General features: G+C 42.0%; 1 protein-coding gene across 2 annotated transcripts; it reads left to right on the top strand.

Moving 5' to 3' along the window:
- The first annotated feature begins 210 nt into the window (after positions 1 to 210).
- Positions 211 to 104,561, top strand: RASA2 (RAS p21 protein activator 2). 2 transcript variants are annotated; one of them, XM_030576133.1, is made up of 24 exons: positions 211 to 506; positions 18,782 to 18,899; positions 24,162 to 24,265; positions 26,447 to 26,541; positions 41,544 to 41,620; positions 55,600 to 55,683; positions 58,333 to 58,405; positions 60,114 to 60,190; positions 62,089 to 62,187; positions 70,650 to 70,806; positions 71,738 to 71,886; positions 74,137 to 74,251; positions 74,898 to 74,972; positions 75,797 to 75,920; positions 78,369 to 78,475; positions 81,318 to 81,404; positions 81,493 to 81,570; positions 87,528 to 87,601; positions 95,054 to 95,160; positions 97,567 to 97,649; positions 98,408 to 98,616; positions 100,376 to 100,479; positions 101,137 to 101,326; positions 102,126 to 104,561. In XM_030576133.1, exons 1-24 carry the CDS (start codon positions 284 to 286, stop codon positions 102,154 to 102,156), a joined length of 2,640 nt encoding a protein of 879 aa, XP_030431993.1. In that variant the 5' UTR covers positions 211 to 283; the 3' UTR covers positions 102,157 to 104,561. The 2 variants fall into 2 exon arrangements, with proteins under 2 accessions (XP_030431993.1, XP_030431994.1); XM_030576134.1 differs by lacking the exon at positions 211 to 506 and adding an exon at positions 685 to 813.
- Positions 104,562 to 110,394: the final 5,833 nt, after the last annotated feature.

Below are 110,394 nucleotides of genomic sequence, written 5' to 3'. Positions count from 1 at the left end.
CCCAGCCTCAGCCCCGGGCACTGTGCTCTGACAGGCCGCCGGGCGGCCCCGCTAGCCCGCACCCGCTGGCTGTGGGCCTGGCTAACGGCCCCGCCCAGCTCTCCTGAGGGCGGGGCTGACACGGGCCGCGGCTGTCACTGCACGGGGAGGCCCAGCGTGGCGCAGAGACAGGAACTGCCCCACCCCGGCTGGAACCTCGGCGTGAGAAAGGCAGCGGCTGCAGCAGCGCTCAATCGCCCGCGCGACAGGAGGAAATGCGTATCGCCTGCCGCTCCGCTGTCCAATGGGAGAAGCGGAGTGGGCGGGGCGGCGCGGCGAGGTGCCGCCTGCCGGGGCCTCTGCTCACTGCCGCACAAGAGACAGGGCAGGAGAGGGAAGGGGCAGCTGCCTCCTCTCCTTCTTGTTAGCGCGCAGCGCAGGCGGCGGCGGCGGCACTGGCACTATGGCGGCCGAGGACGGTGATGGCGAAGGGGTCCGAGTGCTACAGAACCTGCGGGGGAAGATCTGTGAGTGAGGGAGCGGGGTCTGGGGAGGGGCCCGCCGGGCACTATGGGGGCCTTTCTGCCCTGGGCTGCCGCACTGAGTCACCGCTGTTGCCCTGGACCTCCCTCCCGTGGTCCTCCCCGTGCGGGAGCCGGCCTTTCTTCCCGGCTTCCCTTCCGTCCGCGCCCTCTTCCTGCCTCCTGGGGCCCGGCCTGTGGGGCTGCGGAGGGAGAGAGGAGGCTGCTCGGCATGGGCGGCTTTTGCTCTGCTCCGGAGGGCAAGGGGTGTGAAGGCTACAGCAACTGGTGTCTTAATGGAGGCGCTAACTAGGTACGGTATCGGGTAGCCAGCTGTGTGAGGTGGACACACATGGATACGGGCAGCGGTGTGGGTGTGGGCATGGGGTGGCACGGGTGTGTGGGGGAGGTGTGGAGGCCTCTGGGCTGTGAAGGGTGAGCATGGACAGCTCTGCGGTTGGGGTGATCTGGGTGTATGTGGGAGCTTTGGGTTTGTGGGGGATATGGGTAGGGGTGACACTGGGCTATAGGTAGAGGAGATGGGGTTGTGTCAGGTATGACTGGAGGGCTTGGGAATGTGGAAGTAGGGTGGGTATGAATGGGGTGGTACTGGGGTTCTCTCTGGATATAGGTGGAGGGCTCTGGGTGTGTTGGAGGATAGGGCAAGCATGAGTAAGAGATCAGCATTTCTGTCTGGAGATGGTGGATTAAGTGTTCAGAGGGGCTTCTGTCTGGATGCAGTTACTGAGGCTATGAGCTGGGTGGATATGTGCAGAGGAAGCTGGCAGTAGGAGAGAGTGAGTGAGTTATTGAGGTAGGGGCCTCTATGCAGTTCAGACAGAGGGACTTGAGGAGCATGACTGACACATGCAGAGTCAATTGGCAGTGTGAATGTTGTCCTTAGGAGGAGTGGATTTCTGTTTGAGGGCGGAGAATTAGTTATTGGGAGCAGAAATGACACATGCAGAGGAAATTGACATGTAGTTGAGGGTGCTGTTGAGCAGTTGGAGTTGAGATGCTACAATGAGTGCACGTTTCAGTGAAGCATTTTTTTTTTATGCCAACAAACAAAAGCTCCGCTCCACAAAACCCTAGGCATAAGAGTCTATTTGTCAAGCAAATCTTGCGAAATTATTGATGTAGCAGGAAGTTGGTACAAGGCTACTCTGGAAACAGTAACTTGTGTTAATGTGGGGTGGGGGGGGAAGAGAGACAAAGATAGTCAGATTTTTTTGTTCGTGGATGAGTAAGGGCTGTCATAGCTAAAAATGCGTAAATTCAGTAACCTGGAAAAACCAAATGATGAATATCCTAAGACATTGCGGAGGGAGGGGGGATGAAGAGGGAGACAGATAATGTGTGATGCGACTGACAAGGACTTCAAAGCAGCTAAGAGAAACAGGATGTGTGGTGGCTTCCTGAGAGGTTATCAAAATGCATTCATACAACTCAAACGTAACCCATTTATTTCCTTTCTCACGCATTTAATCAATCTTTTTCATACAGTAATTCATGAGAATGAAATGTAGTATAATTAAATTTGGCAATAGAGTAGAATTAAGGATCTATTATAAATATGTTTGGATTTATCAGTGTTAACGCAAATGGTAAAATACAAACAAAAATTTAGAGAAGAATTCTACAATGTAACATCCAATCCTGCAAATTATTTAATATTTTTTTCCCAGGGAAAATGTTATACTATATTAAAATTAACTTCTCCATACAAAACGTATTTGTATATATTTAAAAGATGCATGTAGAGGGCTAGAACTGTTATTACACAGAGGATTCTTGATTTATTTTATCTGTTTAGGAGTTTTATGTATTCACAAGAAGTAATTCTTCTGCTCTACTTCGCACTGATTAGGCCTCAACTGGCGTATTTGTGCCCAGAACTGGACAAACGTTTCAGGAAAGATGTGGACAAATCGGAGAGTCCGGAGAAGAGCAACAAAAATGATTTAAAGGTCTAGAAAACATGGCCTATGAGGGAAGATTGAAAATATTGGAGTCGTTTAGTCTGGAAAAAAGAAGACTGAGAGGGGACATACCTTTTCAAGTACATAAAAGGTTGTTACAAGGAGGCAGGAGAAAAATTATTATTCTTAACCTCTGAGGATAGGACAAGAAGCAATGGGCTTAAATTGCAACAGGGCAGATTTAGGTTGGACATTAGGAAAAACTTCCTAACTGTCAGAGCGGTTAGGCAATGGAATAAATTGCCTAGGGAGGTTGTGGAATCTCCATCACTGGTGATTTAAAAGCAGGTTAGACAAACACCTGTCAGGGATGGTTTAGATAATATTTAGTCCTGCCATGAGTGCAGGGAACTGGACTAGATGACCTCTTGAGATCTCTTCCAGTCCTATGATTCTATGATATGAAATATGCATCTCCCTGGTTTGTAAGCACCCAATGGGATAGACCCTTCTCTTAGCTTTTGATTTCTGTATTTCATTCTGAAAAGTAGTTGTAATGCAGAAACTGTGATATCTTGGCAGTTTACCTGATTTTTTTTCAGAAAATATTTGAGAGATCATTTATTGTCAAATATTAAAGTCAGGAAAGATGTAATTTTTTTAAAAAGATATATAATGGTTGAATTTTGTATTAAATTAAATTGAATAAAGAACATACTTTAAAAGAACCCAAGTGCGTTCCCAAACTTGATATTAATATCTGAATTTGACTTTTGTCAATGGAAGACCAGGTCATGAGGATAGGACAGTGTCCTATGTGATTGGAGCGGGGGAGAAAAGGGAGGAGATAGTATTACTGAAAGGCTATTGCCTAGTTTTGCATGCTCAAGAGGCAAAATCTTAAGGTTTGGTTTGATTTTAGTATTTTTCTCTCTTGAGATTTCAGGTGTACATAAATTGATTCAGAAGTAAAGCAAAAACAGCTTTTCTTGTGATACTTTGGTACACTAGTTCTGGCAAGGATGCAAAATGGAAAAGCAGTTAATGTTTAATTCTCTTGAGCCTCACAGGATCACTTTTGAGTCTTCGTGGAATGGAAAGCAAAGAGTGGCTTTTATTTTGTTGTAACTAATATATTATTCCTGATGATTACCCCCCAGATTTTACTTGCAACTAATAACACCAGAGTTAGAAGGGCTTTATGCCATGGAAGACTTGTGGATATTTCTTCCTTAACACTCTAAATCCAATTACCTCTCACATGTATTCGATGATTAAAAAGTAATAAGTTAAATTCCTTAAAATCGGTGTTGAAAAGAGTTTGTTTCCTCTCAGATCATATGTTCTTAATTCACCTCACAGTGATGTTGTAACTGAATTTAATGGCTGTCATTTACATGGCAAATAAACTCAGTATTATGACTTCTGCAGGATTCACACAATACAGGGAATACAGTTTGGGCTTATGCGTCAACATGTGTAGCCCTTTGCAAGAAGAGCTGTTGTTTGCAGGTGAACCTGATGGAAAGAGGTGCAAACATTGCAGCGTGGAAGGAGCGTTGTAAGCTAGAAAGAGGTGAAGGCAGGATAACTGGGATGAAGCTGGACTTTGCAACCAGGGAGAGGAAGAGTTGGGATGATTGTTGTTGGAAAAACTTCTTATTGTGATGGTAACTTACAGTTTGTTTTCCTAAGTGAGTACTGGATGTTTATTATATTATTACTCATTTGAATACATTGTTATTGTTCCTTCCACATTTCTGGGTTTTTCCTTTATAAAGTTTGAAATGTAAGGTTATTTATTTTGTTGGCTTGTGTCTGCCTCTCTTCACAGTTGGCAGAGCCTAGCTGAGGCCTGGGTCACTGCAGTTGACATCATGAACAGGATAGGAAGAGTTCAAAGCAGGAGATAGTCTTCTCTAGAAAAATATAGGCAACAAAGGTGCTCCAAAGAAATGTGGCCTGGTTAAGGGTGTCTGTATGAGTTGCCCTCCTGTCAACCTTTCCCATGCATTACCGTGACTTCTGTTGTTCTAAGATGGCTATTTCCGAATTTAAGGCTGCTTCAGCTGAAGTTCAGGTTGCATAAATTGCCAGAAAGACACAAAATAGAGATTCTGCTGGGGCAATTAGAGGATGCAGCTAAAAGGGAAGTGCAGACTTGGCTGGAAAATGTAAAAGGGACTGTAGAACAGGTATTTGGAAGGCTAGGCTATATGTTTGACATTCATACCTTGTCAGAGCTGAAGCAGAGGTTATTCTGCATAATCCAGAGTCCAGCAGAAAGTGTAAGCGAATACATGTTTGAATTACAAGAGGCTTTGCAAGCAATAGAAAAGTTAGAACTACATGAAATCCAAGATACTGATAAAATGCTGAAGAGCAAATTTGTTGAGGGACTATATAATGATACTTGATGGAGGGAACTATAACTAAAACAGAATCAAGAAATTTCTTTCTAGACTTTAAGGATGCTATAAATTTTGTAGAATGTAGAGAACCCACACAGGACAGTTGAAGTGTGTCCATAGCATGGATACAAATGTGTCATTGCCTTGTGGCCTGGAGATGGTGGGTGCTGTGTGATGCAGACTAGCCAGAAATCAGAGTATGGTAATTCTGGAATTGAAGATACTTTTTCAGAGAGAATTTTTAAAAGGGATATAGAGGATTTGAAGAAAGCACTCCTTCACGTAAGGAGAGAAATTCAGCATATGAGACTGGATTTGAAATAGGAGTTCCTAGCACCTAGACCAGGGGTTGGCAACCTACGGCATGCGTGCCAAAGATGGCACGCAAGCCAATTTTGAGTGGCACACTACTGCCTTCCGCAGTCCCAGCCTCTGGCCCCGCTCAGGCCCCGCCCCACCGCTCTCCCCTGCGGGGGCAGGAGGCAGAAGCTTGGTCCTGCAGCAGCCAAGCTTCCTCGCCTCCCCTGCTTCTTCCCCCAGCGTGGTGTGTTCCTGCCTCTCCTCCTCTCCTTCCCTGTGCCGATCAGGAGTGGCAGCATGCTTGCTGCTCCATAGAGGAGGCAGAGAAGAGGTAGGAACGGGGCCTTGGGGAAGAGGGTGGAACAGGGCATATCCCTTCCAGCCCCCTTCCATGAGCTGCTCAGGGCAGAGGGGTTGGGAGCACCCCCACGAGCCAAGCACTGCAGCCCTCTGCCCTGAACCCCCCAGCTCTCTGCCCCGACCCCTGAAAGCCCACCCCCAGCCTTCTGCCCTGCACACCCCCAGCCCTCTGCCCTGAACCTTCTCCCCCCCAACCCCCTCCCCCGGTTTGGGGTCCTGGCTGCCAGCCCCTTGCCAGCCGGTGTCCCAGATGCAGGCCCCACTCAGCCCGCTGCCAGCCTAGGTGAACTGACTTACAGAGCGAGACCTTCTAAAAAATGTTAAAATGTATTATGAGCATGCAGAACCTTAAATTAAAGTGAACAAATGAAGATTCGGCACACCACTTCTGAAAGGTTGCTGACCCTTGACCTAGATAATACAGGTGCAGGACTTGGGGAGTCAGATTTGTATAGAACAACAGATAAGTTTGATCATGATGGCAGCCCTATTTGTGGAAGATGCAGTGAGGTGAGACGTATAGAAAGGAGGTGCATGTCTCAAAATTCTAATGCCATTTCTTGAAACACAGTGTCTCGGTGGTGGAGGGGTCAGTTCTCAGGGAGACAGAGAATAGGCCTGAATGACACACAGAGCAGGCTACTGCTATGGGGAACTGTCCGACTGTGTTGGTTGAGAATAATGGGTTAGAAATATGGGCCTTGCTGGGTCTCAAGTTACCACCTTACATGGCTAATGTTTTAGGAAACATTGGATTCACAAAGGGTTGTTTACTAGCAGGAACCGGATGAAATAGGTAGCAGGAAATGGTTTAGCTATCCCATGTGTTGGCTATATAGAAGCTGAAATTCAAACTGGAACTGGTAAATACCGGATCAAGTTTTTGTGTGTTTGTGTGTTTTTTGGTAGCAATGTCAGCAGTGATTGTTTACTCCCAGTAATCATTGGTATGAATCGACTGCAACATTGTTATGAGGAGTGTTGCAAGTATTAAAGCATCAGGGATAGCAGCGTCCCTCATCAAAACAAAGTCTTGAAGAATATAATTAGACCTACACCAAGTTATCAAAATTTTGCCAGTCAGTATGGGGAAAGTGAGAATAGAATATCTGCATCCCATCAAGCAGCACTCAAATACAGAAACAATTCTAATTTGTAAAACAAAAGCTGGTCTACAGGGTCAGATTGTATTGCTTTACAGAAGCCTTGTTTGGGTAAAGAAGGAGATGCCATAATGGAAAAGTCTCTTCACAGTGAAAAAAATAGTTAGTACCAGTTAAGAGTCTGAATTATGGAGTCAGACCTATGACACTATAGGTTAATCAGGTGGTTAGGCATCTGAAGCACATAGATTAGGAAGACTTCTTGGAGCAATTGGTTGAAATCGTTCCCTAGTTGGAGGATGTATCCCAGTGGGTATGGTATGCTGTATATGGGTGGCACACCAAAAATCCAGATGATGTGAGAGCTTCTTCATGTTTCTTAATCAATTGTACTGATCTTTCTATCTGCTCTGCAGGTGCTGAAGCCATTCCCAAGTCTTTGTCCTTTGTCCATGTGTATAGATGTATCCCACCATCCTGAATCTCTTGTCTGCAGGTGTTCTACCTCCCCAACCTGTTCCTTGGACCCCAAGATATCTTCCCAACCTATGCATAGCATTGGGTGGGCAAACTACGGCCTATGGGCCAGATCTGGCCCCTCAGGGCTTTGAATATGGCCCGTGGGATAGCCCCCCGTGGCGCCATGAGCCCCATGCCACTCTGGCACCATTTCCATGTGGCCCCCGGGCAGGGGGAGCAGAGGGCTCTGTGTGTTGCCCTTGGCTCCAGGCACCACCCCCCGTAGCTCACATTGGCCGCGAATGGGGAACCGCAGCCAGTGGGAGCTTTGGGGGAGGTACCTGGAGGCTCGGCAAGGGCAGAGCACGTGGAGCCCTCCGGCCCCCCACCCCCAGCGCTTCCTGGAGTGGCGCGGTGCCTGGGACAGGGCAGGCATGCAGGGAGCCTGCCCTGGCCCCGGTGCAAGCTGCTGCTACCCCAGAGCCCGAACCCCTCCTGCACCTGCCCTAAGTCCTTTGCCTGCACCCCTCCTGTACCCCAACCCCCTGCTCTGAGCTCCCTGCTGCACCCCTGTGCAGCCCAACCCCCTTCCCTGAGCCCCCTCATACATCCTGCACCCCTCCTCTGCCCCAATCCTTTGCCCATAGCCCCTTCAAGCACACTGCACCCTCTCCCACACCCCATACTTCCTCCCACACCCCAATCCCCTGCCCCAGCCCCATATACAATTTCCCCACCAGATGTGGTCCTCGGCTCAAAAAGTTTGCCCACTCCTGCAGTAGACCACTAAGAGTTTCTTTTGGATTAGGATGAAGGAAGACATCATCCAGTGCTGTCAGAATGGTGAAACTTGCAACCTGAAAAATCAAGTTGGCAGTTTTGATAGAGCTTGCTTTCATCCTATTGATAACAATGGTCTATTGAAATTGGTAGCATTAGATCATTTAAAATTGGAATATGACAGGAATGGAGTTGTGTATGTGCTTATCATGACTGAAATTTGTGGTGGCTGTTCCTGTGAAGGATTTGTCTGCTCGGAGTATAGCCCAGGCCTTCTGAGTCTATTTTTCAAGCCCTTATGGCACACAACAGAAATGTGGACAGTCAGGGAGCTGGGTTTGAGTCCCAGTTGTCAAAGAAACATTGTACACTTTATTAGAAAGGCAAGATGGGTGAGGTAATACCTTCTTTTGGGCCAGCTTCTGTTGGTGAGAGAGGATGTAAGTACACAGCAGCAAGACACGTGTGGCTGGCCTAGGTCAGCCAACTCAGCTTCATGGGGGTTGGGATGCAGGACTGTTTTATTGCTGTGTAGACTTCTGGGCTCAGGCCGCAGCTGCAGCTGGCTCCCCCAGGCCTCCTCCCCCAGGTAGCGGTTGGAGCAACCCCCAGGCTTACCCTGCAGCTGCTGCTGCCCTCCCCCACCCCATCCTACTCATAGCACCTCCCCTCTAAGATTCAGTTGGGTATTTATGGCATAAGTCATGGACCATGATTTTGTTTCTTGCCCATGACCTGTCAATGACTTACTAAAAATACCTGTGATTAAGTTGTAGCCTTAGTAATAACCTATAAATCCAGTGTCCCTGTTCCGTCCATGGTTTTTGGTGTTTAGCAGGGTAATGAATATAAGCTCTTGGGCTCAACTTTTGAAAGTGTTGTGCAGGATTCCTGTGAGGAAAACTGGTAGATCAGATATAGAGTGATTTGCTTTGTGAAAAGTGTTCACCCACAGGTGATAAGATGTTTTTGTCTTTTATCATTTTCCTGTTTGAGCTTGTATAAGAGTGTAGTGATTGTTTGTTTGGTTTCTCTCACATAATTATTTCTGGATTTAGTACACTGGATGAGGTATACCACATGTTGTGATAGGCATGTGTAGATCTCATGGATTTTGGAAGGGGAGGCGGGGACTTGATCATCGTAGCAGTGGAAATATGTTTGCAGGTTTTGTATTTGTTCAGGCAGGGTCTGGTGCCCCTTTGAGTTGGTGTGTGGTGGTCTGTGGGAAGCTTGCTTTTGATGATGAACTTGGAAAGGTTAGGCTCTCTTTTTTTAAAGCTGGAAGAGGGGCTTCAGGAATAGGTCCCCATCAAGTATGGGTTTTAGTTGTTTGATGCCCAGTGTGGGCTCTAGTGTGAGGTGGTAGGTGACATTTAGGGGTGTGTGTTCAAGGTTTTATTTCTGAATTGAAGCAAGTTCTTTTGGGGTATTTGGGTGGCCTGTTCTGTGACATGATCTACTGTTGTAGTGGAATGTCATTGTTTGGTCAATGCAGTTTTAAATGTGTTAAGGTGTATATCTTGGACTTTCTCCAGAGAGCATATTCTGTGGTATCTGCGGCCTTGTCTACACTTTACAGAGCTGCAACTGTCTTGCTCAGGACTGTGAAAAAACACCCTCCCTGAGTGCTGCAAGTTTCATTGCTGTAAAGTGGATGCATAGACAGTGCACCAGCGCTGGGAGCAATTCCCCTCATGGGGATGGATTTTTTTTTATTTTATTTTATTTTATTTTTTTACAGTGCTGGAAGAGCTCTCTCCCAGTGCCGTGCTGCGTCTGCACAGCCATGTTAAAGCTCTGTTACGGCAGCACTTTAATTTTGCTGGTGAAGACATACCCTGAGTATCTGGCTGTAAATTGGGGTGGTTATTGGATCTGTAAAGGTAGGTGCGGTGAGCCATGAGTTTCTTGTATATGGTTGTCTGTGACGTTTGATTGTTGAAGTTGATTTTGGTGTCCAGGAAGTTGATGTGAAGATGGGAGAATTCCAGAGAGAGTTTAATGGATTAGTGGTGCTTGTTGAAGTTGTGGTGGAATCTATGATTGAGTTTAGGCAGTCTGTCCAGAGGAGGATTAAAATACCATCTATCTGTCTCAAGTATATAATTGGTTTTGTAGTGCATTTTGTCCAGAAATTCTTCAAGGTGGCCTATGAAGAGGTTGATGTATTGGGTAGCTGTCCTAGTTCCTATGGCTGTTTCCATGGTTTGGAAAAAATGTGTGTTTGTTGAATGTCAGATTGTTGTGGGTGAGGATGAAATGGATGAGTTTGGCAGTATGTTTGGGGTGGATATCTGAGGGTTGTACAGTGTCTTGTAAATATCTGAGGCAGGAAACTAGGCCATCATTGTGAGGGATGTTGGTGTATAGGGAAGTAACATCCATGGTGGTGAGGACAGTGTTCTGAGGGAGGCTGTTAATATTGCAGAGTTGGTGGAGGAAGTCAGTTGTGTCCTAGAGGAAGCTGGCCCTTTGTGTGGTGGGTGGTAGGATACGTTATGGCAGTCATAAAATGAAAACCACATATCTGCAGACAGATGTGTGAAAAAATTAATCTGATTATAATTGGGGCACAAAGCATATGACTGGTGAAGTTGACCACTGGGATGCTGACAGAGGGAATACAGTTTGAGTGCCCAGGGTTAGAACTATCATTTGCAGGTGGACCTGCTAGAAAGAAATGCCGTCATTGCAGTGTCCAAGCAAAGGAGCATCATAAGCTGAAGAGAGGTGAAGGTGGGACAGCTGGGATGAAGCTGGATTTTGCAGCCCTGGACAGGAGGAGTTGATTCCCTCTTGGGGTGACAGTTTGTTGCTGAAAAACTTTTTATTGTGATGATAATTTACAGTTTATTTTCTTAAGCAAGTATTATTACTACTATGCTGTTTATATTATTAAAGGGGGTGGGGGACCAGAAATTTAGCAGGAACAATAATATACATTATAAGGTTATCTCCATTGTGTTGGCTCATATCTGCCTCTCTTCACAGTAGCCGTAGCCTGGCTGAGGCCTGAGTCACTGCATTACCTCAGATGAGACTACATTTCAGTAGTGGATGTAGTTTGTTCCTGTATGGCTAGTTCAGAGCTTTGGATTCTTTGGAATGAAAGGTGTTATGTTTAAATATTAATTCATTTAAATGTCTTTAATTCAAGCTGCCATGTTTAGAGGAAGCATAGTGCATTGCATGTATGAACGCTACCCGCAATACTTTCTGCTGAGTGAAACTGATGGTAATTTTATAATTCTAGTCTGTTTTACTCATTAGTAGTCATTCCTTATCTTCCTCTGCTTGATCCATTGTAAATGCATGTCACTTTATAAAAGAAGTCCATCATTCTGCTTGGCTAAGATGGCTCATTAGATGCCGAGTACAGACTTGTTGGTTGTTTTGCTGCAATACCTACTTTTAACAGGTTAAGGAACTAGTAGATGAAAGCATGTGCTGTCTCATGGATGTTGCAGTTTGGCTATATAATCCACCATCTGTATCCTGTATCTGATTTATTTTCCCTTTGTATTCTCCTTTTAAGCAGCCTCTGGGTATGTCTGCAGCTGGCCCATGGTTCGGGCTTGAGCTGTAGGCCTGTAAAACTGTGGTATAGATGTTCATGACCTGCAGGTTTATATCCCCCCAGCCCAAGTCAGCTGACATAGGCTAGCTGCAGGTGTTTAACTGCAGTGTAGACATACCCTATGTGTCTGGTGAGGGTAGCTTGCTTGCTTAGTGTTTTCTGTGGTCAAAGCTTAGAGTCATACTGGTAACAGTGCCACTGTATAGCAGTATGTATGGGAACTTCTTTTCACTTTTGCCCAATTCTGTGTGGCTTGGAATCAGATAACACCAGTACTTATTGTAACTTCACACCATTGTGCCTGTGTACTATTGCACCGAACACCGTAGCAGGAAACGAATTCACAAAGATGTTCACAAACCACAGTAATGTTAAATATGGTAACACTGTGCAAAGCAGTGCGTATTAGTGAACAGGAAATAATATAGAGAGCTAGTATTTTGGGGCTCTTGTTTTCATGTGCTATGTTGTAGGGAGCAATGTTGTTGTTTGTGCACAGAGTTGCCATCTGACTGGAGGCACAGCCACTTCTTTGTTAACCCGCATAGCTGTTGTTCCTCTCTTCTCTGAACGGCTGTCACATTTCAATTGCCACAGAACCTTTGGACTGTAACATTCCACTTGATTCCCGTAGGGGCCAGTGATGGCTGAACCTGGTTTTGCTCCAAACAAAAAGAGCACGTAAACATGGTTGTAGCTTTTTCTATCACTTCATGCTGACTCAATAGACATTGCAGGTTTCAGAGTAACACAGAGAGAATCCCATAAGATTTGTGTTGGTGTCTGGGTGGCAAATGAAGGGTGTGCTGTTGTGAGGGGCTATGTGTGTTTGTGGTGCTTTTGAAGAACTATGGCATTTGGGCCATATAATCCACCATCTGTGGAGTGTCCCTCTGGCAACCAGTGAAATTGTTGCATGCAAATTAGCTGGAGAGTAAGGGTGTTGATGGGTTGTGTAACTTCTATGGTCAAGGACTCTTGGCATGGCATAAATGCATACCTTACTGTAGCTGTATACTTTGAGTGTAATCATAAAGTCAAAGTCGCTGAAAAATTGGATGGAATCAGACCATGAAATCTAGTGATGATTCAGCCTGGTGATAGTCTGAACAAAAAAAAAGCTCTCAGCCAACAGCTTTGTAGCTGTTTCCATTGCTTCATACTGACTGCATATACAGTGGTGGTGTAGCTGTGTGGGTCTCAGGCTATTGGAGAGACAAGATGGGCAAAGTAATATATTTTACTAGAGCAACTTCAGAACAACTCTTGGTAAGAGAAACTTTTGAGTTTACACAAAAAAGTTGGTCCGTAAAAGATATTACCTCATCCATCTTGTCTCACTAACTGTACAGACGTTTTAGGCTTCAGAGTGACAGTGCGATAATTCTGGAAATTTATAGATAATGGGGGCTAGTAACGACTGTTATTTCTGATACTTTGTTACAGTGCTAATACTACTAACTCTTGCAATGTGACACTAGTATGGGGACTTTGAATTATATTTAAATGTAAAAATAGTTGTTTGATCAGTGTTCCAAGCTTTCTCTTAATTTTATTTAATCAGTTTTTATATAAAAGTACATTATGAAGTGGGACAGCTTTAGGTACTGTGTAGGAGCAAAACCTAATATTGCTTTTATCAAAAAATGTGAGCCCATTATAGCATACATAATTAGTCTCAATTTCTTTATTATATTCTGTATTTTCCCTGAACTGCAAATTTGAGTGGTTATCAGGGTGAATAAAAATGAGAAATAAAAAATTATTTTTAGGAAAATGTTTATTTCAGTCAAGTTAATTAAAAAAAAATAAACCAATTAAAGTTAAAAGTGGCAAAGAGTTCTGTGGCACCTTATAGACTAACAAATGTATTGGAGCATGAGCTTTTGTGGGCGAATACATTCATGCATCCAACGAAGTGGGTATTCACCCACGAAAGCTCATGCTTCAATATGTTTGTTAATCTATAAGGTGCCACAGAACTCTTTGCCACTTTTACAGATCCAGACTAACACAGCTGCCCCTCTGACAATTAAAGTTAGGCTGTCATAATTTCAAATATATTTTAAGGTCTAAATGTACTAAATCTATTAAAATACTTTAAATAAAAAAATTCAACCTCTGCATGTCTATTTCTGAAGTTTTAAGGAAAAAGCCACTCAACTGCTGCAGATAGCTGGAGTCAGAGTGTTAAAATGTTAAACGAGATTTTGGCAGCAGTAACCTCTGCATGTGCAGAATTTTCTTCATTTCAGTTTGTTCAGCTAGTTCATTCAAAGTCGAGAAACTTATTGGGAATTGGAAAAAGCAGGAAAACTTGTTTTCCTCTTCCAATCTATGAATAAAAGTTAGGTGTGAGAGGATGAGATCTACTAGTTTTAAAATGTTGAAGGACATGGTGACTAGACATTATTAATTCAATAAACCAAAATATTCTCTGTCATTTAGTTTAAATAAATACATTAATCTTAAATATAAAACATGTCTTGATAAACTTTCTTCTGTATCTAGCATATTTTCAGGTAATTGTATTTGATCATTTTAAAATGCTGTTTTTGTGCATTTTAATTGAAGTCCAGTTTCCATCCAAATGTAATCTGACACACCCCTGGAATAAAAAATAAAGATCCACTAGGTAAATGTGATTTTGCCATTTTCCAACATAATAAAAAAATGTAAAAAAACCCCATAGGTATATTTGGGCGTAAGTTTGTAATTATTTAAGTGTATGTATGTGTGATAAGCTTCAAATCAACGCATTTTAGTGGTTTCCAACCAATAATAATTAACCTTTCTTTTAGAAAATAATTAAAAAGTACAAATCCAAAATAAGATAAAAATTGAGGCTTTAAATTGAGGTTACTACTTGCTGTTTTAAATTTCTATTAAAATTAGTGATTTAAATCGACCCACCTTGGTGGCAGTGAAGCAAGTTTCTATTCCTGAGAATTATAAAATTGCACCTTATTTTGAAAAGCAATGAAAGGCAGGTTTGGACACAATTTTATTTTTATATTTGTGTGAAATATATCACTAAAAACTTTAATCTAAATTCACCAGAAAAGCAGTATTACACACATTGTTTGTCCTCAATAGTTAATTTCAGGCACCAGACCAACCTGACTGAAATTGACAAATCAAAACAACCAAAATAAATAAAACGTTACTACACCATGCATTTTATTTTTCACTAGTTGGATCATTGTATTTTTCACAAATTTGAATGATAAATTTAGCAATCTGGCTGTAAATTTGGATGTGACATTTTTACTATTACATTTCAGTATGGAAACACTTCAGCTCAGCATATCTCAAGCTTTTGAAAGCTTTCCTTCAGAAAAACAACTGTATCCCCACCCCGTAGAAACCTTATTATATGGTCTTAAAAGCCTACTATCAATGTTATTTTGCACATCTCACGTCTTCTGATCCCCTCCATCCCCAAAAGCTAATTCTTTGATCCTTAAAAAATGCTGGTGCAGATCTTCATAATACACTTTTTCTCTCCTTACCTATTTTACTGCTCAAAATATGTAACTGTAAATTTTTGAAGTACTATCACAGCCATCCTAAGTTGTATGCATTGAATGAATGAAGATCTCTGCATTGGTTGTGCTTCCTTCACATTTTGAAGTTTGGGGTGGGTGGGTGTGTCTATTTTTAGGGTGTCTTTTTTGCAAATGTAACAACTAGAGGCTCTTTAAAGAAAACTGAGCCTTTTATGATTTTTTTTTTATTCTTTGAGTTTTATGTCATTTTGTTACTCACAAGTGGAGTTGTGCAAGTCATCCCAATGAGTATAAAACCTGTGTACTGCATTGTGTATCCAGATTAGAAATGTTAACTTAAAAAAAACAACAAAACCACACTCCCTACTGCTCCTCCTCCCCCCCGCACCCTGACCTACTGTAAAATCAGGGTGCTTTCGTTACTATGAGTAGCTATACAAAACTGCAGAGAGAGAAGAAAATCATACGTCTTAAAAACCATTAAAATTATTTAAAATAGATTTTCCAACATATCTTGATTGTTATTCCTTCATGAGTATATGCATACATGTACACATACCTCACAGGCATAGATAGACATCACTGCCATAAATGGAGTGGTTGCACTAGCTATGTGATGAATCACATGTATTGTGCCTTTGTTTGCCCTGTGCCTATTTATCTGCCTCTGGCATAGCTACATCTAATGCTCTAAAACTCTACGCAATTTCAAAATGTTCGTGTACTTTAAAAAAAGAAAAAAGTTAAGTGCCAATAATACTATAATATAGATCTATAATTTTTTAAATATGTATATTACATTTTGGGTAAAATGTGGCATATTGAGACTGGTTTTTATATAAAGCTTTTATTGGTGCTTAAGATGATCTGCATAACTTTCTCTAACTGGTCTACTCATACATGTATGTTTATTGGAAACTGCATAAAATGTATATCCCATCTCAATAAAGGCACTGTAGGGATTACTAGTTTCAATTTCATAGGAGAATCTTTCTTCCCCTCAAACAGTTGTAAAAAGTTAGTTTTGATGCTGTATATCAAGTGACATTCTGTCCCTAATGCTGCTTTCTAGGGTTTTCCACATCAGTTGACTGTAACCTTGTGTTCAGTATTACTTTTGGGGGTTTTATTAAATCTTATAACTCTTTAACAATTCTCTTTATGGTGGTTTAGGTTAAGGGGCATGTCTGCTTTTTTTTTTTTTTTTTTTTTTTTTTGAATGTCATTGACATTCCTGACGACAGCTACAGAACACATGCATTGCTGGGAAAGCAAGTACCATCACTGCTGTATCTGAATCCTGACATGGATAAATCACTTTCTGTTCCTAGTTAGTGATCACTGCAGGACAGCCAGTTGCAGTCTTTCAGGGTGCAGACGTTATGTCCGCTTGCAGCTGGGCTAAGACAAGCAATAACCCTTACAAAATCTTTCAACCCTCCATGTATAGGTAAGCGCTTTTACTTGCATGGACTTCATCACAATAATGACTGTATCTCAAGGATTTTTAAAATACGTAGAAATTACAATATCTGTCTTCCTTCAAGTCTGTAGGAAAAATAATCTGATTAGTTTATAGGGTTTGGGGGCATGTGTGGGTGTGCAGAACTTTATTGTGATGGGGGGAGGGACAACTGTTGGAGAGTTGGGGGGTGAAAACATCTCCAGTTTCAGTGCCAAGAGGGAGACAAGGCAACCAGCAACAAATTGACCAGGATGGAACCAAGTCAGTTAGCCATAAGGAGAACTGGCAGAAATCAAAGTCTTTTATGACCTCTCCACTTCACTGAAATTGCTCTCATTGAAATCTTGAATGACCTTTTCCCCAGGCCAAATCCTTGAGCCTCTATTGAATTCTTCAACCTTTTGACCCCATTGACCCCTTACTACTACTGAAAATCCTGTCCTTGATTGTCTTTCGAGGCTACTTGCTCTCTTGCTTATTTTTCTGTTGCCCTTTTTCAGAAGGCTGTTGGGGGAAGAGAAAAACCAATACTAGGAAAATAAACTATTGTTTCTTACTGAGACTACATTGATACTGTTAAGTAAAAACTGTTCACGATTGCATACCAAATGGCGCTTCAGTGATTAAAATCTTCTATAATGAACCAACTTAAACCAGACTGTTTATTTTAAAAAACAAAAATACTGTCAACATTTCAGTCAAATCGTGTATTTGTCTTATGACTTCCAGCCAAATCATAACTAAAATGAGACTTCTGTAGGGAAAGTGCAGATGTTGCAGGAAGTGGTGTTATTGAATCAGTGTGTTAATGAATCAGTGTTATTTTTTTCTGAGTCAGTAGTGAACCATTTCTTTAGTATAGTGTGCTTTTCTGTTGGTTTCCTTCTTCTGGATAAAATACAGCATAGAAGTCCTGTCTACTTGTGATTAATTATCTTTGGCAATTTTTGCAGCAGTAGGGAATGGTTAATTGATTTCTATACATATATCCCATGAGCTTTGATTGTGTATGGTATATTAAGGTTTTTTGTTGTTTTTTTTAAAATAAAACTGCCTTACTGTGTGCTGCTGAACAGTTGCCTTGTGCCATCCACAGGTAACTCTGTTACAGTAGTAGGTGAAGTAATTCATGTGTGTGTATAATATCTTGTGCTCATTTTGGATGAAAAGTGCTATATAAGTTTGTAAATAGCTGGATATTAATTGCATTAAAAATACTTGTCTAATGGTGTGACAGGGTTTCTGGGGTGAAACCTGGACTATGAGACTACAGAGGTCTCTGTCCCACCAACTTGTGATATCCCTCTCACTCTGATGCTGTGTCAGGCCTCAAACCTCTTGCGGGTACTGCACTTACGCAGACATCCATAGACAGGGACACACCCAACTGAGTTACGCTCAGCCACTCTTGAACCAACAACAGAGAAGCTTGCAGCCAACATCCCCCTAGCTCCCCAACTTTGCATCCCAGAACTGTACTGTCTTGCACTGGTCAGAAGCCTGGCCAGTGCAAGTTCATTACCCAGTCTGCCCCTCCCTTGATGTGGAGAGGACATGCCATTAGCTCTTGTAAACTGAGCTGAGATTTTCCGAGCACTTCAACCGAAACACACTGTTTTAAGTTAAATATAAAACAGATTTATTAACTACAGAGAAATAAAGTGATTATAAGGAGCAGGCACAGAAATCAGAGTTGGTTATTTAAGAAACAAGAATAAATTCTCATCCTGACAGATGATACAAAAAGGTCACAGATCCTCAAAACACCAGCTGGTATTGCCTTCCAGCATGGGACCACCATCCCCCAGTTCAGTCTTTTTCCTTCAGATGTGTTTCCAGGTGTTGTGTTGTGGAGGGAGTGAGGCCCAGTGATGATGTCACTTCTCCTCTCTCTTTTTATAGTTTCTTCCAGCTTGCTGGAAAGACCTTTTTGCTGTGACATGGGGGTCAGTCAATTCCTCTTTAATCAAGCAGTCTCCTTTGTCTGAGTGTTTTCTCTCTCTCAGAAGTCTCCATTGTACACAGTTCCTGGAATAGTGGATTCCTTCCTTGATGGGTATTGATGAACTGAGCCATTAACCACTGTCTGGCTATTCCATTGTTGTACCTGAAAGGCTGGTTGTGGGTGTTCCCAACCTCACAACATATTCAGTAACACATACATAGCAAAACTTTATAACTTCACATACAATCCACCAGGATATTAATGTTCAACAGATCAAGATTTAAAAAAAACAATTCATACAAAACATAATTATGATAGTGGTGAATATGGAGGGTCTAGGATGCTGCTCTGGGGTAGAGTGTTACAAATGGTAAGTCTAAGATTTTAGTGGCTGGTAACCTTTATTTTTTTTTCTCTGTTTAAAATTACTTCATTGCTTATTAACAGGTGAAGCCAAAAATTTAGTGCCATACTCTGGACCCAACAAAATGAGAGATTGTTTCTGTACCATAAACTTGGACCAAGAAGAAGTTTTTCGTACACAGGTGGTTGAAAAGTCTTTAAGGTACATCTACATTTTTAGACTTAAGTTTCTGTGAAATAACTTCAGCGTTGTACAAGATGGATAAATTGTCTAGTGGTTTTTTTTTTTAAACTATAGTTCTTATGTGCCCTCTCTTCTCTCCATAATACAAAATATTTGCCTAGCTCTGTTCTTCATTTTTCTTGTTTGCTGAATAGTATCTCATCTACTGTGTGTGTGGTGTATTGTGTTTTTTAATGGGAGCTGAGGACTGTGATCTGGACAAAACTGTCTGACTTGTAAATCTTGAGAGTAACTATAATGAAAACGACTGGTTCAAAAGCACTACACATGTAGTATTTAAAATAAAGAAATACCTACTATATTCTGAAAATCCTTGCACAACCAACTTCTTTTCATCAACTGAACATTTTTCTTCAGGATATTTTTCAAGAGAAAGAGGCTGCACTTCTTCATTAGTCTCTTCTGCAATTTACTATTTCTGCCTTCTATATTCATTATTCAGCCTTCAAAGTAGAATTCTAACAATAGTGTCTGAATCCTGCAGAACCTGTTTCTAGAGTACAAGAGTTCAAATTTTCCCCCCTCAGTCTTCAGTTTTTTTGTGATATCTCCTTATTTGATATCAATATAACTCTTGAAAATCTTGTTTCTTGGATGTGTAACTTATACTAACATAGTATAGCTAGACCAGCCACTTTACCGACCAAAGTTACATTGATATAAAGCTGCTGTGGTTAGTATTTCACTTGTGTGCATGCATACATGACTTTTTACATCAGCACTCTGCATACTCACCAGTAGTGTTTGTTTTGATGCACAGTGTACTGCACTATGAGTTGATATGCTAGTGTACAACTTGCCACCATGCAGCACCTTCTTTTGGCAATGCATGGTGGGGCAGAAACAAATCATGCAGGGGTGACGAGGACTGTGGGGTCAAGTTCCCATCATGCACTTTCTCCACCCCATAATACCATCTCTATCCCATAATTTTCATGTGTATTTTGAAAATCGCACAAACCTGCAAAGGACTTGTCACTGGCTGCCATTTCTCACAGAAGCATGGAGCTTGCACAGCTCTGCATTCTTGTCCTGAGTATTGCAAGCATAGAACACATGATCGTCCGGTATTTGGAGAGCTGCAAGAAGAGCCACGGGGAACATGACAATTTCCTGGAGGTCAGATTGCTGTGGGACAAAGTGAGGACAAATTCATGATTGTTGATGACATTCATGGAGCACCTGTGAACAGTGGAGCACTGCTTCTGGGCCCGAGACACAAAGACTGACTGGTAGGTTTACATCTTAATGCAGGCTTGGGATGACAAGCAGTGTTCTTGACTGCTAGGACTGACTGACCTGCAGTGGAGTCTCAAGTAGGTCCTGGTTCACGGCATGGCTGGGTTTTCCCCTCCCCTAGTCGCATGTCCCACTGCCTCTTCATCTTTGCTGTTCACATCAGGGTCCTGTGACTCAGGCTTCTTGGAGGTATTCACAACCACATGCAGGCTTTCTGCCAATATGGCATGTAGTTCTTTGTAAAAATGGCAGGTCTGCAGCTTGGCACTTGATCAACTGTTGGCTTTACTGGCCTTCTGGAATGCTGCAACAGTTCCTTTTGCTTTCATGTGGTGGTGCCATAATGATCCCTGTCATATTCCTTCTGCTGCATCTCTTGTGCAGTTTGCTCATAGATTTCTGCAGATATCTGTTTGTTCTGTAGTTGTTGCATAGCCTCTTCTGGCCCAGGAGATCCAATATCTTCTGTCTACCCCAACCTGCAGTGCATCTGGAGTGTGTAGCTGCCATGGTCAGCCGGGCAGTTGTGCACAACAATGGAGAATTTACTAGGTGTGCTCGCCAAAATGGATAATTAAGAAAAGGCGCTTCAAAAATTTGCAGAGCTTTAAAGGGAGGAAGCACCTTTGGGTCTCTGTGACCCCTGGGCAGTCAAGGTCACAATTGGGACCAGAGCAGTCAGTGTGAGGCATTGTGGGACAACTGCCGGAGGAATGTTAGGCACTGTGTTACCTCTGTCAATCCTACGTTTGCGCTTCATCGACCTCAATATATCGACCATGGCTCAACACTGCTCAGAGGTGGGGTTATTTTGTCAGCTTAATGGAGAGCTTACATTGATAGGAGACACGTGTCTACACTTAAATGCACAACTAGGTCAACCTAAGGCAGCTTACGTTGACCTAATTTTATAGAGTAGACCAGACCAGACCTAGGTAACGTTCTCCTAGTTGCTATATACACTGGAAATAAGCTTCTGAAATCTTGTCACCAATGTTGAAACATAGTGAATGTGCACATTTCTATTTGTTTAGATATACACATATGATAACGGCTTATAACCATTCTTTTTATAAGTCTCTTATAACTGTAAGAGTTCAGCTCTATTGGTCGTGTCAAAACCTTTACAGATTCAGTGCACTTGAAAACAAAGCTTTTCCGTGTTAACTTTTTATAAGAACTTTTATATGGTGGTATCTGAACCTTGTAAGTATCTCTAAGGAGAGGATTCTCCTTTTTAACCTCTTAATATAACTACATTAATGAGACCCATTAGTTCCATAGTACAGTTGTGCTGGAGCACTCTGCTCACTGCTGGATGACACCTCCTCCTGGTCATTCTGGGGATTAATGTTGCACAGCCTCTCGGTCCGCAGCCCCTCTCTTGGTCCATGAGTTACTACTGCCTCTTCATGTTCACCCTACAGCCAGGTCACTGGGCATTTTCCCCTTCTGGGAAACCAAAGTATGTCTTCTCATCCCAGGCAGTCTTTCCCTTCACTGCCTCATAGTGCCACTTCCTCAGTAGCTGGCAGGGGAACCTGGCCCTGCTCTCTCTTCCAGCTCTTCTAGACCTTACTGCCAACATTTGTTCCCTTCTAGACCTTACTGCCTTTCCCTGAGCCCTTTCCTTACCATCTGGCACCCTTCCCGTCTCTGGGTTTGCCAACCTTACTACTTCCTCCCAGGGAGCAACTGCAGGCTACTTACTTGTCTTGGTAGCCCCAAACACTCCTCCCTTCTCCCAGGGAGTCACTGCAGTCCCACTCTATCACTCAATGGCTTTATAGTAGCCCTGCCTGTTCCTGCACAGGTGAGCTTCTTCTAATTAGAGATTTCCTCTCAGACTTAATTTTCCCAGCTTGCAGCCCAATAGGTAAATTGGCCCATCTGAACACTCTACCACAGTATCCATAAAATTCATTTAAAAGTGTGTGTGTGTGTACTGAAATTCATAATGGTACTGAAACCAAATTACTCTTAACTAGATTAATAGCAATGGGCACTTACAATGTTATACATCAATAAGATTTAATATAATTTTCTTTTTTTTTTTCTTGAGAAAGAACTTAGGATCTTGGGTACCCACTGAGTATTTCTCCAACACACAACTTTTATTCATAAAATGAAAAAACGTCACTAATGAGTTAAGATGGTTACTGTTTCAGTGGCATCTAACATTGGTTTTTGGTGTCTATTTGTAGTCTGTACAAATCTATGAAATGCCATAAAACAAGCTATGTTCTAGCAGCAAATGAGCCAAAGTGGGATGTACATTGTTAGACTATTGGTGCATGCTGCAAAGCTTGAAGCAAAAAGTCTACGTCTTGAAGCTTGCCCCAATAATCTATTAATGCACACCCTATTGCTATGCTAATTTAGAATACCAAATTAAATCAGAAAAAGGGAAACTTGCCATTCTGTGTTTTACTAGTACTAGTATTTATTAATTGACCTAACTCCTCTTCCCAATTCTCAGCATAGATCGGGGTGGGCAAACTTTGTGGTTTTGTTCTGTTGTCTGTCTGTCTGTCTGTCTCTGTCTGTTTGTCTGTCTGTCTGGCCTGAAGGCCGCATCGAGTTTCAGAAATTTGTATGGAGGGCTGCTTGAGGAGGCTATGCCCCGCCTGGGCTATGTCCAGCTCTCTGCCCCCCCACCTTCTCGCCCCTGACGGCCCCTTTGGACCCCTGCCCCATCCGTCCAGCTGCTCCCTGTCCCCGGGCCACCCCTGGATCCCCCACCCCTAACTGCCCCCCTTCTGGGACTGGTGGCTGGCAGTGCAGCTGCACCATGATATGCAGCTGTGCTACCTGGTTGAAACCAGTCACGCACGCTGCAGCACAGAACATCAGCTCAGACTGGGCTCTGCAGCTGCGCTGCCCCAGGAGCTCGCAGCCCAGAGCATTACGCTTGTGGCACAGTGAGTTGAGGTTGTGGGGAAGGGGGAACAGCAGGGGAAGGACCAGGGGCTAGCCTCCCGGGCCAAGAGCTCAGGGCTGGATGTGGCCCACAGGCCATAGTTTGCCCACCTCTGGCATAGATGATAGTAAATATTGTTAATTTTACAAACAGTACTTCAATATCTTTTACTGATTATTTTCAAATGATGATGATTAAACCTAAATGATAGTTTTCAAAGAAAATAGATTACATGATACTACTTTATTTGGTTGATACATCATTAAATAATATGTCTCACAGGTACTTGTCCAAATTGAGGTCCTACTGTAGTAGTAAAAACTAATATAAATTATTTGGTGGAAATGTCCTCTGGTTAAATATCTCTGGAAAGAAGTTGACACTAGATTTAAGGTGATTTTTGCAACCTTCAAAAATCAGTTAAGAACTACATATTAGGATATTTACCTGTGAATTTGGGCTTCTCAGTACATGGGGTTCATGGTTTCTGAGAGTTGGAAAAGTAAATCGGTTCACAGAACAGTGACATTATGATCTAGCAGACAACGAAAGGATCCCTTTCTGCCACAGGGATCAGCTACACAAGTTTTAAGAAATCTGGGTTCTATTTTTTTAGAAATAAGTCTTCTAATGTACAGGCTTTCAACATATGTATTTCGTATCTTTCCAGAAAAGAAAGAACCTAAATAATTCCTCTGAAATTTCAGTGCTTGACTTAATTTATTTTAATCACTTAAAACAAAGCCATTTATAAATTTAACAGTTGAATCTTTGTTCTCATAGACCTGAACATCTGTCTCAGTAGTTACTAGTATAATATATCACTAGAATATTGTGGCCACAGAAACAAATGAGTAAACAAAACGTAAAAACTCTGGAGTGCCTCACAGTTATTTGGTGAACTGGGATAGGGAACTGGAAAGGAGAGAGTTCCCTTCATAACGCGAACATTTTGAAAAACTGGATTCTTGAACTTCTATTCTGTCATCTTCTATACATTCTACAACAAAATATTTTGCTATTTACAGTTACTTTTCCCACTCTTTTTCCCCCCCTCCCAGTCCTTTCTTTGGTGAAGAGTTTTACTTCGAGATTCCAAGAACATTCCAGTGTTTGTCCTTCTATATTTATGATAAGAGCGTTTTACAAAGAGACCTGCGTATAGGTAAGAACTAGTATATTCTGAAAATAACCTTTATTGTTGAAATTGTGTAAAATATGTCTATAGTCTAAAGCAGGGGTGGGCAAACAATGGCCTGCTGGCCAGATCCGGTCCCCCAGCCATTTTAATCTGGTCCTCAAGCACCCACTGGGGAGCAGGATCTGGGGCTTGCCCCTCTCAGGCGGGGGAGCAGGGTCAGAGACTGCTCCACATGGCTCCTGAAAGCAGCAGCATGGCCACTCTCCGGCTCCTACACATACGGGCAGCCAGGAGGCTCTGCTCTACATGGTGTCCCCACCCCAAGCTCCGGGAACCACAGCCAATGGGAGCTTCAGGAGCAGTGCCTGCAGACAAGGCAGTGTAGAGCTGCCTGCTGGAGAAGGGACATGCCACTGCTTCTGAGAGCCACTTGAGGTAAGTGCTGCCCAGAGACTGCACTCCTGAGCCTCCCCCATGTCCTAAGCTCCTCCCCCATCCTGATCGCCCTCCTGCCTTCCAACCCCTCGATCCCAGGCCAGAGCACCCTCCTGCACCCCAGACTCCTCATAGAATCATAGAATATCAGGGTTGGAAGGAACCTCAGGAGGTCATCTAGTCCAACCCCCTGCTCAAAGCAGGACCAGTTCTTGGTGTGTGTGCGGGGGAGATACCTGGGTTTAGTAGGCCAGTGCTCAAACCACTGAGCTGAGTTCATTCCTTAAGGGGGCCATTTAGGGATTTGGGGCAAAAAAACCCTCATCCCTAGCCCCACCCCAGAGCCCACACCCCCAGCCAGAGCCTGTACCCCTTCCCGCACCCCAACCACTTGTTCCCAGCCTGGAGCACCCTCCTACACCCCAAACTCCTCAGCCCCGTCTCAGCCCTGATCCCTGTCTTGCCCTCCGAACTCCTCGGTCCCAGCCTTGAGCCCCCCTCCCACCCCCAGAACTCCTCATTTCTGGCCCTACCCCAGAGCTCACACCTCCAGCCAGAGCCCTCACCCCCTCCTGCACCCCAGCCCCAATTTTGTGAGCATTCATGGCCTGCCATGCAATTTCTATTCCCAGATGTGGCCCTTGGGCCAAATAGTCTGCCCTCCCATGGTCTAAAGGTGCAGTGTATGAGGTGGGGTTTTTTTTTGTTTGTTTTTGTTTTGTGTTGTTTTGTACAGACCATTTTAGCTCAGCACACAGTTTAAAATAAAATACTGTACTCTTCTATATTGGGTACAGGAGTCTGCTTAATTTAGTCCTGTTTTAACTTGGCCCTTTTTGAGGGTGATAGAACAACTTTATATAATTACTCACCAGATTCAGTGCATTTCAGAAAAAATATGTAATTTGCCCTTTGGTTTCTACAGCTCCATGCCAACAAAATATTTGGATCATTGCTTGTATTTGGAGATATGTAGTGGAAGTACTGTTTTGGTTTTTTTAATTTTGCTGAAGACTTCCTAACACCTTTTAGTTTTGTCATGAAATGGCTAAAAGGTACATATGCTGCAAAATGTTTTACATGAGTAGGCTGCTTACCTGATAAAATGAAAGGAAATGAACTGTTTTCACTATATAATTGCCCTTTTGCCACTGCTTTTGTGAAAACTCTTTGGATAAATAGTTCCTTTAAAAACTCTAGTTAAGTGTTCAATGGAAATAGTTATTTCCCATTACTTGAACTGAGGAAGGAAATACTTTGTGCCAGTGTGCCAGATAATTTGATATAATGACTTTTCAAATAGCAATCAGTGCAAAAGCTATTTACCTTTTAATTTTCTATTTTTTTAAACATTCTTCAATGCCTTTATTGTTCTCTTAAACATTAATTTTGTTTAGCATTTAAAGGGACATTAACTTGTTTTCAAGCAGAAGTTTAATTTTACCTAGTGCTGTTACTTGTTGCATCCAAGGTACTGAGTAGAATTAAAGAGAGATTTCTTCCTCCAGTTTGATTACTGTTTGTTTGTATAGTCCTTTTTCACTGCTTTCATTACATGAGTAGTTTCCCTTATTTGTTTGGGTCTTTTGTACAGCATCAAAGGAGAACAAAGAATTTTAAAAATTATAGTACATTCGCCACTTTGTGTTTGCAATGTTAAACAACTTGAATTTTTTAAAGATTAGATTGAAGTTGTCTCGTATTAAAAGCAATATCTAATGCTTCCATGGGAAAGTCAGTTTCTTACATTATCGCACTCTCTTTCTGTAGGAAAGGTAGCAATCAAAAAAGAGGACTTATGCAAATATACCAGCAAAGAGACATGGTTTTTGCTTCAGCCTGTTGATTCTAATTCAGAGGTCCAGGTAACTATTAATGTTAAAATTTAAAGAAAAAATGTTACATATATGGTAAAAGTTCTAGTTGCAGTAAGATAAATGTTTTTAGGAATTACAGAAAACTTAGCCAGATGGATGGGGAGCACCTGGGTAATTTCTGTAACTTGAAGTGCCTGCTTCATTTCTAACAGTAATATCCATGAGTTTCTAAAATGGATATGTTGTACTGTTTCTCATGACAGCTTTTCAAGAAGTAGCATGACTGAGAGAGCAGTCTTGGTAGGAAAATTATAGTAACTGTGTGTAGATGTACTAGAAAGTGTATTTCTTTACAAATATATATTGATTTAAAACATTGTGCAAAAGGCACAGAGAAGAGAGGTGAAGAATTGGGAAACATATAAACTTGTTTTGTTTCTTCCATTTAAGCATCTTGGTAGTATAGCACAGTGTTTGGTACAGGAACTCCTCACTTAACGTAGTTACGTTCCTGAAAAATGCGACTTTAAGCAAAACAATGTTAAGTGAATCCACTTTCCCCTAAGAAATAATGTAAGCCGGGGGTTCCTGGGAAATTTTTTTCACCAGACAAGACTATATTATATACACACGTGCACTATAAGTTTTAAACAAACAATTTAATACTGGTACATGATTATGATGATTGTGAAGCCTGGTTGAGGTGGAGGAGTCGGAGGGTGGTGCCTTCCTGCTAAATGAATTAGCAATTGACTGAGCCCTCAAGGGTTAACTCTTGCAACACTCTACAAGGCAGCAGGAAAGGAGGGAGGCAGACAGACACACCCTGTGTGTGAGAGGAGAAAAAATGCGTATTTCCCCTTTAAGTAGCTGTCCCCGGGCTTAAGTACACTGCCTTGTTAATTAAATCCTCTTACTGAGACCTGCAGCTACTGCCTAGAAGCTCCGTCTGTCAGTGGTGTGTCCCCCACCCGCTCTATGGAAGATAGGGTAAGCAGGGTGCAGGAGCAGGGGGGAGCAGCAGACACCCTGACATTACCCCCCAATTCCCCCCCCCATACAGCAAGCAGGAGTTTCGGGGAGCAGCTCCAAGGCAGAGGGCAGGAGCAGCACATGGCAGTGGGGGAGGGATAACTGCTGCACAGGGAACTTAGAGGAGTGGGGAGCTGAGGAGGGGGCTGCCGGTCGACCCTGGTTCCAACCACCCACCAGCTAGCTGCAACGGGCTGCTCTTCCTCCAAGCAGTGGACAAAACAGGGAGCTGCCAAATGAGGTTAGAAAGGAGCATTTCAAAACTTAAAACTAGCATGTTCCTTAATTGATCAGCAGCTTAACATCGAAACAAGGTTAACCAGGACGACTAAGTGAGGAGTTGCTGTATATGTAATTTCGAATGGTGTTTGAAGGACCTCAGGGTTGGAGTATTTTGAGGTGTCCTTTCTGTGGAGTGTGTGTGTTTTTGTTTTTGTTAAATACCTGACATTGAGCACATTCCAAAAACAATTTTTCTCTTCTTGAGCCTATGAGTTAAGTTCTGCTGGCAACATTGTCTTATCAGCACCTAGAGATGAATTCTACTGTAAGCAGGGAAATTGCATTAGTCCTTCTTTCAATCTGATGGAGAAAATTCAACAGGATTCTCTTGAGAACCGCCTTGAGAAGGTTGCTGCTGTGATACCACAGCAGCAACCTTCTCAAGGAACCACAGCAGCAGCAATGTTCTAAAGGAGGTTCTCAAGAGCCTCCTGTTGAATTTTCTCCATCAGATTGAAACGAGGACTAATGCAATTTCCCTGTTTACAGTAGAATTCAACTTTATGTAAAAATCTTAAACTTAGTAGGGTTTTCTCAAACTTACACAAGGGCAGGACCCACAACCCTTCAGTTAATCTGGTCTGGAGCATTAAACTTTCTGTAAAAGGGAGGATCTATGGGTGAGATTTTAAAATAGGGTAGACATGTTAATGCCCAGAATTATCCACTTGTGCATTGTAATCTTATGCATGTAGAATTACATTACCTGGGCATGCAGGTAGGCACAGAGTTGTGTGCCCAAACTTGTTGGAAAATCTGTCTTTGTGCAAAGAAATGTCTGAATTAATATCGTATACTATTAGAACAAATCAAAACATTGCTTAATTTAGTGTCTCATTCTCCCTCCTTCTCCCCCCCCCCCCGTACCATGTGAGTTCTAATCAACCATAACTTTCTCCCAGAAAGCCATTCAGAATGCATAAATATCATTCCTTCTTTGGTTTAAGTGGGTATCACACTTGGTTCTTATTTGCAAAGAAAGCATTGAACAGTAGCTTGCTTTTAGCTGTATATTCTACATGTATTAGGCAAATATGAAGCTGTTCATAAACAACTTTAGTGTATAGTGTTCTAGATACAGAAAACTAGCAGACTTTGCTCTCTCAAATAACAATGCAGGAAATGTTCATTTCTTCCAAAAGCGACTTGTAAATGCTGCTATTTCTCTACCATCCACTCTTCAGACTATGCACTTAGCCATCTGTTCTCTGCTATTTTCCACCTCGCTCCCATCCCTAATTCTGCGTGCAGCTGAATGACATGGCACTGAAGTAGCATATGTTCCTTTTGGTGTATTCAGGATACACTTTTTTGCTCTTGGACTTTTTTTTTTCTTTTATCTTTATTTAATGAAGTTGTTCTTACCATATGCCTGATGAATGACCTAAATTTCATACAGAGGCAAAATTTTGGCCATCACTAATGTAACGTTAACACCTATTTAGGAAATGTCAGCAATAGAGATTCTAATTCTAATTAACTATGGAGATGTTCTGGCATACAATTTGCGAATGCAGAAAAACTAGATGTAGTCATGAAGTACTTTAATTTTTTTCTTACTAGCAAGCTTATCTTGATTTCTTTTGCACTATACTACCAGCCAGTGCATTTTACCATTTCTGTGGGGAGTGCATTGTTTGCCTCATGGTTTTTAGATAAGTGAAAATAACTATGCAAAACATCACAGTATTTCAGCAAATTTGGACAATTTCTAGAACAGCTCAAAAATACTGAATATAAACTAGAATTGGAAATATCACTGAATCCTGATAAATATTCAGTAGAAAGATAGAGAACCACATTGTAATGTATAGCAAATATCTTTATGAAGTAAAAAGTTCTTAAATTTGCCTTCAGAGGGGTTAGTAAGACTTCTCTAAGGCAAGAAGCTAGGTGCTGCTGTTAAGATGGAGACAGTAGACCTATCTGCAAACCTGTGGTTCCAACAGCTCTATTCTATTTGGGCCACAGTGGCAATTTGGAGCACAGGAAGGTAAAAGCTCATAAAAATAAAGGCAATATCTATCTTGGATTTTTAACTATTAACAAGTCTTTGGTTTTAGCCCACATGTTAAGTGTGGTAGACAGTCCAAGTTAGTCTTGAAACACATTAGCAAGTTTGCTTTAGTTATCATTTACATTTTTTCTTCTTATTTAGGGCTTGTCTATAGACAAAAGCTGTACTATACCGGTATAATTAAAACAGTACAACCTTCTGTAATATGGATCCAGTTATTCTGATATAAAGGTGTTTGTATACTGGTATAACTACGCTGGTGGAAAAAGTACCCGTAACTGACAATTATTTACGGAGTTCTGAACTGATATCAGGCCTCTGATTCCTTTTCAGTTAAGGTTAAGAACATGACTGACTTAGAACTGTTCAGAATTTTTCATCTGAGGAAATTACTTGTTAAAGTACACTTTCATAAGGGAAGATGTCATTTTGATGAGCAATTTAAAAGTATATGCAGCATTTTTTCCAGTTTTTGGTCACTTATCTTTTTAGAATTTTTTTCCTCTTTTTTGCCACTGAATTTAATAGTGAATTGATGTTTCACCTTTTAAAGTAGAAAGAAGAAAAAAATAAAGGAACTTTTAAAAAGTTACAATAGAAAAAGGAAAAATGGAAGCAGAAGGGAATAAAAAGTGTGTTGGGGTGGGGGAACACTGGACTCACTGCACATTTACTGCTGTCAGTGGCAAAAAGGGGGAGGGGAAGACATGACACTAACCTGCATCTCCAAAATTTGGAAAAAACCCAAAAACTTGTTTCCCTGTTAGGAGCACTGTGAAATGGAAATAATTTCAAAGTTTTTTTTTATTTTTTCCTTTTACTATCTCTAGTTAACTAATTTGGATGTATTTTGGATGAAGTGGGGATGGCCCCTGCTACATAATTCATAGTCTCAGCCATCTTACATGTACTGAGAGTCAAGTGTCAAAGACATTGGGAAGGATCCAAGATTATTACCTTGTCAACGTTCTGCAGATGAGAAGTAGTATTATAAAGATTTTCTTAGGTTCTTCCCCTACCGTCACTCAGAAACAAATTTGCTGGAATGCAGCGCAACTGAAACATTGTGCTTCTGAGTGAAGTTCAGTAACCTTCACTTATAGTGCTTAGATCTCTCCTGGAGAAAGGGAAGTTTGAACATATGTCCCAAGTCAGCTTGCAAGCCTGGCTTGGATATATGGAAGAACCTCCATTATGAACACCAATCTGCTACACACCTCATTTAGAACCGGAAGTATGCAATCAGTCAGCTGCAGACACAAAAGGTCAGTACAGTTCTGTGTTTAAACCTAAACTACTAAAAAATAAATAAATGCTGCTTTCCCTTTTTCTTCTGCATAGTAAAGTTTCAAAGCTGTATTAGGTCAATATTCAGTTGTAAACTTTTGAAAAAAAGTGTTTTGTTCAGAGTTAACGTTTCAGAGTTACAAACAACCTCCATTCCTCAGGTGTTCGTAACTCTGAAGATCTACTGTATAGCGCTACAAAAAAAATGATTGGCTGCACATCTATTTTGAGGATCCTCTCTGTTGGAGCAAACCCATGCCTCTAGCCTGCATACTCTGCTGCTAAGAAAAGATGACACTGAACTCTTAAAATGATACTCATGCCTTCTGATAGTGTCAAGTAGTGGGAATCCCAGGCTAACCAGTTCCTGGTGGTTTGGGTTTGTATGCACACAAATATTTCCATGTTACAGTGGATGATATTCTGGCTACTGTGGAAGCGAAGTGTTGGGGACAGTAAGGAAAATTTGAGCTGGAGGAGACTGAAATGTGCTGAGAAGCTAGAATAAGCCAATGATGTGAATTTGCATGGGACTTGAATAGGATTCAAAAAAGAGCTAGATAAATTCATGAAGGATAGGTCCATTAATGGTTATTAGCCAGGATGGGAAGGGATGGTATCCTTAGGTTCTGTTTGCCAGAAGCTGGGAATGGGCGACAAGAGATGAATCACTTGATGGTTCGGTTCTGTTCATTCCCTCTGAAGCACCTGTCGTTGTCCACTGTCAGAAGACAGGATACTGGGCTAGATGGACCTTTGATCTGACAGTGTGAACATTCTTATGTTCTTAAGTATAGTGGAAAATTTGGAGGGAAGCTGCCACTGTGAGATGGAATCTCCCCAACTTGATGGGGAAGTGTGTGTACAGTGACTCTGAAATAAACATAGGACTATATTTTTCATACATGCCATAATGCATATAAGAATATGACATAACTTGTCTCAGAGCCCCAGAACACTTTCTAAGCTGTTGAAAGGTGTGTGTTTTACTTACTGCTTTTTTGGGGCTGATATGTAGCATTGTGTGTTTCGAGGTTTTTGCTTTAACTCTCTGAGTGTTCTCTAGTATTTCTGACAATGTTCAGATTATTTTATACTTGTGTGCTTAGTGTCTCTGATATGCATGGTATGTAAATTAACTTTCACATCCATAAAGACCTAACAGTTTAACTGTCATGAATATTTTTCCTTTAAAGAGTGTATGGGGGTGGGGGAGAAGAGGGAGGGGACATGGGCTGTTAGCAAGATCTCGCATTAGAGGAGTTCTTTGAGTGATTATACATGTACATTCCACTTCAGTTGTGTGTACTCCCAATGCACCAGAGTTGGGCAGTATGCTAAGTGGAAAAATCTCCATCAGGGCAGTGCATGTGCCCTTTTGCTGCCTTGTCTGAAGCCCGAGCTGTTATCAGACGTAGGAGCATGTTGGCTTGCTTCAGCAAGCTTTCTCTCATAACATGGAACTTTATCCTATCTTTTATAAATAGTTGGTACTTGTTAGTTTTTAGATTGGCATGTTATTTTATTGGAGTGCCTGTTCCGTTTTTGTTAGGGGTCGCTGACTCCTGGTACCAGGTTATGCCTTGGTCTCCAAGATTTAAGCTTTTTGACAGCTGCAAAATATCTGTGCTGATGAGGGAATCTTTCCCACTTCCTTAAAATTAGGACTACATTGGGGACTGCTGCCAAACTTGCAGAAACTATAAGCACTGAAAGGCAGAGAAGCGAGGCTGCATCACATCCTGTCCTGTGCTCACCCTTCCTGCTTGAGAAATACATTGAGGGCTTGTCTACATCACAAAGTTGCAGCGCTGATGAGGGGGTTACAGCGCTGCAACTTAGGAGGTGTACACATCTGCAGGGCATCACCAGCGCTGCAACTCCCTGTTTGCAGCGCTGGCCGTACTCCCGTTTTGTCTCGGGTGTAGAGGATCCAGCGCTGGTGATCCAGCGCTGGTAATCAAGTGTAGACACTTACCAGCGCTTTTCTTGACCTCCGTGGAATAAGCAGGTATCGCAGCATACCTGAGGAAGCCTCTCTGGTAATCAAGCAGGTCTCCTTCCCCGGTTTGCTCTCGCGTTCCCCGAACCCCCGTGCAAGCAGGTCTCCTTCCCTGCGGTTTGCAGGGGGGTTCGGGGAACGCGAGAGCAAACCGCGGGGAAGCAGGTCTCCTTCCCCAGTTTGCTCTCGCGTTCCCCGAACCCCCCTTGAAGCCGCCCAACAGCGCTGCAGTGTGGCCACATCTAACACCACTTGCAGCGCTGGTTGCTGTAAGTGTGGCCACTCTGCAGCGCTGGCCCTATACAGCTGTACTAATACAGCTGTAACAACCAGCGCTGCAAAATTGTAGATGTAGACATACGCTGAGTGCTTCAGCATCAATGTGGAGTGCCCTTCCAGATATTGCTTTGGAACATTGGCACCAGTCCCCTTCTTCCCTGATCTCAAAAAACTAGTACAAGAGATTGGATTTATCCAAGGAGCCAAGATTTGGGTCCACAAGACCAGTGCTTCTCAAGCTATCTGATGTGGGGGACCGGCAACTTTTTTTTATCAATGTGCCATATTATCCTATTCGATGCTCTTATAAGGAAACTCGCCGCGGACTGGCACCAGTCCACGGACCACCACTTTGAGAAGCATTGTACTAGACAATCTAGGTCCCTGGTGTCATCCAACAATAAGCGTTCAGAAGGGCCAGGGAAGGGATCCTCTGGCATGGGATGCTCCCTGTTACCAGCCTCTTCATATCAGGGGTCCTTGGCTCCAGCTCCAGAACCTAGGCCATCTGGACTGACCCCTGCTGTGGTGTCAACTACTTCAGTGCAACAAGGTCAGCAATAAGAATCTGTTGGTACTAACCATTTCGGAGGCATTGCTGGGGAAAGTTGGTTTGGGTGGGGTGTGTGGGAAAAGTAACAAGGAGCAGATGGTTGCTTCCCACCACTGGGAAAGAAAAGTGGTGTCCCCTCCTTTAAAGAGGGATAGGATGCTACCTTTCTCTGTAGTTGGAGAGGGAGGAGGAGTAATGTGATGTGTAGTTGACTTGACAATTCGTCAGATGCTCAATATGGTGAGGCAAAATTTTAATAAAATATCATTTGCTGCCACTGTGTATCATGCTGACCAATATTGTCTCCATTTCCTCTCCGTGTGTGCATGGATTGCATCTGCTTATCTGTTATAGGAAGAACTGGTAGTGATGGTTTATAAATAAGGTTGTCCAACGCTTTCCATTAAGACTGTTTTCGGTTTCCTTTAGTTGTTAGGGTTGAAACTTTATAGGTTGAATTATTTTTTTCAAAGTTTCATCTAAAATGGTTCAGGGGAAGGGATAGCTCATTGGTTTGAGCATTGGCCTGCTAAGCCAGGGTTGTGAGTTCAATCTTTGAGTGGGCCATTTAGGGATCTGGGGCAAAATCAGTACTTGGTCCCACTAGTGAAGGCAGGGGACTGGACTCAATGACTTTCAAGGTCCCTTCCAGTTCTGTGAGATAGGTATATCTCGTTATGTTATGTTAGCTGTTTCCAGTCATGAGATGGGGGGGGGAGGGGAATGGTTATTTTGTCCATGGATTTTTTATTTTTTGTTAAATGCAAGAGTTTCCTCACAGCTCTAGCACCTCCATGCTTTATATCAGAGATTTGAAATGGTAGGAGTGCAGCCCTAGCAACAGGGTCTTTTGCCACCCTTGTAAAAAGCAGCCCTCATTTGGCCAAGTTTTGAGCCTTCTGAAAATAACAGTTCACACTTGCCAAGCAGAAACTTGTTAGAGCTAAATTCTCCAAAGATCTCTGGATGTGCTCCTTCCCTGGGCTGCAAGGGGTGAAACAGGACTTCACTTGCAGTTGTTTTTTCTGAACTTAAAGCACAGACACTTTCCCCTCACTTCTGGCTCCCAGACAATGTGGAGGAGGAAGAAGCAGCCTGATACACAGGCAGGGGGGTCAGAAGCAGCACAGGGAGGACTGTGGAGTAAGGATTGGGAAGGAGCAGAGGAAGGGACAAAGGCAGAAAAGTTTATGACCACTAAAGAACATTCCCTTCAATAATTGGGAATTGAACCCAGGTTTCTTGAGTCTCTCACTTTCTCTGCTGTCAACAAATAGCTGTGAAACACACAGGCAAAGTGGCTTATCTACATTAGAGGATAACAGCCTCTTACAATTACCAATTACTCCACTAGTTCAAGTGGTAGAGGTCCATGCTGTAGGTCTGAAAGTTCTTATCCTTTCAGTGACCCACATGGGTAGTCAGTATGATTCCACATTGTGGAATTTGTGTGTTCTAGTTTGCTTTTTTAGAAAACGTAGTAAATTATGTATAAAAATACCCCGAAGGAATGTTATCACAAAATTAAGCACTCGAATTAGAAAATGCCAAAGTTAAGTTTGCCTGTGAAACATTTGATTTGGCCCCTTTACGTATAGTCACTATATAGTCTAATTGCAGAATCACATTATTTTTTCCACAGGACCTCTGCCTCATTCAGAGCAGAGGATGGATGGTTCTTACAGAACTGGTAGCCGTTCACTGTTTATCCTGATGATTCATTATGTGGCTCCAGGCCTTGTTTACTTCACATCATCCAAACCGTACTCTAAAGGCGGACGTACTAATTTCCTCATGAATTTGTTTGTCCCTATAGAATCTGAGTGCTTCACAAACATTAATTTTCACTCACACCTGTGTGAGTTGGAGTATTATCCCCTTTTTTACAACTGGGGAGCTGAGGCAGAGAGATTAAAGTCAAAAGTATGCTCTAATTTTTTGGGTGTCCAATTGGAGATGCCTAGGATCCAATTTTTTTTAGAGTTCTTATCATATTGGATTTTATACATCCAGAACACAACTCCTGTTGACTTCAGCAGCTGTGAATGCTCACCACTTTTGCAAATCAGACTCGAGTCTAAAGTGGTTTACCCAGAAAATGAAGGACATGCAGTTCTTCATCACCTATGGGGAAAAATTTATTTATTTACATGACTTGTCTAGCATCACAAAAGAATTGTGTAGTACAGGCAGGGACACAATTCATCTCTCCAGGGCTAAATTCAGCTACCTTAACCAGGAAATAATCCTTTCTCTTCTTCCAATTCCCTGCCTTATTCATTATACATCTTCCATCCCTATCTTACACCAGGTCTGTGTGTCCTTGTACCATCTCTTGAGAGGTCGGTGTGTTCTTGTGCCATCCTCTCTAGTCAGGAAGGTGCTTACTTGGTTAGCTAGGGTGACCAGATGTCTTGATTTGGTATAGGGACAGTCCTGATATTCGGGGCTTTTTTAAATATGGGCTCCTATTACTTCCAACCCCCCTCCCGATTTTTCACACTTCCCATCCGGTTACCCTATGATTAGCTGCTACCTAAGTGTTGTTGTTCTGACAAGGCCTACTTTGGTTCACACTGTTAGCTATCCCTAGGGATCCAGCAAGCCCTGCAGAAGGCTTTTTTCCATGACCACCACCCCACCCCACCCCAAAAAAAAAAAAAAAAAAAGCACGCAAACCGCCCAAAACCAAACAGGGTAAAGGGTTGTGGAGTTTTTGGTGGTTTGGCTGACTTTTTTTTTTTCTTTTTTCCTTCTTCCTGGCTCTGCAGTAATGCATCCCGTAGTGCAGTGCCCTGTATGTTTTCCGCTGTGCTCCCCTCACCTGATGTGCATGACCTGTGGGCACTCTGTCTCTTGCTGAGGCACCTTAGAATAGGAGCCCAGATTTTCCCAGGCCTTGTCTACACAACAGTGAAAAGTCAGTCTAAGCTACGCAATTCGCATTACATGAATAGTGTAAGTCAAATCGATGTAGCTTAGATCTATTTATTGCAGGCTCCACACTACAGGATGTCAACAAGAGACACTCTTCCGTTGACTCCTATTAATCTTTTCGATCCAGTGGAGTACAGGAGTTGATGGGAGAGTGATCTGCAGTCTAATTAGCAGGTCTTCTCTAGACCCACAAAATTGACTGCTGAAGCATTGATCACTGCGCATCAATTCCCCCACAGACAAGCCCCCTGAATCCAAAGATAGACAGGGCTACATAGACTAGTAAGTACGGCACAAACTCATTTTCCACTTGGTGTTGTGGCTTTTGTTTAAGCTGTTATGCTGACAAAACTGTATAGTCTTTAGCTATGTCATTATGGATCCCACTCTAGGTGCACATGTACCTCATGCATGCAAAACTGGATTTTATTTTATTTTTTTTTTAATAGCAGTGCCCATCAGGGCTGTACATTGCCCTTTGCTGCCTCAGGATCCCATTTTGAGGGAGTGAATGGTAGGCTGGCCACGACCATTCCTCAGTTTCCTTATTGCCTGTGGCAGCAAGACAGATCCTGGCGAGTGTTTCAACCCTCTAGTTTTCAACTTGGGTTGAACTTCAAAATGTTCTGCAGATCTTCAGAGCCATTTCTGATCTCCTGTTTTGGAGGAACTGATTATTGATGGTCTGGACTGAACTTTTTTGGTCAGACATCCTCCCTGCCCCATACAGGGCTTCTCAAGTAGTGGATTTGAAACCTGTGGGCTTCAAGCCCTGTCCATCCTGCCAGGGATTAATTCTCTCCCTCCGCCCCCACCCCCAAGGACAAACAAAATAGGTCTCTCTTCTGCCTGGGGGAATTGCACATTCCAAGTAGATATCCTGATTTTTATAGGGACAGTCCTGGTTTTTGGGTCTTTCTTATATAGGCTCCTATTACTCCCCCCCCCCATGCCCGTCCTGATTTTTCACATTTGCTGTCTGGTCACGCTGATGCCCTGTATGATTACCCTTCTATGTGAGGTTTCCCATACTGAGATGCAAAGCTGAAACTCCACCTTCTGGAGTAGTCCATGAAAGTATCATCAGACCTGGAGGAAACAAGCACCAGAATCCTGTTACTAGACAAGCCACCACCTATTAAGCAGACTGGCAATTTCTAAGATTACTGCAAAGAAGATAGAGCCCAGTGAAAGACCCAGCACTGACCCCAAAGTCAGCTTAAGCCCAGTTTTGATGTTGATCTGTACCTCTGGATTTGAAGTCAGGCAACAAAAGGGACCTCTATGAATGAGGCAGAAATTCAAGGTGCTCAGTGTCCTTCCATAGGTGCAAAGACAGCTTCTGAAGAACAGCCTTATGCACTGGTGGATGGAGAGAAGAAGTACACTGTAAGGCAGGATACTTCACCAAAACTGATTATCCTCATGGCATCGACTTTGGACTCCAGCAGACCAGGTCTGTTGTCTCTGTATTGGTGCATCTCTTGTTACGCCTAAAGTTCTAGGTGTGTATGTTCTAACCATCATCTGGCAAAGAATGTCTCCCACTACAACCAAGGTCTGTGATCACTGTTACTGAGACAGCTGCAGGTTTCTCCTACAGGCCATAGCAACCACTGTCCCATCAAGACTGGCACTGGTCCAGCCAACAGCCTTTGAGTTATCTGTACCCAAACAGCATGCCACCATGGCCCTCTTGAGAACATTGGGGCCCACCTTTTTACTGAGGAGCTAGTTTCCACCACAGAGGAAGAGCAGGAGCGCTCTCTCTCTCTCTCCCCCAAGAGGTATTTCTGGACAGACAACCAATGGGGGAATATCAAGAGGCAGATTCAGGGGCTGAGGAACATTTAGCATCCCTTGTCAACATCAAAGGATCTCTCCTCCTTGACACTGGGTGAAGCAGAATCCTTGGTATCAGATAACTTCAGAGCTGTGTAGGAGTGTCTTGTACGGATTCCCTAGACCAGGGGTTCTCAAACTGGGGCCAGGAGGTTATTACATGGGGGGTCGCGAGCTGTCAGCCTACACCCCAAACCCCACTTTGCCTCTGGCATTTATAATGGTGGTGTTATAAACGAAAATCACTTTTTAATATATGTAAGGGGGGGGTCACACTCAGAGGCTTACTGTGTGAAAGGGGTCACCAGTACAAAAGTTTGAGAACCACTGCACTAGACTCAGCTTGTGAGACTTCTGAAATCTCCATCAGCAGACACCCTGTCAGTTTGTGGTCCAGCCAGGTTCACACTCCCCGTTAATAGGAAACTACTAGTACCACCTGAAGTCCTGGGGCAGATGCCAGCCATCAAACAAAACGTGGAGGTGCTTGGTACCCCAGTCAGGATTTGAGTATTTGTGCAGTCACATAAACCTAGACTTATTAGTTGTGTTGAAAAAGAAAAGTAGAGAGAACAAAAAGATGCCAAAGATGAAGACCCCAAATGGCTCTTCCTGTTTGGGAGGAAGTCATACTCTTTAGTGTCACTATATCGGTACATGGCTGCTGCCAGGCCTTCCTGGCCAAGTATAACTTTCCGATGTGAGACAAGAAGACAGCCTTCCTTGTAAAGATCCCTCATGACAGTAGAAAAAAAGCTTGACCACCAGCTAACCTTCCTTAATTATGCTGTTAAGATAGCATGATCAGGTCTGTAGCTACTGTAGTAACCATGCACAGAGCATCATGGCTCTCAGCTTCACTGGGTCATCCCTAAAGAGAGAGAGGTTGACTGAGGACTTGCTTTTCTTTGGCAATGCACACTGGTCCTTTGATTCATCTGTGAATTTGACAAGATTGAGCCCATGTTGGACCCAGTCTAGAGAACTCTGCCTTCAAAAGCTGCCGTGCCCTATTCCACCAGCTCTGGTCTTCCGTGACGTCTGGTATATCAAAAGGCCAGGCTATCTCATTGCAGAGCATTTTAAAGTGGATCACACAGTGAATTTCCTTCTGCCATCAAGTCAAGTGGGCAAGCCTCTCCCTTCAAATGGCCAGGCACACACTACCAGGATATAGATGGCATTGTCTGCCTGCTTTCAAAACGTACAAATCTCCAAGATCTACCAGGCAGCTGTGGGAAGCAGCCCTCTAACTTTTTGTTAAAATATTTTATGCACTTGAATGGTAACCAGGTTGTATGCCAAATTCGGAAGAGTAATATTTCAATCTGTTTAAATGGCAGCTGAAACTCCTTGCTGTCACTGTCCAGTGAGGGTACTGCTTGTCAATTTCCTACCGTGGGATCCACACTGACATACACATGAAGGACAGAAAATAGTTGCATAACCTACAAAAACTGTGGTTCAAGAAGCTGTTGTAGTCAGTGTGAATTCCACAATCTATTCTCCATCAGCATTATTTGGAGGCTTTAGCAACATGAGGTTTGACCTGCGAGGGGAACTGACGGTAGGTCATGGTTGCCCTGCCCTTTAAGATCTCATGTGAGAGCACAAAGAGGCATAGGGCACGTGTGCAGCCCTGATAGACACCGCTAGTAAAAAGGAAAAAAATCCAAACTTATGTGTATGAGGTGTATATCCCCCTACAGTGGAATCCACACTAACTACAACATTTAGAAGAACTACAGTTACTGTAGAACAAGTAACCATTCTGATTTTGTATCCAGGTCAAATGAGTGTTATCACTGAGATGTAGAGAGGAAGAGCCCAAAGATGGATGTATGTTAATTTTGCAGTGTTGTCCCAAAGTTGGTTGGATGCATCATGATTTACAGAGGGTATGGGAAAAAATGGCTTACTCTTTGTCCTCACACAGTTGTAACTGAAACAATTGCTTTTTTTTTGTTTGTATGAATGAGATTCTACATTAAGTACACTTATTTGGGTGACTACTGCACAAAGGCTGTTAACAGATAATGGAACTCCCATGCATCATTTTCAAAATCTGTTCGAAATCAAATGGTATCTCTCATTGTATCAAACAGCATATAAATATCTTGAGTATTGTTTTATAAACCCTAGCTGTCACTGCAGAGAAGTGTTACGCTAAACTGAATCATGAGACATGTATCATGGAAATAAGTAAAGTTCACTCTCGCTGCTCTTCACTACTTTCTGTCATTTAGATCAAACACTTAGATAACGAGAAGAGGTCACTTCCTCAGTCTGGAAAGCACTTAGCACATTGCTAGAGCTGTGCATGTAATAAACAGTAATAACTTGTTTCTCAGTTTTCACTCATAAATATTTCTGGCAGCTTCTCATCCTCCTTAACCTAGTTAAAACAGGCAACAATGAAGGTTCTAGAGTCCAATATTGCTGGGTATAGTAGTGTTTGGTCATATATTGCATATCAAGACTTGCTTGTCTCATTTTTGCTAGCTCAGTGAGAGCAGGACCAGGCCCTAAATTACTAGTTGGCTCTAGCAAGATTGACAATGGGTTTCATTAAAGTCAGTGGGAGTAGGAGTGAGCTCTTTACCCAGAAATGTTCCCCTCAGCATTAGTATGCCATTGATTTGCCTCCATTTTCTGCTAGCATGTCTGACTTTTTTTTTTTAAATGAGTAAGTTCTAGATCTTGTATAGAGGGATAAATTATCTTTTAAAAGTATGTGTAAGTTACTTTCCTATGTGCTGTTACTACTTTGAAATAAAGGATTTCAAAAATATTTAATGTGGTATTTTTATTTTTTGCAGGGAAAAGTTCACCTTGAATTAAAACTGAATGAACTGATAACAGATAATGGATCTGTGTGCCAGCAACTAGTAGTACAGTAAGAATATTTATGAATCATTAAAAGGAGCTTGATTTTATTGTTTAAAAGAACCAGTACGGTTGTGTTGTAATGTTCTACACAATGCAGCATCAAAACTTTTTTTTTAAATGCCTTTGTGTTGGAATTATCTAATTGTAGAGGCCATACGTAGACTAGGAAGACTTCACAAAAGTTTTTCAGCATTGCAAACACTTTTTTTTTTTTTTTTTAACTTCATGAGTGCCATCCATGTCAGGAGCCCTAATATAAACTGTGTGTTGGTGTCTAAGCACAGTTTCTTCTAATCTTGCTCAAAGCAGGTCTGGTTGACAGGGCTGAAAGTCTCAGTGGCAGCCAGTAACTAGGACTTCAAACATTGCAACCACTGGCAGAGCTGAACTGATGTTGGCATTGGTGGGAACTTCCCAAAATTTACCTACTGTACATAACCCAATACTTGTGGTCTATTTTGGGTACACAGCAAACAAACTAAAAAACAAACCAAAAAAAACCCTTGCAAAAACAAGTCTCAGCCTGGGTCAATTGACTAGGACTTGTGGGGCAAAGAATAGCATCGTAGGTGTTCGGGCTTGGGGTGGTGCCTTGGTTCTGAAACCTAGCAAGGGAGGAGGGTCTCAGTGCCCAAACATCTAACCTGCTGTTTTTAACCTCGTAGGTCACTCCCTAGTCAGTTGCCTCAGGCACTTTGGGAGACTGTGTGGACTTACTTTCAGTTATCTGGGAAGTTCAGCTTTGGTTTAATTTCAAAATGACTTTCTCCTGGCCCAGCATGTTCTTAAGCAGGAGACTACTTAGGTGGGAATAGCAATTTGATTTTCAGAGTTTGCTGCTTAACTGTCACTACTGTTAAAGTTTACAGTAGTGCTTCTTCTTCTGTCTCTTGGCTCTCCGAACAGAATGAAAAGTAAAACTTGGAATATTGAGTACACAATACATATTTTAAAAGTTAAAATGAAAACTTTAATGGACAGTACTGTAGTACATAGCCATGCCAGATGAAATGGGGCAGTAGATGAAAATGGGAGCAAAGTTGGCAGCAAATTTCAGACTTAAATAAGGGATGTGTGTGGTGGGGGAGTGTCTTACCTTGTACATCTATTAGATACTTTTGAAATGGCTGAGGCCTGACCATCAACCAGTTGGATAAGGGTACAGAGACTTCAGTTCAGCTTCAGATTATGTCATAGTGACCTAAAACAGAATACAGCTGGATATCTCTGGTATAAGTGCTTTTCACTTGTAGATCTCAGTGCTTTACAAAGGAGAGTGCAGGTAAGTATAATCTCCAGAAGGAGACACTGTCATAAAATGGAGAAGTGAGTTGGCCAAGAACATGCAGCAACTCAGTGGTGAAGTTAAATAGAATCCAGATCTCCTGGCATGTGGTCCAGTGTCCTAACTGCTAGATGTCTTTCAATATTATATACAAAAGACTATAAATTAAAGAAAGCTAATATTGTAGTGTCAAGTGCTCAAGTTGAAAATGCCAGATTTAGATTTGCCTTAATCTGTCTCCCTTCAGTGTGCATGCATTATGATACACTTGTTCAGCATCATAGTCGGTTTCTTTAAAGCCAAGGATAGATCCAAGCTATCTCAGGTCCCAATCTAGTGCCTTAAACACAAGAGAACCTCCTTTCCCTACTAGCAATCCTTTGCCGCATTCACTGTGCATGTTTTGCAAAATCAGAAGTGTTATGTGATGATGTAACTAAAGAATTTGGTGTTTGGATAAAAGTGGTGGGGCTGCATTAACGTTGAACATATAACCATAATACTGGATTTTCTTATCGTTTGTTTGCTTGACTTTGCAACTTTACATAATATTTTTTTATGTCCCAAGAACACTAATCTCCTAGATTTTTAAAAGAGCAAACTGAAAAAACAAATTCCATCATGTGGAACCACATGTGTCACTAGCAGGTTTGGAACCCAGCACCTTTAAATACACAGCACACACTTGTAAAGAGTTAAAGGAGTAACTGGCAGCAGAGAACTATTAGTCTTTGTTGGAACCAGCCACTGGCCCCACCAGACACTACTTTTTTTCAAGTAGCTTACATAGCTAGTTGCTACGTACCAAGAGAAGGTTGACAGTTGGGAGTGCTGGCTTTGTCCTGCTCTGCAGAGCAATGTGGTCCAGTGTTTAGTTAGGCAGCACAGCAAGGACGTAAATTTGGTACACACATTCTGAAAGGCAGTGTGGCTGGGATGGGCTATGCTCAAGCTTTGTTAGAAGTAACTTTGTACAATATCTATTACCTTACTTGTAGAATAAAGAATAGCTATCTCCTAAAGGCCGGTCTACACTGGGAATTTACGTCGGCATAGCTATATCTCTCAGGGGTGTGAAAAATCCAGTGTTTCGTGTAGACACACCCTAACATAAGGGTTTAAGACCTTGCTTAATTGTAACAGCTGTGAAGTGCACAGAATTAACACTGGTTGCTATAAGAACTGAGACTAGGATTCATGATGGTTTCCTGGCTCCCAACTCAGTGCACCTTTTGACTTTAAGGGAAGAATAGCTGTGACTGATGTTGTTTCATCTCCCCACCTAGAGCTCTAACTCTGTCATGTAGAGTTGTTGTAGTGGGGCTGGAGCATGCAGGGGAATTGGCATGTTCTGAAATATTAGTAATAAGTCTCTAACAAACAATGAGCATGTGCAGATTGCCATTTCCAGAGACATAACCGCCAAATTTGGATGGATTATCATGACCGCAAAAGATACCTGTCACCAGAACTGTCTATATGCTAAACTTACATTCCTGCTCCAAAGCACAGAGGTACTGTCGTTCTTCACCGAAATTGATGGAAATTTTGATATAGTTAAAAGTAGCTGTGCAAAACCGAATTCTTAAAAATATCTGGTTTTCACTGAAATCTTTAGAAAAGAAAGCTTTGCCTGGGGCAGAGAGCAAGCATAAAAAACTTCCACCAAACAGTTTAACGAAGTTATAAGCAATTGAAAAATGGCTTTATAAGGGGAAGTATTAAGCACTCTTATCTTGAGCTGTCACTATTAGCTGATGATGATAATGCTAAATAATTTAGAAAATGTGTTTGTAAAGGAGAATACAAATACACAGTTTAAAGGTGTTTCTCTTACAAAGGATCAAAATTCAATATGCATCTGGTGGTTGTTTCCCAGTTCACTATTTCCTTCCCAACACTGCTTACTGCGTTTCGAAGATGCATTTAATATAGTCAGCTATAACAGCTTTCTGCAGGTAAAGCTGTGCAAAAAATCATATATTTTGGCTCTTACTAAAATCAGGATTGCTTGCAATTGAGGGTTTACCTCAAAACCAAAAGATCCTAGTGAAATGTCTTCATGAAAATAGCAACTTTTGTGTCTTTCATCTTGTTTTCCTTTTGTCATTTGGAGATGGATATAAAAGGCTATCAATTCTTCTGTTTGCTTCTGGGAGCCAGTTTGACTTTTTTGGGAAGGATGATGGAGGTACAGGATCAGTCACCTTTAAACACATTTTTGGGAGTAGATTTGTGTCAAAGTACTCTTGTGACTCTTGTCCCTCTATCCTTGGTAGGTTTCAGGGGAACAGGAAGCCTACTTTTGCATTTCAATCCTTCAGTACTGCAGGAAGAGGAACAGAATGCTTTCCTTCTGTCCATTGCTAGATCTTTCCACTTAATCCTTTTTAAGTGGCTGAGAGTTGGTGGTACTTTGGTTTTGGTATGAACGCTTTACTTGTCTCTGAATTCAGACATCCAGACTTATCAAGTGCTGAATGTGTAATATGTACATTTTTTTAGCTCTGTGTCCTCAGATATGGCACTTCTGAAGGATGGAATCTTGACATTTTGAAATCCTTGTTCTTTCAGATTTCAAATCTTAACACTTTTTAGATTTCCACTTTATTTAACTATTGGATGTGGAAAGTGCAGGATGCTTTCTGTGATTTTGAGGCTCTTTTGGATATTGTCACTTGACTCAATTCATGGTAGATGCTCTTGTTTTGTTTAATCTGCATAAAGGAGCTGTGATATATCCTGTGAATGCACAAATAGTAAATTCATAATGCTAACCAACCACATAAAATTGTGGAAGTAGGCTACTGTGTTTTCAGTGACTTTTTGTATATCTTGCTATCCTGTTACGCATACCATTTAGAAATAGGCACTGTGTTTGGGACATGTAAGTGGCCAGGGATGTGCTCAGGAAGTTTAATTTTGACCCCTTTTTTGGGAGCGGGGCACAGAAGCTCACTGCCTCCCCTGGCCCCGGGAGGAGCTCAGTCTTCCCTCTCTCCACACAGCCCCGGGCAGTAGCTTGATCTTTCCTGCCTCCATGGCCCCAGGTCTGGAGAAGTTCTGTGCCCTTGACCACTATGGGGAGGCGGGGAGCCTGCCCCTGCTCGCACCCTTCACCCCCTACTCACACACTTGAGTAAGCCTTTTAAAACTGGGAGCTGTAGTTGTAAGTCCCATTATTGTTCTTAGTTATATGTACTCTCTGAAATTGCATATAAGGCTGCTTGCTTTCGTGCAGGAGAACAGGTCAAGAGACTGAGAATTGTGGAAGGACCTGGGAGTGGCAATCTCTGTACAGATCAAGTGGAAGGCCTGGGATGGAGAAGTCTGAGAGCAAGATCTGGATGGAGGAAAAGCCTCAGCAGGCTGTGAAGCCCTGGAGACAAGGACTAAGACGAAACACTGAGGGGCAATAAGACTAATTGAATGGCTTTTTTTTTAATTCTTAGTTTCTAATATAATAAAGAACAAAAGAAATGGAACTATGCAATCTGAATTTGGCTGACCAGTTCATTTGGTGCAGGAGCTAGAAAAGGAATCTAGCTGATTCCTTTTCCACTGCACTGTTGATAGGAGCAAAATTAGTAACAACTTATTTTTGTCCCCAAAGTAAGCAAGTCAAACTGGGAATACATGAATGGTTTCTTTTTAGGTTAAAAGGACCTAGGTGTAGGGCACTGCTGCTTGCTTTAACTACACATGCCCATAAGTTAAACACACTGGCTGACAGCCTAATCAGTGATGTCTTGTTGCCCCTTTTTCAATGTCCCTTATTGGAATATGTACACCTGCCATATGAGGGAAAACTAGAACAGCTTCCCTCACATGGATTCAGCAAAAAGCAAAAGCTGCATGTTAAGAAATTCGAAACATTTTGTAGTTTCTCTCTAACCCTAACTTTGCACAGTCAGTTTCTGCACTTAGCGTGCACAGATATACAAATTAACAGTACTTAACTATTTTAAGATGTTTTTACGGTTAAAATTTTGTTTTATTTTGACTTCATGATGGAAAAAAGTTGCTTTAGAACATTACTGTTGCAGAGTGCAATTATCAAAATAGGAAGTGGGTTACTGCACTGTACCTTCTTTTCGGATGTCTTTGAGAGAGAAATGATCTAAAGGAAATTAGGGTTCTCTCGTGGTTGCTGTAGTCATCCAGTGACTGATGTGGTAGAAACGTGTGCGTTAATCCATCCAGTGTTACGTCAGCATTTTTTTGTCTTCATCTGAGATTATGAAATGAGGGAGGTAGAAGTACGTTTAAAACTTGACACATTTGTTAATGCTCTGCCAACCCTGCTGGTAGTCTGAGTAACAAATGCATTTTATGTTCTATGCATAATATATATATATTTTATGTACTAAACATACACCTGTATATCTACACACAAAACAATAACTCATTCTCCGAGACTGTAGAATTTCTGGAAGAGCCTAGAAGATGACCTTTTTATTTGTGTGGAGGCCCTTTAAGTTTGTCTTATTTTAAAGGGATACAATCAACTTGAAAAAAATCATGTAACAAAGGCAGAAAATTCGCATGGACAACTATCTTCTCGTATTACCGTAACTGAAAAATTATAGGGCGATTTTTGACATTTGTTTACTTTGTGCATTTTCACAGCATTCTGTATATAGTCAATAGCACTATTTTTGTTCTTGGTTTATGCCCTTCAATGGGCCTTGTCCAGGCAAAACAATCCTTTACTTTTTAAAAGTTGACAGTTTCCCTAACTTCTGGAACATATGAAGCTTGAGACCATAGTAAGCAGCTTACAAAAAGACAGCAATGGGAAACACCACTCCTATCCATAGACCTAGTTCTAGCTAAAATGTAATAGGAAGCTTTGGCCCTTAAGAAGTTTGTAGTTACTTCAAAAAAAATTATGTGAAGAGGAGTAATGTGGTTTTCCCAGCTCTTCATACCTGTGAATATGAACTATGTCAGTTTATCAGTAGATGCCTGTCAGTCTTTTTTTATTTTTTTATATATATATATATATATTTTTAGGATGTATGTAATAACTTGAGGAAGGAGGAGGTAGCTTGGCCAATTGCTGATCAAGATGTAGTATGAAGATGCCCTGGCATAATTAGCAGAGGGCCAGGTAATTCCCGTCTAACCACTAGCTAGTTAGGGGTATCTTAAAATTAGCAGTGTACGGGCAGAATTTGGATCATGGGCTTACTGGCCTTGGGTGGATGCAGGGATGATAGATGATACCTAAAAATGACTTTCAGCATAAACCCTCTGACAAACTTTCAGTTGTAGTATTCATTTTTCTTTTGAATGAATGTTGCCTTCACAGTAAAATAAGCTTAAAATAGTCTCAAGTGAAAGGTGGCTTATCCTTTGTAAAGGGATCTCAGAAATTAAATGTTTGGGAGACAAATGGGCTTTTAAGTCCCAAAGACTGGTGCTGGATATTGAGTCCCAATTACTATGTCAGGCTTAATGTTTTGAGTGCTTACAAAATTCAGCCTTAAAGAGCAAGCACTTGAAAAATTTGCTTCTGTTGGGAATTCTGTTGTAAAAAGTTACTTCAAAAATGTCGTCTTTGCTGTTCATAACTTTTTCACAAACAACTAATCCTTTTTGACACCAAATTGAAAGAGGGAATGGGTAAGTGAGTACAAGAGCAGTTCTAGATAGGGTGACCAGACAGCAAGTATGAAAAATCAGGACGGGGGTGAGGGGTAATAGGAGCCCATATTAAAAAAAGCCCCAAATATTAGAAATGACCCTATAAAATTGGGACATCTGTTCAGCCTAGTTCTAGAATTGCAGGCTTTCAGAACATGGAAAATTAAATATCAAGACAAAAATAAGTTGTCACATTCTGCAGTGCAGTCCAGACCAGTGAGGAGTTGTCACCACCTCCCCACCAAACTTAGGTGCCTCACAAAGCTTTGCTGTCATCACTTCCAACCTGGGCCGCTCTCAAACAGCTAGAGAGCATCTGTAGCTCACAACCTGATTACCTGTGTATAGCTGCAGCCCTGGTCTAACAGCTCTGATCCCAGCAGCTTGTCAGCAACACTCCAGCTTTGACCAGCCTTGGTTACTATTTTCTCGGTGACCCCAACACACTCCCAGTCACAAAATTTCCCAAAAACATGGGTTCTGTACTGTATAGCCCTCTCAGGTCCATTGCCCCTGTGGGGGGTCAATATCTACACAGCCTGCTACTTTAAATGGAGATATCAAACAGCTCAGCTTCAACACAATGCTGAATTGGTTTTGATTTTAAAAAATAAAACAAGTGTATTTAACTGCAGAGCATTTTAAGTGAGCACAAGTATAAAATTAAAGTCAGAAATGGTTACAAGAAAAATAAAGAGAGTAGCTAAAACTAGACTTCATTCAAAGTAAAATCCTTACCACATGTTCCCAGCAATATTGCTGACCAAATTTTCATGTCAGGATCCCTCCCAAAATCAAAGGGCTGGTTCCTTTGTCATCTTAGGTGAAATGGGAGAGAGAAGGAAAAATTACTTGGTGTGTTTGCCCCTCACTTTTGTAGTCCAGTCACCCTTTGAAATGCATTTTCCTGAAGATTATCCTTAAATAAAGTTCGTTCCTGTTGCAAGGACATAGACTTGGAGTCTCATGTTGAAAGATGTTCTAGGTTGTTGCGTGCTAAAATGCAGATCAATCAATTCCTTCCTCCCCTTTGTTGCCAAAGAATGGCCACATGATGGGTGATTGCCAGTCAGTTTTGACTCCTGTAGCCAGGTGTTAGCTTATCCTTTGTCCTTGCTGTCCCAAGGACTCTGTTTACTACTTATATGTAAATAGAGGTGTAAATGTGTGTTTTGTTTTGTTTTTTGTTTTTTAGGATACTTGTTTAATAACTTCTCCCTAGTCACGGCTATATGGGTTTGAACATGTGCTACTAACATCATCCAGAGGGAATTCATAAATTTACATATAATATTGCTGCATAAATTTCACCATGATATTGACCAGTGAGTGAGAAGTTTTCTAATGATACCTCACAAGCCATATTTTGTATAAAGATTATTACAATAGTAATAGTAGGGTGTGAATGCAGAGGTACAATCGGTCACATAAGTGTTGGTTAAATATGAAGCATTTGTAATAGGGAGACTTTTTAGTCTCTGTTTCTGTGTAGTTTGTTTCTCCTGAAATTCCAACTCCTTATCCAGTCTCCAACACGTTTGCCAAATTTCAGTCAATTTGGTTTGAGGACACACGCTACTTATGACTCAGCTGTATTTACATTGTCCCTAGCTTGCATGTGCTTTATCCTGGATATTGTGATCCACAATGTCCAAGAGGAGCACAGCTGCTACAGTGGTGCATGGATCAAGGCCCAGCTACATTTAATCTAATTGCTTTGGAGTTTGGGCCACAGGCCTCTACCTGTCATCTAAAATTGACTGAGAGCCAGTGGAAGAACTTGAACAGAGGCCTGATGTCTCATGGCAGCCAAGACAATGGTGAAAGCAGGCATCCATATTCGGTACCAGCTACAACCTGTGCATTATTGTCACATTCAACTTAAGACAGTGACTTATCACTTGTCACTTACATGCTGGATTATTATGATTGACTGTGACCATGAAGGGATGAAGTTTCCTACTGAGCTAGAAGTGAAAGAAAGCAATTTTCGACACTGAAGCTATCTGGTTATCCACTGTATAGCACAGTGGAACGTTGATTCTGATTGAGGCCTTTGGACACCAACTTAATAAATGTTTTTAACTGCTACAATCAAAGAAGGGAATAGGAAGGGCAGAAGGATGGGTATAAAGTTAGGCAGAATATTGCTGTGTGGGCATGAAGTAATTAAACTCTGGCAGTTCCACAGCTTACTCCAGGAGGATTTCATGCACTCCCATCTGTAGAAAGGGTTGAGGTCAAGACCAGTGGAGTGTTGGGCATCAACACACCTCCAGACTAGCACCTCTAGGACTTTGCCTGCAGGGGTGGTGGGAAGTTGCCTAATTCACCACAGGTATAGCTCAGTCAGTGGCAGCAACTAAAATTATAAACCATGTAGAAAGGGAACAAACATTTCAACAAAGTGTCATTTAATCCTACTCACATTAATGGAAAAAGTGCCTGTGCCCTGTTGTGTTGAACCAGATATGAACTAGGGCTCCCATCTTTCCACCAGCATGCTCATCAAGATGTGTGAACCTTCCAAAGATCCCTCTTAACACAATGGGTTTAAATATAGAGCTCTGGTGGTTAAGATTAAAAACAAGTAAGCCAGATCTCGAGGTTGTGTGGGGACTGTTTCTTCTGAGAAGTAAAAGCAAAAATCTTCACCGTCAAAATACAATCTTCATTTTCATGCTGAGTTGTCTAAATTGGATCCCAAGAAGGACTCTAACATTGGCTCTCATTCTGGAAGTTTTAATTGTCTTTCTTGCAACTAATTCAGTAGCCCTTCCCTCATTGTGCATTGACTCAAAATACTCGGGGGGTGGGGGGGGAGACAGTAGACAGGGTAGTCACAGAATGACTAAAAACAATAATAGTCCTATAGAGTGTCTGTTACCTTTTAGTGCTCAGAGCTGTTTTACAAAGCTCAGAGTGTCTGTTACCTTTTAGTGCTCAGAGCTGTTTTACATGAGTAGATGAGTGAGTGGAAGTTTTTATCAAAATATTCTACCAGGTGAAAGGTCTGAAACTTTCAGATAAAATTAAAATTCACTGGACCAGAAAAGTAGCAGGTTCATGGCCTGATCGAAAAGATTTATCATATGATGAAATCTACAAGGTGGAGACTAATCTGTTCATCTGTTAGTCAGATGCTACAAATTATATGGCTAGGCATCTCTGGATGCCTAGCAGGAGAAAACTTCACACTGATACCTAGGTGATCATAGCTGAATACTACAGTCTGTAAATCCATTTGTTAAAAGTCAACATTAGGGTTTTCATAGCTATAAAATTCCCACTATAAGGAATGATGAACCTGGATATGAAAGAGTAAAACTTTGATAGCCATTTCTATTTCCTGAGTATCTAGACTTGACGTTCCAGCTATCCCTGTCATAAAGTTCAAAATGTCATTGATCCAGAATTACATGTGTGGGGCTTTTTTTCATTTGTTTTGTTTTTATACACACTCCCTGTCAACTGGTAAATGCAGGGAAAATATACTTGATACCTTTAAGAATTTTGAAGTAAAGGCTGAAGTATTTTCAGCTTTGGAAGCCGTCTTCCTGGGACATTTCCCAGAACAAAGGAAATGGCACAGGCCACACTCTCCGCTCTAAAGGTAACTGTGGCATGAGTTCAGCCAGCCGTCTTTCAAGCTTGGTCCTTTCAGAACACATTCTACAGTTTGGTCCCCAAAAGGATCATGTGACCAAACTGAGAACAAGCCATCCTGAGAAATGATGATGGTAGGGTGGGATTTGATGGTGTTAGATGAATACAGTATCTGAGGCAAGCCTGCAAGCTCAATATTAAGAACTGACCTTTGTAGAACTGGAGGTGCAGACATAAACCCATGCTCATTTTGTTTCCCTAATTGAAAAAGGGATGTTTTTCTGGGTGCAGCAAGGAAATTGTGATTCCTGTGTTAAGCATTTCATTCTTTTTTTTTTTTTTGGTGGAAGGGAAAGTTGAGGGTAATCTTCTGATTAAGACCATACATTCACTTAATATTTGGTATTATCATCGGCCTCCCACTTGAAGTGAAGGCATGGGACTGACACTTGAATGGGGTGCACGGTAGTGGGAGCTAGAAAAGGGTCTCAGATGGGGCAGCCTACCTAAACATGCTGTTGGTTCAAGTGGCTGAAGTCTGTGCAATGGATCTAAAGGTTCCCAGAGTTTCTGGAGTAAGGTTGAAGTCAATGGAGCTGCATCTATCTTGACGTTTGGTTTGTCTGTTTGTTCTCTGTGTAAAGGTTGTGTGGCTGGGCGGTGAGCCCCTGAGTAGGCAGATGAGACCTCCGTTTGTTCATGTTGTGAAAGGCCCATGTGGCTGTGGTCTGACGACCTTTGATTAGCCCTACTGCTTGAACTTAGAGTGGTTAATTTCTCCCTGATAGTGAGAGGGTAGAGCTGAGCAGGGAAGCTTAGAATAAAAGTCATTTGCTTGGTGAACCTGTGAGCAGCAAACAAGAGAATTTTGAAGGGAGTTTGGAGAGGGACTAAAAGAGGTTTTCCTCCTTAGTACAGTTCTACATTCGGTATTGTGATAGCTAGTGATGGATCAGTGGTTGTGACCTGCAATGGATTGGTTGTGTTTTCTTTCCTGTCTGATGCCAGAAGGAACTCCCTGTGTATGAAGTGAAAGTTGACGGCTGTGCTGGAAGAAAAGATTCTTGGATTGGAAGGACAAGTATAGACCCTATGCAGCATCAGAGAGGGGTTCTTGGACAACCAGATTCGGGAAGCTTCATTACCTCAGATTCAAGAAAGAAAGGAATTGCCCACCAAAGAATGGGAGGGGGAGGAAAATCAGAGGCATGACAGTTCATAACCACCATAGGCAAGAGGACAAGCTGGTTTTCTATGCTACTGGAGGCAGACCAGGGTGGGCAGGCTGCAAGCATCAGAGAGGAGAGAATCATGAGGAATCATCAGTGAGGAGTGCATTAAGCTAATAACAAAAGGGGAAGGTAAAAACAGGAACAAATGAGCACTCATTTAGCCGAAAATCATGATGTTGGGAACAAAGTTAATCAAGAAACCAAAGTGTGCAAGGAGAGTGAATTATTTAATTGTCTTTACACCAGTGCTAGGAGTCTGGGTAACAAACGGGGGGAATTGGAATTGCTCATTTGTAATCATAAATTCAGTGTAGTTGGTATTACTGAAATCTGGTGGAATGAGTCACATGAGTGGGATGTTGAAGTCAACAGGTATATTCTACTTAGGAAGGATCGAGTGGTCCAAAGGGGAGGGTGAATAGCACTGTCAAAAATATTATCTGTTTGAGTAACTGACAACTTGGAAGAAAATGGTCTTGCATGCTTATGCATCAGTGTTCTAACATAAGCACAAGATGAGGAACTAGATTATGTCTGCTACAGACACCAAATCACACTAGGAAACAGGATGACCTCCTTAAGCATCTATATGTAATGTGTAGGAGGGACCTGCGTGATCATGGGGCACTTCAGTCTGAGTGACCTAAACTGGAGATCTCATATTCCGGTACTAAAACATCCTCAGAATTTCTAAATATGACAATGGCCATTTTCCGAACTCAGAAAGTGTTGCATCCAACGTGGAGGAATTCTATACTAGATTTTGTCTTAACAGATAAAAAGGAACTATCACAGAACTAAAAATTAGTGGTAGCTTCAGTACAAGTGATCATGACTTGATCACATTTGTAATGTGCAAACAGGATAAAGATTAATGTATTAATACACACACACATCTTTCAAAAATGGCCGGTTTCACAACAAAGCTAAAAACCGTCATGAGCTAAATCCAGTTAGGAATAGAAATCTATGGCCAGCAGAGTTAAGGACAATAAGGATTTTAAGTATATTAGGAACAAAAAAAATCCTAACAATGGTATTGGTCCATTATTGAATGGTAGAACAGTTCAATAAATATTTGTTCTCTATTTGGTTTAAAAAAAAACCAAACAAAACTATGTAGTCATGTGATAGGATGATGAGATGCTTTCCATTTAAGAAGTTACTTGGGAAGATATTAAGCTACACTTACTAAAGTTAGGCATTTTTAAATCAGCAGATCCAAATAACTTGCATCTCAGAATTTTAAGAGTTGGCTGAGGACCTTGATGGACCATTAGCGTTGATTTTCATTGGAACAGTGTACAAGTTCTAAAAGACTAGAAAAAAGCTAATGTTATGCCAATCTTTAAAGAGTGAACAGGGTGACTTGAGTAATTGTAGGCTTATCCATCTGATCTTGATCCCAGGCAAATAATGGAAAGGCTGATAGGGAACTCGAGTAGTAAAGAATTAAAGAAGGGTAATTTTGTATCTTGTTTTGATGAGATTGCAAGGTTGGCTGATACAGGTAACAGTGTTGATTTAATATACTTTTTTTCTTAAAGACCTACAAATGATGATAAAAAATTAACATGACATACATTAAATGGATCAAAAATGGCAGTCAGATCTCAAAATGTAGCAGTAAAGGAGGTATTATTGTCAAGCGGGTGTTTTTCTAGTGAGGTTCTACAGAGATGGATTCTTGGCCCAGTTCTATGTAGCCTTGGTTTCTGAACACTGCTGCTGGCCCAGTGTAGATGAGATCTACTGGCAAGTCGTCTTGTCCTCCTTAAGTCAAATTAACAAGTAGATCTACAGTCTTCTCACTCACAGTAACTTTCTGTGCATCATTTCTAAGTTGTTGGATTTTATTTATCCTGTACATGTGACCAATATTTGACTATTTCATGGTATCTAATCACCTCCAAGGGTCCTTAAGACTAATTGTACACCTGACTGTCAGCTAGCATTGTTATGCCTAGAAAACTGTGGATTGGGTAGTCTGGTGGTGGAGCCCACTTGTTGTATGTAGTGTGGATCTGTGTGGAATTCAGTATTCTTCAGATATATTAATCGTTGCTGTGCTGAAACAATGTACTGGCTCATGTTAACTCTTTATTGGTTTGATTTGAAGTGTCGCCCTTGATTTAAAAGGAAAGAATTTTTCAGCTGGTCAAAAATTGTTAATGATACATTGATTCACTAAGTCTTTGTTTCTCTTCATTTTAGCATAAAGGAATGCCATGGATTGCCTCTTGTAAATGGACAGAATTGTGACCCTTATGCAACGGTGTCTCTTATGGGTCCTTCTAGGTAACTTTTGTTGAATTATATTGCAAATTCAGTATTTCTAAGTGCTGTCCTAAATTAGGAAAGAGACAGGTATGTCCTCTGGACCAAAGTGTTCAAATATATAGTTGTTAAAGTAATTGGATGGATGGATTTTAGTGTTGAAGAGAACAATCTTTATTTTCCCCCACCAGTTTCTTACGATGTAGTGTGCGTGTTCTGCATAAACTTCTGTTAATATAGAAACAGCACTGAACGAACCATATATAGGTACATAGTCTTATGTAACACAACTCTTTCTCTGTTAATTTTACTTACGCTGAAAATTTCTTTGCAGGCTAAGGTTGTCCATGGTATAAGAACATATGCTATGTATGTTATAAGTCAAGTACCTTTGTGTCTGTTAAGACCATATAAAACCTATTTAAAAGCAAAAAATAATAGTTACTTTGCTTCTCACTGAGCACTGTGTTGAGCAGGAATTGCTAGCTGGGATGAGAAGTAAATAGAACGCTTATTTACGTAAAGTATTCTTAGTGATTTTTTTTTTTCTATCTCTCTGCCTTAGTTTAGAATTAACAGGGGCGTTTTGTTTTATTTTATTTATTTCAAGGAAATACTTAGTATCTGAGCAGTTCTTGAAAGTTACATGTTCCATCACTGCGAAGAAAGGAGGCAATATTATGTGGTTATAATAACAATGTACACCACCACTTAAAATAGAACAGGAATGAAGCAGGAGGAGGGGATGGAGATGGAATACTGAGCATTTCTTATGTGGAGGCAGATGCACAAAAATGCTTTTTTCAGGAGTGAAAATTGTTTCTATCCATTGCAAATTTTAATCCAGGGTGGATAAAAACCAGTGATTTAAAAAAAAATAATTAAAAATTGGATCTTTTTTATAAAATGCTTTTTAAGGAAACTATCTAAAGATAGATGCATTGCAGCTCAAAGATATCTCATCATGGAATAGGGATTATTAATTCTATAGTAGGAGACACTATATTCATGTAATGTGTAATTAAAGTTTTGTAAATGAGTTCCAATAGTTCATTAGGTACCCAATCTTATGGGGTTCCATAGGCTTCTGTATAGATTATTTAGGTTAATCTTTCTAGCTACCCAGTGGGGCTCAGTCTAAAGCAGGGGTCCCCAACGCGGTGCCCACGGGCGCCATGGCGCCTGCTGGGGTGTCTAAGTGTGCCAATGTACTGGTTAGCGGAGGAGCATCCACCGAAATACCTCCGACAAGCTGCGTCATCCAGAGGCGTTGCCGCTGAAATGCCACTGATTTTCGGTGGTATTTCAGCAGCGACGCCTCTGGATGACATTGCTTGTTGGCGGCATTTCGACGGCAACATCTATTGACGTTGCTGCTTGTCGGCGATATTTTGGTGGATGGTCATCCACCGCCACGGTCCTCTGTGGCTCGTCGTCTGGCGCCCACCAGATGAAAAAGGTTGGGCACCACTGGTCTAGAGGATACCATCAGAGATGCTTAGTTTTGCAGTTCTCAAACTATGGGTTTGTGTCTCCAGTGGTAACTTGCTTGTTAACAGCAAAAATGTTTTAAAATAAATTATACAGAGAGGTGAGAAGTAACAGACCTCAACTGTATTGTCCCTCTGCAAATTTGTGCACACATAGTCAATCTCTTACCTCTCTCTCTAAAAGTGCGAAGTTTCAAAAAGTTCAGTGAATAGAAGATTGTGGGGAGTGGAATAGATCTGGACAAGGAAAAGAAGTCTGGAGATAAATGTGAGAAGTGAGGGACATATGTTTGTTTTGTCAAAATATTATTTGTTTGCTGTTGAAGAAAAAAATCCAGAGTACTTAATGTTGTTTTAGTTAAATAAAACAATTTAAATGTCTGATGATGATCTCCTCGTAATACAGCATGGCAAGAAAATCCTCCAAATATTAATGATTAATCTGTTGAATTGGAGATACCTCACCTCCCAATGACTTCATAAATATTTGCTTCAGTCACCTTTGGTAAATGAAATAACCAAACAATCATTCATTTTCTGCTATAGCTGTAAAACTAATCTGAAAAGTTTTCAGAAAAAATCACGGTTTAAAAAATATATAGTGTGTACCTTCTAAAAATGAAACCTACATCTATCTCTGAGTTGTGAAGAATATGTATTAAGGTTATAAAAACCAACAGGAATGCACTTTTATGTAGAAAACCATGATTAAATCGAGCCTTTCTAATTAGTGATTTAAATCAAATCCACCCTGTTTTAATCTGCATCAACCTCTATCCATTTCATGTTGCATTTATTTGTGAACTAAAATATAAATGGCAAACTAAATATGACCACCTTCCAGTGCACATATATATGTAAATAGGTACAGCTTTTGAAGATAACCATTTAGCTTTTCAAACCATGCTGTGAATGTGTATTAACTTTTTCTCCAATATTTTTCATTATATCAAGTGACATCTTAAATGACCTTGATACTTACGTAATTACCCAGTATATCTACAAATCTCAAAGGTATTTAGGGACCTAACTTCCGTTGAAATTAATGGGAGTAAGGCACCTAAATGTATTTGATGTTCTAGGCCTGAAAGTTAAATGGGCAGCCCTTTCTTGACAATAGAATGTTTTAATAATTATGTGTTTAAATTCTATATGGTAAAACTGTACCATGTTGAAACAGGAATGACCAAAAGAAGACAAAAGTAAAGAAGAAAACAAGCAATCCACAGTTTAATGAAACATTTTATTTTGAGGTAACTAACATCTCTTAAAATTTAAACTGTCAAATCATGTGTTGTTGCAGGCCTGTTTGTCTCATGCACCTCTTTTTGTTTTTGTTTTTTGAGCTAGCCACAAGAGGGTCTCTTGAAGTAAATGCAAGTTTCTCCATAATAAATTGTCACCTTCATTTGTAACAGGCTGAAAGACCACAGCAACCCCATTCAACTACTGCCTAGTGAGAGGTGGTAGATTCATAGTCACAAATGTAAGAGCTATTTATTGCCCTTGATTGGCTGCCATCAGTTGCAGTTCTGATTATGGACTGAAGTATGAATGAAAATATATTAAAAATAATATGTGGCTCTTTATTTTAACATCTTTCAGAGCACTTAGTAAAAAATATCAGGTTATGGCTGTGTACAGTCAGTACAGTAATTTTAACAGGGTGATCGGTGATTTTTAGGTCATTCTCTAGGTAGAATAAGTGAATGCTTTAACTTTTTGCTCCTTAAGCCTTGGGATCAAATCCTGTCTCCAAAAACAAATGACATTAAGTTTTTGGACCTAGCCTCATCTCCTTTGTTTTCATCAAAAGATCAATATACTTCTTGACGTTCTGTTATAGAATCCTGGGCTTGGAATATCCGTATTGAGGTGCATCACTGGTGTCGTGTATGGGTTATATTATACAGTCCTTGGTGAAATAGACTGAAACTGCATACTGCTTTAATGCATTGCAATGTGCAAAATAAAATTCTGGCTCTAGCGAGTCTTTAGGTAGAATAGTGCTTTTCTGTAAACAAAATGAGTTACTATGGGACAAATCCTGACACTAGCTACGCTCAAGTCTGGAAGCCCTGAAGGCAACAGAGCTGGTAAATACCATGCTTAGGAGCAGGAATCTGTCGTGACTTTCTCTGCTCTCTCTGTTTTGGGGTGAGCTAAAGCATGGAAACTGGTGGATATTCCTCCTCTGACCACTGCAGAACTCTCACGCTAAGCTTGGCTTACTTCAGCTTTGGTGCAGGGGGCCAAAATTTGGCCCTTTAAGATGGTTCCACTATCTTTGTTTTCCATTTTGTGTTCTGCTTTTCATTTTGTATTGTGAAAAGGAAAATAGGCAGTAAAATATATATCCCTTATTTTCAAGTTATCAAGCTATGTGAAAGTATTGAATTTTTAAAAATCAGTACCGTGACAGTAATAGATAATGCAGTGCTTTGCATATAGGTTCTGATCCTGTGAGAACTCTGCTTTTGAAACTCCCATTGATTTCAGTAAGAAATGGATGATTGGAGTGCTTGCAGAGTCAGACCTATAATTTGTTTTGGCTTATGTTCTACCTTATGCAATCCCAGATTAAATTTTTCTGTGAATTAAAATGTTGCAACTAAGTGGTTACAAAGCAATTACATAATTTTATGGTTTAGACTCATGTAAACTACACAGTATCCTATCTGGGAATGCAATAAATTGAGCACAAACTGATCTGGAAGTGAAAGAAGAGATTCTAAAATATGCAGTTAAAATTTTGTGATGTGGGGGAGGGAACAGTGGGCTTTTTGTGGTTGTCTCCTCAGTGTATATCAGTTTATGATGCATAATTAATATCTTAGAACTTTCAGAAATTTGTTTTCAGGACTAATATTAAAAAAGCAAAGATTTTACAGTAGATATGGAAGATTTGTAATTTAAAAACCAGGCTGAAGGAGAAAAATCATAGAGGAATTTTACTTACAGGTAACGAGGTCCAGTAGCTATACCAAGAAGTCCCAGTTTCAGGTAGAAGAAGAGGACATAGAGAAGCTGGAAGTCAGGTATGTTCTTGAAATTATATATTTAATATCAATTTCTATAAAGTACATTAAAATCTTTATGCTATAATATTTCTTTATTTGGATATAATGTGGCTGCATAAAACTAGAATTCAAGTTTATAAAGAAGATTCATCCAATTTCAGAAATAAAATCCTTAGAGTAAACTTTTTTGATTCTAAAAGTGAAATTGTAAACTATTGTGAGTTTCTGAGACAATTATTAATGTAATTAAAATGTTTATTCAAACTTCAGATAGAACTTTCCATAAGATAAGCTATGTTTCCTTAATATTTATTCCCTGGCAAGTGTACAATATTTGTTTAATGTCAATGAAAACAAAATCCTTTTTTTCTGAACCTAGATTCTTTACTTAGTACAGCAGAACCTCCATTTTAGGAATGCCAATCTTATGTACAACCAGTTACACAAACCATTTTTCATGATTGTGGGTGTGTGTGTGAGGGAATTAGATAACGAAAGTGATGTCAATGGAGAACAAGTGGATATCTTCTCACGTTCTGATGCCTTCAATGCATTGGAAATCATGGGGGATTTTTGAAGGACAAAAAGCAATGCAATGTGCCATACTGCAACTGGTACGCTGTACATACTGAAATTTTGAGATGTTCAATTTTATTAATTCTTTTGATCTCTCCTCAGTCCCCGATTACTTCATAGAATAGTGGATTTTCTGTAGTATATAAATTTGGAGCTAAACTCAGGATGTCCTGCACTGGGTTGTAAACGGTACAAAGAGCCCCTCACTCTCAACGTGCTCTTGCAGAAATCAATCCAAATGCTGACCCTAGCACCAAAAATTCAAGAAAAGTGAGGTGTCTAGTCCACCCAGTGGCTCCCAGGGTAAAGTAAGTTGTGTTGGGGGCCTGGACAGGAACTAGCCTTTCCTACCTGTCTGCTAGTATCTGGCAGCATGTTTGGTGGAACACACAATACCTTCCACTAGCAGATATAAGAAGCCCCTTACAGCGTATTTCCCCTTTCTACTCCTGCATACTTTAAAATAGTTTGTCTGCCTTTGTACTGCACAGGCATTGTTTCAGAGCACCCCACTTAGCCTCATAAGCTTTGCACATGCACACGTACGTGCCCGACCTCAGAGAGGGATTGAGGGCACAACATGAGTGTTAGTGATGATTTTATAGCTGGCACCAAAACAGAATTTAGTGTAAATTTTAATCATTAAAGTACTAACTTCTCACTCATTTCTAAGTATGTTCTTGCTTATGTGACCCATCAATTTGTACAGTGTGTAGGATTATAGATGAAAATGTATATAGAAAAGCAATTATGCCCCAACAACTCTAGCATTAATTTTTTTTGTTTTGTTCTTAACATATCTGCTGTCTAAAAGAAATGTCAGAGGTAAGAAGTAATAGAATCCAAGCCAGGTGCATGTCTTTGGAGTGATAGCTCTTTAGGTTTTGAAAATTCAAGCCATTGTCTGAAAAAAAACAAGCGCATGTGTCAGTGTGGTATGGCAGTCTGTCCAAGTTTTACTTGCAGCAGTAAAATAGGGATATAAGTACACTGGTAAAAGTTCACTGCAAACACCTGAAAAGGAAGCGCAGTAATTTCATTTTATATTTTTGTTCAAAATAGAAAATGCATCAACCAGTATCACTATGTTTTACTGATGTAAAGTCTGTGATTTCTAACTTTCACTGTCTAAATTTGTTTCCATGGCTGCCTTTTCTGGGTTTAATAAGCCATTCGAGTTCCTCTTGACTTTACTAGATTGGTATGACAATTCTAATATTTCCTGTCTGCATGCATGCTGAATTAGTGATGCAAGGTGGTTGTTGTTGATCTGAAATCTGCTGGTGGTTTTTATCCTTATAAATTACTAGAAGATTTAAAAGAATGTTTTTAACTTTCAGGATTGACCTATGGAACAATGGAAACCTGGTGCAAGATGTCTTCCTAGGAGAAATTAAGGTTCCGGTGAAAGCGTTAGGAAATGATTCCTTCCAAGCATGGTGAGAAATAAGGGACAAAAAGAAAACTTGATCCTGTATTGGGGTGGGCAGACATTTTGGCCTGAGGGCCACATCTGGGAATAGAAATTGTATGGCAAGCCATGAATGCTCACAAAGTTGGGATTGGTGAGGGAGTGAGAGCTCTGGTTGGGGGTGTGGGCTCCAGGGTGGGGCCAGAAATGAGGAGTTCAGTGTGCGGGAGGGGCTCCAGGCTGGGGCAGGGGAGTGAGGGCTCCGGCTAGGGGTGTGGGTTCTGAAGTAGGGCTGGGGGTGAGGGGTTTGGGGTACAGGAGGGTGCTCTGGGCTGGGATCGAGGGATTTGGAGGGTGGGAGGGGGTTGAGGTGCGAGGAGAGGCTCAGGGTGCAGGCTCTGGGCAGTGCTTACCTCAAGCAGCTCCCAAAAGCAGCAGCAGGTCCCTTCTCCGGCTCCTACGAGGAGGCGCGGCCAGGCAGCTCTGCATGCTGCACGGTCCTCAGGCACTGCCCCTGCAGCTCCCATTGGCTGCGGTTCCTGGCCAGTGGGAGCTGCAGGGGTGGGCGGGGTCAGCGTGCAGAGCAGAGCGCCCTGGTTTCGCCTACACGTAGGAGCCAGAAGGGGGCCATGCTGCTGCTTCTGGGATCCAAGTGAAGCAGCCCCCAACCCTGCTTCCTGGCTGGAGCGCTGGAGCGGGGCAAGCCCCAGACTCCACTTCCCAGCGGGAGCTCGAGGTCCAGATTAAAACAGCTGGCTGGCCGGATTTGGCCTGCGGGCCATAGTTAGCCCACCCCATCCTATATTGATTTCCTTAATGCCGAAAGTATATGTTGTTCAAGTGCTTGCTCGTGTTGTTCCAGTGTAGCTGTGTGCACACCCCAAGCACAGTTGCCAGAATTTTTTCCCGTAGTCATCTCCATCAGGTCGGCTCCACAGTGCCCTCTGGTGCCGCATGCTCATACCACCAGTATAAAGGACCCTGTGGACCCTTCTTATCGCCCTTTACAACCTTTGGAACTATTCTCATTGCCTCGGGCTAATTTTCCAGTAGTTTTTTCTGCTATTTTTCTTCTTTCCAGTGTGTGTAGTTATAGTAGCAATAGGTTTATTATTATTATTTATTTATTAAGTTGTTGGACTACTTTGCACTTAATGAGATTCATCCACTCCCCCGTGCTGAGGCATGCCTCAGTCACTCAGCTTCAAGCCCTATGCTTCCTGCGGGAAGTTGATGCCATTGAGTAACCTGTACTCAAGCTGTTTCAAGTTCTTGGGGATGTCTCATAGAAAGGACCATGCCGGATCTGCAGGGACTTCAAACCTCACACCAAAAAGGACTAGGAGGTGAAACTGAAAATCTTTCTCATGGAGGCAGCTTTGAAACCCACTTCAGAGCCACACTCAAACGCTACACCAAGTACTTCAGTTTTGGTGTGGAGTGCTCCTCCCACTGATCATGAGTCCGCACCCCCGATGCCCAAGAAGAAACATAAGAAGCAGCCAGAGAAGTGTCAATCCCCAGTGCCAAAGTCCAGCAGGAATGGGGACTGGAACAAAGGTGAGATCCATGTCAGGTCACTCTTCCACCCCAGTACCACAACAGCCAATACCAGCAGTTCCAGTACCTACACAGGCTCTGCTGACTCTGCATACGTAGCATTGCCCTCAGGCAGACAGCATGCCAATCAGTTCACAGTATTATCAACTCTGGAAGTATTTGTGGCAGCCAGGAATGTACTTTCATTGCTGGTTCCTGAATCCCCAGCCATACAGGACTCTGTACTGCCAGTACCGTTGAGTGCCAAAGAACCAGCCACCATCCGGTACCAGGACTGCCCTCTAGTGGGAAAACCCCACACAGTAGCCTCATCACAGGATTCACTGTGGCACTGGCACTAAGGGGGTGCACATCACCCTGGTTGCCATGCCAGGACTCTTTGTCGGAGTCGGCAGTAGGATCCTACTCTTCCTTCCCATTGCATCCGCTCACATTACTCCCCGGGACATTCCTACTCCACCATGGGCCCCAAGCACAGTGGTACCCCCAAGGGCTTGGACACTGGGTCCTTGGGGGCCAGCACTCTTGCAGTGGCCCGTTAGGAATATTTGGGGGTTCCCTAAAGGTCAGGGTGCACTCTTGAGGTGCTCCTACTCAGTGGCTTCAGAGAGCAAAGTGCCTTTGGTGCTTTTCCATGTGACACCCCGACGCATCCAACCCCTGATCCAGACTCTGGTACCAAGCCTCAAGAAGAAGCCCTGCAGGTCCTGGTCAATATGGAGGAAGAGGTGAAGGCTGTTCCTGTCGTCGTCTTCCCCATATGAGGTGGGCATGTCCACTCCGCAAGATGATCACAAGGTTTACCAAGACTTGTTAAAGCAAGTGTCCTCAAATCTAGGCATACAGACAGGGGTGATCAAGGAGGCAACTCTGCTTATTGGACATTCTGTGAGCAGTGGGTCCTTTGGTGGTTCTACCACTTAATGAGGCAATCATGAACCCAGGTAAGATGGTGTGGCACACCCCTGCTTCCCTCCCTCCCACAGCAAAGCATATAGAGCAGAAGTACTTCATACCAGCCAGAGGTTACAAGTTTCTGTACTTGCATCCTCTCCCAGGATCCCTGTTGGTAGCAGCTGCCAATGAGAGAGTGTGACAGGGACAGTCGGGCGCAATGTCTAAGGCAAAGGATCCAAAAAAGTTAGACTTGTTTGGCTGCAAGGACTACAGCTGCGCATAGCAAACCAGCAGGCTCTGCTGGGTCACTAGGACTTCAATATGTGGGAGGCTATGCAAAAATTTAAGGACTTGCTCCCTCAGGATACCAGACAGGAGTTCTCCTTGCTGATCAAGGAAGGGAAAACGATGGCAAAGGTCTCCTTACAAGCAGTCCTGAATGTGGCCAATTCTGTAGCCAGATCTATGGTCACAGCAGTGAAGCTCATGGTTGCCGTCATCTGGCTTTCTCCAGGAGGTGCAACAGACCCTTCAAGATCTCCTCTTGGAAGGGTCCTCCCTCTTTTTGGTGCAAACTAATGCTAGGCTCCATGGGCTTAAGGACTCTTAGGCGACCTTGAAATCCCTGAGGCTGTAAACTCAGGTGGCATCTAGGAAGCTTTATAGGCCCCAACAGAATGCCTACTACTTTGTCAAGCCTCCAGACAGGTCTCTTAATAAGACTGGGACTTTTCAGCTTGGAAAAGAGACTGGGGGGGATATGATAGAGGTCTATAATATCATGACTGATGTGGAGAAAGTAAATAAGGAAATGTTATTTACTCCTCACAACACAAGAACTAGGGGGCACAAGATGAAATTGATAGGCAGCTGTTTTAAAAGAAAATATTTTTTTTCACACAACGCAAAGTCAATCTGTGGAACTCCTTGCCAGAGGATGTTGTGAAGGCCGAGACTGTAACAGGGTTCAAAAAAGAACTAGGTAAATTTGTGGAGGATAGATCCATCAATGGCTGTTAGCCAAGATGGGCAGGAATAATGTCCCTAGCTTCTGTTTGCCAGAAGCTGGGAATGGGCATCAGGATGGATCACTTGATTACCTGTTCTGTTCATTCCCTCTGGAGCACCTGGCATTGGCCACTGTCAGAAGACCAGATACTTGGCTAGATGGACCTTTGGTCTGACCCAGTGTGGCCGTTGGTATGGTCTCATAACCTCCACTGGCTTCCACAGTAGGGCCAATGCAGGCTGTCCCCAGACACTCAGGGAGCTCGAAATACTCTTTTTGACAAGATGCCTAAGGTTGACATCTCAGGCCCCACAGTATAGGATACAATTTACCCCTCTGTTTTTGAACTGCCTGTCCCACTTTTTCATTGCTTGGACCCACATTACTTCAGACTGTTGGGACTCAAGGCCTGTTGTTCCCAGTTTGCCAAGCTTTCCTGCCCCACATTACGAACAAAGTCATTTTGGTTCTTACGGACAACACGAATGCCATGTTCTACATCAACAGGCAGGGAGGCGCTCGCTCTTCCCCCTAGGTCCTTCCCCCCAGTGCCAGAAAGCAATCCAGCTGTGGGAGTTCTGCATAATGCATTCCATCCATCTCGAGGCATCGTACCTACAGGGAACATAGAACCAGCTGGTGGATCACCTCAGCAGATCTTTCTTCTCTCACCGTGAATGGTTCCTTTAGCTGGACATGACAAGGGGCATTTTCCAACAGTCGGGGAGTCCTGTTATAGGCCTGTTTGCTACCCATGACAACAGGAAATGCCACCAGTCTGTTCCTGGGCTGTGGCCTTGCAGGGGTCTCTTATGGACACCTTCCTGCTATCATGGATAGATCACTGGTATTATGCCTTTTCCCCTATCCCAATGATACACAAGATTCTGATGAAGATCAAGTGGGACCGGGCACAGGTCATTCTCATAGCCCTGGCATGGTCCAGGCAGCATGGTTCACCACCCTCTTAGGGCTCTTGGTGGAGACCCTGCAGCTGCTTCCGCTACACGCAAACCTGATTTCCTGAGACCACGGTTGGTTGCTCTACTTGAACCCTAGTTCTCTTCATGTGACAGCTTGGAAACTCCATGGCTGAATCCTGAGAAGTAAGCTTGCTCAGAGAGAGCCTGAGTTCTGTTAGGCAGTAGAAAACCCTGCAAAAAGGATCCTATCTATCTGATCCTCCCAATGCAGAGTTCCACCCACGCAGCCCTCATTGCAACTCATATTGGAGTATCTTTTGCACCTGAAGCAACAAGGTCTGGTTATTGCTTCAGTCACCATCCTCCTAGCAGTGATATTGGCCTTCCATCACCAGTCAACTGCCAGTCTGTCTTTTCACACAAAGTGGCTATCTGTTTTCTTAAAGGCCTGGAGAGGTTATACCCACAGGTAAGAGAGCCTTTTCCTCCCTGGAACCTAAACCTTGTCTTATCAAAGCTCTTACAGGTCCCCCGTTTGAGCTCCTGGCAATGTGCTTGCTGGTTCACCTCTCCTGTAAAGTGGCCTTCTTAGTGTCCATCACCTTGGCCAGAAGGGTTTTGGAAATCCATGCCCTCACATCAGAGCCCCCTTATCCGATTGTCTTGAAGAATAAGGTGCAGCTGCATCCGCACTGGCATTCCTCCTGAAAGTGGCTTTGCAATTCTACTGCAGTCAAACAATCTTCCTACCTGTGTTCCTCCCAAAGCTGCATGCGAGTAAGGAGGAGCAACGTCTAAACTCCTTGGATGTTAGACATGCCCAGGCATTTTATATACAAAGAACCGAGATGTTTTGCAGATCAACCCAGCTGTTCATAGCAATAGCAGAAAGGATGAAAGGCCTTCCCTTCTCTGCCCAGAGAATCTTGTCCTAGATTACATCAGGCATTTGTGCATGTTAAGAGCTGTCTGGCATTCCACCTCCAGGTTACCTGACCACTCATTCCACAAGATCACAGGCCTCCTCAGCCACTTTCCTAGCATAAATCCCTATTCAGGGCAGCAGCCCGATCTTCGGTGCACACTCTCTAAACGTATTATGCCCTCACTTAGCAGACCAGAGATAATGCTAACTTGAACTGCATAGTCTTGCAGTCAGCTTGTTCTTGAATTCTGAGCCCATCTCCTATGCTACTGAGTCACCTACATTGTAATGGACTTGTACAAGCACTCGAAGAAAAAAGCAGGTACTAACCTTTCTATAACTGTTTGTTCTTCAAGATGTGTTGCACATGTCCATTCCAAAAACCACTCTCCTTCTCTTCTTATCAGAGTCGCTCAGTAAGGAGAAACTGAGGAGGCTCAGGGTCCTCTATACCTGGTGCTGCACGTGGCACCAGAGGGCACTGGAGCTGACCCGACAGATGCCACTTTGGGAGGGGGAAATTTCCAGCAACTGTGCTCTGGGCTCCAAACACCTATATTGGAATGGACACATGCAACACTTCTCTAAGAACAATACTTCCAGAAAAGTTAGTAGCCATTTTTTTGTAGTATACGTTAGACTTCTTAGTCATGGTTCAAATAGAATCATAGAATATCAGCAAGAAAAAACAATCTTACTGTATTTCCTCTGAGATACTGTAATATAGCATATATGCCAGGGGCTAAATTTAAAATATTTTCTTTCAGGTGCTCCACTGATTAATAGCTTACTAATGAGGGTATATTTTTGTGTGTGTGTGTGTGTGTAAATCTTTTTTTATCTATAAAACTACACATCTGCAGGCAGAAATGAATGATGGGAAATTTAAAAGCCATTGCCTTCTAATAATTGCAATTTATAATCTATGAAATTTCTCTGCGTGCGCCTACACCTACACATTATTTTTAAATAAATAAAATATGGATGCGGGACGGGAGAAAAGAATTGGAGGGAAAACAATTAATAGCCGTGAAATAGATAATCTGAAAATACAGATTTTGTATTATACATTTTTATTTTGAAGATTATATAATTAAGATAAAGCAAATTAGAGTACCTTTCCATCTTGGGGGAATTCATAGTCATTACCCATCTATATAGTTAAATACTATACAGAGCTGAGATCAATGATTGTCTAGTCTCTCCAGTTGTAGCTACGTGTTAACTAACAACTAGTTTTCCTAGTGTAGACATACCCTTGCTTGGTAGCTCCCATGTCACACCGTTAGTTCTGTTAACAGGGTAAATGGAGTCTTGAATTTTAATGTTAAAGACAAAAGGGGAGGGGGAAATTCTCTCTCTCTCTCTCTCTCTCTCTCTCTCAATATCTTTTAGGCCTCCGTTATGCATCAGAGAAACAAAAGCACAAATTCACTAATATGGGCATGAAAACAATGAAACACATACATTGTAGTATGGTTAAATGCAGATGCTTCAATATTATTGTAAACTATTACCCAGTTGGAGGTTACCAGACAGTGTTGTTCCATTGTGGAGCTCATCTGGCACCAGTGGCCCAAGGGGTCTAGAAACCTGAAGGAACCCTATACACCTTCAGGCCTGACAAGGGACTTGGAAGGAGTGGGAGGTGGGAGTCCCTCCTTCACATTGAAGGTAGGAGAGATAAGATAGCGGGAGCCACCAGCTGCATGAGACAGAGGGAAACCCCTCAACACATATGGCTGTGCCTGGGATTGATGCCTAGGCAGCCGGCTGAGTTACATTGGACAATTTATCCACCAACCACACTGGAACCTGCCAGAGTTGCAACATGTGTGATTTAAATCCCCAAAACTAGAAGGGTGCTGGATTAGACCATTAGTAAAGATTTTTGACTAACAGAGTTTAAACCCTATAAAAATAGCTGACAGACCCTTATTTATATAAATGTTGCCTGTGCTTTTGGAGAACAGCAGAAAGCTTTTTGGGGGCTTTCCAGAAAGCTGCCAGCCTAGAGCAGACATAACAGTTAAGGGAGTGCCTCCAAATCTGAGTACTGGGGAAATAAGTATTTTTCAGAATCCTGATTTGCAATGGAGGCTGAATCAGTCACCCTCTGTACATTGGCATGACACCTTCAAGTGTGGTGCATCCATCATTAAAATAATAACATTAAAATACAATTGTGTACTTGTACAAGATGTTTGAAAATCAGTATAGTCTTGGTGTGTGATGTTTGATATTAAAGTTGTACTATTTGACACAATAAAGAAATTACTTCATCAAAATGTCACTTGTACAACTGAACCACCTGTTGGCGTAGAATTAACTTACAGACAAAAGCCAAGAATCATGTAATAATTATACAGTGATAATAGGGAAAAGCGATATTAGAATCATAGTAATCCCAGGATCCTAGTTTTTTATTATTTAATAAAATGCAATTCTGGGATTTTGAGACTGGGAACAAAATCCTGTGTTTTCCAGATTTTCAGATTCTCCTCTTTGTTTTTGCTTTTCCAGCTTGCAATTTTTGAATTTATATACAATATAACATGATTTTTCCATAGCTGCTATTGTGTACTTTCAAAATAATATTTATCCTAGTTTTTGCTTGGGTAATGTTTTCTCTACTGAATATTTTTCTTCACAGCTTTCACTTTTTGCTCTATTTTTTGTTTCGTTCTAGACCATCCATAATTTCTGCAGATGAATGTTACTCATCTTGTAGCAGTATTAATGGGTAATTAGAATAAATGTAACCTAGATTTAAAATGAGAATTCAGTTTTTAAAAATGCTGAATAAACTAGTATCAGCATTTGTAACAATCCCTGTTCTCTCCACCTAGCCCCACAAATACTATTAATCCACACAACTCTCGCCTGCAGAAAATACCTGAGAAAATGTATGCCTTGCATTATGTCCTGATGGACTACTGAATGCTCCTACCTTCAGTTAAAGATTTTTTTTTTTAATTCCTTTAAATCACCCATATCTAGTTCTGAAGTCTTTTTATCTTAACTTTGTTAAAACCATTGACAGCAGGGCCAGATTCAGACTGGTGAGTTAATATACACTGGAAAATTTCTTTTGTCATTTTACCATACTGTGACACTAATCTGGTTCCTTAAACAGTAACTTTTAACATAGTATTTTACAATTGTCTTGATTTTAGGTACTTACTACAACCAAGAGAAAATGGAAACAAATCCTCTAAAACTGATGATCTGGGATCACTTAGACTAAATGTTTGTTATACTGAAGACTATGTACTTCCATCTGAGTACTATGTTTCTTTAAGAAATTTGCTGCTAAAATCACCAAATGTTCAGGTACTTCTTTTTGTTTTAGAAGAAACAGGTAACAGATCTAGGGCCAGGTTATGACCTTCTGCACATGCAGCTTTATGGGAGTAAGGAGACATGACTCTTCTCCTCCGTAGTATACCTGTACCATGACTGTGTAAGCAGCCAGTGAAGCCACTGTTCCTGCTCCTCCTGGGTGTGCAGCACCTTGACTCCCAACCTGTCCCTACCCTTAGCCCTGGCCAGTACAACAAAGCTGGAAGAGGGCAAAGTAGTCTGTAACAGCTACAAGGCTTTCACTGGTTACTTTCTCCCTGGAGCAAGGGAGGGAAACAGAGACCAGATTTGGACTCCGAGTACCCTAGGACAGATGGTCTAATTTATAAGGCACGGGATTGGGATTTGAGGACCTGGGTTCAATTTGTTGTTCAGCCACAGATTTCCTTTGTGATCCTGGGCAAATCACTTAATCTGACTTGTGCCTCAGCTCCCTATCTATAAAATGGGAATAGCACTTCTCTGCCTTATAGAGGTGTTGAGGATAAAATTGATTAATGATTGTGAAATGCCTAGATGCTACTGTGATGAGGGCTAAAAAAAGAAAGTACCTGGATATGACCCTTGAGCAATGCAACCACATGCTGCCATTTATTCAGAGCTTGGGGCAAAGCTGCAATCTAACCCTTTAGAAATATTATATAATATTGAATAAATGTAGAATTTTTAATAGTGGGTGTCAATGTATTTGAAGGTACTTAAGCAACTCTGAGCAGATAGTATCTATTTTCAATAAGATTCTTTTGTAGACTTGTAATTGGCCTAGTGCTAAGTTTTCTTACAAAACCGGTGGTATCTGCAGTCTTGCTGAGAGATCTAATCTTTTCCAGGTTGTGTTTAGACTGTATAAATAGTATGTTAAATTGTTTTTGTCTTGGTTTCACCTTTATTTTTGTTACAGCCGGTCTCTGCTTCTGCTGCCTACATTCTGGGTGAAGTGTGTCGAGATAAATGTGATGCTGTTTTGCCTCTTGTAAGACTATTGCTGCACCACCATAAGATAGTACCATTTGTTACTGCAGTGGCCGAACTAGACTTGAAAGACACTCAGTATGTTTCATCTTTCCATAACTTCATGATAACACGGGGTGTTTTATTTTTAGAGTTTTTTAAATCATTTTATGATCAATTTTTGATAGATGGTCACTATTCATTTCTTCGCTAGTTTAAGTTAACTCTGACTACATATAATCACTTGCCATTGAATATTTCATTGTAACATCGCTTGATAATACTGTTCTAGCTGAGGATCAGAATTCCCATAGAGCCCTGTTTTACATGGGTTGGTTTGGCTGTAGTTTTTTCTTTGAGCTGTTACATAACTAAACATGACATACTAGAACAGTGTCGAACAGTAAATGGGGTTTGTTTTGTTTTTTGTTTCTAAGAATCAGTTTGACCATTTTCTGTAAATTTTATAGGTCATTAGTCTGCAATTTGGATTTTGTTTTCAAAGATTTATGCCCAAATCTTGCTTCTGTATGAGCTGAAAAGCCACATGGATACTGTTTTGTTGAATAAGTGTAGCAATCATGTGCATGTGGAGTTCACACTCTTCTATGCATCTTGAAAACTGCACCATGGAAGTTTAAACCACCCACTTCTGGTGGCATGGGGTCTGACACAGAGAGAGCCAACAATAGGGACTATTCGTATGCAGTTACATATATCCAGTGGTCAGTCCACTGCACCCATATTTTAGGACAGGGGACATTAAGTAACAGACACTGCAATAGCCCCCCAGAGAATACAGGAGTGGCCACTGAGGTGCTGTTATGTGCTGTGGAGCTGGGAAAGGAATAGATTCTATTACCACAGAGGTCACCTCTGAAAAGTGTACTTATTCCAGTTTTGTGTAGGGTGAGAAAATCTGGCTGCTGACAGAATTCAAATTGTATTATTTTTTCTAATTTCAACGATTTGTAGTGATTTATCTTTTTAACTTCTTTTTACAGTTGCTGGAAATTAAGGGGGTTAGGGTTAGGGCAGCACTGATGGTAGGCCTGTAGGGGGTTCTCCACACTGACAGCAAGGCTATAAGGGGCTCCCTGCACGACCAAAGGACCCAAGACACTCGGGCACAAGGTGCAGGGAAAGCTGCAGTCCTGGTCCTGCAGAGCAGAGATCTCTGGCCAGGATTATAAGGATGACAACAAGCTGCTGGCTGCAGGGTGCTGCTGAACAGTTCATGTTCAGGGATGACTCCCACATTCCTGCTGTGAGCAAAGGACAGGATGAGCCCCCGGCTGCGGGAAAGGTCTCCCTGCTGCTGAATGGATCTAGCCCATCCTCCTTGTGGCGCTGGCTGGGATTCTGTGCTCCGCCCTGCAGGACTGCAACCTTCCCCCTACCTTGTGTCTGCAGGTTTCAGGTGTTACCAGCCCTGTGGCTGTGCGGGGAGCCCTCTGCAGCTCAGCTGTCGAAGACCCACTCCCATGACAGCAGGGCTGCAGAAGGTTCTCTGACCAATCCGTATGGGCACAAGCTGCGGTGAAGGGTTGGGGGGGCTGCAGGACAACTGTTACCAATGATATTTTATTTTGTCAATTTCTGTGTGTCGGCTGAAATATTTATTGGTAAATGTTAATCATTTGAAATCAAATCTTAAAAAGCTTATCTATATTTTAAGAATCTGGCTGTATTTTAAAACATTAACACTTTTAAAAGTGTAATTCTCATATAACTTACGCAACGTTTTTAGTGTGCACATATTTTTCTATCATAATTGATCATTGTAATTTAAAACGGGTTAGGTTGGATTTATCAAACTAGAGCCACCTCTTTTACAACTCAATATATAGCTAGTTTACATTTTATATTCAACAGCTACATCCAAAGCACAGCCTTAAGTGAAATATTTATTGGCTGAAGAGTACTAAATCTATACTTTAGTAGCATATTCTTTAGCTATGTGTTCATTGTTTTGGAATTTTCTCCGGATGTGTGTTTCTCACAAGCTGCATAGAGGTCTTTCTTTATTTTAGAGTGTCCTAAACTGTACATTTTTAAATTTTTATGTTGATGATAATTTGAATGAGTGCAGTAATGGGACTAGTTTTTATTGTGTGGGTGAGGGGTGGGGTTATTGCTTCTTCTTTGTCTGTACCTCAGTGTTCTCGGATACCAAATGTTTAAACCAGAAATTGCCCACTGAGATTAAATATATTAAGTGTTTTCTAACACCTATCTAAACACGTATTTATATAGTAGAAGCATTAGAGATGACGGCTATTTAATGCTAATGTTCCTTAGATATATTGCCTTTTTAGTTTAAATGCTTTAATCTCTTTTTTGTTACAGAGAAGTAAACACAATCTTCAGAGGAAACACCTTAGCTACTCGATGTCTAGATGAGATGATGAAAATAGTGGGAAAGCACTACCTAAAAGTTACTTTAAAGCCAGTCCTAGATGAGGTATGGGGCTCTTATTGCAGATATTTGCAGTAGTATGATGAGACTCTTTGTGATACCATTTCCCATCAATACGTACTTTCCTATAGCTTTTTTGTATAGAGATTATACTAAGTTCTTGGATATTATAGTAGCATGTGCCCCAGGTTATGGTTTTTTAGCATATATAGTATATTTTAATCTATATACCAAGTATTATGAGCGAAGTTGCTTGTCCAAGGCTGTCGTTTCACACCCCACAGACACTCCTTGAGACATTCTTCCAGGCAGTCAGAATTTCAGCAAGAACAGAATAAGAGCAATGGTTGTTGCACAACCCTCTAACCGGGTTCAGTGATTCTAATGGTGGGCACCGTGGAATAGGGAGGTCCATCATGGCAGAGTAGTCCTTTGCCCTAAAAGCACAGTGACTGGCCCTTGTCTGGACACACGAGAATGGGGTAGGCTCCTTGCATGCTGCCCCCGCCTTCTGGAACATGGAGACAGTATTTATTTATTATTTTGCCCTTCAGGTCTTGGACTTGTTTTTTTAGCTGATTTATTTCATATCTGAATATGTTGGAAAAAATGGTATAGTAAACAGGTTAATCTTTGTGCTTTTTGTCACTTAAAAAAATTAACTGAAAAGCTTTAATTTGTATTGTTTCAGATATGCGAGTCCCCTAAACCCTGTGAAATTGATCCCATCAAATTAAAAGAAGGTGATAACGTAGAAGTTCACAAAGTAAGTGTCCTAATTTATTTATTTCCACCCTAATGAATTTCCTAATTCGTATCTAAGTTTGATACAGCTGTATAGAAGATCAGTTTCATTTTAGCACTAGCAAAGCTGTAACATGCTCTGTTTCTGGTATTGGTATTATTCCCTTGTGACCTTTGTTTCTGCACTGTTACTAGTACTAAAGTGTATTGTCTTGTATTTTTTTGTTTGTCGCATCAGCAGAGGACCCCCTATTGGTTGCTCTCCATTTCAGCCGTTACCTATCTTTCAAGTTTCACATGCGTACTGATTGATGACCTTCCCCCAGCTGAATTCTTTTCAGTACAGCAGATGATATATTGATTGCTTCTGCTGTTAACTTTGCTTAAAACTTCATTCAGTGAACTCTTCACTTGCCAGTGTTACGATTAAGCCATACCACTTGGTGACATCCGCTGAAAGCAATTGCATCAGCAAAGAATTAAATAACTCTATGGCGAGGACTGTTGGGAAGTTATCCATCTTGGCATCAGGCCTCTGTATTGCTGAAAGGCAGTTCAATGTGTGCTTATATATATATATATATCCTTGTCCTGTATTGCAAGAAACCAGCAATGCACTTTCCAGTGGCCTTCTAATTCTGAAATTCAGTGAGGATTACCAAATTACTTCTTAACAGTAACAACTTGTTGTGTACTAGAATTACGTAGTTGAAGAGGTCACCTTTATTTATGAATGGGCAATGTGTCATATGTATCATGCTGTCTGTAGGAATAAAAAAGTGCTCTGTTGTATTTAACAGAAACATTAACATTCTGAAAGAATATACCTGTTTTTTATCCTTTTAGGAAAATCTACGTTACTATGTCGATAAAGTATTCAATACAATTGTACAGTCAAGTATAAGTTGCCCTACCTTAATGTGTGATGTGTTCTACTCTTTGAGACACCTGGCTGCCAAAAGATTTCCAAGTAAGTGTGTTTTAAAAAAACTCTTCATTAGAAATTGAGACTTTTTTCATTTAAGCATCTTTTGTGGTCTCCACATGCTGTTTACCAAGAGTGAAATATTTTAAATTGACACTTATTCTCTCTAGTGGTTTTGTAAACAGCTCTTGCTTTTCCTAGACTGTGTTATTTTGTTAACCTGGTAACTGAACATTCTCTGCCTGGCATATTGTAATAAAACAATACTGGACAGCATCAAGAGCTTTAACTGGGTCGGCAGCAGTACTGCTGAAAAGGATCTAGCGGTTATAGTGGATCAAACATTGAATACGAGTCAACAATGTGATGTAGTTGCGAAAAAGGCTAATGTCATTCTGGGGGTATACTCACAGGAGTGCCGTATGTAAGACGTGGAAGTTAATTGTGCCACTGTGCATGGCATCGGTGAGACCTGAGCTGGAGTATTGTGTCCAGGCTTTAGAAGGATGTGGACAAGTTGGAGAGGGCTCAAAGAAGAGCAGCAAAAATTATAAAAGGTTTAGGAAAAAACGGAGCATGTTAATCTTGAAAAAAGAAAACTGAGAGAGGGGGAGGGACCTGATAAATCTTCAGATATCTTAAGGGCTATTGTAAAGGGACGGTGATCAATTGTTCTCCATGTCCACTGAAGGTGGAAGAAGCAGTAATGGGCTTAATCTGCAGCAAGGGAGATTTAGGTTAGATATTAGGAAAGCACTTTCTAACTATAAGGATAAGTTAAGCACTGGAATAGGTTACCAAGGGAGTTTGTGGAATATCACTCATTGGCGGTTTTAAAGAACAGCTTAGACAAACATCTGTCAGAGATGTTCTAGGTACATTTGGTTCTGCTTCAGCATGGGGGGATAGACTTGATGACTGTTGGAGGTCCCTTCCAGCCCTACCTTTCTCTCTGATTCTCTGATTTCTCGATGCACCAAAGCAGCAGAGCTGAGTGTTGCAAGACAGTAGCAACATGTGGATAAAAATTTCAAGGGACCACCAGAAAAGATACCTGCAGAAATGCAGAAGCAATACTGAAGGCATTTTAATAGTCAAATAACTGCTGTAAAAAAGCACATCATGCTGTAAAGCTGAAGCTAAATTTACTTTTACTTATATGTAAAATACAGCTACTCCAACATATATTAGTGCCAGCTGCAGTTCCATAGTTAAGGTAGTATTGAGTATTTTGCGTTTAATGTAGGGATTCAAATAGTTTGTTACATATAAAGAATCCAGTGGACCCTATCCAAAATTAAAGTACTTATTCTTTGAGTACAGAATGAATTTTCTGAGAATTTAATTAGGTTAATTGGTTTTGATTGAACTTTCCTTTAAAAAAAAATGGATCCGTTAAGAAATTTAACACCCTGTGTCAGATCGCTCTCTGTCCAAATGACCTTAATACTGGAATAAAACAGACTATTAGAACTTTCTGTATAGATAAAAATCAGTGACATCTCATGCATTGCTACAGGTGAAGACCATTTATCCTAACAAAGAGGTTTGTGTCATTATTCATAACTGAAAGTTGTTTCTTCAGCAGAGGCTGACAAATATTCTACAGAGAATTCAGTGGAGAACTGCTCTCTTTCAAAAAGGCTGTTCTCTCCTGCTATTGTCAAAGACTCTGAGGACACGGATGCTCTCAGTTTAAGATAGTATTTTCAAAATGGCCGCTGTCTCACATTGTTCCCAGTGTCAGTGAAACCAGGCTGTCCTCAGTGAAGACCATGGTCCCACTATAATGTTAAGCATAAAACAGTAAAAACATCAGAGATTGTAAATATCCCCAAAACTTGTAAATGTAATGTTAAGGTTAAATCTAAACATGTTAAGGTATGGAAATAAATAGTTATGGCACTAAGCATCCTTGATACCACCCACTGGTGAGGAAAAAATGGTGCTTAGTGAGAAATGAGTTTCTCTCTTAATCAGTTTTATCTAATCTGAGACTAGAAAACTCATGTACTAATCATAATTATATGGCTTCATGGTTTATATGATGATATTACAGGGTGGAGTTAAGGTTGTTTGGATGTCTTAACTACATTTGCATATCTTAAAAGAAATCCAAACATGGTAGATTTAACCTTAACTCTGAATATACTAGTATACTAGGCTAGCCCTAGTGTAGATGGGTCATCAGCTGCCACAAGCATTTTTAACTCTGGAAATTAGACATGCTCAGAGCAGGGTCTAATCAGTATGGTATGTGACATCATCTGTGGCAGCTGTGTTGCTAACCCTGGTGGAATTAAGCCCGTGTTAGCAATAATGGAATATTTTCTGCTCATCATTGCCTCCTTTTCATTTCATGCGCCTCATTAGTTCTATAGAAAAATAGTTCTCTTCCCTATTGATGCTGTCTCTCTACATTTTTTATTTTGACTGTCTTCGCTATTTCCTTGTTAAGCTTAGTTTGTTACATTTCATGGTTTTTCTCTGCAGATGACCCTCATGTACAGTATTCTGCAGTGAGCAGCTTTGTGTTTCTTCGTTTCTTTGCTGTCGCTGTAGTCTCACCTCATACTTTTCATTTACGACCTCATCATCCAGTAAGTTTTTTGTAAATTTTTTGTATCACTTTTACTCATAATCTGCAGATCTCTTTATATAGAAAGATGTATAGAAATAAGCTTCTCTCACTGACTGTACTCTGCAATTCAAAAAGAAAATCAGGATACTCATTTTCTGTAGGTTGGGCTTTTACTTTCATACCTGGCTAAATGAAACTGTGGCTGTGCAGCTTTGTGGGAGGCATTGGCTAATAATTTATAGTGGGAGCTCTTAAATGGGATGGCGCTGCTTTTACTGGAGGATATGTTTCGGGGTGTAGTAGAGGAAGGTGCTGCTCTTTGTGGAGATGAAATCTTAGGGGGACACTTTTTTTTTTCCTCCCCCAAAGGCAGAAATGGCAGTTATGAACCTCCGTTCCATTGATTTCCTTCCCCATTCCTGTATGGAGTTAGGCTTCTAAATGTCATTTGTGCCTTTGAAAATCTCCCTCCTCTCTCCAGTCTCTCAAATAGAAGTTACAGGAAGAAATGCTTTCTGTGATGGTATTGGGTAGCTCTGATTTATGCACTCATGTGGTCTTTACTCTCCTGTGTTGCCAGATGTTGAACATAATAGCAAAAATTGTACATATTCCATTCATATAATCTAGTAACCATATTATAACTGGAATATGGAACATAGCCATCTGAATTTTTGTACATAAATAGTTAGTCTAAATTTTACATTGAAAAATGTCAAAACATAGGAATAAGCTTTTGAATTACTGCTTACATATAAAGGAGAACATAACTCTTTGAAATCTCCCCCAAGACTAATTGATATTTAATAATTTCATACATATATTATCCATGCTCTTGGTGTTTTCAGAAGAAAAATTTACTTAAATAAATTTAGCCATTAGTGCAAAGACATTATGCAGAGATAGGCAAAGTGACAGTAAATGAATCCCATATGGTATAGAGACCTATCAATAGAATTAATACTTGGAGTTGTAAAGGGACAAAGAAAGTAGATTTCCCAAGGCCACAGCTGGACTCGTATGTTAAAATGTGCAAGCTGGAAAGCAGTAAATTGTCAAACTGGTTAAATTTTTATTTGGAAAACAAAATAATAGCAGTGTGCACGTGACAAGCCATTAAGAAAAATCACATGTAAATATTCAAGAGTGTGTGTGTTTTGTGGCAACCTACCCAACTTCTTGTTGGCTACTGTGACACAGTGCAGCATTGACGCCACCTGTTTCCCTCTTAGTCCCAGCAATAGGCCTGTTTGGGGAGGCTATGTAAAGTAAAATTCTCTAGTCCAAAGAAAACGGGAAAAAAAAATGGCCTTTTGCCCCAACTTGGCTACCCATCTACCTGCTGCCTCACAGAGTGTTGAGCCTCTAGACTTTCTCCCTGGAGGCCCAGCTCCTACGTGAGCTGCTGACTGCCAGGGCTTTCTCCAGGAAGTCCTTTCCCCAGTCTGGTTCTTCCCTGAGTGGATCCTTGGTCATAGTCTGTCTCCACTCCATCTGCCTGGGGTTGACCTTTTCCCAGGCCTACCACAATAGAGGCCCGCTCAGACCTAGCTGGACCCAAGCCTCAGAGGGTTGAGTAGTTTTCCAAACTGACCCAACACCAAACCTGAGTCAGCACCACCACTACCCTTCTGCACTTGAGGTTGGCACGGCAGCAGCTGCATGTGCAGGCAATTGCGTGCCCTTGCCCTGCTCCTACTATCTGCCACCCCTGGTACACTGTGTGAAGTGAAGGGCTGTGACTCCTTGGCAGACTTACTCTGCAGCACACTCAACACAGAGGTGGTGGTGGCTGACCCGAGCAGGTCAGGCTGCTGCTGCGCCAAGCACCTGGGTAGGAGGAGGAGAGCCAACCCAAGCACAAGAGGGTCTGGTTATTTTCCTACCTGACGCTTGTAATCAGATCCCATCTGGTTTGGGTCATGCTGCAGGACTCTTTCACACAGAAGCCTCCTCCCCTGCTACTCTCTCCCTTCAGTCATAGGGATGTTGCTCATCAGTCACAGGCAAGGCTGAGCCTTGCTCCCCTTAAAGAGACAGCCAGCCTGTGACAGTATACATATATTTATATAATATAAATATGCCTTGAAGTTTAAAAAACAATTGGGATTGAGCCATAAAAACTCTCCATTTCTGACATTTATCAGCAACGATAAATTATGAATAGCATCTCTCACAGATGGGTACAGTTGTATTTGACTGAGTTTTTCAGGTTTTCTCAGAAGTACCAAACAGTGTTGTAAAGCCGTGTTAGCTTGTTACTAGAGCTGGTTGAAAACTTTCTACCTAAACCATTTTTTCAACAGAAAATTGGGGTTTGAGCTAAACTTTTTTGGCTTTCTGTGGAAAATTCCATTTTTACCACAAACCAAAAGAAAAATTTTGATTTTTAAAAAAACTGTATGTTTTGAATTTTTCAACAAAAAGTTGAAATTTTCTAGGGGAATACCCATTTTCCCACGAGTATGTTGAGAGGAGAAAAGAAAAAAAAATTGCAAAAATCCTAAAAATCAATGAACATTGAAACATACAAAAAAAAATCCTACCAAAACAAAATGTTACTTTGCACACACACAGTTCTCTTCTTTTGGGAGGAATAACACCTGACAAGTTGTTAGTTTAATGCACTATGGGAAGGCATTCAGATACTACAGTGATGGGAGCAATATATGAACCTGTATATAAGATGTTTAAATTTTCTCATGAGAATTTACATTATTTTCTAGCTAGAAATAATGTGTGACAAATCAAGTAAGATGGCCATTTTGCCAAATCTCTATTTTGAAATCCAGCTTTTGTATTGAGTTGCCTAAAAATGTAAAGGGAATCTTCAATTTGTTTCCTAAAATTATTTATTTTAGGATGCACAAACTTCTAGAACGTTAACTCTTATATCAAAAACTATCCAAACTTTGGGGAGCTGGGGAAGTTTGTCCAAAAGCAAGCTTGTAAGTATATTAACATTCTTACGCTGATGTATTTGTTTCACGGATCTTCTTGTTAGACATCAATTTATACACTTATCTTCTCTTTTAGTCAAGTTTCAAGGAGACATTTATGTGTGAGTTTTTCAAAACGTTTCAAGAAGAAAAGTTTACAGAAGCTGTTCAAAAGGTACCTACTATGTAAACAATATTTGGCTTTTTAATGCCTTTGAGAGTAGGCCAGGCTTAATAAAATGCCTATGATTTAAGATGTTTCCTTGCAATCCTCTTTTTTAGAAATCCAAATATTCTTATGTACAATCTGTTTTTAATAAACCATAGACGTGAAAAAACTGCCAAAGCAAATTTTTGGAGCTATAATCCAGCTCTCCATCTTGGCTGGAAATGACTAAGATGAGGCTTGAACAATATAAAATATTTAGATATTTAAAATAAGTATATTATAGAATGTTTATATATGAAAATTGTACTGAATTTAAGCTTAAAGATCTTAGTTTCTTAAATATCTCTGGATGATCTCTGAATTGATATAGTCTAATAGGGTATGTATCTTAAACTATTATATTGATATTACTTCATCCAGAGGTTTGTTATGAATGGTCTTATTACTGAAAACACTAGATATAAAAATACATCTCTATTCAATGCATAGATATTTGCCTCTTTGCTATATTTAAATGGAGAGCAGCTCTGAACTTTAACTGTATGGATGTTAGAGCACTTAGAACAGTTGAGCTTTCATCAGATTGCTTTGAAATTTGGTATGCCTCCATGTGGGCACAGGGTATGGTTGGTGATCGAAATATGGGGCTATTTGACCAAGAGGTTACTGAGATACAAGCCCTGAAGAAGGGGGGGGAAACCAAGGTTCAGATACTCTAGTGTTCCCGATCAAAGTGCCTGGCGCACAACAGTCCTTTGGGGGAAATCACATGAAAACATTATTTCAAAAAGGGGTTGCTTCTTCAGTTAGGCGTGGTAAGGCACACTCACCTATTTGTGCACCTAATAGATTACAGTGTGCATGTGCAGAGAGCCTATCTGGGAAACTATATCTACACCACAGGTCATGAGTGGCTCTAAGAATATATTATGGTCATCGAGTCCATGCACCACCCCAGGAACTGAGTGTTTGAATCCAATTTGGGGTAAAAATCTGAAGTTTAAAAAAAAAAAAAAAAAGCGGGCATTTCTGCCTCTATCAAAGTGTTGTTTTTATTTTGGAGAAATGTATTCTGAATACAGCGGAATAGTCAGAAGAGGCTTAAATATGCCTTGCGGGAGTGTAGGGTGGCTTAGTGATCCAAATGTCAGGTCATTTGAGCAAGGGGTTGTCGAGATACAGCCTGCTGGGGGAAAAAGTCAGCATGTCCTTAAATTCATAGATTCTAGCAACTTTGAAGTTTGAAACTCACCTGGGGTGGAAATCTGAGAATGAACTATAAAGATTTGGGAAAAATATGGTTCTATCAAGGGTTCGTGTGTTTTTTTGTTTTTCAAAGCATGACCATTATCCCCATTTCACTATAGCAAAATATACAGAGGTGGGAGGAGAGGAGAATTTAGGAATCACATAGAACTGTGTGGCCTAGTGGAAAGACCATGAGATTGGGACTGTTCCCAGCTCTGCCACTGACCTGCTGAGTGACCTTGGGCAAGTCACTTCATCTCTCTCTGAGCCTTGGTTTCCCATCTGTAAAACAGAGATAATGAAATGTCTTTGAGATCTACTGATGAAAAGCACTATATAATAGCTAGTTCTTCTGATTTATTAAGTAGCCACAGTAGCATATCAATTACAAACCTAAATGAGAACTACAACTGTTTAAATGACCACTAACCTCTATCAACATACATTTTTCTGTTTAAAAAGCTAGGAAATCAAAAGGCAAAAAAACTTTAGAACAAAGTTTACGCTTGCTCCAGGGAGAGCTTGTGCCCCTCCAGAACATAGAGTTCAGCAAGACTCATATACTCTGGAAAACCAGAAAGTACAAAGTTATGGTAAAAGCCTACACAGCCTTAACTCTGCTCTCTTTGAGCAATGCCCGAATACACCCATCAGGGCTGGCTTTATGACCCGCGGGGCCCAATTGGAATACTCTGCTGCGGTCCAGGGCTTCGGCGGCTGGTGGGGGTCCACTTCAGGTCTTCCACAGCACCGAAGGCCCCTCCACCGCCGAGATGCCACCAAAGACCCTCAGAACGGACCCCCTGCCACTGAAATGCCGCCAAAGACCCCTGGAGCGGGGCCCCCTTAGGAGTGGGCGCGGGGCCCAATTCCAGGGAATTGGGGGAATCAGCATAAAGTCGGCCCTGACACTCACTGCACATGCACTCATGCTTTCTCTCTCTACTGCCTGTGCTTGCCCTGTGATCAAACACTGAGCCTACTACCCTGATAGAATATTACATCTATAAAATTTAACCACTTTACATCCTTTTACAGCCCCTTCATAATTCCACGCAAGACAACACCTAACCTATATTTTCCCATTACCTATCATTAAATCCACAGACTGCTGTCATATCCCTCCTCACCCATGGCAAGAAGACCCCACTGTCCTGCTACTAGTGCAACATGTACAATACTGTATTCAAATTATGTAGACTGCAACCTCTAGTTCTTTGAATTCTGGTCCCCATGTGTGTGTTCCACCAAGGCTGAAACAGGAGAGTTCTAGCAAGTGGTGTCTGCTTGTCCACACCTATGTAGATGCTCTCCTCATGCTCTGTACTGAGGATATAAGGGGCAGCGTGCACCCATGCCTCTCCAGTTCCTTCTTACAGCATGGCCTGAATCAGACTCTTCTACTGTCTGGAACTGATCATCTTCTACGTTCTTGCCTGTGACATATTTAAAAGTTTTATCCTGTTAGTTTTTTCATAGTTAGATAAATAGTTTAAATTCCCTGCCCCAGGTAATCCTCCAATTCCCTCAATGCAGGACTTAAATTATGTCCATCCTTCTGGGTTGCAGCCTCTGCTCCCTCTCCTCTTCATTCAGTGCTGCCTCTGCTGCCTTGGAGAAACTCATATGTCTGCTAAGTACAGTATCTGCCTCTCCTTGCTAGTTGAACGTGGCAGGCACAAGAACTCGTAACTTTGGAAGCCCCTGACAGAACGTGCCATGAGGCTTCAGTTGAATCCAGCCTGTGGTAATCCTCCTGTACGTGGACCTGATACATCAAGGAGTGCGCCTTCTAGCTCAGTGCCTTACTCAGACATGGGAAAGGCTAGGTAACAGTGTCCTTTATTCAAGCCATTCTCATGAGAGTAAGATGTACTATCATAAGCATAAAAGCAGAGTCCCTCCTACACCTTAGAGAAGGGATCCCTCTCTACAGGTTGAGTAGATCTTCGTGACCGTGATCAAAAGGCTCATTGGAGCAATGCTCTTCCACATGGACCTCAGTAGCCATCAAAAGAAAACACTGAGTGTCAAAGGACCCTGAACCATCATTACCAATGATAACACAGTCAAAGGGGGCATCACCAGCAGTACCACCACAGCCCCAGAAGGAACCACCAACTGCTAAGAGTTCCTTTACACAGACACCAGTGGTACAGGGCGATGAGACTCAGCTTCCAGAATCCTACGCCACCGCAGAAAACATTGTCATCCTGCCATACCCACAATCTGCCCCCACCCCCCTGGTTGTTCAGACCTACCCTCATCAGGGAAATCATCTCCCATTCCATCTTCTAGCCATGGCTTCCCAATGCCTGTACCAGTGACACCACTGGCAGAACCAGACCCAGACTTCTCGTCTTCCAGGGTCATCTTCCCCTCCACAAAGGGAGTTCAGTCTGGGCAAAGGTTCAGGAGTCCTCTGTTTTCAGCCTTTCAGCCTTGTTCTAATTGTGGACCTCATCCCTCGGGACCACCACATCCTTCTTTCGATGGATCATTTTGGCCTACTAGGAACTGGTACACATGGCACGCAGAGTCTGTATATCCCATAGGGAATCCCATTACCCCTCTTTGTCCAGGGACCAACTGGAGATTCCTGAACCTACAGTGGAGGAGGAAGACGAGATCCACCAGTACTACTGGACCCAAAGGTATTTCATCTTTCTTGCCTGATGTGACTTCTCTGGATAACCACATACAGTTCCAAGAACTACTACTGAGAGTAGTAGAAGAGCCTCTTAGTGGAGATCCAGGGCTCATAACACAAGCTCTTGAACATTCTACAGCCGTTCTGGTCTCGCCAAATAGCACTCCCAGTCAACAAGGCCATATTAGAACCAACAAGAACTGTATGACAAACACCAGCCACTTGTGCTCCTACCTCTAAGAGGGCAGAAAATCATTACTTTCTCCCAGCTAAGGGAGCAGAGTTCTTCCACCCTGCCTCAATCTCCCTATTTGTCCAAGCAGCCACAGAAAGTTCAGACAGCAACACCCAAAGGCCACCGCTGCTGATAAAAAACATAAGAACAGCCATACTGGGTCACACCAATGGTCCATCTAGCCCAGTGTCCTGTCTTCCAACAGTGGCCAATGCCAAGTGCTTCAAAGGGAATGAACAGAACAGGTAATCATCAAGTGATCCATTCCCTGTCACCTGTTCCCAGCACTGGGCAAACAGGGGCTTGGGACTCTTCAGAGCATGGTTTTGCATCCCTGCCCATCCTGGCTAATAGCCAATGATAGACCTATCCTCCATGAGCTTATCGACTTCTTCTTTTATGAACCCTGTTTAGTCTTGGCCTTCACAACATCCTCTGGCAAGGAGTTCCGCAGGTTGACTGTGCATTGTGTGAAGAAATAGTTCCTTTTGTTTGTTTTAAACCTGCTGCCTATTAATTTGATTGGGTGACCCTTGGTTCATGTGTTATCTGAAGGAGTAGATAATATATCCTTATTCACTTTCTCCATACCAGTCAAGATTTTATAGACCTCCATCGTATTCCCCCCCTTTGTCATCTCTTTTCCAATCTGAAAAGTCCCAGTCTTTTTAATCTCTCCTCATATGGAAGCTTTTTTATACCCTTAATCATTTTAGTGGCCCTTCTCAGTACCTTTTCCAATTCTAATATCTTTTTTGAGACTGGCTGACCAGACCTGCATACAGTATTCAAGGCTATGACTTTTGCCAGGAAGCTCACTGAACTGCATGCTCTAACATCCGAACCACCATATACAATCTTCTTTTTAGATAAGATATAATTATGCCCACAGCCAAGGTTTCTCGGTAAAATAGTATCAAATTTTCACATCAGCCAATCAGTTTACTTACCTGTATTTTCCAAAACTGCACGCAACTGCTAAACATATTGGACGTTAGACAGCACTGGCATTTTACATAGCACCAAAGAGTTTCAGCGACCCACTCTGCTGTTCATGGCTATAACAGACAAAATGAAATGGTCTTCTGGTCTCTTCTCTAAGAATTTCGTCTTAGATAACTTCCTGTATCGGTGTTTGATCTGGCTGGCAATTCTCCACCAGACAAGCTGACAGCTTGCTCCACAAGATCACAAGCAACCTCAGCGGTGTCTTCACTCAGGTCCTATCCAGAAGATTTGTAAAGCAGCTGTTCTAATTTATTCCTCCACCATTCAGTACAGCTACACCTAAAATAGTGAATGCCACTGGAGTGCATGCAGATAATTCCCAGAGGCTATTGCCAGCTCCAGGGTCAGAGTTAAGGTTGCGCAGGCGTTTACCTTACTCTGTTTCCTGCTTTTTCAGAAATTTGAGTTTTGCTGAGCTCGACATTCTGAAAGGCATGAGCTAGCACCTGTCAACTTTAACGTAAAGTTTTTTGCCATTTAACTTTTTAGTATATTTGTATATTACATATACGCATAGGCCAAGATGTTAAAAATGAGCCTAAAATTAGGCTCCTAACTTAATACGTGTCTTAACTTTAAAAAGTACTGAGCAACCAGCAGCTCCTATAGCCTTTTGGAAATCTTGTGTGTAGTTGAGAAATTTCTGTTGTTGTTTTCATGTTACTGACCTTTTAAAACTGAATTCCATACAATTTATCCTTAATTACTCTATTTACCCAAGTATTTGTGCACTGCAATAAATGGTGTTTTTATGAGAGACGCTATGGATTTGGGCAAGTTTTTTTCTTTCCAAACATAACCTATTCTCCTTGTTCTTTTTAGTTTTTAGATGAAGTGTCATCTACTGAAAGTAAAGAGCCCAGTGGCCTGAGTGAACCAGTACATCTAAAAGAAGGGTAATTGAAGTGTAAAGTACCGTCCATTAAACAAATGTTGTTGAGTAAAGAAATAATACCAAAGCAAGGACATTATGCATGTCTATTTTGTATTATTTATACATGGAGACTCTGTATGAATTTTACCCCTATTTAATTACAGCAAATTAGTTTATAAAATGATTATAATTAGAAAAAATTTGTTTACATGTTGCATTGATTATATTTATGAAATTTTGTGAAAATACTCCATTAGATATACATCAGTGATATGTAGTTTGCAGAATTAGTTAACAGCTCTTGTGAAATTTTCATAACTCCCCTTAATGTATTTTAGAAAGCTTATCTTATTTCTTAATATTTTCAGTCTCTCTGATGGAATGTAATCCATGCCCTCTCAGTGGCAGATTTAATAAATGTTAAAATGTGTTTCAGAATCCTATAACCTGCTATTAGAATGACTTCACATGCTCTGCCTCTTGAGCTCTGAGACACCAAATATACCAAAGCAGAAAAATCCTTCCCATAAGTAGAGAGCATATGAGAGTTTTGTTCTTAATGAATCATGGAATATTTGAAAAACGTGGGGCAGAGGTGGCTAATGGTAAAGTAACAAATTTTGTTTGCCCATCAACTTCCTTGAGTTAATCCATTTACAAGCTGTTCCTGGGTAAAAAAAAAAAAATCAGTTTATATCTGGGAAGCAGATTTTTAGCAACGGAATCGTCCTCTGCAGAAAGTAGCTTCTGGCACATGCTTCTTCCTCAGTCTGAGAGTTAAATTGCCAAACTTACTTAATGTGGCAAATAGTATACCTTTTACCCTGCCAAAACATGGGGGAGAACAATGCCTGTTGCCAAAACATACTGAATAGAAATGAGGAGGAGGATAGCTACAACAGACAAGTCACTAAACATGCTGATTCACAAGCCTTTTCAATGCTAGGGAGTTTACCAATTGCTGAAAATAGGTGTCAGCAAAGGATGCAGCTGAAGCAGTGTTGAATGCAATTTGTTCTGGTCTGCATTTGCTGTTGAACATCAGTTCAGTTGCACCTGTTTCCTAAGCTGGACAAAGCTATATCCTCTGAGAAAGGTGGAGAGGAAAGAGAATCTTGTAATTGGATACACATCACCATTTTAGTACAATACAGGTCTCCAGAGGTATGCAAGAGTTCCCTGTCCTGGGTTGGTGCTTCAAACAGGTGAGCACTAGACAATCGAGATCGCATCAAAGTTCTTACCTGCTAAAGAACCTCTTGACTGAGTCACTATAAGAAAGGAAGAAGTGAGGTTTTTTTACCCATGAAAGCTTATGCCCAAGTAAATCTGTTAGTTTTTAAGGTGCCACCGGACTCCTTGTTGTTTTTGTGGATACAGACTAACACGGCTACCTCATGATACTATGAGGGGCAGTCTCAAGATCTATTTTGTGAACCAAAGGCATCTTTAAACCTAGATGTTCTTCGCATGATTGCTCATGTGTATTCCACAGTAGGTGTGCGTGCTTGCCACATGCACTGGTGCCAGAAGTTTTTTCCTTAGCACTATTCATACGGGGGGAGCACCACTGCAACCCCTGGAGTGGCACCTCTATGTCGTGCTATAAGGGGAGCTGCGCATTCCCCCCACCCACCCTCAGTTCCTTCTTGCCACCAGTGAAGGTAGTTGGAACTTCATGCTCCAGCTTTGCTGCAGCTTTCTCTAGTTAGCCCTAGTACAGTTATTCCATTAGTTGAATAGTTTATCAAGTTAATTGAGTAGGCTTGGGGCATGCCCCGTGCCCAGACTTCAAGCCATGCAACTCCTGTCGCAGATCTGTGCCAAGAAGTGACCCTCATGCTCAGTGTTTCTGCTGCTTGGACGAAACTCATGTAAGTGAGGGCTGCAGGATCTGTAGATCATTCAAGCCGCAGACTAAGGAGGAGAGGGACGTCAGGCTTCGCGCTCTCCTGATGGAATCAGCGCTGGCCCCAGCACCTGCCTGGCACCACATCTTTGGTGCATAGTGAAATCCCCTCCACTAGCCAGCACTCCCCCTCCAAGAAGCGGGGGAACACTCAGCTGCTCCAAGAGAAGGAAAGGGGTGAGGCTGGGTCTGAACCGGGCAGCCTGCAATCCCCTTTGAGACCCAGGCCTCCGACTCGCGTTGAGCAGAGCAGCCCGGTCCCATCTGCGCATGCCTCCCCTGCGGTGAGGATGCCATCGACACCAGAGGCCGCGTGTGACATCTTGACCCTCACGGTACCCAGAGCACCGCTGGGGATGGACCCCCGGTCTCGAGGGAAGCCACCGCTGGGAGTACAACAGACCTCGCTGATGTGGCACAGTCCCCACTCTGAGGCCTGCTCACTGCCTTGCTTGACGCAGTCCTCCTGCAGTTTGTGCCAGCCCTCCACTCAGGCTGACCGGCTCGCTGCCTGCACGTGAGCCTTGGGACTTCTCCACACCTCACTACCAGGGACACAGGCACCGGGACAAGTGCTGCCTACACTCTTCCTCGTGTCGCAGCTACCATAGCCGATCCCGGTGCTATCGACACTCCAACTCGAGTTCCTGCTCTGCCAGGCATCGCACTCGGGACTCTCCTCAACGGTTCACCGGCATGTCGTAACTCCGGCCGCCGGGATGAGTACAGGAGCCGCACATCGGACGGGTACTGATCCTCGATGCTGAGGTCCTGGTCACACGGAAGGCACAGTCACAGGCACCGCCACTTTCTCTGCTTCTGTGGTACCGTACGATCAACAGTGACCTCAACATCGGCACTCAGCCACCTGTCACCAAGTCATGTGGCTCAGCTGGAACAAAACGTGCTGCCTGGCCCCCAAGTTGGTCAGTGGCACGGGGCACCGTGGCAAGGGCAGTGGTGTCAATGGGCACCGTGGCCGCAGATGTCCGCCTAGGCAAAATTTTGCTCAGTGGCCGGAGCGTCTCAGGCTCCTTTTGGCCTCCCCTCCTCGGCAGAGGAAAAAGTCATCAGGTCTTGAGCTGATGGCACTGCACCCAGATTCTGACCTAGGGATCGACCTACCGGTACCACCCAATGCCCTAGGCTCCATACCGGTCCCCTCACCGGCACTGGAGGATGCCATAGCGGCACCACCGCCCATCCTACAGGAGGACTTCAGGGCACACCAAGAGCTCCTAAAGTGGATGGTGTCCAATCTTCAGTTCCGGGCTGAGGAGATGGAGCCGTCTGACTCTCTCTCTTTTTAACATACTTTCGTCCTTGGCACCAGGCCGTGTGGCCCTGCCTCTCCACCAGGGAGTAGCCAACATCTCAACTACCCTGTGGCAAACCCCGGCTTCCTTGGTCCCCATCTCCAAGAAAGCAGAGAGGAAATACTTCATGCCGGCTAAGGACCATGAGTACTTGTATTTCCACCCGACACCTAACTCCCCGGTGGTGGAATCGGAAAACCATCAGGAACGACATGGTCAGCCCGCATGCACCCCCAAAGATGAGAATACCAGGAGACTGGATATGTTTGGCAGGAAAGTTTATTCCTTGGCGAGTTTCCAGCTCAGGGTGGCCAACCATCAAGCCCTACTGAGTCTATATGACTTCAACTTATGGGGGTCCCTACCAAAATTTGAACCTCTCCTCCCAGAGTGGGACAAAAGGAGTTCAGGGCTCTGGTAGAGGAAGGCGCGGCAACGGCAGAAGCAGCCTTCCAGGCAGCGTCGGATGCGAGCGACACAGCAGACCGCTCGATGGCCTCCGCCATATCCATGTGCAGGGCGTCCTGGCTCCTCCTGTCCAGACTGTCCGCGGAGTCCCAGTCCCTGATGCAGGACCTTCCCTTTGACAAGAAAGCATTGTTCGCGGACCAAACGGATGTCCGCCTACACGGGATGATGGATTCCCGCATCCCCCTGCAAACCTCTGGCGAAGGACAAGCCCAGGCCGCAAACTTCGGCTCCTCCTGCTAGGAGCAGATATGAGCCCTCACCTAAGAGACCAAGGGAACAGAGGCATCGGTCCCAACGTCAGTCCCACTCGGCCCCACAGCCAGGCCTCACAGTCAGGCCCCTCGAAGGGCAAAAGGCAGGGAAAGAGGCAGTTTTGACTTTTTTTTTTTTTTGGTGGGGGGCCACCAGGCCTGTTGCCAGGGAGACCCCCCCAGTTAATAAAGTTTGTGTTCTGCAACTGTTTATCTGCCTTCCAAGTGGAGTGGTCCCATATAACATTGGACCAGTGGGTCATCCAGCACCATCTCCAAGGGCTACATGTTGCAGTTCACCTTCACCCACCACCACCCCCCACTCCGGGGAGCCTCGGGGACCTGGAGCACGCCTGTCTTCTAGACCCAGGAGGTGGCAAGCCTGCTCTACCTGGGGGCGGTGGAAAGGGTACCGGTAGAATTAGAGGGCAAGGGCCTCTACTCCCGGTATTTCCTGATCCGAAAGGCGAGAGGCGGGCTCAGACCCATCCTAGACCTACAGGATCTCAACGGTTTTGTGGTTCGCTGCAAGTTCCACATGGTATCTCTGGCCTCTATCACTGCGGCCCTGGACCTCCAGGACACATATTTCCATATCCATATATTCGAGGGACACCATCGCTTCCTCCGATTTCCTGGTGGCGGGGGTACCACTACCAGTTCATGGTCCTCCCGTTTTGGCCTTTCCACGGCCTCCAGGGTTTTCACCAAATGCATGGCAGTAGTAGTAACCTACTTCCGGAGAAAAGGGGTGCAGATCTTCCCATACCTGGACAATTCTCTTCTCAGGGGCAACTCCCGGTCCCAGATGCAGGCCTATGTGGAACTTCTCCTGTCCACATGCACGGATCTCGGCCTAGTGGTGAACGAGACCAAATCTACATTAATTCCAGTTCAGCACGTAGAATTCATAGGGGCACTACTGGATTCATTAGAGGCCACAGCCTCTCTTCCTCTGGACAGGTTCGAGACCCTCAAAGGTCTCATTGCCTCGGTCACAGCCTTCCCCGTGACGACAGCGAGTGTGTGCCTTCAGATCCTTGGTCACATGGTGGCATGCATGTACATGGTCCACCATGCCAGGCTCAGAATGAAGCCCCTCCAGCTCTGACTGGCCTCCCAGTATTCCCAGGCCCGGGACGGGCTTGACAAGGTTATCGCGCTACCGCCCCAGATAGTTGCTGCCTTACAATGGTGGACACTCCCGCGCAACATGCTGCAAGGGGTCGCCTTCTGAGAAATCTCCCCCTCACTAGACTGGTGTCAGATGTCTCAGATGTGGGCTGGGGAGCCCATATAGGGAGCATTGAAACCCCAGGGAGATGGTCGGCCTTGGAATTGTCCCTACACATAAACATCAGGGAGCTCAGGGCAATACGGTTGGCATTTTGTAGCTTTCACGGGAAGGTGGTCAGAGTCCCCACAGAAAATACCACTGCGATGTATTACAGGCAACGGGGAACGTGCTCCTCGGCCCTATGCCTGAAAGACCTGAGCCTATAGGAGTTCTGTATAGCCCACGATATCTCCCTGCGAGCCTTCCTCCTACCCGGCATCTGTAATGTGCGAGCCGGTCACCTCAGCAGGGTTTTTTCCCACCAGTACGAGTGGTTACTCCACTGGGAGGTTGACCTCTTTGCAACCTACCAGAACCAACGCTGCCGCCAGTTCTTCTCCAGGGGAAGGGGTGAGGAGGGGGGCAATCTCGGACACCTTCCTCCTGCAGTGGTCAGGCCAGCTTCTCTATGCCTGCCCACCTTTCCCTCTGATAGGCAAGGTCCTACAAAAAGTAAAAGCGGACAGGACGCAGGTCATCCTCATAGCCCTAGATTGGGCCCAACACTGGTTCGGGACCCTCCTGCAACTCTTAGCGGCTCCCCTGTGGAGGCTGCTGCTTCGCCCGGATCTCCTTTCCTAGGAAGAGGGATACCTCCTCTATCCCAACCTGGCCGCGCGTTACCCAACAGCATGGATGCTCTGTGGTTAGATTGGAGGGGGGGGAGTGTTCAGAGGACGTCAAATGAGTTCTGTTGGAAAGCAGAAAGCTGTCCACACGGCGGACATACCTGGCCAAATAGTCCAGATTCTCTAGATGGGTGGGGGAGCGGGGAACCTCCCCATCGTCCACATTGCTCCAACTCATTCTCAATTACCTGCTGTCCCTTAAGACCCAAGGGCTAGCGCCCGCCTCCATCAGAGTGCATTTGGCCGCCATATCGGCCTTCCAGCCCCTGGTACAGGGCCAATTGGTCTTTTCACACAATATGACCTCCCGCTTTCTAAAGGGCCTGGACCGTTCATTCTCGTACACTAGGCCCCCCCATTCCACAGTGGGATCTAAACCTAGTGTTATCCTAGGGTCCTCCTTTTGAACCCTTGGCCACATGTTCCTGGTCTCAGCTGTCATGGAAGGTAGTATTCCTTGTTGCTATCACGTCAGCCCTACATTTCTTGGAGCTTAGGGCCTTTACCTTGGAACCCTCATATACAGGCTTCCACAAGGATAAGGTCCAGCTTCACCCATACCCCGCATTTCTCCTGAAGATGGTCTCCGCCTTCCATATGGATCAGGACATTTCCCTACCGTTACTCTGTCCTAAGCTCCATTCCTCCAATGAGGAACACCGCCTCCACGAGCTAGATGTGCATAGGGCACTGGCTTTTTACCTGGACCGAACTAGGCCGTTCAGGAAATCCTCGCAGCTGTTCATTGCATCGGCCAAACGTATGAGGGGACAACCAGTTTCCACCCAGCACCTTTTCAGCTGGATCACCTCGTGCATACGTACATGTTATGACCTGGCAGGGGTTCCCCTGCCACCTATTGTTAGGGCGCATTCTACGAGAGCTCAGGCCTCATCAGCCGCCTGTGTAGCTCATGTCCCTATCCAGGTCATATGTAGAGCTGCCACATGATCCTCTGTCCACACCTTTTCTTCGCATTATGCAATCGTCTCCCAAACACGGGATGACGCAGGGTTTGGTAGGGCTGTACTGCGTCCTGAAAACCCTTAAACTCCTACCCACCTCCATCAGATATAGCTTGGAGTCACCTACTATGGAATACACATGAGCAATCACTCAAAGAAGAAAGGACAGTTACCTGTTCCGTAACTAGCATTCTTTGAGATGTGTTGCTCAGGTGTATTCCACATTCCACCCTCCTTCCCCTCTGTCGGAGTTGTCTGGCAAGAAGGAACCATGGGTGGTGGGAGTGCACAGCTCCCCTTATAGTACGATATAGAGGCGGCACTCCAGGGGTCGCAGCAGTGCTCTCCCCATATGGGTACTGCTAAGGGAGAAACTTCCGGCACCAGTGCATGTGGCGAGCATGTATACCTACTATGGAATACAACTGAGCAACACATCTCGAACGCCAGTTACAGAACAGGTAACTGTCCTTTTTTGTGTTTTCATTGCATGACATGTAGTTCATTCTCTCCAGTTTGCTTTAAAAAAAATTAGTTTAAAGCTAAGCTGTTTAGTAGCTGAGGTTTGTGCATTTATAATGTTATTTCTCTGTACAGTGAAATGTATAAAAGAGCTCAGGGAAGAACTCGGATTGGAAAAAAGAATTTCAAGAAACGATGGTTCTGCCTAACAAGCAGAGAGCTCACTTATCACAAACAACAAGGTAAATCTTAATCTGTTCTTCGGCAATTTGATTTTTATTGAACGTTGCTTATGTAATTGTGCTAAGAAATGGTAAATGTGTGTCACCGCCACTAAGTCACTTTAAACACCTTCTGTGGGTCATCTCAATTATCGCTTCAAAAGTTTTTTTTTCTCCTGCTGCTGATAGTCATCATCAATTGATTGGACTCTTCCAGTTGGTATGCGTACTTCCACCTTTTCATGTTCTCTGTATGTATAAATATCTTATGTCTTTGTGTTCCATTCTGTGCATCTGAAGAAGTGAGCTGTAGCCCACAAAAGCTTATGCTGAAATAAATTTGTTAGTCTCTAAGGTGCCACAAGTACTCCTGTTCTTTTTGTAGATACAGACTAACCTATCATTTAAACATCATGATCATGTTGTTATTTACTGTAATAACAAAACTAACAATTTTCAATCTTTGGCTATTTCCTTTTCTGAAGTGATTTCAGAGATATGTCTCGGTAGCATCCGATTTTGAATCCTGGGTTTTGTTTTGTTTTTGTTTGTTATCCGCAAATATGTTTGCTTCTTCCCCGCCCCTCAGAGGTGCATGTTGCATATAGGGTTGCTCTACCCTGCATTCCGAACACTTCCCATCTGAGCTTCAGAGATCTAGTTCCTAGCCATCCTGCAGAAGGGCTTCTACAGACCCTACTATAATTCCACCCTGTTGGGTTCCCCATAACCAGCAGAACTATCAGGGAACATTGGGGTGTTTTTTACAGTTTTAAAAGCATTTCTAGTTAGAGTAAAATATGTGCTTGTGACTAAAAGTTTCCTGGAAATGTACTGTGTTAATCACAAATTAGTTTGACTACTTTATAGACTATTACTTATTTATAGAATCACAAGTGGAAAAAGGTCTACAGAGCAATCAATTTCTTCATCTCACAGAACTGTCCTTAAGGGTTTTCACCATTTAATCAAGTGTCTTTACAATTTAATCAAGGTATCTGTTCAGCAGAAATTGAGAATTCAGGAATCTTCAGTTCATGAGCTGCAGAGCCGAATTTTGATTCAGGAATCAAAACTGCCTGTTTTTGTTATCAGCCATGAAACCTTGATTTCAGCCTTTACACTATCTGCAGATCTATGAAAGAAGCTACTGTTAAACCTGTGTGATACTGTAAAGGAAGTGGTCTACAGGTAACAGAACTGTGACCTATATATAGTTTGAAGGAGCACCTAGAGACACATTGACAGACATGACTATAATTGTCAGTTATGAGTAACAAATAGGTTTCTCTTGATCCTAGCCAGTGGCCCATGAATAGGCATTTATATGTTCTGAATAGTTGACTGTATCCATTACATCTTTAGTGTTGCCTGACGAAAGTTATACAAGCAACATAAATTAGGAGTTCATACATGATACCACAGCTAAGAGCTAGCTTTCATGTTTTTGTTTCTTCCTATGTTCTTTGCTACTTGTTCACAATACGCAAAGGTAAGGATCTCATCAGTATTTTCCTGATTATTGACACTTTGCCCATTAAGTAGAGGAACTTCTTTTCTAGTCTTAGTGTGTTTCTAGCTTGCTCATCCTGACTCGTCCTTCACTCGTTGTTTTCAGACCCATGGTTGTGAGTTCAGTCCTTGAGGAGGACATTTAGGGCTCTGGGGCAAAAATCTGTCAGGGGATTAATCCTGCTTTGAGCAGGGGGTTGGACTAGATCATAGAATATTAGGTTTGGAAGGCACCTCAGGAGGTCATCTAGTCCAACCCCCTGCTCAAAGCAGGATCAATACCCAGTTTTTTAACCCCAGTTCCCCAAATGGCCCCCTCCAAGGATTGAACTCTCAACCCCGGGTTTAGTAGGCCAATGCTCAAACCACTGAGCTACCGCTCCCAGCCTCCAGAGGTCCCTTCCAACCCTGATTGTCTATGATTCTATGAAATAGTTAAATTAGCACATGTACATATACTAACACTCATTTTGGAGTGTTGGATTTGAAAAGGACGTGATACAGTAAAGTCTTGATTTCCTACACAGGAAGGCTTTCTCTCTGCCATTCGTCTGTTGCATAATGGCATCTGATGAGATCTGATCTATGTTAACCACAGTTCAACTTCTCACTTCAATAAAAGAACAGTGAACATACATAGGAAGCAGGTTGAACAAGTATTGTTTATTAATTTATGCAATACTACAAACAAATGAGTGAGAAACAAATGTCTTTCACCTGTCCATAATGTCTGTTTTTGTGCCTCATTTCTGAGCTCTCTATTCTCATATCACTAGTGTTAAACCTTTTGATTAGTTTGTCTTTGTCAACCATGTGGATCTCTCTGAAATCTCAACTTCTAGTATCAATGCACTGATCCCAGGAACTGATTTGTAGTCTGATTCATTCTTGTTATCCATTCACAAATTTATGCAGACAAAGAACCAATTTACAACATTCCAATCAAAAACATCCTCACTGTGGAGAAGCTTGAGGAGAGCGCCTTCAATAGGAAAAATGTGAGTCAGATGTATCTTTTGAAATAATAGATTCATAATTCCTGATGAGTTCTTCAACACATGACTACTGGTGATAACTTCATAAAATAATCCCTCATCACTTTAGAATTAAATTCTCAATTTTTTTTTCTGCCATGGGTCCCCAAAGCAACATTTTTTGTCATTACTTCAGTCCCACAATGCTTTGGGGTCATGAAACCATAGATGTTCTTTGAGCAGAGGTGATGGAGAAGGGAGCTCTGGAGGGTTCTGATGCCTTTAATTTGTGAAGAAATTATGTTGCTGTGGTCTGTGAGGCGATGCTGAAGGAAGTAGGGGGATTTACATCTCCCTTTCCCTCCTCATCCACATGTTGCTCTGCTCCAAAGAAGTGCTGCTTAAAGATGGGGAGCAGCTGTCTGAGCACCAGGGGCCACTGGTTCAAGGCAGCTTGTTCTTCACCTTTTTTAGCAGTGCTTCCTGGTATCAGGAAGTGGTGTAGCCAGGGAGCAGAGATGGTGAGTGAAAAGTAGTATCAATGTCCCAGGGTGCTTGGTCAGATTAGAAATGGGACAACGGCAGCAGCAGCAATAGAGAGAGGAGGAAGAAAGACCTCTCCTTCCCTCCACTTAATTCACTTCCTGTGGTTCCTTGTGACTGTTGAGTTTTGGTGATTTTTTTTTTACAGTGACCTCTGTACAGTTGATTTGAATATCTTTAGAGTTACTCAGTATGTCACTGAAAAGAATTTTTGCAGAATAAAACACTTCCTTCCACAGATGTTTCAAGTGATTTATGGAGAGAAGCCACTCTATATCCAGGCAAATAACTGTGTGGAAGCCAGTGAGTGGATAGAAGCTCTCTGCAGGGTAAGCAGGTGTAACCAGAGAAGACTGAGTGTTTATCATCCCTCCGCTTTTCTGAATGGGAACTGGCTTTGCTGCAAGGCAACCACTGAGAATACAAAGGGTTGCACTCCATGCACTGCGTAAGTTGCTCCTGAAGTAAAAAGCATTCTACAATAAAATGAGTCATTGATTCCTTTTGCAACTTGCAGATGATTTAAGCATTAGTTTCATGTTTTCTTTCACAGGTTAGCTGGATGCTTCTCTCCTAGTTGGGGAAAAAAAGTGACTATGCTTTATCAGTATAAAATATTTTATTTTGATAGGCATGTTATTTCATCTAATACCATTTCAAAATACAAGAAAAGGGCAGTGTAGCATGTAAATTAGAAATGTTGTAAGTTATTGATATCCCTCTACAGAGTATATATTGTAGCTCAAGATTCCTCTAGTCTGGGCATTGATTGTTGGATTACCTTGCCCACAAGTATTACAGAAGCAGTCGTTTTTAGAACAAAGTGGCTTCTTCACATATACTGTAAATATGGGAATGCATCACAGTCCCTCTCCTGCTGCTGCTACAGAAATGGCTTCTCTCAGAAGCTGTGCCACAACCCTTGGGATGTTTTATGGCTGCTGTCTCTTCCCTCCCCATCCTGCAGTAATTGATGACAACCATCAGCCAGATCCTGTCATCTGATGAATCTGCTTTGCACATCTCTAGCAGGATGTAGCCTTGAAGCTGGCTTAAGTAGCTATACAGAAATATCCCTGTTCATCCTCTGGTCCACAGAATGAGTGGAAGGCATGTTGAGAAAGGGGTGTAACCAGTGTTGCTTATCTCTGGCTACCTCTGGATGGTGCAACTGCTCCTTTTGAATTGTTAGCAGCTGTTGAAAATTAGGGCAAATTTGAGGCTTCTCTAGTTTGATCAGATTCAGGATTCAAGTTAGGGTGCACAAATAGCAGAGAGCCACTATCACGACCTGTTAGCTAAGCTGAGCACTGTTCGCTGACTTGCAGCTGATGATTCAGCCCCAGGTCGGTCATTGTGCTGTTCAAATTGTCCACTCTACCTTTTTACCTAGTATTCTACCAACCATTACTACAGTAAATTTCTTTAAAATAGACTGTACCTAAAGAAGAAAACATGCAATGCAATCTTACAATTTGTGTTTATCTGACATTTTGACAAAAGTATTAGTTTGCTACTTAATTTTGTTAAAGCTGCTGCTGCTTAAAAAAAGCATATTTTTGTATTTCTAATAAATTTTATCTTTTAATAACTTGATGCTACCCTCAATGTTTAATTCAATCAACACTATTAAATCATCTAGTCCAGTCCCCCAGACCCATGGAGGAAGATACCCTGAAAAAGTATTATTATTTTAAAATATCTCAATTGATTAACACAGTAGGACTTCCACTACTTTAAATAAACATCACTTTTTAAGAACGTTTTCATCTCTGTATTCCTAAAAATACTCCATTATACTTATTTAAATAATGCCTCTCCCTCCTAGTGTCTTCACCTTTCAAATATAGTAGGGACTATTAAAACTGGGCATTTATTCCCCATCGTAACTAAACTTATTGCAGCATTGGAATTATTTTCAAATATACGGCAAATTCTGCGATAAAAGTCCATTTTTAGTAACACTACACTGCCGTCTTCTTTAATTTGTGTAAACTCATGTTTTTGCATCCATATAACATTTATTAACTTGTTAAATTTTGAACACTAGTTTGAACATGTGAAGTTCTATGAGTGACAGGCATTATAATTATAAATGGATAAATATATTGAAATTCATTCAGCTCTTTCTTGTGTTCAAGCTCTCTAAGAGAATGGCTTGCAATACTTACTCTCTGTATCTTCACCTAACTTTATTTTGGTTGTAGAGGTGTTCCTGCTGATATTCAAATTGAGATTGATGGGGATAGAGAAACCGAAAGAATTTACTCACTTTTTGCTATCAACATGCCTAAACTACAAAAGATGGAAGGTATCTGAATACTAATTCAACGGAGTTACAGTAGCATAAAATAATTGTAATGGCACGGAGAATAAGACTGATAGTGTCATGTTAATGTTTTGTGTATTTATTTTAATTTTATATAAAATTGTACGTACTTTCTACTAAATTTCTGATATTACGGTATGATCGTATCATTCTCGTTCAGCAGTTTGACATATGGTCTCTCCTGAATGTGCACATGTAACTCCCATTAATGTGCTAATTGGATTTGTATACAAATTCACAAGACTATACAACAGTTTTCATCCAGTGAGCAAAGGGAATGCCACTTGGTCTTGTACTACTGCTCATTTATTAGCGCTGCGAAAAAGAATCCTTGGTGGCATGACTAAGATTCAAGAAAGAATCAGGTTTATGACAGCATTACTGGTAGTCATCCTATTGTGGAGACCCCAATATGTGAATTAATGTTATACCCATTGAGGATGAACTTACGAAGCTAAACCAGGTTGCTCACCATATCCAATTAATACCATTTTTCCTCCTTTGCTTAATACATTTTATGTTGTTAAAAGTAACTCCATATCTGAAAACTTTGAAATCCCTATCTGATAAATGAGATGAGTTAGCTCTGTTTACTGAAAGTAAAAAACTATAACCTTTTATTTGTGGTGATATTTGTAGAGGCTTGTGGAAGTATTGCAGTCTATCAAGGTCCACAGAAAGAACTAGACGACTATTCTAATTTCACAATTGAGGACTCTGTAGCAACTTTTCAAACTCTTCAACAAATAATAGCCATAGTAGAAAAGCTGAATGAGCCTCATGAAAAATATCGGAAGAAAAGATCATCAAGTGCTAAATATGGCAGTGAGTAAGTATCCTCCGTATTTCCGGGCTCCTTGTATGTATGTACGTATGTATGGGGAAAAAAGGATGGGTGGTGGGGGCTTTTAAGGGGTAGGAGTGTCTGAACACCTTCTGACGATAGCTGTTGAGTTTAAACCTGTCAGGGCAGGGATTCTTTTCTTCAATGTTTGTACAGTGTGCAACACAATAGGGGCCCTAAACCCAACTGGACATTTGGGGACCATCTTAATGTAAAAGTTTATTACTACTACTGTTAATATATAAATCAGGTATTTAGATAAGCTGATTCACCACCAAATTATCGTGGCACTTCATGGGGCATAATACTGTTCCCCACAAGTACTGCTTCTGAAACAGGATTCCCAGGGAACCAAGTCAGAAAACACAAACACTACTAAAAGTACTGCAACGGTGACTGGTGTGAACACCTATCAGTTTGACATACCATTGGCCAGGCTAGTCTAGAACTTCAGACTTAACTGTCTATAGTGAATACTCATACTTTGGTCATGAGGTTTTCTCTACTTTGTGTAAGGAAGATCCAAATTGTAAGAGGAGGAGACCTCTTAACATTGATTTCCTATTTGCTCAGTGATTTGAACAGGTCTGTTTCGGGGCCATTGTTGCTTTTGTGTGATAGCACATCAGGATTTGAGCAAACAATGAGACTACCCAACATGCACTAAAAATTATGCAGAAAGTATAGCTTTACATTTTAAAACAAACTGAATGTTAAATTATATGATTATTAGAAACCAACTATTTTTCCATCAAAAATACTTATATGCGGTTTTATTTTCCAGAGAAAACCCAATTATTGGAAAAGTTTCCTAACGAAAATAAACTGTGGCTTACATGGATTCAGAAGAAACTGGAAGTGTGTGTGTTTTTTATATATTTTTTTTAAATTCACAGTGTACACTTGTTCCAAAGTATTTAAGAATGAACAGAAATGCTACCTGTGTTCACAATCTATTTAATATTTAATAGAGAAAAGTATCTATCTGTTTGGGAAACTGATCATGAGGTTTATTCCTATTTTGATGAAGAACTTGAAGCTCCATGTTCTTGAAGTATCAGATGTGAGTAAATCTAAATATTTCTGCAATTGCTTTTTTTTCCCTTGGAACTTGCTAAAGAAATAAGCTTTCTAAAGGAGGGAAATCAACACCAATTCTTGACTGGATTACACCTCTCAATATACTTGACTCACATTTAATCCACCATCAGTGCCTGCTGTGCCGAAAGTCTTGCAGTGGAAATCCTAACATATGACGACTCCAAAAGGATCTGTTCAGTGCACAACTTCTTTTTCTTCCTTTGTCAAGCTATTAATTTTGTCAGGACTCCAAGGTAACTGCAACTGAAGTTTTATAAAATGATGCGGTGTGTTCTGTGTACTGCAGATACCAAAGTTGGTTATATTTTTATTTTCAAAAAATTACTGAAGAAATCAGGGAATCTGTTGTTAGATTGTACCTCTTGTTTACATTTGGGTGAGCAGTGGATGGAGTGACAAGACCACAGTCTGTTTTTCTTTTGTAAAAAATCAGATACTAATATTTCTTGGTTGGTGTGTTCGTGGTTTTTTGTTTTGTTTTTTTTTTGTTTAAGTGCAGATTAGCAACATTTTTTGGAAGCTCTTTCCTGCAAATGAGAAGAATGCAAATATGACAATGCTGTGGTTGGATACTGTTCACTTTACATCTCCGCATCTAGGATTTTTTTTGAAAATAAAGAATTGGCACATTTAGGTTCAGCTCACCTCTCATTACAGCTGTATTAAATAATGTCTCTAGAATAATCACTCCAAGCACTTTAGATATCTGGACTGCCCCAGATTATATTTTAAGATACTTTGTAGTATCTAATCTTTATGATCAGTTGAATGATCAGTGCTCTTATGTGTTTTTAAAACAATGCTTTATGACTATTTTTTTAATTTCTAGTTATGGGTTGGGAGGGGTTATTTGTCAGATCAAACAAATTTGAACTGGCATTCTTGACTTTAGAAAGTTTTGATTCTTGCTCTCTTCCTCTGAGAATTAGGTTTGTGCTGAAAACCATATCTGTACATAATCAGTAGAAGCAAGGTAACACTTCGGAGAAGAGAAGGCTAAACTTTCCTTCACCAGTATTAAATATTATGGTATACATGGTAAAGTACCAGTAAAATTAAAATACACTGTGTACAAGTAGTACTTCATTTTTGGAACATTTGCTGTTTTTTGTAATCATGATTTGTCCCAGTCGGAGTTGAGAATGTAATTCATCAGTACAAATATAGATCCACAATGTTTACAAAACTATAAGCTGTTTAAAATACTACTGTAGGATGACTTCTTCTCCTAAAATCCAGACCAGTCGGTACCACAGGATTGCAATCACCTTAATTTCAACAGGAACTTTTCTGTTAGAACAATCACTTTAATATTAAAACAACTGATTGAAATCACTTGGGATTTGATACCAATATCTTCAACATCACAATCATTTCTTACTACTTGCCATTTTACCAACAAGTATAGTCCTGTTTTTGCATTACTGTACTATTGGATGTATTCTTAAAGGAATTTTACTTGCCCTCAATTTCAGTTAGAAAAAATTAAATTTGTTGTTGACACCCAGCAATGTATTCTGTCAAGGTCGATTTGACCTAGTTTATTTGCCAAAGAAACAAGGTTTGCCAGATTTGAACAGCACTAATAAGTGTTAGAATTAAGTTTTGCTATTTATTGTGACCAGTCTTATTACAAAATGTGCTTTATGTCTGTTTCTTGAAACCTGTTTCTGTCACTTAACAGCAAAGTTAAATGTATAACAAGTTTAAATCTTATTATTGTAAGGACAAAAACTTTTGAAAATGCACTTTTCATTTGCTTTGATGGTACTAGACTATATAGAAAAGGACAGCTAGGCCTCTAAGACCTGAGGCCTTTAAAATGTAATTTGTCATTTTATAGTATATTTAAAAATGCAGTAGGTACTCTAGAATTAAATTAGGTACAAATAAGATGATTAATATTAAAGTTGCTTTCACTCTGATTAGCCTAGACATTAAAACATTGCTCAGTAATTAGTTTTATTTCGACTGTAAATTCTTTTTTAATGTAGTTTTAATTTGTGTAAGGATGATGTATTGTTGAAAATGTATTTTTATTTAAATTTATTTTCTTATAAAATATTAACTTTTGTAACATTGCTTGAGAACGACTCACAAATAAATGATGACGAATTGATTTGGGCTATGTATTTTGTGTGTGGTCTGGTTTTCTTAAATTGTTGGTAGCTTAATTGTGTAGTGAAGTAGAACCATTTGCTACAATCCGTCTTCCATTTTACGGAAACAGCATGAAGTGCAATTCAGTAATCCTGTATGGTTACCTCATACATTCAATTACTTTCTGATTTAGGAGGGCTAGGTGGAGAGAAAAGCACTCTTAATAGAAGGTCCCTTCACATAACAATTTGCACAGGAGGGTAGCAATGTGGTCAATCTTGAAAGGAGCGCCCTATTAAATTAGTGAGTGGCCTGATGCATTTAAAGATATTTGGTTGTTTTTGTCATTGTGTGACATGCTCATTGTGATTAGCATTTCAACGTGTCTGTCACTTCCTGTCCTAAAGATGAGTGCTAAATAAGCACCAGCATCTTCTCTGTTGTAACTCAAATAGGTTTGAATTGGGTACGCAATCTACAATCTAACTGCTGGTCCCATTTGTGCTTCAGAGGTGCAGTGGAACATGAATTCTTATTTTATCCAGCCCCTAAAGTAAATCCAAAACCATTGGAGCCATGTGAAAGGATAGATCACTATTTGAATGAAAACTATCAGTCCCCATTCAGCGTAAAATGAGTATTTCATTAGCACCAGTGTTCTGCCTGTCTTCTGTGTTCATGAAGTTAACTTGGAACTCTTTGTAAGTCACTTGGAACTCTTTGTAAACTTCAAAAATGTTTTATCAGAAGGCTGACCTCTAGCAGAAAAGGCCTCGTTAGTATTTGTGATAGCCTAGGACACAGGATGTGGGTTTCCATTCATGCAGTAACTCAGTGGTTCCCAAACTTCAACAACCTGTGAACCCCTTTCACAAAAATGTAAAGTCTTGCGACTCCCCTCCTAAAAATGAATATTTCCAGGGATTTTCTCCTTTACCTGAGTATAAGTTATAAAAGCAGTGATCTTGGAAATATAAAATTTGTTTTTGACATGGTTATTAATTACTATTTATCATTACAGTATTTTTATTACATTATGAAAAAGGCAACACTCTTCCAAGATCGCACTCTCATAGCTTGTATCACTTTTGAATAATTCTGTTATAAGACAAGGCTCCTATGTTTCATGAAGGAGTACAGTACCTCCTCACTTCATCGTCCCAGTTAACGTTATGTTGCTGATCAATTAGGGAACATTCTCATTTAAAGTTGTGCAATGCTCCACTCTTACGTTGTTTGGTTGTCTGCTATCTCCACAGCTTTCTCCACAGCTGGCAGCCTCCCACCCACTGGCAGACCCGGTGGATCAGTGCCTTCACTCTCCTCCCCCTGCCTCCTGCCCACGGCAATCAGCTGGCTTGCAGCGTTTTGCAGGCAGGAGGGAGAGGGAAGGAGCTCCCTTCTCTGCCCTACTATCTGATCTTCTGTCTCTGTGGCAGCAGTCAAGTGGCAGTTCACTGTGGTCTTCACTTGTCTTTGCCAGTTTATTATTTTACCCATTTTTTTTAAGGCAGTAGGAAGCAGCTTTTCCTTCTTTTCCCTCTCTTGGGTTGAGTGGTCTCAGCCACTTGGAGCCACCACTGCAGTAATTTCCTACCAGGCTCCTGTACCTCCCCTGGCCAGCATGGTAGAGTTGTCTTGCGAACACTCAGCTGAATCCAAGCAGTGTTGTATCTCTCTGAGGCAGCTTTCACAGGCAGGAGCACCAAGTTGTATGGACCCATGGTGCCTGGGCTCCAGCAAATTCAGGGCCCGGGGCAGGTCCTCTCCACCAGGGCTGGGTCTCCTCCTCCCCCCCACCTGCTGCCCCTATGCACCTTATCCAGAGCACCCCCCAGCCCCACCTGCTGGCTCAGTGTGCCTCCCCCGGAGCATCCCCCACATGCCTCCCCTAGCATCCCTGCCTGCCCTGGGCAGTGGGTGGCTACCCCCTGCAGCTGCACTCCCTCACCGGCCAGTGCCAGCTACAAGGGAGCAGCATCGGGCAGGCTGAGGTGGCTGCTGCAGCTGAGGAGGGGAGGAGGTGCATGGCAGCCCCCCACTCCCCAGCAGACAACTCCAAGAGGGGCTTATCCTGGCTGGACCTCCTGAGCAATAGCCAGGGGGGGTGGGAGCTTGGGTTAGTGTCATGCTGGAAGGGCCGACCAGCCCCCCTGGAACTTGCTGCTGGTGGTGAGAGGGTGGGGGAGTCCTCTCTGGCCCCTCTGTCCAAGCCCTGAGGCAGCCTGCTTGCTGCACTCCAAACCTACTCTTAGAGCCAGCACCCAAAATCCCTCCCAGAACCCACCTGCAGAGTAGGCCAAAAATATCCTGACAGAGCGAAAAGGAAAACTAAAAATCTGTTTCTCGACATTTTTGACAGCAGACAGATTTTGCTTTCTTCCTAAAGTGCTAGGGAGATCTCAGGCTCACACTCCTTGACAAACCAGTCATTGAGAAACTGCTATAAATAATCTAAAAGATATTTGTCCTCTGACTCAGACACCTCCTCTACTGAGGAAGGAGAGCTCTCAAATTCAGGCTCTGAGGAGGACATGGAAAAAATGCAAAAACAGTTTCCCCCCCCCCATGAAATTTTTGAAATCCATATGCTAAAAGGTTGCATCTACAATTAATATCCAGCCTGAGCAGCCACTAGAAAACAAACCTGAAGGTAAATTCCCGCCTTCTAAATCCTCGCTATTAGCTGACTTCTAAATTTGTCCCTGAGGTTGCAATCCTGTGAGAATGTGATCAGAGAGGAATAGGAAGCCCACAATAAAGGTGAATGCCTGAGCAGGCATGCACTTGGAAGTTGCAAGAGCCAAAAACATTCCATTACAGATATACTAGCCACAGCAGCATCTCTACCACAAAATACGGTATTTCCATCTGAAAGGGATTTCCTTACCAAAGATCCAATTGGTAGAAAGCTGGAAACCGCCCCTCAGAAGGGGCTTTGAGGCTTTGTTGGTCACCATTAGAGCCTCTCAGATGGCTACATGCTTTGGAAGAGCCATAGCATCCTGGCTGTATGTCCTTAAGGCCATGAAGGACAGAAACCATCCTGACTTCAGGTATACAGAAAATTTCCCTAGCAACAGCCTCTGTGGAAGATGCCTCAATGGATGCAGTGAGATTTTCAGCCGGGCCATGGCATCCAGCTCAGCAGCCACACATCACATCTGGCTTTGCCACTGGAAGATTGATATGCCAAACAAATTTTGTGGTCATCTAAATTCACGAGCTCACTGCTCATGTGGGGGATGAGGAGGAGGTGAAACTAGACAACATAGTGACAGAAAGCATTGCCAAACCGAAATCTCGCCTACTCTCCCTACACAATACTCTGACTACAAACCTGGCAACAGACAAAAAAACTTTTATTCATTCTCACAAAAGTACCAGAGGAACGAGGACTATCACAAAAACCCTGGAACTAGGAATCCACCACCTCTGAGCCCACTATGATGACAAACTAATATGCTTCTGCCCACACCTGAATCTAGAAGTTAGACCTTTCCCATTTCTCAAAAGAATGGTCGTGATAGACAGTATATGCCCCTTCTGCCTGCCTGTTACCAGATGATTAATTCCAAAACTGTGTAAAAAGTTGTAGAATAGGATTAGTAACAGTAACTTTAATGCTAACCAATAAACTATGTACTGTAGGCTACAGCTGGCATGCATAACTATCAAAATTAAATACTGCCTGGAGGATAGGAAGACAGGGTGTCAACTTTATAGTATATAACAAAGGTATTGACCAATGACCACATAGCTGCGCTGCAGATCTCTGCAGTCGAAGCACAAGCTTTTTCTGCTGGCAAAGTCACCGTAAAGCTGTGAAGTGTGCCTTTGTTCTGGCTGGAACAGGAACACTTGATGCCTTGTATGTCTCTGTGATGCATAGCTTGATCTATGTAGCTAGCAATAGCTTGGATACCCTGAGCCCTCAGTGCTTCAGATGAAAGTAGACAAGGAATATGATCTTCTTGTCAATTTGCTGCACTTGATATAGATCTTTCGGTATGTCTACACTGCAGACACACCCGCAGCTGGCCTGTGCCAGCTGACATAAGCTAAGGGGCTCAAGTTTAAGGGACTGTTTAATTCAATGGTGAGTAACTTGCGGCCCATCAGGGTAATCTGCTGGTGGGCCATGAGACAGTGTTTACATTGACCATCTGCAGGCACAGCCATCCGCAGCTCCCAGTGACCGTGGTTTGCCATTACTGATCTTTGGGAGCTGCAGGAAGCAGCTATATGGAAGCTGCAGGCAGCTGTCTCACAGCCCAGCAGCGCATTACTTTGATGGGCCCCATGTTGCCCACCACTGGTTTAACTGCAGTGTAGACATTTTGGGCTTGGGCTGCAGACTGAGCTTTAAGACCCTCCCACCTTGCAAGATCCCAGAGCCCAGGTTGCAGCCTGAGCCCAAATGTCTCCACGGCAATTAAACAGCCCCTTAACCCAGGCCAGCTGCAGGTGTGTAATTGCCACATAAATATACCCTTAGTGCTATCTCAATGTCTACGTGTCCCACAGTGTTTCTGGGGGATGCTGTGCCTTTGGACAGAATAAAGGGAGAATGATCTCCTGTGAGGCAGGGAAAGATGAATTTATCTCACGCAAGAACAATTCCAGGATTCTTAGCAACACCTCTTCTTCATGGAACACATACTGAGGTTTCTCCATGGTCCTAAATAATTCTCATTTTACCTTTTAATTTTGAATTGACATTTTCTAAACAAAATGTCATTTTGAATCAAACAAAAAAAATTAGATTTCATTTTGGAGAGGAAACCAAAACAAAATCAGTTTTGATTTGAAACAAGCCAATATTTTAAAGATTTTTCAGGTTCCCAAACCAAAAAAATCAATTGGTTTGCTCAGCTCTAGTACTGAGTAAGGATCACACTGTCCACCAGCCAGTTTAATGGAGAAATGCATAATATTTACCTAAGATGTTCCAATATATATTTATTTTTACCATGAAAGGTTTTATATTTATTAGTAATATAATTTAGTCTGTTTATTCTGTGATTATATATATTGTTTTATCACGGCTTTAGTCTATTGCGGAAATATATAATTTAATAAACATACTTTTTTTAAAAAAAATGTAATGATTACATCAAATTGTGTTAACTACGTCCCAAGTGTAATTTTATAAAATTAAAGATATTTTGAGCTGATTGCAAAAGTGTCTTAAATCAACATATTTCCTTAATGAATAAAATTCACCCATATTTCAAAATTACCGTTTTGAAATCTTTTTCTAAATTTGATCCTGCAGAAATTTTTAACAGTAGAACATGCTAACTCAGGGGTGGGCAAACTTTTTGGCCTGAAGGCCACATTTGGGTATGGAAATTGTATGGCAGGCCACGAATGCTCACAAAACTGGGGATTGGGGTGTGAGAGGGCTCCAACTGGGGGTGCTGGCTCTGGGGTGGGGTTGGGGGTGCAGGAGCTGGGATCGAGGGGTTTGGAGGGCAAGAGGGGGATCAGGGCTAGGGCAGGGAGTTGGGGCATGAGAGGGGGTCAGGGGGCATGCTCCGGGCCGTGCTTACCTCAAGCAGCTCCTAGAAATAGCGACATGTCCCCGCTCCGGCTCCTACGCGGAGGCACAGCTAGGCAGATCTGCCCGCATCCCTGTCTGCAGGCAACAAGCCTGCAGCTCCTATTGGCTGTGGTTCCTGACCAATGGGAGCTGTGGGGGCAGCCCTTGGGGTGGGGGCAGCGTGCAGAGCCCCCTAGCTGCTGTCGTGGAAAGTGACCACCACCGTGTTGAGTTGATTAGACAGCCTGAGGCTCCTTTATTGATCAATCAGAGATACATGTGTACACACGGAGAGACGACAAATCCC

Source organism: Gopherus evgoodei, chromosome 9 (genome assembly GCF_007399415.2).
Source record: "Gopherus evgoodei ecotype Sinaloan lineage chromosome 9, rGopEvg1_v1.p, whole genome shotgun sequence".
NCBI lineage: Eukaryota > Metazoa > Chordata > Testudines > Testudinidae > Gopherus > Gopherus evgoodei.
Note: the sequence above shows the minus strand (reverse complement) of the source record. Positions and strands in the feature narration are given on the sequence as shown.

What these genes read in the sequence shown, in the direction of transcription:
- RASA2 (XM_030576133.1), top strand. Translation starts at nt 284, where the DNA reads ATGGGAGAAGCGGAGTGGGCGGGGCGGCGCGGCGAGGTGCCGCCTGCC. An exon ending in TGCCAGCAACTAGTAGTACA is followed by an intron (nt 41,621 to 55,599) that starts GTAAGAATATTT and finishes TCTTCATTTTAG; the next exon opens with CATAAAGGAATGCCATGGAT. An exon ending in TAAAATCACCAAATGTTCAG is followed by an intron (nt 70,807 to 71,737) that starts GTACTTCTTTTT and finishes TTTTTGTTACAG; the next exon opens with CCGGTCTCTGCTTCTGCTGC.